This window comes from Simochromis diagramma, unplaced genomic scaffold, assembly GCF_900408965.1.
Source record: "Simochromis diagramma unplaced genomic scaffold, fSimDia1.1 OVJJ01000656.1, whole genome shotgun sequence".
Classification (NCBI taxonomy): domain Eukaryota; kingdom Metazoa; phylum Chordata; class Actinopteri; order Cichliformes; family Cichlidae; genus Simochromis; species Simochromis diagramma.
The window spans coordinates 680,409-824,587 of record NW_024387038.1 but is presented as its reverse complement, the minus strand read 5'-3'; the positions used below and the strand labels follow the sequence as shown (position 1 = coordinate 824,587).

Genomic DNA, 144,179 nt, shown 5'->3' with positions numbered 1-144,179 from the left:
GCATAATTGCTCTGGAGCCCAGAAAAACCTGAATGAGCTGACCCTGGATTATTGCACTGTAATGGCCTCTTACCGCTGAAAAGTCTGGCATTGTTTAGCCACCTGTAGCTGAGTCAGATGTTTAAACCGTACCGCCTCAGCACGAATTTAACGCTCCAGTCTACACGTGGATTGAAAATAAGGACGAGGGGGACGTTCCGAGGAGTTCTTTTCACACCGATCGCACTAATGGAAAAACCCGCATCTCAGCCCGAGGCACGAAGACAGCTAATTATGAGCTGCTGTTTTGAGATGCCTGGTATCCAGCTTCTAGTAATGAAGCCGTAGAGGTGCAGAAGCACAGCCGATTCTCCCTCAGCCTCACCTCGGTCAAATAAAACAGCAGTTCTGTGCGTTTCTTTTGGTTTCTTTGGTCAGAGGTCAGGCAATTAGCCACATTATCACTTACGTAACACGCTCGTACTGTTCTCAGGTACTTTCCCATACTTTTAAACTGTCTTGTTTATGTCTGCAGGCGCTGCATGCAAGGAAAGCATAAAAGAAAGGCTGTTATTAGTGGATGTCACCCAGGTCAGCCCACAGCCTGACTGCAGAGCTTCTTTCTGCATGTTCACTAGAGGGGGCTATCCATGCATTTATTTACTGCACTTCACACGACTGGACGTGCATTCAGACAGCTGTTGTGCATTATTGCACGTCAACATCACACTTTTACGTCATTTTTCCACAACTCATCATGTAGTGAAAAAGCAAGTCGGGATTGAGGCTGGAAACTCAGACAAAGGTCAAGTTTGCAGCCGTTTGTCTGAGCTGCATTCAGATATGGGAAGATGAGCTCTGCTTCCACATGCAGGAGTTGATGGTCAGGTGGACTCACTCAATCTTTCCCTTGGTAACAGTCGGCGAAATATATGCTGCATATAACCCAATAGATTTACTATTTGTAATGTCAGACACTAGAAAGGGGAACAGCGCTGTTGGAAGTGATCACCTCGCTGTCGTAAAAGTGTAACTGCTTGGTTTTATTGCGCCTGATGATCCGGGGATCTCTGCTTTGACTTATATATATATACACAGGCACACACACTTGCAACGTGTGTTACGGTGTAGGCTCTGCTGAATACAATGACCCTGATGCACCTTAATCAGAAAGCCACAGATGACCGCAGAGCACGGTCTCCGGTGCGTTCGCCCTCGCGGACCTCTGCTGTGTTTGTTTACATCGCCTAAAAAGGGGCACGACACTCAATTTGAGCAGTAATTTAAAAAAAGAGCACAAGATCACTGCAGAAAGTTTACTCGCCAGTGCGGTGATACAGACTCTATAGAGGCATTCACATCCTTGCCACAGTGTACAGCAAAGAAATCCCTCCTCCTGTGGATTTTAATGTGTCTTGGCTCAGGTGGATCTGTGTGTGTGGGTACAGCCGATCAATTAAAACCCCCACTATCTGTTCTTGCCAGTAGTCAGACGGCGGCAACAAGCCAAAGAGAAATCTTTGGCCCGTCTTACCGGCCCATCTTTGTGTGTCTCGATTCATATGAACATATCAATACAACTCCATTACCTTGCTCTAGTCACCCCAGGGGCTCTGTTACTGGGTACGCACTATAGCGAGGTATTTGTATGCAAGCTATCACATCACTTAAGCTGTTTAAAGTTGATAAAAGGCACCGGGCCTTTAGGGATACGATGCATGAAATCACCTAAACCTCCAACGCGCCGCCATCAAGGCTATAGCATGTCACCACAGAGACCACTAATTATATTACATTTCACCTTGCAATTATTCCCAGTGTTCCAGCAGGCTCTATTTAACTTTCTTTTCAGCTTGTTTTGTGGCTTCTGAGCGCAGATTTCCTTTAAAAAAAATGTATCCCTAATTCTCTCCTAATTTTTTGGGATTGAGTCTGGTGAAAGAAAACAAAAGAGAGAGAGTGGGAGGGATCGGCAGGCAGGAGCTGCAGGGAGATGGCAGGCGGAGAGGGTGGCTTTTGTTCAGTGAACTGCTCCTCCTGGGCCCGGCAAGTGCCGGAGTTTCGGGACGAGCCCAACCCCATTACGCGGCGAGTTTATGACACGTGCCGCCGAGGCGGTTTTTACCCTCTTGTGGCGTCTGCTTTCCTCCTGAGGGTAGAAAGGAAGCTCACACCGACTAGTTTGGCAGCAGCTTTCAGTGACCTCTTCTCTGAATTTTCCAGAGTGCTGCGGAGCAGTTCGGCAACCTCCCTCCGGGAACGTTGTTCTGACAAATTCTGCAGCTGCCCTGTCATGCCCGTCTAACTCCCTGGGTGTTGGAGCCATTTCATGGAACGCACTGTAAAATATTTTGTCAGGAGTGACGGCGATGAAAGGAAACAACGTGCTCCCATAATTCCTGGAAAACAGATGCGACTTGTAATCGTTGATATTAAATAAGCCAATCGTTGTCTTTGTGTGTGAATGCGCACATAAACTGCACTTCAGAGACAGAGACGGGGCGCTTTTCAATCTCATATTGAAACTAGCACGCTCCAGTAAATGTTTTTTTGTGCGTCTTGAGAGATATTTTAAATTTGCTAATGGTTTCTGAGTCAGATTGACTTCCAGTTATTTAAACTTACTGATGGACTAAGTAGAGAAAGGCAACTTTCCAAACTGATCGAAGTAAAAGGAGGAAAGGAAAAAAGACACTTTAAAAGACGGGAACATCTTTTACAGTAATTTGTATTTGTGAATACAGTTGAAAACTGTAAATGTTGGTGCTTTGTTACACTTTTTTTTTTTTTTTTTTTTTGATTGAAGTCCGACTCGACTCGCAAAATCAGGATGGATCACGTCCCACTACCTCATTAACCTCACAGTCAACCTTAAATACTGCTGCGACTTGAATGAGGTGGCTGATCAGACTTTGGACAGTTCCATGCTGCCGTGTGTAAAGACTCAGTTCTGTAACATTTGAATTCAAGGCATCAAATACATTGTGAAAAAAATTCAAAATTTTTCAATTTCGAATTTTATGATTTTGCAAAAACACAGTACTTTTTGTCTATATAGTGTGCTTGGTTTCCAGGTTTATGTGGCTGACAGCAGTGTTAAAGTTCAGCAACATGACAGACAATCCTGAAATGATTAATCACCTGCAGCCAGCGTTCATCCTCAGGATAGCTGTCACAGTAGCATCCATGCATGCAAAGGGGGCTGGAGTCACATACATAAACTACAAAGCAGAAATGGAAACGTGGAGAAAAGCCTGCAGCTCCAACACTTATGTAGCATCTACTTTACCTTAAGTTCATTTACAGTAATAAATCGTTTATGGGTTATTTTAATTGGTGAGTCTAAATGTACAGCAGGTGTGAATATGAGCGTCTGTCTCTCTGTTAGTCCTGTAACAGATTGGCGACCTGTCCAGGGTGTACCCCCCTCCCACGCCCCAACCACCATGACTCTGAACTGGATAAGGAAATGGATATTATTAAAGAAAGAACACTAAAATAGCGAGATAATGACAGCCAAACAGGTGGGAGCATTATACTGTAAGGTAAAGTTAGTGGATCGTTTCCGTAGTTACGTTGTCCTATCATCCCGTGTTAGACTGCCAATAACTGACACACTGGGGCAGGTCCGGGGAGGGTTTAATTGGCACTGCGCACCCTCCATAAAGCAGACTCTCCACACAGCAGGAGCAAGAGGAGGCGCACACCGGGGAGTTTAATTTGTTCCATGATGATGAGCCTCATTCACAGACACGGTTGAACAATTTAGCGTGCCAAAATTAGTAATGATCAATGGCGGGATATCATATAGACATAATATTTGCCTTTTTGCTCCTTTATACTTGTTTAAATATACTTGTTTTTTAAGCCTATAGTTCTGCTGACCTGTTCGGTCACCAGGAGTGGATCCTGCAGCTTAAGATGACTCAACACAGAGATGCTTGACCCCTCTCTCCTCAGACACAGCCGAGTCTTTCACCAACAAACACAAACACCTGGTAGAAAAACAGTTGATGAGAGGAGATAAACCAGCGTCTCTGCACGCACACGGTTACATTAAGTTCTAACTGAAAGTCAAATGAAGAGATGGAGACACTCTTTCTCTGATTTCTCTGGTTTTATTTGGAGTTTTATGCAGAGATACTGACATGAGGTAGATTGCTTTTAATATGACTCTTATAATTATTTTAATAGAGCTTTAATGGAACTGATAGAAAAACATCACCTTGATTGGGAAGCTGCTGGCGTCAGTCCATGAGGTCATGGTCCAGCTGCACATACAAAGCTTACACTCTGCATAGAATAGCAAACCTAGCTGTTGGTCTTCCTCTATAGTTCCTTCAAGCACTCAGTAAATATACTGCAGTCGTCTTCACAAAGGTCATACTGCATGCAAGTCGCCTAAAACGGATACTTTCAGGATTCAAATGAATGCTAAGATTAGAAAATGTTGGTATAAAGTAGATGTAAACACTGTAAGCCGGAATAAATTAGTCTGAATAAACAGTACTTTAAAAATCCAAAGCAAATGTAAACGAGCCCAATAGGCGTCTGATTGCACATTATATAAAAGGAGCGTCGACATCCTCCACATCTGCTGATGTTACGAAACAAGCAAAAACATCCAGGAAGTCATCTCCACCTACTAACATGTGGAGCGCCACGATAACTCAGGAAACCTTACCCCGTCCGCCATGGATAAAATGCATAATAATGCAACCTGGCTCTATTTTTAGAGGGTCACAGAGGGTTTCCACTTGAAATTACTGTGACTAAAATGTTTGGAGCATTTGTTGTGCTTCATTTTTTGTTGTCTAAAATTTTTTGGTAATTTTTCAGATGAGACTGAAACAGGTGCACTAACATTAGAAATTTGTGACTCATTGGTATAAAAGGTGTTTATTTGCTCTGTAATTCACATGCGAATGGAACTCTGGGCCGGCTGATCTGAGCCCAGTGTTGGTAATTTCAACAGCTTTTCAGTCTTTGGGGCTGAATTTCTGGGTATTTTTCAGCCCTGGGGCTTAAGGGGTTAACCAGAGAGCTGAGTGAGTCTCAGCGAGGAGGCAAGATATTAGTCTGAAACTTCCATGAATTACAAGGTAGCATGCCGTGTCCATGGTTACTGCCATCTTCTACAGGGAGGAGAGCCTGTGAGATGTTGAAATTCTCTGCTCGTTGCGGCTCGCTGCAACATAGCTGTAAAAGGTTGTGCATTTAAGGCACGAATGCGAACATGTCAAGCCCTAACTGCCCCACACGAGTGGCTTTTGAGTGAACAGCTGCAAGCACAGATGTTACAAAATGAACATTTTCATGTTGGGTAGACCGGTTGTGCGTGCGGTCACTGTTGTGGATGTTAAATCAAATGCAAATTAAGTTGCTGGCAGAGAGACCGTGGGGAGTCCTCTAGTCACAGTTACATGCAATACCGAGGTACCATCCATTACTGTACATTGCTGTTTTCCCTGGATGCGCGTCATCAAGCGCGAGTGGAGGGGCCGCGGTAACCTCTGGCGGGTTTTCCTACATCCCGATTCGGTGGAATTCACGTAACATACGGGGTCTCCTTGTGCTCAGGGAATGCAGGAACATCTGGCCTTTATGGATGGCCGATTTACACAGCCACAATTTGCCTTCAGTATCTTCCAGGTCACTCGGTATCGATTTGCTCACTGACTATGCGTTTACTTTTCCGCAGTTGACGCTTGTGTGGTACAGTGAACAGCCTGAGAAGGAAATGCTTTCATGTTTTAGCCCAGTGCATCACCATCCAGTCGAAGTCTGAGTGTAAACCCTAAACCGCAGTTTGTTGTGTCGCTCGTCTGTGTTCGTTTCATTACGTCCAAATAGACAATCCACAGTATCATCCTAGAAAACATCTGTGCTTCAGTTTTTATCTGACTCTAATTTTTGGTCATTATTCACAACATACAGTCGAACTAAACTGTCCAACTAAAAACGTCATAAATTGACTTTTCAGAAACTCATGATGTCATCAGAGAACAGATACTGATCAGCCCAATCAGTGACCTTAATGCGGTATGATGACATTCTACGCAGACTTTATTTTGTTAAAGAAGAATTAAAATGAAGATATGTGCAGATGCATGATTGTTATGAATCCCCATCTTGTTCATGTATGCGTATGACCGAGAGGGCGTTTTTGAATTGCTTTGTGAAAATGTAAACCCCATAAAATTCTAAGGTTTTACATATTAGAAGATAATAATAAAAACACGTGATCCTTAACAGATCCATCCATTTTCTTCCGCTTAACCCCTCAGGGTCACGGGGGTGCTGGGTACGCCCTGGTTAGGTCACCGTTCTGTTTCGTGCCATGTCGTTATTTATTTACATTATAAGATTCGGTTACTTGTAAAACCACCTAAATGGCCTGTATTTGTATAGCGCTTTACTTAGTCCCTATGGACCCCAAAGCGCTTTACACTACATTCAGTCATCCACCCATTCACACACACATTCACACACTGGTGATGGCAAGCTACATTGTAGCCACAGCTGTCCTGGGGCGCACTGACAGAGGCGAGGCTGCCAGACACTGGCGCCAACCGGGCCCTCTGACCACCACCAGTAGGCAATGGGTGAAGTGTCTTGCCCAAGGACACAACGACAGAGACTGTTGGAGCCGGGGCTCGAACCGGCAACCTTCCGATTACAAGACGAACTGCCAACTCTTGAGCCACGATCGCTCGTTGTTCCACAAGTCTTGTGCTTTAGCGGCAATAATTTGAATTAAGAGTTCTGTATGACTTTTATCAGCCTCTTTCACCATTGCAGAGGAATTCTAGCTCAGTCTTCTTTACTGTGTTCTTCAGACCATTGAAGTTTGTGAGCATTTCAGTCGTCTTGAGGACTTTGATTGGAGCATAGCAGCACCTTGCAACTGTGCTTTGGGTCATTGTCCTGCTGTATGACCCAGTTTTGGACAAACTTTACCTGCCGCACAGATGGCAGAAGACTCTGGAGTACTTTGGTAATCAGACAAATTCATGGTCGACTCAAAGCCTGTGGAGGTAAAACAAGCGCAAATCATGACCCCTCCACCACCGTGCTTCACAGTTGGTACGAGGTCTTTGTGCTGATATGCTGTACCTTGTTTTCACCAAACATAGCCCTGTGCATTAGGGTTAATTCACTGTGGTCTCATCTGTGTAAAGGACATTGTTCCACAAGTCTTGAGCTTTGTTGAGATGCAACTTTGCAAAGCTAAGCCATGCTGCCATGCTCTCTTTAGAGAGAAGAGGCTTTCACCTGGCAGCATCTCCAAACGAAGGATACTTATTATCACTACTTTTTAAAAACTACTCTAGTGTAGTTTTAAAATATATACAATTTGGAGCTGGAAATGAGCATATTAGGTCAGCCTGCAGAACCAAAGATGACAAAAAAGGACCGTAATTGTCTGGACTGTGTCTGTCAGACTTTCTTTCTCTGCTCCAGTACAGTGGAGGTGAATGGAAGCACTGATGCATTGTAGATCCTCCAGAGCAGCAGCGAGTCTGAGTTTCTCTTGAATATATTAAATTCCACTGACCTCTGTGGTATCCGGCAGAAATCTGAGCGACAGATTAAACCTGGCCCTTAAACCCTTAAATCACATCAGAAACGCACACACAGACACACACATTGAGGATGACCGCTCTGTCCCGCCACTCTACTGTTTGCTGAGACACCCGTCTTGTGGACAACGCTCTCTCTCTTTTAATCAAAGATCCCCAAAGCAGTTGTGTATACCGAGTGCCTCTGGAGTGAAGCTTGATGAGAGCAGAGTGATTGCTTTGTCAGAGCCTTGTTGATGAGACTCAGAGAGGGCAGCTGTAGAGTGATCGCCATCTGGAGGAATGAGTGACCAGCAGAAGCAATGTCAAGCATAACCAACTATAGAGGGAAATGTGGAGATTTTAATACCGAGCGTTGCAGCTTTCCAAAGTGTGGCTTTTGTATCATTTTTCAATCAAGCCAGTTGGGCGTTTGACGGTTGTTTGGGCAAAACAAGCAATTTGACGCCATCATTTTGGACTTCTGATGGATATTCCTGTTATTTTCTATTTTTTTTTAAATGCTTAAAATAAGTCAGGATGAAAGAAATGATAAAAAAAAGAGCAGGGAAAGCGTCGGGGACATTTGGCTGCTTTTCTCTGTTCAACTGACTGCCCATTCGTTACCCAAAAGGACAAGGGAGAGGGAGGAGGAGAGGGGAGAAAGGGAAGCTAGAAAGGAAAATAAAGCAAGTTGACAGGACATATGTGAAAGGAAAGATAGATTGGTCGGTGCTATTGAAATGAGCAGATTGGAAAATTGTAGGGAGGGACACACACAAGCACACAGCGAGAACGCGGGCGAGTGAAGGATCTAGTCTTTGTCCCTTTGCACGTGGGAGTGCAGACACACACATACATCAGGCTGCCATAACTCATCATCATCCCACAAAAAAATAAATAAAAAGAAAGAAAGAGAGAGAGAGGAGGAGGGGGGAGAGGAAGGCATCTCACTGTTATCAGCACAAAAACAAACAACAACACAGTTTAGTCTGTCAGGTCGAGCGAGATGCAGATTTGGATTGGACTTCTGCGTCGTCCCGAACACACGACAGGCCAAAATCCACAAATTCAGCTGTTTTCCCTCTGCTGTGACCCCCATAATCCGTGTCACTGTAAACTATTACACGTTTATTGTTGTCAAACGTATCGCTGATGGAATGAGATGAGCGCTCCTTTGATGCAGCAACTGCTATTTATTTAATTTGCATACGATTACAGCCGTTCGGTTTTTCGAGCTGACATTTTGCTGGGTTAGCTGTGGGCAGATACATGTACGGTCACGGCCCGAAGCCTTACTAAAGATAGATGAGAGATAGATACGTCAGACTAAATTTGTGGGCTCCTCTACTCGTGCTGCATATGACACAGTTAGCAGCTGAAGGGCTGTTTACCCGCCGTGTGTGCGCGCGTGCCCGCATGTGCGCGCGTGTTCGAGCCGGCTACTCGGTCACACAGGGCCTCTCTGTTGGGCATATTCTGTTTTTAACTATCCGTCCACACCCTTCAGATAAAGAGAGGGAGAAAGAGGCCGGGCCTGTCCAAATGAATTACAGTAACCATTTGGTAGATAGTGAAAAAGAGGGGAGAGGAGGAAAGAAAGTGGGACACAAAAACAAGCCGTTGGGCACTCGCTCTGTGACACTGACTGTCCAATATGATCACTGCCTGTGTAATTCTGGATAATCCCACATTCTTCAAGAGTGTGAACACTGCCGGCTCTTCTAGCTAATCATGTTTTTATAGGTGTAAAAACAAAAGAAAGGTGAGGTACACATTTGAGAGTTACATACACATTGACACACTGGCTGAATTTGAGCTGACAGGTGAAACTATCAGTCCCAGTGTGAGGTTTATACCACAGCTGCCTGAAATTAACAGTACTGGAAATAACTGAAATCATCTTTTGTTTCTGTAATGATTAATCCAGCAGTATGCACAAGCTCTGTAAATTAAATGATGTCTTTAATGCTAAAGAACAATTCTTCTTATCAATTTAAACACGTTTGGTTTTTTTCTTAGTTTATGAGAGATTATGACAGCTGGTCTAATAAATTTGTTAAGCCCTGCATATGCGTGTTGCATAGACTGTATATAAAAGATGGACATAAGATCAGGAGGGAATCTGGCTGATTTTAAGGATACGATGAACCCGTGTACGTTAGCTGCTTGTTGTTGACTAGGTGACCACGCCCCCGAGAAAACTCTTACTGTTTCCTCTAAATGTGAACATAGCATGAACATCATGTTTGAGTAAAGACTTCAAAATCTGAAGGAAAATGTTTACTCAGCTCAAACATCAAATGAAAACTCTTTTTTGTCAGACTTATATTGACTGACTTGTTTGTGTAAGCAGAGCAGTCGCCCCCTGCTGGCCGTAGGAAAAAGCGGCGGTTTAGCAGAGCGTTCTCATTCCCGACGCGTAACATGCCGACAATTTGTCACGTCCCGAGGCGTCCCATGGGAAGGCGAAAGGTAACCGCGTCCCTATGATACGGGTGCCGTGTATTCCAGCCGTGTATTCCAGCCCTAACCCTAACCATGACCTGAATGGTGTTAGATAGTGTTTTCCAAAGAAATTAAAGTAAAATACATGCACACGTGCAGATTGAGTCCAAACGGTTCTCATGTTTCCTCCTTTTTCCCAACGTTTGGGTGGCTGAAAGCGCAACATCTCGAAAATTTGTCACATAGCGTAATATGTTACGTGTCGCGTCTAAGGATCTTAAATGGATTAGCTTCAATTTTCAGACTCAGATGCTAAATTGCTAAAGCGACACCTAATATATAGATTTTTGAGTACTTTGAAAGCTGCTGAATCCTTACGTCTGTGAAAGCATTTTGTCAGCTGTGTAAAGGACAGTCGCAAAACTTGTGACCTTGGTGACCCTTGGTTGGCATCAAACAGAAGCAGATAACATGTGATTGCAAAATTGTTCCTTGTTAGGGATTCTGAACTCCTGGATGAATAAAAGAGGGAATTTAAAAACATACATGACCCTCAGCTCGCAGGACGATTTGTTAAATAAGAAAAGTAACAGTCAGATTCAATTAACATTAAATACGTATCCCTATTCTAAACTGTGGCAGCGTGGAGGCAGATTTGCAGAAATATGAATTGTTATTAAGCAGATTATAGTAATTATTAATGGCTAATTTTTTTGGATGCATTTGAGAAATAAGTGATGGTTTTCTGGAAAAATCCCCAACAATAAATTATTATTTTCACTTTTCTTTTTGCAGTCAGAAGCGCAGGTGTGGAGCTCATTAGATTGCGAGTAAAAACGGTTTAATGTGCACCTCTTAATATTTTATCCATTTTTCTATTTTTAGACACAGAGGCGGAGAGGAACGCGCTGAAGGAGCACGTCTATCCCAAACTACGAGACTTCTGCAGGGAGAATTATGGAATTGAATTCCAGGTAAATGGCTGCTTTCTCCTTTCTCTTTCTTTCTAACGTTGATTTATTCATTTTACGTTTCACCTTCTAACAGCTGCAGATTCTTGTGACTTCCAGAGCATTAGTGCTTTCATATTTACATCATAGCTTACACAGCTTTAAGGTGCCCGGAGGGAACCCCGGAGCTGCTAGCAGAGGTGCCCGTCCCTTTAAGCGGACAGAAGGCCGGCAGAGATAAGGTTTCCATCGGTGAAGGCTGGCACAAATCTAGCTATGGATAAGGCAGCATGATGCAAGGGCTTTCCCTTTGTTGTTGTCAGAGGACGGCTGCATTCTCCCTGCGGTGTCCACTGATCGAGATCATTTGCATTGCAAATTAGCATCAGTGTTCACAGAAAGATCCCTATCAGAGTTTTGTTTGCTTAACAAATCCAGGTGGGCTGCCTCAGATTGTTCCTGGAAGGATTTGTGGAGATTTGTTTCCGATGAGGGGGCTTATGACCCATGAATTGTTTTAGAGAACGGTAATCAGCGGGGTTTCGGTAGCTAATTCTCATTTCACGCCAGGAATGTTTGGATCAAAACAGCTCCAAGCACAAACCATCTGAAAATCTTGGTACATATGTGTTCAGGTTATCTCCCCCTGTATGCATAAGAGTTGCTCAGACACTTGGGTATCGTTCATATTTCAGTGATTGTGGTACTTCCAGATCCTCTTTTTATGTTCTCATCGTCAGTGGGGTTATGGAAGCAAACTACCATGTGGCTCCTAATGAATTATCATTTGTTTTAAATTTTATCATTTCTAATCATAAAACTTAAAATGACCACCCCAGAGAAATGGATATTAAATGTGGCCTACGATTAAAAACCCATAGTACATTAAGAATTCAGTGGCTCCATGGTGTAACGGTTAAAACATTCGCCTTGCATGGGAACGAGAAGGCACAATCCCAGCCTCAGGGGTTTGCAAGCTGGTGTACTCCTGGTGCCGGTCCCGAGCCTGGATAAATGGGATGGATGCGTCAGGGAGGGCATCTGGTGTGAAATCTGTGCCAAATCAAATATGTGGATCCATCCACTGTGGCGAACCCTTGGGAAATAAGGGAGCAGCAGAATGGACCACAGTACATAAAGAATTCAGGGGCCCTGAACAAGTTTGCACATGAATTTTAACTAAAAGAAAGTAATATGGTGTAAAGAGGAACGCATACATGATTGAAGTAGCTGAAATAGCAAGCTTAAAGCGGGATTAATGTTCAAAATTGTTAGCTAGTAGCATGTAAGCTGTTGATAAGGTTTGTTTGTATTTTTGTCTTACAGTATAGATAAAGTGAAAACTTTAGCTAAATATTCTGACAGGTAAAACAACTAGCTAACAGTATGAATACAACATTGGGAACTATTTCTTAAAATGGCCAGCAATTAAAAATGTTAGCTACAAGTATTGATAAAAAACATTTAATTGTTAGCAAAACATGCTAGTTGCATATTAGCTTGTTAGCTAAAACTGTTGGATGCATGTCAACTTAAAAAAAAAACCCAGATTTTTATTATTTTTATGGTTTATTGTCCTTTTAAGTTGTTTATTTACAATGGACTTATTATATACACATTAATACAATTTGAGATATAAAGGTTGTAGTGATGTACAGCAAGTTGAAATGCTCTAAAAATGGCACTACAGCATTTACTTGATTTACACTACATTTGTTTAACTTGATTTGATTTATTTGCAAAGACGGCATTTGACCATGTCACAGTTTGTAGTGAACCATAGACACGCCTCACAGGTGCGATACGTGACTGCTAATTTAGAAGCAAGCCTCTTCCAAACATGGAATGAAGACTCCTTGCCTTTAGGAAATTTGTATGTTTTAAACATCAGCTGTTATTTAGCTCACAGTCTTCTGTGATTATTAAATTCATCGGAGCACTTTTTCTCCCAAATTCTGTGTTATATGTGCTCAACCACAGACAAATTCATTACACTGTTGTAGCAAAGTACACAGCACAGTATTGGGAGAAAAACCTACATTGAATATACAGTATAATTAACCCTACGGCGAGCTGAGTAACCTTACATGAATTACACAAGTTTCCAGTATTACAAGCATCTCTGAGATGACTGGACGTGACGGAGAATTACGAGATAAAAGAAGCAAAGTGTTGCAGAGACGTTTTGGCTCCGGTACCCGTGGCCACGTGTCTGTCTGGTGATTCAGCTCGCTCTGATGCAGCATGAGCCGAAATGATTAAGCAGAAGGCCTGGGAGTTAATACTATGACTCACTTACGCTGCTCATCCTCCTCCTCAACCAAACCCCCCACACCTCAACTTCACCCACACCATGTGAGAACACCTTGGATAAAACTGGAGCCTGATCATGATTTTTACTAGTTGATACGATGTTGTGGCGAGGACGTCTTTCACGTGTGAAACCATACATGATTTCCACACACAGGATTTTGTAGGATGAAGACATTTTTTCCATTTCTCTTTTCTTTTGCTTTGATTTGTAATTTATGCATAATCCCGCCTCCCCTTTCACACGCGCCTCGTTTCTCCGCTGGCACACACTGACACACATGTACTATGCCAGGTTGGCGAAAGCCAATTCTCCCAGGTCCCTCAGCAGTTGACTCAGTTTCTATCCAGAACCTGATGGAGGATGGTTTGAGGAGATGCGGGGGGGGATAGGGCACGAAAATCCAGCCCAGGGGCCGAGGGCCGCGTCCTCATTCAGCCAACGCTCAGCAGCAGCGGGGGGATGAGGTGCCATGATCCCTTTTTAACCATTTTTATTCCCAGTGTTTCCTGCTCTCTCTCTCTCTTTCATCTCCCATGTGTATGTGTGTGTGATCACTTTTTTTACATAAATTGCCAGGGTTGTGGTCCATTTATGCTCAACACATTTGTTGCTTTTGCACCAATGTGACATCATCACGCAGCCACGTCCATTTATAGTCACTGTTACGACATTTTGGTCCGTTTTCAAATCTTTCCCAGCACCGTTGCAGATCTTCCACCAGGAGTTCGGTGCCATATGGGCATCGTATAAATGCCTGTACAGGTGGACTCGTTCACAGTCTTGCCTCAAGCTTGTCTATTTTAAAAAAATAGCTACAGTAGCAAACAAGCAAGGTTACAAAAACTGAGAGATGCATGACCTGCCGGAGTGACAACAGAGCACGACTTGTGCTTGCACGCAAAGAACAAAGAAGTAGCAAAAACTGCAGTTCCTTTAATGGCCACTTGAGGCTGGCTCCGTCCACACGTAAACGGCATTTTGGGTCACGGAGATTTTTAAAGACTCCTTGCAGGGTGGAGATATTCGAAAACTTTTTGCGTTTAGGTATGGACGAGGAAAACAGAGAATTACTCACGCCGTTTCTTTATGTCATGCTACACGCGATGTTATTGTTTACAGGGGTTAAATTTCTGCAATGGCGGTTAATCAGCAGTTTTCACACACTTACGCGTCACTGTCCCTCCATTTAGAAAGACAGAGGCGTCAGAGTGAACTTCGGACGTGGCTTCGACATTCAACACAGAAGCTCTCACAACCCAAATCCCGACGTCGGTTTTTAACAAAATTGACTTTTTTTGAAAATTCAATTTATGTATGCTGTATTCATTTTGTTCATTCCAAACTAAAATACTGTCTTCAGTTAATAACATTTGAAATCATGAAGGCACTTGAAAAGTAACACAAAATTATCTGTCTTTCCAGAAAAACAAACACTTTCCAGAACTACTTAAGGTTTTGTGAGGGTACAAAACCCTGTTCACTCTTTCCATCCCAGGCTTCTAGACTTCTGATTGGCCAACATTTCGTTTTTAGCCTTTACATGTGGACGGAGATATTTTTTCAAAAGTGCACATTTTTAAATAATTAAAAAAAGCTAAAACGGAAAATCTCTGTTTACAAAAACACCAGTGTTCGTGTGGACCTAGCCTTAGCTTTGCATTCATGCAGTTTATAAATGCAGCTTTTTAACCAAACTAGCTGATAAATTACTTTTCCACCCTTTCATCCATATGAGGACACTTTTCACTCCCAAACCAATGGAAGACATCACAGTGCTACACCCATCCTTTATACTGTCCACCAGCAAAATAGATGGATAATAAATATATTGGTAACTTGCATCTTAATAGAGTTCTAATGTCCCCTTGTTTTATATTTTTGTGAGTTTTTGTGAAGCTGCTCATGCTTATATGTTGTCTGCTGCTAACAAATATACTTCTATATACTTAGTACTCTAACATATTAAGAGAGTTGATTTTAAAAGACGGGTCATTTGCAGCACTTGACAATAATAAGCTTTTCTGGTGATCAAACCGGCATTGATGGCTTTTCAGCTTATTAGACACGCCTAAATCAAAATTAATGCTGAGCAATCCAAGCCTGCCTCCATAAGGTTACGGTGTTCTGCTTTAGTTCGGATTGGTTCAGTGGGGATCTGATGTTAGAGGCTCACAAAATCTCCACAAAAGCCATTTTAAGAAAAAGGGAAAACACCACAGTGTTATTGTCGGGGGTCATAAGCGAGAGTCCTCCTCGCCGTTATCGACCGGTTCCTCCTACCACATTGATTAGCCTATAGATTTGCTCCTTAGTCCAGTTTTTATTGTCAATTTCTCATCTCGTGCTGCTCTAAAATACCCAGCCCCCTTACTTCCAACCCATCTTGCATTTGTTAGTCTCATAAATCATGTAACAATACAATCGCTTCCTCCCACAGACTGAAGTCAAACTGAATCTCGAGGCCAGTGGAAGCGGTTCTGTTAATAATGTGGTTGCCAAACTTACTGGCCGTCTCTTACACACACACACACACACACACACACACACACACACACACACACTCACCCAGTGCAATTCCAATAAAAGTTTTCTGGCCACAGCTGCGCAAATCTGCTCAGCGGCTGTCACTCTGACGGCTTTTACATCTCCCAACACAAGCGGCACGACGAGAGACGAGATGAGGGGTGAGACGACGTTCCGCGATGATTAAAAAGCCTATTCATGCATTCTATTATGCTAAAACGAGGGGTGGGGCTGTCAATTTGGCTTCTTCGGAAAAGATGTAGTGCTCTCGAAATATGTCACACGCTTAAAAGTTTTTTTTAATCCGCTTTCGTGCACGAGTTTGCGGGAAAACACAGGTAAAATTGGACAGAAGCGATTTCATTTAATCACGTTCCTTCCGTGTCTTCCCACTCTGGTAATAAAAAGCAATTCAAAAAGCCTATAAGTATAGCAGGACTTCTGGTTTATTTATCACTCTCCGTCTGTTTACCTGGATGCCAATATTTCCAGATTTTGTGCCTTCACACGTGGGCAGCAGGCCGCCATCTCCGTTCACATCTCTTTAATCTCTAACGGAAACATGTCAGCATACCGACAAACAGCCCCCACAGGACCAATACGACAACCGACAAAGATAATCAGAATCAAATATAAAACACAGCTCCAGTCACATAGAGAACTATTCACTCCACAAACAGAGGACCCCTCGTTACCTCCGCCACGACGGTTGTATGTTCGCTGCTGTCAGATGCTTCAGAGGAGAGCGTTTGTGGGAAATTTGATGGACAGAAAAATAAGTGAGGGTGGGCTGTAATCACAAAAGCACAGACCTTATTCTAATATTTGCGTGATGATGATTAAGACGTTGCATATTTACACGAATCACTAAATATAAGCTGCTCACATTTGCTTTCCAAATGCCATCTAGCAACACCTACGCTTAATCTCCTGCACTCCTAACCGTCGGGAGGTTTGAGCTCACCTCAACCTTCTTATAGCCGGTGGCCAGCCTGACTAAGAGGTGCAAAAAATTAATTAATTAAAAGAGCGATGTTACCCAGATGATGTTCTTTGGGCAATGTTTCCTTGATTAGAGAAATGAATAGACTCAGAGCAACTGGTTCCCACAAGCGCAAGCGGTGTGTTTACACTTGCCGAGTCTGTGCTGTCAGGTTTATGAGTGGTTAAAATGCAAAACAGCTTGTATGCCCCGGGATATACAGTCTCTGAAACACTTTAATTCATCTCAAACTGCTTATGTTTTGCATAACTGTTTCTTTGCCGTCTGCAGACATTTCCACATTGATTGGGCCATGGGGCGTCTAAAAAAGATGAGAAGTATTCATGAGAAGCATATTCTTTGTCCTCACTCATAGCATACGAGTTCCCGAGCCAGGTATCCTGACTCCACAATCAAAAGGATAAAGACTGAGGAATCCCAAAGGCGAGATTAGCTGCAGGAATAATAATTTAATTTCAGATATTTTGCTTTGTGGTTAAAGTTTGAACCTCCCAGAAGAGGCAACTGCACACTTTCAGACAAGTTTTAGAAACTGAGGCACATCGGTGCATTCAGCTGGCCCACAATTGCTGCACCTCTGCAAGCAGCTTTGCAACCCAGCTCCTGGCTTTCATCCTGTTCCTCCTGCGTTTCATCCTGTCACATCCGTTGCTTCTCCTCTCCCCCCGCCTTCAGGCACCAAGGTATTTAGCTTACAAGAAGCAGACTTATTCTCATTCACAGCAGCGCGCGCAGGCCAGCTGGCATAAATGGATCCTTTGTTTACGACTCCACAGTACACCCACGTTGGTCAACAGGCCTTCTTTTGGGTTTTGCTTATTGGTTTGAGGAGCTTCCCAAGCTGCGCCCGCTCTCATTTAGCTCTCAAGCACTTCCATCTGTTGTGGACGCCATTAAGCAAACAAACCTCATCTCGCATTAGGAACGCTGGTCCCAGCGCAGAGTTCGACAGCCTCTTAATAAGAAGAAATGTGATTTTGTTTGAGGAAACTGGCATCCTCGGAGTGCACCGTGCAGAACCCTCTGCCATAAAATATACATCTTCCCCAGCCATTTTTGCTAAAAGCCCACTCCCTCTTCTGCTGCTGATCTTATTACCTCACACTTTTGACAGCTCTCGGTGGCTGAGCTGCAACATCTGAAACACTGTGCCCAAATTACCCTGGTGTGTCAGTGCTTGACAGGTTTTCCTCAAAGTCATCTTCTCTCTGCCTTCATTATTGACAGCTTTAGCCTTTAGAGTCGAGAGTTTAACCTCTTATCATTGCTAAAATAAGAAAGTAACCACGGCATTAAGAGAGCTAACATAAAAGTCAAAATCTCTGCTTAACCCCATCGCCCCTTAGGTGGCCACTTTGTGTTTAAATCACTGCAAGAAATGTATATTTGGGTATGCATTGGGTGCTAAACCTGAGCTTTCCAAAATGGGCCGGTATTCATCAAACATTCTTAGAGATTTACTACATATTCTTAATAAAACTGCCTGCAGCACAGAGCTTAACATATATTCATGTTAGAACTGTATCTATTTTTACCCTTGTTTTTTTTTTTTAGCCTGAGAGTGCTTCTGTTGGTGGGGTTTTTTGATTACAGGCCCTTTTTTTCCTGCTTTTCCTGCATAATCCCAAAGTCTAATAGTCCGACATTCAATACATTAAAAAACAGGAAAAAAAGGCTTCTCCTGCTCTTGACCCGCCACGGGCAAACGCCTTCCAAGGGCATTAGAAAGCTGCTTAGCAGAAGCTGCTCCATCTCTTACGTAAGCAACGGCACCCCCACCACTCTAGTTTAGGGAAAGCGTGGGGAGAGGGAAAGCTATCAGAGAGAGGAACGGCAAAGACAAAGTTGGCATAAAAGAAAAAGCGAGAAGGAGGGCGAAAAGACACAAGAAAACTGTGAAACGGTTCCAGCCAAATCCAGTCCCACTGGAAGCTTTCTTCATCTAACCCAATAAGCCTTCGTAACTATTCCCCCAGCCAACTGCTTTCCCTCTTAACTTCATTTACGTGTCCTTGGCTGTTTTGGATCAACATTCCCCCTGACTGTTTTTGTTGTTTCTCCCCATCCCTCTGTACTCCGGTGAAGCGCGGCAGGTGACGGGGCAAATTTAATCAGTATATCCTCCCCCACGCACATGCACGCAGTGAACAGATATGACTAATGTCGTCATTTAGCTTTTAATTACAGTGCATCCTCCCCAATCACCTGCTGAAGCCCAGTAGGAACCTATCGTAATCAGGGGCGCTCATCTCACTTCATTCCTCTTCCCTCCGGTCTTTGTCAACACGCGGACGATTGCCGTCCCCCGCACACGGCCATGGGAAGTAGATTAGTGGCGCTGATACGCAGTGACTGATGATGCCAAATGATGAGTTTTACACAACAGGCCAACTCGACGGATGCTAATCATGTGTTCCCACTAACGAGTGGGATAGGGTTTTTTTTTTTTTCTTTCAACTTATAGTCTTCTGGTAGTTGAGGAAAAGGTAAAGGGTCTTTATCTAACGAAAGCCACAGTTATTTATGTTTATGCAAGCGGTGCCAAATGAATTTGTCTTTTTGTCATAAACTGTTTTTAAAAGATGGACTTGGACATTCGTGGTTAGCGTTTTTTAAGGAATTGTATTGTGATGAAGAGGGTTGGGTCTCAATCGCAGTCTGGTGATCTCTGATATAATGCAGGTTTAAGGTACTTCCTTGTTGGCTTCAGATTTCCAACCCAAAATCTACATCCTTGTTTTATACCGGTGGTCCCCAAACCCCGGAGTCGTTTGGTACCGGGCTGCGAGAGTTGAAGCTCGGGTGTGAAATTTATGGTTTTCAGGGTTTTTATCGTTAACTCGGTTTCCCTGGGATGTTACTCTTGCAGCTCTTACAAATTAAACAAACACTGCACAATCATAGGGGGAAACTAGCTAACTTTTAAACCCCCTTTATTATGTCTGTTAATTTAAATAAGACCATCACTTACAAATTAGAGCGTTGGAGTTTATAGACTTCTTTGCAAACGTTTCTCTTTTTAACCAGAAGATGTGCCCCCTGCTGGCCATTAGATAGAAAGCATATTCAAGGCTACTAGCTTCAACATGGGAAGCAGTTTCCGTCTTTCATGTACAGTCTGTTTATTTACCATCTAGCTAAAACAAAAAAAGAAGATATTCTCTGGTTATAGCATCTTAAACTTGAGTGGTTAGAGCAACTGGCTTGTTTTCCAATGATAATATTTGCCTGCCTGAGGCTGTGGAAGAAATAAATATGCTGTTGACAGCTGTCGCCTTTCACAGTAATACAGCTGCTCGCAGGTGCACAACAATCAAGCAGATGAGCTGAGGCGTAGTTCCAGCCCTCCTGCTGCTCTTACCAATAATGGGAGAAGCGAATATCTCCCAGACTGTCCCACACTCTCAATTTCTTTGCTGTCCAGTTATATAGGCCTGCCAGTCACCGCTGTTCTCTGCCAAGCTGCGGATGTGTCAGTCATTGTGCCAGGCTAAACTCATTTGAACTAGCAAGTGCGGTGAGCAGCAGAGCATGAAGGAAGACAGCAGCGATGCTGTATCACTTTGGCTTCATCTCAACCCTCTGAAAAACCTCCTTTTTGCCTCTTACGCTCAGCAAGCATGCAGTCAGTCTGGAAAAACAGCTAGTTACGAGCAGCAGAAGAGGGAAGAATCATGGGATGATGCTCATACAATAAGGCTGCTGAAACGTGAGCTCCAAGTAGTAAAAGGCCATCATGTGTAGCCATCCATCCATCCATTATTCTTGAGCCTTCACAAGTCAGGCCCAATCCAGCGGGCTGATTTCAGGAAGATGGTAGTTGGTGAGCCCTGAACCAGCAGCATCGTGGTGGAGACACACACTCACATTTTTACAGGCGTTCCCTCAGCCTTCCCTCATCTACTGAGAAATCCTCCCTGCGGCGTGTTTATAGTTGGATTTGTCTCAACTGCCAAAACTTGTGACAAATGTGTTGAGGGAGGATGAGTGTGTGTGTGTGACTGGTGTAGTGGGTTTCATTGACAGCAAGCAGGTGTGTGTATGTGTGTGTTTAAAGAAAGTACTGGCTTTGCTTCAACTGATTTGCAGACTTTAAGCCCGCTGATCCCCTTTTGAGACGTTTTGCTTTGTTTAATTATACGTGGTCCCTTTTTGTGAAATGACAAAACTTGGCATCAGTTTTCCTTAAATTTCTGTGAATACATTACTACTTTGGTTAAATGATTTCCTCCGTTTTATACGGCTAAGCTTATTATGCTTCAGTGTGTCCACAGAAACTGGCCATTCTGTAAGTTTTTAAATTATTGCCAAACAGAGAGTTTTCTGGGATCTGCAAATATTCTCCAGCTACAGCACGAAATCCATAGTTTTATTTTTTTAAAAGAAAAGGAGAACGCTTCAGTGAATTATTTATTCTTTTCTTATGGAGACTGATTATGAGATTAGTTTAAGTAAGCTATAGGATGTTAGATAATGATGACTGAGCTTAATGCCAGCCCGCCTCAGCTGATGGCTCGTTTACCACTGCAAGCTGCTTTGCAACCCACTCTGTTTGATGTGGCATCATAAGTGTTGCTGTTGTGTCCTGCTCTCTTCTGAAAGGTTTTCTGTAAAAACTACACCCTTACTGCTTCCATAGGAATTAAGAAATACACTTAACTGATCATCAGTAATTGTGAGCACCTTTATTAAAGCATACATTTTGGCAGTCAGATGGTCTTCACACCTGTAGTTGGTTTACATTGGTCGAACTCATGATGTTGATGCGTTTGTAAAGTTGTAGCTTTGGTTTAGTTTCTTTTGTTTGTGGGTGACAGAATAAATACAGGGAGAATTTACATTAATTTTATGGTTAGTTGCTGGCCCGTACTGACGATTTGTATACTCTGCACATCTATAGTACTCTGGTGCATCCCAGAAAGTGAAGCGTACCTGTGTACGGTAGGCGTTTAGCTTAAATTTTCAGCATACACCTGGTAGTTGGCTCAAATCAAATTCACACCATAAACAGACTGCTCTAGAGCTCGGTACCGGGCCACTACCACCCCCTCTACAGAGTCTTTGTGTGATTGTTTTGGTCCACACCCAGGTGTAATTACTGTGTTCACAAAGGGGAAATCAAACCTGACTTTGATTCAAACTGACTAAACTCTGCAGGTGTGAAAACACCCCAAGAAGAACTTGGCAGCACATTTTAGGTTTGCACATTTGCATCTAAACAAGCAACAAGACGTCTGAAACGACGTCCTTTAGAACGGACGAGACTAAAGTGAGGACGTTTGGCCGTAATGCACGGCGCCATATTTGTCGAAAGCCAGGAACAGCATTACAGAATAAACGCCGTATACCAACTGTCAGCACAGTGGTGGAGGAGTGGGCTTGTTCTGCAGCCACAAGAACTCGGTACTATGCAGTCATTGAATTGACCATATACTCCTCTGTACACCAGTGTTTTCTAGAGTCAAATGTGAGGTCATCTGTCCCACAGCTAGAGCTGAAACTGGGTCATGCAACAGGACAACGAGCCCAAGCACAACAGCAAATCTGCAACAGAATGGCTGAAAAAGAAAAGAATCAAACTGCTGTCAAAGTCCAGACCTCAGCGTGACTGAAATGCAACTTCAATGAACTGAGGCAGCAGCGCTGTAAAGTGGGCTAAAAATCCTCCACAACCATGTGACACACTGATAAAATCATTGCTGCTGAAGGTGGTTCTACAAGCTATTGAGTCATGAGCCATGCTAACTGTAGCTCCAAAAGTAGCACCGAATTTAAATGAGTGCAGATGGGAATAATAATATATTTTGCCTAAACTGGTAATGAATTAAAAAGTATTAAGATGCTGCAAGGCACAATTTCCAGAACAAATAATGATTCTGCATGTCTCTAATTTGTCTTTGTTCTTATTAAAACTGAGAATTGCTTGTTTGCATGTTCAGGTGGTGGACCTGTACTGGGGGGTCGATCCAGAGGAGTGGGACAGTCCAGAGCTGCAGAGACTCAGAATGAAACTCCTGGAGGAATGTCTGAAGACCTCGGCTGGACCGTGCTTTGTCGTGAGTATCGTGCACTGCGTAGGTTATCCTTTTTAATGATCTGTTGACTTTGTGCTTACACGATAAGTGCAAAACTCTGTGATGAAAGCATTTCCTTCTGCGACTGTGATTCGATTTCCTTACTTGCCTCTGATGTGGGATTAAAACTGGGCTGTTTTTGGGCTCACGTGCCTTTGAGTGAAATCGCATTTTACTTTTAGACCTGTCTTTGTGCTGAAACAAAGACTTTGACGAACCTTCGAAATCCTTTTGTGCAGCTTTTGTGTGCAGTGTGTGTGCAATCAATGCGTGTTTATTCTGTTTGACAGCGGACAATACGACAATACGCGGTCCGCCTTTCTTCTGTTTTTCAGCGTGTACAGTTGTTAAAGGGGCCATCCTCCTTTCAGAGAATAGCATTTGAACGGTAACAAAAATAAAACTACCTCACCAAAGTAACAAAAATGCTCTGTCGCCTGTCAGCATGAATGATATGAAAGTATTTCCCACAAATGGCGATTGTATTAGCGCTGGAAGCTCAATGCAAACTTAAAGATGCGCTTAAAGATGTGAAGACCTCTGGAAGGAGAGAGAATGGCGTGATACATCTTTACGCTTGACAGTTCGGTGATCTTTTTTTAGATAATTTTAGGGCACATAAAAAGGAAAAAAAACCCAGGCCCAAGGAGGAAAGGATGGAGACAGGACTGCACCGAGGAAGACGACAGGAAGAGAAATTGATGGTGAATTATTCAAATGGAACAGATCCGTTTCTAGAGGTTGAAATTGAGGTGAGAGATCACAGGGAGACATAATGCATTATGGGTGTAGCAGGAGCGCTGGTCTCTAGAGGGAATAATCCCCATCCTCGGAATGACTTTTGTATTTCCTTCTTCTCCTATCGTCCACGCACTGCTGCCTACTGCTATTCTAATTCAGCTGTTGTCATCGCCGTCTGTCACAAACACATTTCACCACATCTCAGATTCATCGTACCTCGTATCCAGTGGAGTGAGGCTACTTATTTCGAGCACTTCCTCCAGCTGATTAAAACAAGACACCTAATGCCGCATGGGGAAATTTCATTCGCTGGACGGATACAGTATATTTAATAGTTCTTAATATGGCATCGAGACTCCTAACTCATCAGTTTCCTTGAACGTAAACCGACCTCAGCCCAGCTGAGGAAGTAAGTGAGAAACCAGAGTCAAGCTTTTGTTTGGAGATATAAAATGAAGCCTTTGCAGTTAAGGGTTGCAGTTCCTCAAAAGTCCACTAAGTGCACATCAGCCTCCACAGGCTACCATGTTAAAATGTTAAAATTGCAGCCATTTTTATACCGATGCTCAAAAGTAACTGGACAGATTAGGTTAAACATGAGGATTGGTTTTAATACTTGGTTGAAAATGTTTTCCAGTCAGTGATTGCCTGAAGTCTAGAAGCTGTTTCCTCCCTTGAGATGCTCTGCTAGGCCTTTACTGCAGACACCTGCAGTTGCTGCTTGTCTGGAGGTCTCTGCCTTCAGTTTTGTCTTCTATAACTCAAAAGTTTGGTTGAGATCATTGAAGAACATCCACAAATATACCTTATATACCAAATATACCATCAATAAACACTAGTGACCTGGTTCCACTGGTGGTGCTGCTTGCCCATGCCACAGCATTTACTCCACCACGAGTTTTTGGATGAAGTGCTGTATTAGCAGTGGTTGCAGAGAGTAGCACCTTGAAGCATGAGTGCTGTAACCATTGTAAGCGTTTTGAGTGGATATGCAACAGTTTGCAAGCTCAAAGATTTCTATGCAAGTGCACTTCTTGCGACATCTTTTCTCCCGGCACTCTGTCGCAGCGTTTCCTAATTTTTCTGTGATGTAGCGTCAGCCCAAGCAGGCTAAACTGGCCTAAAATGATCACATGCGATTTAAAAGGAAGTGGCACAACCTCCTCTTTGTGCCGCTGCCCGGTGTTTGTCGTAGTGTTGAACACGCCGCACTGATTTCATTCATTCCCGTCGGCCTCTCCGCTCTCTGTCCCTGCTGCAATTTCACCAATTTAACCCCAACTGACCTCCGAGCAACACCACACTGCACACTCAGGGAAAGTAGACACAGGTGCACACACACACACACACACACACCTCTTTGTTCTGTCTCCAATCCACCTTTCTTCTTCTATCCCACTTTCCAGCGTACAAACAAACACCCTCACAGGACGTTGCAAACAGAGCACAGTGACCTGAGGGAGACTGAGAATCACCTCGGGTGTTTTCTAACTTTGGGTGATCGAGACTGTTCCACCCGTACACAAGCATGCACACATCCTCCCCCATCTGGCTGCTTAAATCTTTAATAGAATATTCTAGTCCTGCGCTCCACCGTGGTAAATGTATTTATGCCGAGGAGTCCGCAACACCTCCACAGGATTAAGTCCCATTCAGACTTGTCAAAGCCAGCTGCTGCGCTCCCTGCAGCGCGGCTCCCTGTCGTCGCCACACAGGCCGTTCGGGCGGGATGGCGGCCCCGTTTCCAGGACTGGGGAGCTCAAAGTGGCGGCGGCGGGCCCTTTGATCTGGGACTTGGATCCTCATTTATGACAGTTCTGGGTTGTCTGAGCTGTCTCTGGAGTCCCGTTTATTTTTACAGGGCGGTAGACCTAGATATATATGTGAGGATGGGGAGCATGTCAACAGAATTTAAGGTCTTGTTGTTTCAACAACAAGGTAGGTCGTAGGTTTTAAGGATGTGAGGCTGTGTGAGGATTCCGTTTTCTCATTTTGCATCCTTTACGTTTATTTATCTTATTTGTTTTTGTATTTTACATCCTTGCAAACTGAGCCGCAGTCTCTGGTGGTTTCCAGACACAGTTATCTTCAGACCTTCTCAGGGGCTGTCCAAGTGTCACCCCAGCTAACACACATACACAAACACGTGGCAGTAAGAGGAGACTTCAAAGACAGACAGGTCTGCCGGGTATGCAGCCCACAATGACTGTCACAGAGCCCAGTGCATCGACCAGAGAGGAGGGATGGCCAGAAGAAAGGAAAGAGATGAAGGAATAAACTATGAAAAGCTACTTTTTTTTTCCTGCATGCAGACACTACAGAGGGAACAGAGGGAAAGGATTGACGTGTAGTGTAGGTGTGTCTCTTGCTGCTACAGAGGATCTGTGAAACAACAGGAAACCTTTTACACTTTGTTTGGTACGTACATGGCTCTCTACATATGCTTCCATGCTGTGCTGTACTCAGATTCTAACTCACAGCTTTGACACCTTGTCTAACATATCTCGCTTCTAATAACTGAAACAAAAACGTTCATTTTCTCTCTTGCCACAAGGGGTCGCCACAGCGGGTAGCGCTGCATGGTTTGTTTGGCAGCTTTAAAGCCATTCCTGACTGGTCTGTGCCCAGTGAATGCAGTAACCACGACACCATTGCATGCACTAACTAAACTACTGCAATATTGTGCTACTGAGATGGCCACATGTTCACATTCAAATCACAGCAACGGTTGCCTCAAGGTGCTTTATACTATAAGGTAAAGATCCACGTTTGTTCTCTTACTTCTCTCTTCTCTAAAGTTACCTGCAAGCTCGTGTGCATTCGATAATCAGACAATCCTCTCACCTTCTTGGCAAAGTTGAAGTGATTACAGATGAGACCTTTGATTGACATGTAACACCTTGGTAAACACAGTAAAGGCGATCAGAGCTGGGAACCATCAGCAATAAAGCGATGAGTGAATTGTTTCCTGTGCAGATGCCTCGAGCCGTTCCTCTCTCGAGCTACATAAGTTTAACACGTTTCTGTTGCTAGCATCCAATAAGAGCATGACAACCTAAGTTATAGATCATGGTTGGGCAATATGTGAAGTTTTCAGCAGATCAAGCCACAACCTTACAGAGTTCTGCAGTCAAGTTTCAGCTTAGTTCAATTTTAAGTTAATTGATAACCAAATAGAACAACCCCAACCAACCTCCCTGAGCCTGGCTCTGCTGGAGGTTTCTTCCTGTTAAAAGGATCCCACTGTCGCCAAAGTATGGAGCCCCGCAAGGGACATTGGAGAAAAAAAAAATAAAGATGAACTTCTGTGAGATCTCGCTAAAGTTTTGCGAGTTCCTGAGCTACTTTTGCGAGATCTCGCAAAATAGGCTGCTCCTTCGCAGGTCGCATTTGAAGGTCGATTACGTCACAGCCAGGCGACAAAGGCTGTTCCAATTCGAAGGCCACTCCAAATGCGTCCGTCATTAACCCCGAATTTGATGGATGGGTCGGTGTATCCTTTGTTCTCCAACCTATCCCATAATTCATAGCGCGGCCCAGCCAATTCCAGTTTCCAACAATGGCGGCAGCTACTTAGAGTAAGAAAGAGTAATCTTAAAACTATCTTGCAAAAGTTCATGTTCATTTTTTTTTCTCCCATGTCCCTTGTGGGGCTCCGTACCAAAGCGCTTGCTCAAAGAAGGTCGTCTCATTGTTGAGGTTTTCTCTGTATTATTGTAGGGTCTTTATTTTATATTATAAAGTGCCTTGAGGCAACTGTTTGAATTGAATAGAAGTCTCAGTGACAGTAAATTAGCAAAATAAAATTGGAAAATAAAAAATCTGTTAATAAAAAAAAATCTTGTCCTACTATAAGAAAAGTAAAGAACTGGAGAACACTCGCACAAAACAAAACACATCAAAATTCAGCAAACTAACAATGATGTTGCTTATATAAAATAATTTGCAAAGCAAATAAAGAAAACAAAGAGAAACTACTACGGCAGTGTGAGCTTTCCTTCTACAGGAATTCTTCTCTTTCATAACAGTAGTTTGATTTCCATTTAATTAAGATTTATGAAGACTCTTCAGTTCAACCTTGTTAAAGGGATTTAAGGTGTAGAATCCCACTATTTCAGAGAAAAGATAGCTCTTGAGAGGAATTGCTATTAAATAAGATTTTTGGGGGTTGGCAGTAATTGGACCCAGAAGCAGAAACCTTTTAGGATGTTTACTGTAAAAGACTCTTGGAGATGTGGCTGGTGGGAACGGGAGTGGGGAATGGCGGTGAACCTGGCAGGAGCGTGTGGCTGAAGAACGAGCCGAGCAGGCAGACGTGTAACTGTGGATGGAAAGGAAAGAAGCAAAATGAAGGTGGGCTGAGAGCTTCGGTCTGGCATCACAGCTTTCACTGATGAGACGATGAGGTGCAGGTGTCCCAGCTGCAGCACACACATGCAGGCTGTTTTTAATTAGGATGACATGCCTCCTCATTTCCTGCCTTTCTATCATCTTAGCCCCTCCCACCATCAGCTTTAAGTAACGTCAGCAAAGCTGCATCACCTGTCACACACAAACATCACCTGTTTATAACACAGACTGATAGATGTCAGTGACTTTGTTTCTCAGCTGCTTCTTTAGATCGTGGTGTGATGTTGCTTTTTGGGATCTTTCAGCCTGCTTCACGTCATCACACAGGCTTTGTTGAGGTGATTCAGCAGGTTTGCAGTAATCAGGCCTGTGTGTGTCAAAAAAATGCAGCTAATCACAGTTAATTCATGATTTAACAAGGGCGGGCAGTTACTTCCACACATGGCCAGGTACGCTTGGATCTCTTTTTCTTTTAAAAAATGAAGACATGATTTAAAAAACTGCATTTTGTATTTACAATGTGTTTGATGATCTGAAACATGTCAGTGTGACAAATACGTTTTTCACAGCGCTGCAAGTGTTAGCGAGAGAAACACCAGAGGCACGGCGAGAATGTGCGACCATCTAGATTTGGAGTCGCCTCACTTCATAAGACAGGCTCGACTGTTATATAACCAGCTTTGTTATTGGATGTGTCAGTCTTTCTTTATGAGTAACAGCCACTTGCAGCAAGCGTCACTCAAAATGCACAACTCAACACAAGACAGGTGGCAGTGCGGGGCTGTGAAACAGACACACACACCTGGCTACGAGGGGCTTTTCTCTAACCTGTCGATGCAATAAAGCTGGTCTCCATGGCGATGGTAGGGGTTGGCATGGTGATGGTGTCACTGACCCAGGAGATTAAGCATGACAATGAGCCATGACTTTTTTTTTTTTTTTTCCTTTTCCTTTTCCTTTTCTTGTCCTCCGCTCTCCAGTGGTCTCAGATTTCCCCCCCGTTACAAAAAAACTAAACTAAACTAAAACTTGACGATCGCCTCAAGGACACGTATCAGCAAACTGTTCCGGCTCTGCTGCCCGCACGGCAGCTTTACTGGATGTAAGAGGATAGTTGAGGATACTGTAGCTCGTGTTTGTTTCCCACTGCTTCTCCTCCATTCAGTTAACATGATGTAAGCGCTAATACGATAGCCCAGACCTCTTTTCTTCAATGATACTGGAAATTGTGTCTTCATGCTTGTGGAAAGATTGCTCCGATTCAAGCGTAGCTTCTTGGACAGTGTGAAGTGTTTATGCAAATCCATCCGACGCGCTTATTCTAAGCAAGTTTTGGCCACAGAGTGTTTGTACTGAGGGTCAGGATGCATACTGGTATTAAACCTGCCCAGCTCTTGACTGCACTGATAAGCTGCTCCTCACAGCTTCAGAAAATCAAATGCTTTTCAAGTGGTGGGAACATTTCTTGACCTTTTATTTCTTTATCTTAACCTTCAACTCAAAATCCAGATCATCTACTGTTATTTTAGTCCATCTGGATATATTTTCTTACTCTCCTGAACGCATTTGTTCCCACTCAGCTGCAAATCTTAAAAAAAAAATCATGCCACAGAAAGGCTCATAAATTTCACATGGGTGCTGCAGGTTTTTTTTTTTTTATACAATGCATTACTCATGCAGGAGTAATTAGGATATATTTTAGGGGCTTCTTAAAGCAGCAGGAAAACATGTGGGACTGAAATATTGTTCCAGTGTTCATTTAAAGAAGACCTCCCATGTGCAAAGCTCAGCCTTCAGACGGCTTTAAATGCTGAGTTTGAGGCAGTTTTCTTCACTCGTTGCTCTGTTTGATGTCAAAGGAAGTAAATACCCTAAATACACAGAGACACACAGGTTGCAAAAAAGCTACGCCCTCCTGTTGCTCATACTATCCGGTCGTTAAGTGATGACGTGACGAATCCTACTTCCGGGCCTAAAGTAGTCTGCGTTTAATATGGCTTTTGTGTTGTTAACATGTTTAATGTTTTGTATTTTCTTCTATTTGATCTCAAAAAGCTCCTAAAACAGTCAGTGATCACTGTTGACCTCCCTCGGCTTTTATTACCGCTAATCATTTATTTAAGCTCAGTTTTTAAAACCTTAGGATGTAACTACAGCCCAGCCCATGCAGCAGTATATGAATGACTAACCTCGTATTGTGGATGGATTATCTCAGTTGTTCTCCTGGCTGAAGTTTGGTCCTTTTACAGCATCCTGCCATGCGATTACATTTGTTCCTGACCACCGAGAACACTCACGTTAACTTTTATCGAGTGGAAAAAAGTTAGCTTGTTTATATTATGCTAACATAGCTGTGTCGCTAGCGGTCACGTAGCACATCATTATATACCAGCTAGCCCAACTTCAGTAACCCTACAAACGTCACTGCTGTTTAGTTTTCTGTCTTCATTTATGTTGGAAGTGATAACAGAGCTGTACGTTTTAATTTAGTTTCCAAAACCCCGCAGTCAGGACATGCTATATTGTATTTAGATAGAAGCTAGCGAGCTAACTTCCTGCTAACTTCTAACTCCGTTAAATGTCATAAATTCCATTTTCATGGATGCCTGGATGGTAAACTCAATTGTTACACCTGGTAGAGCAGAACGCTGATCATTTTATTAAAGATGAAAGACTTTAGACAGTTTTTCAACTCTCAGTAATGCCATAGTGATCGTTTGATATATGGACCTGCAGCGGAGTTTAGGCCCAGACACGGCTAGTAACGTCAGACTTAACGACCGGATAGGCTGTCACCAGGCCATTAATGAAGTCATATTTTTGAAGCCTCATTAGATGAGATTAGTTTTTTCTTCTTGGCATATCAAAATTGTAACAAGTGAGGGGGCGGATCTGAATGTGAACCCACCCACTCATTCGCTAATGACTTGTTAATCAAATCATTAGCCAATGAGCAAATCCTGGACAACCCTCCTTTCTGACACTCAGAATGACCCAAATTCACAAAATGGATCATAAACTTTGCAGGGAAGTGTTCACAGAGTCAGCAGGCCGTTTTCCCAGACCAGTGAAACCCAAAATGTGGGCCCGGGCCCCTGGTGGGCTGCAAAGGTACTGCAGGGGTATGAATTAAGTGAATTTAAAAAAAGGCAGGTTCAAGGCACTTATGCATTTGGATTCACTTACCATATTTCATATTATATACTAGCGTATCATACATGTACTTTGAAATCTGCATTTAAAAGTTTCGCTTTTAACAGTGTTGTTTTTTTTTAAAGCCACAAGTTACCGTACATGGATGAGAGAGTTGAGTGCCCTAATCAGCTGGTGCTGTTTAGCTGGGTTATCAAACTGGATTTATAAACTGCATATGTGCAATGCACAGAGATGCATATCAGATTAGTGCTAAGCAACTAATAAAAATCCAAGAATTTCACTCCCCCATATAAAGCACAAACATGTTGGGTGGATGCAACATCATAACATTCGTTAGATAATACGTTAATTGTGCTCCAAATATAACAAACAGCATAATCACATTGAAGAAGTCCAATCCAAGTCGTGGATGAGTCTCAGCTGCCTGTGTTAGAAGACCTATCAGTCACTCAGTAATGGATCGATGGGCTATAAAAAAAAAAAAAAAAAACATTTCACCCCACTCCAGGAAGCCAAAACTAATTTTAGGCCCCAAACATGCTTTTTCATGCTGTAACACAGGAGTCCTTTTGGAGCCAGTCTCAAGTAGATCCTAGAAAAAATGCTGTTTTTGCACTTCTGCATTGGCGTCATGTATAAGCTCTAAAGGCTGGATCTTTGGTTTATTCTATCTATTTAGGACAGCCAGTCAGAAGAAATAAATGGACAGTAGATGAATCAGAGGAGAAGGCGACTGCACCAAGAAACAGTATGACATGGATAAAGAATACACAAATCAGTTCAGATTTGAACAGTTTTTTAACCGTTCTGTTCTAGTGAAGTCAAAATGATGGTGAAAAACTAATTTCTTGCAAAATTACCGTGACGATTGGCACATACTACATGCTGATAGGCTCCAGTTTGCACATAGTGAGATGTAACACAGCTCTCAGTGTCAGAAAAAAACGTTTTTTTCTCTCATCATCTGCTTCTGTTCAGAGCCATATTTCCCTCTGCTGTGCAAAAGCTTATGCAGCAAATACCCGAACAGTTGACTGTGTGTTTCATTGATTAATTGACCGTGTGAGTGATTGATTTGCTAATTCATACTGTAGCTGTGCACAAAATCTTTGCTGCCTCTCTCAGCTGGCTCATCAGATAAAGTGCACTTAGTCAGAGTATATAGCCCCTTACCATCACCCCCCCCCCCCTTTCAAGGATTAAAAAAAAACAGAGTAGAGAAAGAGGGAGGGAGGCATAGTTGGCACTGCCATTTGGCCACTGTGTGCTTTGCTATTGCCACTTTAGCTTCATGTGTTTTCTGCACCTCCTAAAGTGTATTAAGAAGTAACTTCTCTCAAAAGACTAGCGTATGGACTGACACACTCACACACACACAAGAAGGAAGTTGTCAGCTTCCAAGCAGTAATCCACCATTGCGCGTCTGCTCTCCGGCTAAAACACGGGTGTTAAAGCCACCCGGACAATATTTGCAATTTATTTGTTTCTTCATTTACAGTTTGACTTGAGTAAGCTAAGTGGGTGACAGAAGTGACAGACGGGTGGATTGGTGTGAGCGTCTGTGTCTGTGTAGGCATCTGAACACCTGATTTTGTAATTTCTTTTTTTTTTTGACACTGTAATTTTTATTGATAGTTTTGTCACAGTTTAAACATAGACATGTATTGCATTACAGGAGAAATAACCATGCAAGCACACAGTCAAAACAAACAGAACTAAAGCGAACAAAAGGTGTGGGTGCCAATTCTAATCAACTACCGTATGCATGCCTGCCTTTACTCCGCAGCATACATACTCCAGCTTATATACGTACTTTTATACGGGCATGCATCAATAGATATACAGAGTTATAGACCTTAAATGTTTTGTTCGTTCATTAATTTTCCTTGGTGCCATATAATGTCCACTTCTCCCACTTAGCAACGAAAATATCTTCCTTTAATCTGAGAATGTAAGTCATTTTTTCCATTGCATAGATTTCTCCAACAATATTTAACCAGTCTTTTGAAGAAGGCGGATCCAGTTTGTACCAGTTTCTTGTTATAGCTTTCTTTGCAGCTATCAATAGGATTTTTGTCAAATACAAGTCGTCGTACAGAACATACTCTCTAATATTCCCAAGATATACAGTTTTAAAATTGTGTGGTAATTGATAGCCCAAGATATTGCCTATTACAAGAGTCACGTTCTTCCAAAAATTATGCAGTTTCAGGCACTCCCAAAACACGTGCGTATGGTGTGCTTCCATGTTACCACATCTTCTCCAGCATGGCAAACTGTCTTGAGTCTGTTTACTTTTGATTTTTGGTGTAATAAAGAATCGAGTAAGATGTTTCCATCCAAATTCTCTCCAGCATCTTGAGTTAGTTGTTGTGTTCTGGGTTTCACACATATCTAACCATTCCTCAGTTGAGATATCAGTTTTTATTTCCTGCTCCCATTTCTTTTTTATGTATTCAGTTGATGTTGCCGTGTTCTCTCTTAGATTTTTATATAGTACAGAAATTTCCTTGAATTGGAGGCCCCTGTATGATTTAATTATACAATTCAGGATGCCATAAGACGTACGCGAACTCCGTACTTCCTTTGAAAAGTAGTCTCAGAGTTGCAGGTACTGGTAAAAATCGGTTTTCTCTAGACTATACCGATCTTTTAAATCTTGGAAACTCATCAAATGGCCATCTTTCATTACTGTACAAATTGCTGTTATTCCTTTTTGTTCCCACTTCCTGAATTCTGAGTCGTGAGCACTTGGTATATCACCAACAACATAGGCAGCCCAGTTTAACATCTTAACCTCCCTTTCTAACTTACTTTGTTTAACTAGGCCAAACCATATCTCTAGAGTGTGGGATGTTATAGGATCAAGGAAATGCTGTAAGGTTTTCTTAAGTTGCTCATTTCCAAGAAATGTCTGGACTGGGACATCCTGTACTTTTATTTCAATATCTTTCCATTTAGCATTAAAGTTCTGATCACACCACTTTATCGCCGGTCTGGTTTGGGCCGCATGGTAGTAATCTTTTAGATTAGGGAGTCCCACACCACCTTGCTTCCTAGATAGTTGTAATGTTGTGTATTTTATTCTAGGCCTTTTACCATTCCATACAAATCTAGAGATTAGCCTATCCCAGTCCTTGAATTTTTCCACTGGGATCTTAACTGGCAGATATTGGAAAAGGTACAATAACTGTGGGAGGATACTCATTTTTATTGTTGTGATTCTTGCACTAAAGTCTAGTGTAAGAGTTGACCATCGGTTTAGATCGTGTTTAATCTGAGTGGTCAGTCTATCATAATTTGTTTTAAAAAGGTCACTCAATTGTTTAGTCACAGTTACACCCAAGTATTTCATTTGTTTTGCAGTCCAGTTCAGTTTAAACTTATTTTTAACCTCTTCGGATGGCAAATAGTTGAAAGCCAGTATCTGAGTTTTGGTCACATTAATTTTGTACCCCGAATGTTCAGCAAAGATATTAATTACATTAAACATCGGAATTAAAGTTTGGTTTGGATTTTCTAGGTAGAGTATGATATCATCTGCAAATAAGCTGATGATGTGGTCTTCCCCTTTAATACTTATTCCTCTCACCTCCTCACTTTGTCGGATGGCCTGTGCCAGGGGTTCAATATATAGAGTGAAGAGAAGAGGTGAGAGGCAACAACCCTGACGGGTACCCCTCTCAAGAGAGATTTGCTCCGTTAAGCTGCCATTGATTCTAATTCGAGCTGTAGGAGATTGGTAAATAGATTTGATACACATCACAGCACCGTCATTAAAACCAAACCTGTCAAGCACGGCATATAGGAAGTTCCAATCTACACTGTCGAAAGCCTTCTCTGCATCCAGGCTTACTAGGGCCGCACTGCCCTTTTTTGTTTGTATCGAATTAACTATTTGGAGGGTCCTTCTTATACTATCTTGAGTTCTACGTCCTGAGATAAAGCCAGTTTGGTCTTCATTAATTAAGTCTGTCATAATTGCTCCATATCGCTTAGCGATTATAGATGTGTATATTTTGTAGTCCACATTAAGAACGGATATGGGTCTGTAATTGTTACAATATTCGGTGTCTTTTCCCTCTTTAGGGATTACTGAGATAATCGCCTCTCTCCATGAGGGAGGGGTTACACCCTCCGCAAGGGTATGATTGAATGATGATTGAAGCATTGGTATCAACTCCTCCTTAAAGTTCTTGTACCACTCTGAGGGAAACCCATTGGCCCCCGGTGATTTATTAGCTTTCAGACTTGAAATTGCTCTAGATATTTCTTCATGACTGATGGGGGCAGTCAGTTTGCTGTTTTGCTGCGTACCAATATGTGGTAAGTCTAGGGAGTTAAGAAAAGCAGTTTTCTTGTCTTTATTTGAGGAACATGGTTGTTTATACAAGTTTTCGTAATATTTCTTAAATGTTTCTTCTATTGCTTCCTGGCTATACTGCAAGTTATTTGTAGATGGGTCTCTAATCTTGTGAATTGTATTAACAGCTTGCTGCTGTCTAAGATGCCGTGCTATCAGTCTAGCTTCCTTTGGGCCGTTCTCATAATAATCCTGTTTCAAAAATCTAAGTTTTTTTTCCATTTCTTCAGTCAATATATTGTCAATTTCCTTTTTTAGTGTTTTAATTCTGTCTTGGAGCTGAACATTCCGAGTTGTTCGGTATAATATTTCTGTATTTTTCAATTCCTCCACCCGGCTTAGGTACAGGGCCTTTCTCATTTGGTGTTGTTTTGAAGTTATAGCAATAAGCTTCCCTCTAAGTACAGCTTTGAATGCATCCCAAAACACAGTTGGGCTAATTTCTCCAGTGGAATTTTCCTCTATGTATTGCTTTATATCTTTCTTGATTTGGTCTTTCGTTTCTTTTTTTATTCAGACAGCTCAGATTTAACCTCCAACAGGTATTTCTACGCCTACTATTTAGATTTAGCTTTAAATGAATGGCACAATGATCAGAAATATCTGCCACTCCAATTGTGCATTCAGTTACTCTGTGTAGATCCCATCTGTTCATTAAGACATAGTCAATTCTTGAGTAAGTGTTGTGAGTCTTTGAGTAGTGTGTATACTCCTTATCCAGCGGGTGGTGTTCCCTCCATACATCTACCTTTCCATGCTCCTTCATAAATGTATTAACCATTCTCGCCAGGCTGTTTTTGCTTCTATTTGTGCTTGTTGTATCAATTCTATGATCGAATACCACATTAAAGTCTCCTGCACACACCACAGTCCCTTCAGATTCTGACATGACTGTAGTAAGTAGAGTCTTCACATTTTGTTGGTTGCTCTCAGGGGGAATATAGAGATTGATCAGTGTCACTGCCTTCCCTTCTAGTTTACCTCTTACAATAATGTATCTCCCCTCACTGTCCCGAATTTCTTTAGAACATTCAAAATTAACTGAATTTTTAATAAGTATTGCTACCCCCTTTTTACGACTTTTCTTGCAAGTAAGAATTTCTGTACCCAAATTTCTTCAATTTATCATGCTCTTCCTGCGACAGATGTGTTTCCTATAGATATATTACATTGGCATTAAGCTTTCTCATTTTAAGTATCACTTTACTTCTTTTAATTGGGTTATTCATCCCATTGACATTCATTGACACCAGCGTTATATTCCTCATCTTTTCACTGTTAAGTTTTGCTTTATTTTTGGCTTATCACTATCATAGCATCCCACACTAACTCTAAGAACTTGGAACAAGATAACAAGAAACTTAAGAGAAACTGAAAATACGTATTTCTTACCCACAGGGATATACCACCACAGTTCGTGGGGTATATCCCTTTCAGATTAGGGGCCCCCGTGAGATCCAACATAGGTTCCTTTAAAAAAAAGAAAAAAAAAAGAAAACCTACCACTTTCCGGTCTACCTTGCCTTGAAAAGTAACAGAGTAATGGACCTTTAGTTTCTGAGTTCTACTGTTCAATCATTTCCACCGGATTCAAATGTTTGTATCCTCACTTATAAGTTCTCGGTGTTAGATCGCTGCCATCCCAATGCATTTTGCAGTCGCTCCTCCAGCATCGTGCTTTCCCCGCTCCGCTGCTGCACCTCCACCTGTATTCCTCTCCTCCTTAGCTCCTCCGCCGCCGCCCGGCCGCTGTCATATGTCCTGGCGCCGCTCTCCCAGTGGATCCTGATTCTGGTCAGAGGCGTCTGGAAGCGAATTCCTCTCTCTTTTAAGGCTTTCTTAATTCCAGCGTATTCCTTCCTCTTTTGAACCACGTCGGCAGCGTAGTCATGATCAAAGAAAAGCTGCTTATCCTGATGTACAACTTTTTTCTTCCACGCTGCCTTCAGCACCATCTCCTTGGTTGAGAACTGAAGAAAATTAACCACCACCGATCGCGGAGGTTTTTCTGGTCCGGGTTTTGGCACCAGAGCTCTGTGCGCCCGCTGAATATTTAGAGCAGAATCCGGCGGGAGCGAAAGCTCAGCTCTCAACAAGTCCTCCACACACTGCAGCACAGAGTTTCCTTCAGAGCCCTCTTATAGGCCAAAAATGCGAATGTTGTTCCGTCGGCTACGGCCTTCCAAGTCAGCCAGTTTCATCTGAATATTCCGTTGTTGCTGAAGCGACTGGATTAGAGCGTCTTTTGCGGCCAAATTCCACCTTTCCATCTCTTTTCTCAGCTTCTTCGAGTCTGGTCTCATGGCTAGCTAGCTCATTCGCAGTTTCTGCCAACTTTACATTAATGTCTTTCTTGAAGCTGTCGAATTCGTCCTTCATTTCTTGTGTGATGTCTTTCTTAAACGTGGCAAACTCGGTTTTAAACTCTGCTTTAAGTGAGTGAATTTCCTTAATGATGTCCTGGAAGTCTGCGTGAGGGTGGCTAGCTACATCTCCTTCCATCTGCTCGCCTTGCACGCTGTTCTCGGACATGTCTGCGTTGCCCCCTCTTACCAGCTCCACTTGTTTCACAAAATCCTTAATGTTTCCTTGTCTTTTTGACCTTCTTCCACCTTCCATGGCATTTATTACACGGTTTAGCGGTGGAAATATTCGAATTCTGGTTCTCTTTCGAGTTTTGACCGGGAGCTGCAAGCTTATGCTGCCATCTTCCTTACGTCCCCCTAGTCGATTTTGTAATTTTGATAGGAAGCATCAGATGGTTTTATCCTAATCCCCATCTCTACACACACACACACACACACACACACACACACACACACACACACACACACACACACACACACACGTACGTGCATGCACACAGCCACTCCATTCGCCCTACATCACTGGGATGCAAGCTGACAGAGACTTTGTCAGCAACTTGGAGAGTGACTGTTCTCTCCTCTCTCTACCTCTCTCTCACACACACATGCACGCACACACACACTCAGTATTACTGTAGCTCAGCCCAGTGCCTCCATCCTCTCCGACACATCACTGCAGTGCCGTGAGTCACAGAAGGTCATCTGAGGTAGGCAGATGAGTTGACCTGCAGGGCATTTCAGTGTTCGCAGGTTCCTGGAAGATCTAAGCTGCACCTAAACATTGATTCTGAAATAGGTTGATCTTACATAAAGTAAAAAAAATGGCTGGATCAAAATGGTCACTGCCCACCTGAGTGTCCCCAATGTGGATAACTGTTGAACTCTGTGGCTTTCTCCATGTGCCTGAGCAGCGTGTATGGTGCTGTAGCAAGAGGTGAGTTCAATATAGAGTTTGGAGGAGTGGAAGAACATCTGTGGGGGGTTTTTTTGGCTCTGAAGAAAGCCATCAGCTAGCTTAACTACAAAGACCAATGGCCATTCATTCTAAGATCAATGGGAGCGCTTATTATTATTATTATTATTATTATTATTATTATTATTATAGTTCATTAGAGCACATCCACTGTATTCTACTCTGTTGTACTTGCTGCTACAATAGAGCCAGGCTTCTTTAAACTCAATCTGATATACAAGAATAGGCAGTGCTATCCAATTTTTAAAATATGTTTGAAAATACAAATGCTGAAATACAAATTTAACCTCCAGATTAAATTAGATTGTCCAGTTATTAAAGCAAATAGACTCACTGCACGAGAAAAACAAATTCTCACAGATTCTCACAGCTTATGTCAGTTAGACACATAGAGTTAAATTTATAAAATCTTCAAGGGACCCCAACAAGATCACTTTAAAAAGGAAAAAGTGATCATCAGTTGGTTTGAGTGTTGTTTTAGTTCTGTACAAGCCCACTGGACAGTTTCTCCTGAGAAAAAGGAAAAACTTTAGCCACCTTATTAGGTACACCTTTTCAACTGCTCATTGGAATAAATATCTAATGAACCAATCACATAACATCTCAGTGCATTTCGACATGTAGACACGGTCAAGACGACCTGCTGCAGTTCAAACTGAGCATCAGAATGTGGCATGGTTGTTAGTCTGAGTATTTCATAAACTCCTGATCTGCTGAAATTGTCCCTCACGACCATCTCTATGGTTTAAAGAAAAAGGTCTGAAAGTGACCAGAATGCTTCATACTGACAGGAAAGAAAGAGAAACCTAAATGCAGAAGCGCGTCTCTGGACACACATTGAACCTTAAAGCAGAAGACCGCTCCGAGTGCGACTGCTGTCAGCTAAAAAACAGGACGCTAAGGCCTCAGCTTTGGTGGGCTCACAGGACATTGTTTGATCTGATGAGTCTTGATTTGTGTTGCAACATTCAAATTGTAGGATCAGAATTTGGTGTAAACAACAGGTGTTGTGGTGTAATGGTGTGTGTGTTGGGGGGATTTATTGGCACCCTTTGGGCCCCTTAGTATCAGCAGAGCATCATTTAAACACCTAAATACCGTTGCTAACCATGTCCATCCAAGAAACACATGCCAACATGAACCTGGAATCTGGGACGTTTGGAACACCTCGTTGAACCATAAAGAATTAAAACAGCTCTGAAGGCGCAAACTTGGGTCCAACCCAGTGTTCCTAACGAAGAGGTCAAAGGGCAGTGAAAATCTTTCCATGAGGCACCAACACCAGAGCACAGATCCAGTTTGGTGGCTGAAAGTTTGCACACTTACTTCCTGCACATGTATCTTCATGCTGTCCCAGTAGCTCAGTCTCAGATGTTGCTGCTTGTACAGAACACAAAACCTGTGTTATCACATTGATCTCAGCAAGGTTTCAGGTTGTTTGTTGGTTTAAGTAACAAAAGGAAATGCTATATTTTTGTCTTTGTTTTTGGAGTGCAAATGTTAAAAAAGACAAGAAACCACGTGGTTTTCTTCATTCTCTCTTATTTGGAGCACTCTGAGCCAAACAGTTCATCCGTTACTTGAAACATTTTGGGCTTGGATCCAGCTCATGACACAACTGAAGATAGCGAGCAGCCTGCCCTACTTTTCTGTGAAACTCTTTATTTTGGCAGGAAGAGCAGGCGGGGAGTCGCGCACAGGGGGAATCCCAGCCTTCTCCTGACATTTCTTGCTTGTATTGTGTCTGTCTTTTAAATTTGCCTGGCACTTATTTTGCTCTCACATTGGCATTCTTGTCTTAATGGGCTTCTTGCTTTATTGGAAATAAAGTCACAGTAGCGCTAAGCCTGTTGTTTCATAAAAGCCCTTAGCTTTGCTTTTTGTTGCCAGAGCACCATCTTTAATCTGCTGTTGCACTCAAACACGGCACACCTCCTCCTCCGAAGCAACTGACACAACCATCTTGTACGTTCAAACGAACGCTCGCTACATGGACACAAAACTGGTTGAACGTAAATGAATCTCACTCAGGCGACGGTAGGCCGTCCTACGGACACATGCCGTCATCTGATCGTTCTCTGCATCTTCTCCCACTGCGACTGCCAAGAGAACAAGAAGTCCAGCGTGGAACAGCTTTGAATCGTCATTGAAGAGGCTTGGGGCGTACTGTTGCCGTGGCTTTCCCGCTCATCGGAGCTCGCCGTCATTTCTTGTAGCTCGCACGGTCTGTGTCATGACACGTGGAGTAAAGATCAGCTGGTTTTACAAAGGATTTCTTCTAGTATCTTATTTATTTTTGCTCTCATTGTCCTCAGATGAGGCTGATAGAGAGCAGCGAGAAAGGCGCCAGAAAATGGCCCAGATGATTTCTAGTGGTATTGAATGTGCTGTCACTCCAAAGCTGACGGGAAGCTCGACGGCTCACTGGAACTCTTGGCAGATATGCCACGCGGCGTTCGAGATAATAGCGGGATGAAGAGGCTGTGATTTGATTCGATGCTGCCTAATTATTCGTCCACTCTTTGCAGTGTTCTTGCATCTGACTTAGAAGATTGTGGATGAGATTGTGGGTATTGGCTTGGCGTATGATGGTGATGCTAATAACCTTTACTTATAGCACACAAATTCAATTTCACAATCCTAACTTCAAAATCTGCACACTTCCCTTTAATTAGTGCATTCAGTTCCTTTCCTTCAAAACAGCCCCGTCTGCTCTATATGAAAAGCAAATCTGCTTATTTTCCCTAATACTGCTTATTACTGGGAATTAGAAAATTTGGCCCATGTCTGTGCATTTTACAGCCGCTTGTCATTCAAATGTTTTTGTGCACCAGCAGAACAAATCTGTTTTTTGAGATTGTCGCTTATGTTTAAGGGTGCACTCTGCTTTATTTGAATATATATATATATATCTATATATGTATATATGCTTGACTTTGATCACCCTCATGGTTGCAGTTGGGCTGGAGCCTATTCCAGCTGCATGGAGACAGCAGGAGACGGGGTACAGCCTGTGACAGGACTAGAAGATAGAGACAAAGAGACAGACAACCATTCAGATATACGGGGAATTTAGAATAACTTGTCCTCATTAACTGCATCTCTTTGGATTCTGAAAGGAAACCTGAATACTTAAGGTGGTAAAACCACACAAACGCAGTCCAGCCAGATCGTGGATTTAAACCCAGACCATTCCCTGCTGTAAGGCAACAGCGCTAACCTCTGAAAATGTTCAGTTTTTAAGTCATTTTAATTGTTACTGTATTGAAAGCACATGTCAGAGGCAAGATTCAGGAAAAATCAGAACAGGTATTATAATAAAAACATCTACCTCAACATGCCTTATACACTGAGTTTCGAGCAACAAGGGCCGAGTTGGCAGCTGCTTTTTTGCATGAAGCTGAAGCCTAAATCAGATGCCTCTGCAAACTCCTGAAAAATGACCATTGGTCCTGTGTAATATGGCAGCTTCATGCCTTATTTCCCTCTTCAAATGACATACATTCAGGTGTATATATTTCCATAATATATATGAATGTTTGCATGTTAGCCACCGGGTTGGTTTCAGTTTGAAAGCAGGATGCAGACAGGTCTGTGTTTGTGCCTGCAGGAGAGTCGGAGCACTTTCGTTTTCATGCTTGCGTGCAGAAACCTGCCTGTGGACACGTACAATACTGGCTACCAGGCACCAAAATAATTTGAAGTGTATTTTTCTCATGTCATCGTGTTAGCATAGGTTTAGGAAATATTAAAAATACTGCAACGGTATTCATTGTGTACTGCCCACCCACTGCAATACAGATCAATCCCACTGGTTGCCTGTCTGCACCTCTGCATACAGCATGAAGAGAAAATAATGCATACCTGCCGGCCACTTCATTAGTAACATGTTGCTAGTGCTTGGTTGGCATAACAAGTAAAAAAAAGTCTTTTTGTTTGAGTAAAAAGACAAAAATTTGATTGAGTTGTCACGAAAAAAAGTTTCTGAGCTCTGTGGGTAAAAGCGTTATACTGCTTATCCATCTCATGGTGTAATCATCAGTCAACCTGACAGGTTAGCATATAGCATCAATATAGCAGCTGAAAACATCAAGTTGCTGCCATGTAATTAGCTCATATGCGCATTAACAAGCATCTGAACACACACACACACACACACACACACACACACACACACACACACACACACACACACACACAAGGCTTCTGATTGTTGAGTAGTCAACTCAAAGTCACTGCCTTGACCGATGCTCAGGAGGTAAAGCAACTCATCTACTCATCAGAAGGTTGACGATTTGCTCTAGTCTGTATACTAAAGTACCCATAGGCAAGAAACCGAAGCCCAAATCGCTCCTTGTGCAAAAAAAAAAGCTTGTTAATGAGGCATGATGTATTAATTGCTTTGGGTGCTCATGTATAGTAAGAAGGCACTAAATAAGAACCAGTCCATTTACCTTTTTAACCTCGTTTGGATCCATTCATAAATTCAAAGAAGTTTTATTAAAATAGTGCCAAATTGCAACAGCAGAGGTCTCAAAACATAAGTTAAAGATCCTACAATAACACAGAGAAAGCCCAAAAATCAGGCAGCCACCTGTGAGCAAGCGCTTGGCAACAGTGGGAAGGAAAACCTCCCTTTTAACCAGAAGAAACTTCTGACTGAACCAGGCCCATTTGCTGCGACTGGTTGGGGGTGAGGCGAGGAAGACCGGACAAGAGACAGACTTGTTAGGGCAGTGGTCTCAAACCTTTTTTGCGCCACGGACCGGTTTATGCCCGACAATATTTTCATGGACCGGCCTTTAAGGTGTCTCAGATAAATACAACAAAATAAAACTAGTACCGGTACCGAAAAAAAGAAAATTTATTCATAACACATGTGAGAAGACCAAGGAAAACCGAGTTAACGATAAAAACGATAACAAAATAACGCTGAAAAACGATAAAAACCCTGAAAACTATACATTTCACACCTGAGCCTCAACTCTCGCAGCCCGGTACCAAACGACTCACGGACCGGTCCGAGGCCCGGGGGTTGGGGACCGCTGTGTTAGGGAACATAAGTGTATAGAAGTCAGCAGAACAGGTGAAACAGTATTAGGACATTTTCATCGTTTTTTTACCTGCTTTTTTTAATGTCTTGAGTGTTTCTGGCTCATGTATGAAGGGTCAAACAAACAGTAACTAATAAAATAAATAACTGGTGGAAAGCTTGTGTCTCCTTCTGTAAACTAAAGGTTTCTCTTTCACAGCACTGTATGTTGTGATATTTGTGTGATAGTGATTAACTTTTGGTGAGCATTATTTCTGAACCCTCACCGAATAAATATTTCTGTGTGGGGAAAAGAGGCGCATCATTTCCTTACTGTAACTGTCGCGTAAAGCAATTTCCATCCTCGATAAAGCTGTCATCGCTCAGCACGGTGCGCGCGGGAGTGGGGATTGCGGCGGCAGTTACATCCCTGCCGTCACAAAGTGGCTGCTTGATGTGCCCACCGCACCGCGTGTGCGCCCGTGGCTCTGAAATTGCTTTAAATAAGTCGCGCTGTGCGCATCATTGACTTCGCCATTCACCCCGCGCCACTGATCCAAAAAATAGAGCCCCCGAAACTGTCGCGACGAGACGCATTTCCCGCCTCTCCTTCTCACCTTGCACGCCCTCTTCCTTTCTCTCCTTCCTTTTTCTTTCCATCAGGGTCTGGTGGGAGAAAAGTACGGCAGCATCCGAGTGCCGGGGGAGGTGGAATCGGCGGAGTTTGAGATGATCTTGGATGCAGCGGTGGAGGCGGGGCTGGACACACACATCCTGGAAGAGTGGTACTGCAGGGATGAAAACTCGGTGCCACCCGCATACTACCTCAAACCCAAAGCCCAAATGCTCAAGAACTACCAGAACTCTGTGAGTCCAGAGCTTCAGTCGCACTCAGTCACACTAACAGGAGGCTCGCGCCGTTCGTGTCCTTGACTTTTTGTGTGGAATGAATTAAATTCAGCGTGCAGGAAAAAGAAGAGCAGCTGTTCTTTGAGGTCGATGAGTGAACTTTGTCTTTTTAAATGTTTCACATCCTTTCAAATCAGCCTGAAAAGCCACTTAAAGAATCTGTTAGCAACATTTATTTTAAATAAAACGTCCAAGGTCTGCCTTTAACTTTCAAGAAGTAGTACGCCTCACTTTTCTTAAGTACACCATCTTGATGTTCTCTTGAGCTTCGCTGAAGTAAAAAAAAAGTGCTGTGAAAGACTTTGATGATAAAAAATAATCACAGAGAAAATTCAAGATTTAAGCATTAAAGAGAACCAGTCGTTTTGTGTTTCCTTACTCGCTGTCATATATAAACACACCGGCCACTTTTTTTAGGTACACTTCGTCGCACATTTTTTAACACACATATTTGTAGGGTCAAAAACTTCAACCTGAGCATCAGAATGAGGAAGAAAGATCATTTTAGGTACTTTGGACATGGCGATGGAAAAATCTGAAAGTCTGAGCAACGTTTAAACAGCACAGCCTACAGCCAGGTATTGTTTCTGACCATGTCTGTCTGTGAAAGTTCTCAGTCATCCAGGTCATTGTAGTCAAAGGAGCTTGCAAAGAAAAGCATCTGGACTTCTTTAAGTTGCTTGAAGACGTTTCACTTCTCATCCGAGAAGCTTCTTCAGTTCTAAGGTCAAATGGTGGAGAGTCCCAGATATAAACCTTTGAGTTCCCTCCCCAGATGCCTTAACACCCACTCACATCCTGGGCCATCTGACCTCAGGAATTCGCATGATAAGGTGGGGCCAGGTTTCACAATGAGCTCACCCGAAACTCTGGCTGATTGGGACCCACACCCAGTTTCACACCTTGGCCCAGACGATTAGAGGATCATCAGGGGGTCCTTTTATCCCTCTGTGGGGGGATACTCCCACTAGGTTTAAATCGAGGACTCCCCCCCCATTTGACCTTAGAACTGAAGAAGCTTCTCGGATGAGAGGTGAAACGTCTTCAAGCAACTTAAAGAAGTCCAGACGCTTTTCTTTGCAAGCTCCTTTGACTTCTGACCATGTCCAACCCTTTATGACCAAAGTGAACCCATCTTCTGATAGCACCATGTCACAAAGCTCAGAATGTCTCACACTGGTTGTTTGAACATGACAATGAGTTCACTGTACTCAGATGATCTCCACAGTGATCAGATCTCAGTCCAGTAGAGCATCTTTGGGATGTTATGGAATGGGAGCTGTGTGATCCTGTCATGTCAGTATGGACAGAAATCTCAGAGGAATGTTTCCAGGACCTCGTTGAATCTGTACCATGAAGAATTAAAGCAGTTCTGAAGGCAAAACAGGGTCTAATCATGTACTAGTGAGGCATATATAATAAGTCCAAGTAATCTCTTCAGAACATCCATGCTTCTTTGTAGACAGTTTTTGAGTGACTCTCAGTTAGAGGAATAGCTCTAATATGTTCATCTTTATGAGCAAAGAAGCCCCACCCCCTTTTCTTCAAACCTTCTGTTTGCATGTGGCAACCAATCAGAATCAAATGAACCTAAAGGGAGAGGAGCTAAAGTCAGCTTTATGTTGAGCTTGTTTCATATGAAACACTTGAATGTTTCCTGTGTCGCTGCACACGTCTTCTTGCACAGAAGCGAGTGACAGCACTCGCTCCGTACATGGTAAGAGTCCATGCTGTGCAGTCAGACTGTCCTCTCTCTGCCCCCTCTTCTGCTTAGATGGAGTCAAGCAGTGCAGTCAAGACCAAGAACGACAAGGCCTGGAGGAACGTGTCAGAGGAGATCAAGAGGATCTTCCGAACGGCGGTGCTGCAGCTGCAAGAGAAAGGGACCATGAAGAGCGCTCAGGCCAAGAAATTCCTTTGCTCTGGTAAATTTTTCTTTTCGTGTCATACTTTTCTCGATACCTTCTTTTCAAATAGGATCACGTCTCTGTCTGCTGGACTGCTGCTCACTTTTATCTTTCTGGCTTTTCATTTGGTTTTTGAAAATTATTGGAATTTTAGATTTTAAAAAATTGATTTGTTTCTTCTGTGATACCTCGCTGGATGTTTTCAAGTTTTAAAAAGTCGGCTTGGGGTTGTTACAATGATGTTACAATAAAAGCCAGCTAATTTCTCCTTACAATTCTTCAATAATGGAAGAAAGTTTGTTGGTCGCAGCCTCGATTGCTACAGTAAATAAAACACACGGTGAGTTTATTCCTAATAAATAAATTAAAAAGTTGTTGTTTTATGCGCACAACATAAAATACCCAATTAAAGAACACTTATATGCCAAGGTTGCAACTGGCTGGAATAAAAACAACATTAACCTTTGCGGGGAACAGAAAATCACACGGCAAAGGCCGTATATATTTAATAAGTGAGCCTGTCACCTTGTAACTAAATTGATAACAAGAGATGAGATGCAATCAGGATCTATCAGAGTCACCTCAGCGGACGACAGTGATTGATCGATCACATATTCGCTTCTCTTCCGAGTTATTTATCCAAGCAGCGTGTCGCAGTGTCAGACAACCCTTCTTTTTTTTAATCAAAAAGAAGCTGATGGTTGCCTTTCACAACTTTTTATTATTATTTATTATTATTATTATTGTTGCGAGTCTGTTTTCTGTGTTGTCTGTGCCCCATAGCAGCAGGGGTGTGTCTAAATGGAGATGTATGTGGTGGCACTTGCCCTGGTTGCAAGTCAACGGCAACAGATTTTTGCATTTCATTCATCACAAGCAGATTTCACACAGTTGATAACGTGACTGCGTTCAATCAGAAACCGACTGAATACTAGAGACTGGCTTCTGATTGTTTCTTATTTATTGCCACTTTGATGCATCAAAGTTGCTTCGAAGACAGCAACTGACTGCAATTGGTGCAGACCTGGTCCCCGTCTCAGAAGCAGTTATTTCAAAGGCAAGGATTGCGAGTTAAGTGCACAAAGTTGCAGCTGCAGTCTCCAACCATGGTGTTTTTCTAGTGCGACTGCAGAACAATGTGTCATTGCAAGTATACAATGTGAGTAATAGAATATGAATCTAAATGAACTCTCAGGGCAGCCATATTTCCTCAAGCATGTTTAAAATGAATAAAATAAGAAATTAAAATCATTACAACTTGCTGAAGTTGCATCTAATTTTCTGACTCTCTCTGCATTAAAAGTCACCTCTATAAAAGGCGGTCCATCTGCTTTTCTTTTCTGATGCTGTCACAGTGCAAGCAACACACTACTAATGACACTTTAATGACAGTCTTATCAACCAGGCACAGTTTAGTCGTTTAAATTGTGGAAATCGGGAATAATACGAGCTAATTAAGGAGTGTCGCTTAGAGTTTTATCATTTTAGATAACAAGGAAGCTTCTAGTTTTTATGCACATTAATTGAAGAGTCTGTGGAGGAAGTTGTGCCGTCTCCCAGAACTCCCAGCATTCCTTTCACTCTTTGTCTCTTCCCCCTCCCGTCTTCATTAGCAGACTGCCCTGTGAGCTCAGCTGAAAGCAGAGTTTCAGTCAGTGGGCTCTTTGTGGGCGAGCCTGTGATACAGTTCAGTAAAGCTGCATTGTAAGATTTTTACAAACCTTCTTGTGAATAAGATTCAAGAGAAATATAATGGGAGGCTAAAAGCTCCTTAAACCTGTTCCGTTCTGCTCGTGTCATGTCATGAATTTTTACCTTTGCAGGTTGCTCGTGGGTTTTGTGTGCTACTCGAATATGATCAATTGAAAAATGTCTTTTTTCTTCTTTCAGCCTTGGAGGATGAATTAGACTTTGCCCTTGGGAAACAAACGCCTGCCTTTCTCAGGAAATGTGTCTGCTACATTCGCAAGATCTCCAACTTTGACCGCTTCGCCAAACTCCCTGAGATGACTCGCTACATGGACATCGTGGTCAGCAGCGATCGGGTCATGCGCAACCAGGAGGCCTACGAACGCCTCCTGAAGGTGCGGGATGAGTTCATCCCCACGGTCGTGGCCGCCTCCAATCTCCGCGTCTATTCTTCTGTCACCCACTGCGACATGAAGTTAGGCTACTCCCAAGAAGTGGAAAGCCACTATGTAGAAGGTCTGTGCAAGCAGTTCTACGAGGACATGGTGGACATCATCCAGGCCACGGTCCAGCAGAACTTTGACACAGAGTCTGACCCGCTGTACGACGAGATCCTGCAGCACCTGTCCCTCTGTAAGTCCTACGCGGCCCTCTACGAGTACAAGACCGAGTCTCTGGATTACGTGCAGGAGTATCTGATGCCATCTAAGGGGAGCAGGACGAGCCCTCTAGTGGTGTACGGGGGACCCTGCACCGGAAAGACGCTGCTGCTGTCCGAGGTGGCAAAACAGGTGAGGCATGCAGGCAGTAACTTGGTCTTTTTTTGTGCCACCCACGTCTCAGTTTTCCTCTCATTTTGGCTCTCGCTGTGCGTTCGCGCTCGTCTGTCTGATCCAAGCATGTGTCCATCTTTGTACAACAGAGCATGAGGGGGCGTGCGACTGTTCATCTCTTCTCATCAAACGCTTGCTTGACCATCTGTGTGTCTGCCAAGAGGCAGTCCGTCACCATGCACATGCTTCTAATTTCCCACGAAGCCATGCAACTGCGTGTGTACACGTTTGCCTACATCTGTGTGGAACTTCTGGAAAGTTTGCTTATTAAAACAGTTGCAATGGGTACATTTATTGTTCAGTGGAAGCCAATGTGTGTGTGTGTGGACTTCTCTTTGTGCACACGCACCTCACTCTCTGTTCACTCTCCGGCTTTTGTGTGCCATCTGGCCGCCCGGCTACATTAAGATCACACTGTAGCCAAGATCACACAGCAGACACCCACACATCCACCCCTCCTGTCCAACCTTTGTAATAAATCTCACATTTATTTTAAGCACCATTCAAGTATTTGCCCAAAAGCTGAGCTATAGAGGTGGTATAAAAATGTTACAAGGTGCAACAAAATGATGATGAAAGCCTAAAGTTCAGCGGTAAAGATTTCCGGGAGACGACAGGAAAAGTTTTAAACTTAAAAGTAAAAGGATGAGTGGGAGGGTGTAAGAAGACGCTGCAGTTTAAACAGCAACATTAAAACAATCTATGGTTCTAAATAATTTAACTACAGTTTTAATCATTAGCAGTTTTAGCATTAACTGCTACAGGACTGCTTATCTGTTTTCTACGATCTGGTGACTGTGGACGCCGTCCGAGTACAGTGAACTCGTTGTCGTGTTCAGGACACCAGTTTGAGATGATTGTGTTGCCATCAGAAGATGGTTCACTGTGGTCATACACAATCACACCACAGCAAGCCTGAACTGCTTTCACGTTGTTTACACCAAATTCTGACCCAACATCTGAAAGCTGCGGCAGAAATCGAGACTCATGAGATCAGGCAACATTTTTACAATCTTCTATTTTGTTTTGGTGAATCTTTTTTCAAACGTTATCCTCAGTTTCCTGTTCTTAGCTGATAGGAGAGGCACTCAGTGTGGTTTTCTGCTGCCACAGCTCATCTGCTTCAGGGATTCGCAGGTGTTTTCATGCATATCTTAGCTGCAACAAGTGGTTATTTGACTTATTGTTGCCTTCCTATCAGCTTAAAGCAGTCTGCTCTTTCTCTGATTACCTTTGATGTCAACAAGGCGTTTTCGCACAGAGATCTTTCTCTCTAAACTCTAGAGACGGTTAGTGGAAAAATCCCAGCAGATCGGCAGTTTATGGAATACTCACACCAGCATCTCTGGTACCAACAACAATGCTCAGTTTGAACTTCAGCATTAACCCGTGTATTAGTCTCCAGTCACTTACAGCAAATTAGTAAGAAAATAAATGTATTTGAACTGTTCGGCGGGCCTGGGGTTGATGAGAAAGGGACGCTGTTAGATTCAAGGAGCTTAATAAGGTGTAGAAGCTTGCAGCCAGTCGAGTCCGGTGTGCACGACTCACACTGGGCCTGTTGGGTTTGTTTCATTTGAATCCAAGCTAAGGCAAAGCTGGGTCTGCTGGAAAATATAGATCTGTGTTCCTCCACTCTGTGGTGTGTTTGTGGAGAGAAGAGCATTTTTATTACGAAACAATTTAACGGAAATGTAAACGCTACAAATGATTATTTAATAACCGTCAGCTATTTCCTCTAAATAGCATATTTTATTACCCTGCTTCTCTGTGAAGCATCTGTGATGGAGAAGACCCGGACAGCCAGCACACAATCTTCATTTCCATCTGAAGATGAGATGCACTGCATATCTATTTAACTATGTCTTTGATGTGTAATGTAGTATTTAGCCAGTCCCAGTCAAAATGTCCTACACTGGTGTTAGAGTTTGGACTGTTTTATTAAGTGTTATTTCTAGTAATGCTGATTTTCTTTGCACACTTTAAGGAAGTAGCTGAAAAGAATGAAATGACAAAGACTGGATTTTTTATTTGGAGCTTAAATACCTCAGTTCTCAGAGTAGCTTTAGGCCTCGGTCGTGTTTTATGATGATAACAGATGTGCGAGGAAATAAAACAGATTTTCATATCATCACCCAAATCACACAGAAATGCAGAATTAAGATAAATATATCGGATGATAAATTAAACTAGCCGTTAAGGAGACTTTAATAGCGTAATACACAGCAATAGGTAATGGGTTCCTAACAGTGGAATGGCTGCTTTGGCACAGTTAGAGATTACTGGCTATGCAGAAATGAGTCTTTAGAGGCTGCTGAGTTTGCGGCTCGTGATAATCGTTGGCAATTAGTGTACTTAAGGATCGGGTTAATTAAAGTTATGCACATTTATAATCAAGTCATTTTCAAAACAAATGTGCGTTTTATAGTTCTGTGGTGTTTCTGTTGCGGTTATGTTGCATTTTATGTATGTGCTATATTAGTCGGTTGTAATTAAGATGGATGTAGCTACGCTCAGTGGTTACAGAAGTCCTGTTTTGAAGCCTCGAGATCAACATTTTCCCTGCTGTCTGATTGGTATTTTAAAAGCCAGGCGTGGATATGACAGTGTAACAGCGTGCTCATTGGCTAATCACTTATCAATCACCTTGTTAGCCAATGAGCATATCCTGGATAATCAAAGATTGGATTAGCCGCTTTCCCATAGACTTCTTTACAGTCTTTCTTCTTCAGCTCTCGCCCCCTGGTGACCATTAAGAAGAATGCAGGCTGAAGGCACCTCGTCATCAGTGTCACGTTTCCCCTTTTAACCCTACGCCGTAACCTTCCACGTAACCTGACATGCACTTCCCGGGACATGTAACTACACGCAGGGTCAGTGCACGCCAGGACGACTGAGCAGTGTCGAAGGTTATGGCGAAGGGTTAAAAGAGGTTTCTGGTTACATTAAGTTATGACATAGATTCATTTTCTCTCCTGGATACTCCCTCTTTTTCTTTTTTTGATAGCTTCAGAAATGCTCCCTTCAGGAATTTGCTGACACGTTTTCATTTGGGACAGGGTTGTTATTCTCTTACTGAAACGTAACATGTGAAACAAACACCAACGAAGACTATAACAATGACGTCGCCCTTTATATAGGTTTGCAGTTGGAAAAATCTACACAGCCAAAACAATAAGAAACGGACTCTTTTTTTTTATAAGTTCACAGAACGGATTATTTTGCTATCACGAAAAACGCCTGTTAGCCTTGAGAAACACATTGTCATTGTCTCACCTGGTGCCCAGGTGCTCTGTGTGTGTGTGTGTGTGTGTGTGTGCTGCTGCTCTCTTTTGTTCATCCTGCATCTGTGTGAACATAGCTCCTCACAGCTGCTAGCACACTGCTGTGTTGCCTGGCTCACTGACGTTTGTAAATGTGCAGTTCCTAGTGTTAGAAATCCTTTATTTTGTGTGCCATACTGTTTGCTCTGCTGAACAACTTCTGTGTTACTGTTAACTGTCGTCTTTCATTGATGTAAGTCAGTCATGTGATTACAGCTGTGAGTGAGAAGCGTGCACAGTTAATACCATTTGCAGCAGAATGTCACCTCTCCTTGATCCTGGTTCTGCTGGAAGTTTCTTCCTGTTAAAAGGGAGTTTTTTCTTCTCCCTGTCAACAAGTGCTTGCTCGTAGGGAGTTATGTGATTATTTATAATTTCTCTGTATTATTGTAGGCTCTTTACATTACCATATAAACACCCAGCACTAGCCTGGTGTTCCAGGTTTGCAGAAGCAAAGCTTTTAAACTTTTTCTACAGTGTTATGAGTTTGCTGTTTTATTGCATTTCAAGTCCTTCAAACTCATATTTTTTTTTACTTCTATGTTGGTAATAAAAGCCTGGACACCTTGAATGCAGCGTTGCTAAAATAAACCGATTGTGCACAAAGACAGCCTGTTGTGATTAGGGGTGGGGGGGGAAAATCGATACTATGTAGTATCGTGATATTTTGTTTGCTAATAATGTATCGATACAGGGACAGCAGAAATCGATATTTTGTTACAAAAAAGGTTTTTGTGCTCTGACTTCAGAGCATGTTGATCCTTTTTCTGAGCAAGAATCCTGACATTCCTTCACTGTCCAAATGTGTTTAACTTTTTTTTGGCAGCAATAAACATGACAGTTTACTTATTTTAATTTAAGACATGTTTTATTTTAATTAAGTTCAAAACTTTTTTATTTAATGTAAAATTATATTTTGTTTTAATTTACTTTCAAATTCTTCAGTTGCTGAAGGGGCTGCATAGTTTTCATAAATTGCATAGTTCACAATAGCTATAATTGTACCAGATGGTTGCACTCAGTTAAGTTGGACTAGACTGTAGTACAACAATAAAAATGACTGAAATGAGAGAAAGACTGAGTGCGAGACTTTGATATTAGATAAAATGAATATTGATAAAGTTTACCTTTATGTACAGAATCTGAATATTGCAAAATATTTTTAAAAATTGCAATAATATCGTATCGTGCGTTGAGTATTGTGATAATATCGTATCGTGGGATGTATGGTGATTCCCACCTCTAGTTGTGAGGATGTCTATCATTATAATGTGCTGAAGTACAGTTAGCGTCATGCAGTAACTTTAAAAGATATTTATCTTTGAGCACAGGAAACTGAGACTTTGTATTTGACAGTATACTATTCAAACAGAAGGTCTTAGAAACAAAAGCCGTGCTCTAATGTAAACCTGCCTGAGAATAAAGGCTGTTATCTTCTGCCTGCTGAGTTAAATAAAGGTGCCAGACACTGTTTGAGGAAAAATGTTAAATGATTTTTCTACACATATGTTTGGTCTTTGATATTTACAGTTTTATAAATTCAGCGTCTGCTCACATTCCTTACCCGCAGAATGAGGAATGGAGATGCAAACACATGTAAAACATAACATTTTAAATACGCAGTAGACCGAATCTGTCTGTGTGTGTCTGTCTTTTTCTCTCCCTCTCTCTCAAACTCACTGAAAGTCAAATGTGGAGTGTCTTCGTGTTGCCCTAAATATGTCAGTTAACATTTTTAATGTCAAATGAAATCTCAGCTGGGCCATTTAATGAATTCATGACTGAAATTATAAGATCACTATAGCTTCAAAACTAGAGTAGTTCTCATTCACAGAATATTTTAACTGAGTGTTACACATTGCACATGTCCAGTAACTAGAAAATGATTAAAAATGGTTTCCATGTTGGATTTATCCACAGTAATAATCTGTCAATGCTGTTTTTCAGGCCTACACGTGGCTGCAGAAAGAGATGGGCCCTGAAAGCGACCCAGTGGTCATTGTTCGTTATATCGGCTCCAGCCAGCTCTCCACAGACCTACGAACCCTCCTCCAGAGCATCTGTGAACAGATTGCATTAAACTACCGCTGCCTGATTCACTTTTTGCCTAACAAGATTCAGGAGATGAAGGAACTCCTGATCAACCTCTTAGGGGAACCGTCATTCCACAGGCCCTTGGTCATTGTCCTAGATGCCCTGGAGCAGCTCTCTGAAGCCGATGAAGCTCGCAAGCTGTGGTGGCTCCCCGTACACCTCCCTCGGACGGTCCGCATTGTGGTGTCAACGTTGCCCAATAAACACGGCATCCTGCAGAAGCTTCGCCACCTCATCCATGATGAGGGGTTTTACGTTGAATTAATCCAGAGAGACCGCAAAGTCTGCAGTCAGACATTAAAGCAGCAACTGCTGGGGGTGAAGAGAAAGGTCACCTCAGGCCAACAGATCTATGTCAATGAGGCACTTGCCAAGTGTACTTTGCCAATGTTTGTTAACCTCATCTACAGGGAAGTAGTTCACTGGAGGTCACATAAAGATGTGGACGATAAGTCGCTCTGCTCGACGGTGCACGAAAGCATAGAGCAGTTGTTCTACTCTGTGGAAAACAAGTTAGGCCAACGATTTGTCTTCAGAGCACTAGGGTATATCACCATGGCCAAGGCTGGGCTAACTGAAGTTGAGCTGGAAGATATCCTGTCCCTTGATAACATAGTTCTTGGTGATGTCATTGTGGCAACTTACCTCAAAAACCCATTGAGAATCGCCTATGACTTGATTGCGAAGCTCAGAGAGGAGCTTGAGGGGTATCTGGTGGAACGTCAGGTACGGAACGTCACTTTGATGGTCTGGGCCAACAGGCACCTGCACCTTATTGCCCAGAAGCTGTACCTTAGCAATGAGGAGGACGTGCATCAGATGCATAGCCTCTTAGCTGAGTATTTTCTAGGGGCATGGTCAGGGGGCAGAAAGAAGATCTTTACCTATGATAACAACCATTTCACTTCCTTGAACATTTCTCATCACAAAAACCCTCACCATCAGCAGTCCCATGAAAAGACATCTTCTGATAAGTACTCTTATGACAGACAGACTCCTGAACAACCTTGGGTGTTCCAGTGCAACCTTTTGGAGCCTGACATTTTCTTTGTCAACCACAGAAAAATGACAGAGCTGGTGTACCACCTTACCAGGAGTGGGCGTACAGATGACCTCATGTTTGGTGTCATAATGAACTTCAGCTGGCTCTACACAATGATCAAGATTGGCCAGTTTGAAAAGGCTCTAACAGACATTGACCTAGCTTACAGTTACACCCAAGAGAAAGAGCTGAAGTTTTTAGCCACAACTCTCCGTAGCATCAAAGTAAAAGTGCTGAAGAATCCGGCGTCGCTGTCTGCAGAGCTGCAGCAAAGACTTCTGCCAGTTGTCACCTCCCTGCCTAAACTCAGACACCTCCTTCTGGAGTGTGACAAAGATGGCCCAAAGTACTGCTCTATTGTGCCTCTCCACTCCTCTATGGATGTTACTTACAGTCCAGAGAGGCTTCCTCTTTGCTCCAGCTACATGCAGATTGTGGAGATCCTGCCCACTCTAGCCCCAAACATAGTCCTCGTAGCACTGGAAGATGGATCTGTCAGCACCTGGGATGTAGAGAGCAGGCAACTTCTACGGCAGATCGACACAGCCAGATCTGTTGTGCTGGGAATCAGGTTAACCTCTGATGAGAAGTATCTGGTTGTGGCCACAACTAAAAACACACTGCTCATCTATGATAATCACAAGTCCTGCCTTTTATCTGAGGTTGAAATCAAGGGCTCCAAGCATGCTGGCATCACTGGTGGCGTTGCTTTCATTAACGGTTTTACTTTATCTACCCATCATGCTTTGGCATGGCTTGAGGCTAGTAAAGATGTGAACGTCATTGACCTCCTCTATGGTTGGCCTTTGTACCAGTTCCACTGCTGGTATGAGGTGACTTGTGTCCAGTGCTCGCCAGATGGAATGTATGCCTTCTGTGGCCAGTACCTCAACACGGTCTCCATCTTTCATCTTGGAAATGGTGACAAGTTGGCCACTGTGACGTCTGAGTTTTCTGGAGGGTTTGTCAAGTCCATTCTTGTACTCGACACTCTCAGCCAAATGGTGATGATTGACAATGAAGGCAGTTTGTCCGTGTGGAACACCAAAGAGGTCACTAACCCGAAGCTGATGGAGGATTATGATTGTAGAGGGGATGAGACCGAAGTAGTGGGCATTGAGTTAGCGGAAGACCAACGTTCCATTCTCATTTGCAAGGCTCGAAGTATAGAGGTGCTGGACACAAAAGTATGGAAGATGGTAGAAAAGTTTAAAGCCAAACGTAGTGAACGCTTTGTTGCCGCTGTACTCTCCAAGAATGGCCAAAGCATTGTGGCCTCCATGGAAAATACCTCCTCTATCTTTGTCTGGAGGAGAGACAGTGGACAGTGCATGGCTAGCCTGATTGAGATCTCAGGGGCTATCGTGAAACTCATCAAATCAATCCACCACAACTTGCTCCTTTCGGTTGCCAGCAGTGGAGTTCTGTCTGTTTGGGACATTGATATCATCACCGCCATGTCCAACATTGACAAAACAGGGAAGAAGATCCAGACCTTGCAGCTGTCTGGCAGAGAGGACTATGTGTTTACCATGGACGGCTCAGAAGCTGTCCACAAGTGGAACTTTAGCACTGGCTTCATTGAGACAGTCTTTAAGCACGAGGGCATAGTAGAGAACTGTGTCCTAACCTCCTCAGGGGATCTCATGGTGACTTCGGATGACAAGTCCAGTCAGTATGTCTGGCAAACCAACACAGGAGAAAACATCTTCCGCATCAATGGACAGAGAATATCACAATTGTTAATTACGCACAATGACCAGTTTGTGGTGTCCCTTTGTGAGCAGAATGCCTCCAGAGTGTGGAGGCTTGCTACGGGGCACAAAGTCTGCAACATCTTAGTTACCCTCCAGAATGCACTGATCACCACAGCGAACACTTTCCTTGTGGGAACGTCAAAAAACAAGCTTCTCGCTGTCAGCCTGTGGTCAGGCAGCGTATCAAAGAAGTTTGTCTGCGATGATGGCATTACCATTGTCAACTTCAAACTCATTCCCGACTGCCCTGACTGTGTAGTCTTCATCACGTCCACCGAGACAGTCTTCATCTGGAGCGTTGCAGATGAGTCCGTTTGCAGGAGAGTCCAGTTGCCAGCCAATTTCCTCAAAAATCTAGAGGACTTCCAAATCTCACCCAACGGAAAATTAGGGATTGTCTCCAAAGGTGACGAGAATATTAACGTCTTGGACCTTCACAGTGGGAAGCTCAGGCTTGTTCATGCCGCCGGTATAATTTGGCGTCAGAAGTTATCAAGAGATGGGCGTTACCTTGTATACATATGTTTCCGGAACTGTGACGAAGACGACGACGCGGGCGTTGTGTCCAACCTGATCGTGATGCGTCTTGCCGATGGCAAGAGCATTGGCACATGCTCGCTTTACAAGACCCCCACCTTCCTGTCTCTCTCCCAGCGAGCGCTAAACATCATCATCGGCTTTGAGGACGGCAGCATTGGCACGTACACAGTAGTGGATCGTGTGGATGCTGCCCTCAAGATAAAGATAGCCACCTCCAACAGCCGCCAGATTGTCAACAATGCCTCTCAGAAGGTCCGTCCCAAATGCAGCAATCATTCCTTTAAGACTGTTGCCGACTGCATTTGGAGAGAGTCAACAGAGGTCTTTTCCAGGGACAGCCCCATCAACGTGTCCGACTCTGGAGAAGGTGAGTCGACAACACCTACGAAAAAGACTGAACTGCTGCAGTGACAGGTGGAGAACAGAGGAGTGGGAGGAGCTAAGGTGGGAGGGCGGAGACAGGCGACAAAGCTTAGAATCTCTGGGGTCGCAGTTGATTCTTGTTTACAGCCACGTGATTCAGCTGCAGATGTCAGCCCTATGGGTAGTTAATGGGCCGACCGGTTTTTATCGCTGCACTCAAGTTATGTATGAATTACTTCCAACTTCCGACACACTTTGTTTTACGCATTAAGACTGTTAGAAAATACTGTTTTTTCAAAAGAAAACACATGTAAATCGTGTGAAGTATTAGTTTGCCATTATGTGTCCTTTTGCATTTGAAGAACAAAGTTATGATTCAGAAGTCTCGTTCAAACATTTACAAAGCCATTCCAGTGATCTCAGCCACTATCATCCTACCATATCTTTATTTATATTGTGCACATTAAGCCATACTGTTGTTCGTAAAAGAGTATATTCATCTTTGTATTAATATCAGGCTGTACTGTACAAAATGGAAGAACTATGAACATATGTACATGTCTCTTTTTGGCTGCTGCAATTTGTCCTTAAAAAAACTAAACAAAAAAGTTATGTTGTGCTTAATGCAATCAAAGTGAGTGCCTGGAATTTAAAATGTTCTTTATGTGCAGATTACAAGATTTATGAAAATGCAGGGAATTTGTACACACAGTCTACGCACCGTTGCATAATACTTGCATTGACGCCAGATGTGAACGATCAGTGTACTGGTCAACAACGCGGGAGATGGAAGGCATTGCTCTCTGTAACGATAGTTGTAGAAATTTCTTGGAACAGTTTACGTAAATTGGATGTGAATTTGCCTGCAGTTCCATCAGTTTGTCTGCTGTTCGTTTTTTAAGGGAAACACCACTATTGAGCATAAAAGTAGCATAGCACCATGCACATTCACGCCTTAACCAGTGTATTTGCTTTAGGCTTAGTGGCGTTTGTTCAAGTGTTTCAGTGTTAAAGAAAAGAGTGATTAGCCAAATGTTTCTCTGAAACAGCTCGGCCGTGTGAATATATTTAGAAGTGTAGGCTGTAGGTGGAAGCACTTTATAAGTGGTTTTTGTGAGAAATTATTAGATTTATTCATATGAGACGTATAAATTGTTGAAAGTGATCTAGGTTTGTCTTAAGATTTATCTACAGAAAGACACAAGCTATTCAGGCACTTGCAGGCTACAGCGGGCTCACTTGAAATGCTAGTCTCTTCATATGTGCCTGGTATCATTACAAATGTCGATGCTGTCGTTTTAGCAGCTGACGTCATAGTGGAACAGCTTTGGTAATCAGTGGTATTAAATATGGGTCGGTACTTGACATTGTTTGTCACCCTGTGTAAAAACTTTGGACAAGACACTGAAGATTCTGAATGTGGAGGGAAAATGTATCTTGTGGTGGATATTTCAGCACAGATGTAAAGCAGAAGTTACATTTTAAATGTACATTTTTAAGTTGGACTTCCTGCTTTTATTTCAAATTGCGTGCCACGTTGACACCGTTACATTTTTCTTACACATTCACCAACTTTAGTTTTCATGCTGTGTTTTTTTTCACAACTTTTCAGAAGGTGATTTCTAAATTGTTTCTGAGCTCTATTAAAGTCATTCTAGGAGAAAATCTCACCACTCAGCAGCCATCTTGCTAACACCTCCGGGCCCTTAAAACAAGTGCTAACAAGACCAACCCCTTATCTAAGTCAGTGGGGAGAGACCCATTACTTTAATCCTGTCGAGGCCACTTCAGCCAAAATGGGATTTGTATCCTGTCTGCAGTAACTTTTATGTGGTCCAAGGTGCCTCGGACCTTCCAACCCGTCCATATGTTGAAAGCAGGGAGGGGAGCAGCAACACCTTAACAGAGCAGACTGAGCACCAGTGGCATTAGACAGAGTTGGCCAATAGTGGGTTGCAAAGAATCTTGCAGATGCAATAGCACACCCTAACTGAAGGCTACTTTCAGCCACTCCTTTATTCAAACGGGGTCCCAGCGTGTAGTTCCACATATTTGATTTGGCAGATTTTTATACCGGCAACCGCTGAAGCATTTTTGTCTCCCAGGATCAAACTAGGGGTCTTTCGCTTGTTAGAAAAAAGTGTAAAGTACCACACTATGGAGCCACTTATTGAATTTTGCACATAGGATGGACAGAAGAGAATCAGCTGATCCATCAAATTATGCCCATTTTCAGTGATCACCTGCAACAGCAGTTACAAAGTTTAGTGACTTTGCTTTTACTAAGTTTGCACAACTTTATGGCTCAGTCTTGAGTGCCAATATGAGCAACAGCTCTGGATCATCCTAAGAGAGCACACGCAAGTATTGGACAGCAGCTCTTAATTTTCAGCAGTCTGCCTTTACAAACATTTATGAAAGATTGAGTCTTGAAGAGCTCACTGAATTTGAGCGTGGTGCTGTAGTAGGATTCCACTGTTTCAAAAAATCTGTAAAACTTCCTAGATATTCCACCATCAGTTGTAAGTGTGGGTGGGAATGAGGAGTTTGGGAACCCCAGCAGCACAGGCACGAAGTGGCAGACTACCTAACAATAAAAAGCACGGTTGTTGATTGAGCTCCAAACCTCCTCTGGCATTAACGTCGGCACAAAAACTGTGTGCTGGGAGCTTCGTCGCATGGGTTTGCATGGCTGAGCAGCTCCCGCAGCTGTAGCGTGTTGCTGGCTCAGTACTTTCGTCCACGTAGCGTATTTCCAGCTTCTGCTGCAGCTCTTTGGAGAGGTGGGAAGCACGGCCATCTTTAAACATTCGTGTCTCTCTCTGATCTTTTTGACCCTTGCCCGATAAATCGGACCCTGATAACATTATGACATGTTAAAACTGTTGAGATCAGCTGACAGTCTGAAGGAATATTGGAACATCTTTGAGCTCGTACCTTGCAGGTGCCATGGGTGGCTTTTCTTATTTCTCTTTTCAAAGCATGGCTGTAATTGAATTTGTCTCAAGCAGTGTTGAGCTGTGGTGAGTCCAAACTTTACCGAGGCATGACAGAAACAAAAAACACACACTTTCACTTTGACATATACTTTTTAAAGGGCTATTCCATCTTATTCTATGTTTACCAGTTTTGAAGAGTTAAGATAAAGGCCCTTGGATAATTTCAAACTAAGTAGCAGCACCAAGCTTTAAAACACTTTATTTCCCTCCGACTCAAGACTTTAAAAAAAGATATTCTTTCAAGTAATTTGCCAAAGTCCCGATTATAGTTTGTGATTTACTTTTGTCGACAGTTGTTTCTGAGGCTTGTACTGTAATTATATTGTTACCAAATCGTTTCAGTGTTCGACTGTGATTATGTTTATGATAGAGAAAAACTTGCTATCTTTGCTAAAGAAGTTTAAAAAAAAAAAAGAGTCCTCTTATAAAATATATCGGAATGCCAGTTTAAGAGTATATTTGAATGTGTCCATATGGAAGCCAGTAAAAATTATTGTATGTTAAGTAACTTGAATGACTTTTAATAACTTACATGTTTGCAACTCATAGTTGACATACTGGTAATGAATGTTTCTATGTATTCTTATCGTCAGGACTGACTTACCTGTTTAGAGATTTATATTTTCATAAATGTTGTACTTACTTACATTTTGTTACAGAGTTGTTTAACTGGAAATTCAAGGAGAAAAAGAAACTTATGTCTGAAGCAATATGAACCTAGTGTGTATGCATTGTTTGTATGAAAATTTTAATGTAATAAAATGGTTCACTTTTTGCCTCCACGCTGCCACCGCCTCTGGCCTTTTCTTTCGTTTTTGCTTTCTGCAACTAGAGGTTGCTGGACCACATTGTCATCGAGTGTCTTCTTTTAGAAATGAAAGCGTTCTTCTTGTGTGTCGAGAGATTCTCTGCTCAGCTCATTTCTGAAGTGCCGGTAGCTGTAAATGAAGTTGCAGAGCATGCTGTGAAACAGGAAATTCATGAAGGTTTGTTTTTTTCCCCCCGGAGAGCCAGAAAACATTGACAGAGCTGACAGCCTTAAACACACACACACACTGAACCGAGCTGTAAAATCATTTGATTGGTCAGTAATTGCTCTTCTGCACAAGATGCCCAATGCCAGACAAGCGTGGCGAATATCTCTCCAACGCCGGCTGACGTTGTCATTGTAATTAGGCGATGCGTGTGCGGTGCACCTGTACGCTGCCCTGCACTTGCACACGCTCGCCGAGACACACAAACCTGCACCGTAAACACATCCAGGATCAACCCGTGATTAGCCAATAAAATCCTGTTGCTTTGGGCTACCATTTTAATTTCCCAGTGGTCTAACTCTAAGCAGATCCGTGTGTGTGACCATGTGTGTGTGTGTGTCCTGTCTCCACAGCAACATCAGGTCCACAGCAGTCACAGGCCTGGCCACGCCTCCTATTGTAATGACGGTGAGCTCATGTCTGTTGGCTGTTGGGGCTGCTTCCAGTCATTAGGACAACAAGGGCTTGACTATCGCTAGCACATTCCACCTGCAGAGCCACACAGGCCTGTAATTACACCACTTTGTTTGTTCAATGGGAGGTCTCTGCAGGTCACATGGTGCACCGATGTGTGCGCGTGCATGCATGTGTGTCCTACAATAGGTACAGTTTGTCATTACCTTTTATTTACCCAGCCCTATAAATAGCCACTTCACTGTCAGCAGCATTGAGCCCTCCTTTTTGTCATCCTTGTATTTTTTCAAGTGTGACCTGTATTTCCTGTGATGGGAAAGCCTGTGACTCACCCATATCTTCCTCTCTCCCCCTCCCTACAAGTACGCTGTGGCACACCAGATAAACCAGCCACAACTAAACACTTTAACCCCACGGGCACCTGAAATTTAAGCAAACTCTGCTTAAAAAGAAAAGAGAGAAAAAAAAACCCTGAATCCTATGGTTGTAAGACGCTTTGTATTTGCCTAACTAAAAGCTTTTCGCCAAATACGGGGTGTTTGCACAGGGAGATCACATCAAGCTTGTGCCAGTTGCGGGCAAATATTGTATCTGCGAGGAGAGTTACGATGAATCCCATCAATGGAGCACGACCGCTCATCTCTCATTATCTCGTATTCTCTCCTCTCATCAGCCCGTTGCAGAAGCGCCAAACCTCAGTTACAACTACCAACAAGCCCTGACCTAGTTCCTCTGAAGCACGCCGGGAGCAGAGACGTGTGAGGAAGGCGCTCCTGTCCGAGTCTGCACCTCTGTTTCCATTCCAGGTGAACAGCTGGAAATGGGAGATGTTCGAGGAGCTGTTTGCTCGTGACAGGTTAAAGAGATTACAGTGTCTGCCGTGCGCTGCAGCATTTAGGGGAGAGTTGATGTGATCACAGAAGAGAAAGTCAGACATTATATGGGGTGGACAGCGATCTTCATTTACTAATTGTTCTTATTTTTCTTCTGTTTTCTTGCTTTATATCGATCGGAGGCAAACGCTGGTCTAGCCGTGACTCGGTTCATGTCAAAGTCCATGTACGTTTCTGCAGACTGACACGTCACGCCCGACAATGAGGATATTCAACAGTGTTTGACATGGGATCAAAGCTTTCTGAAACTGCAGAAGTGACTAAGCTTTAATAAGTGTTGTTGTTTTGGCAGGAGAAAAGGTCAAGACCACAAAGTCGGGGTTTCTGAAACCATGAATGTTTGCCTTTAGAAAGCCCAAAGCTGAATCCTTGACCTTGGAAACAGCAGGGGAGAAAAACATCGGACCACATTTAGTAGCTTTTTACGCAGATACTAAAGGTGGTGGAACAGTTTCAAAAGCGTGGCATGAGCTATTTTCTTAGCTGCTATAGAGTTGAAACAAAACGCAATGAAATATAAGTATTTTTTTGGGTTAAAACAAAATCTTGCTGTAAGAATATAGGCATTTAAATGTTACGTAAAGTATTTGAAAGTTGAGAGAAATACATGTCTTAGGTGTATCTTGGTAGTAGTGGGTTAGAACCTTTTTCCTCCAGGACTACCTTCATTCTTTGTGGCATAGATTCAACAAGATGCTGGAAACGTTCAGGGATTTTGGTCCACGTTAACATGATAGCATCATCTTTAATGCCAGTCTTCCCGTCTGCAAACAGTGAGCCCAGCACAAACATGCTCTGTTGGATCTGGTGACTGTGGAGGTTACTTAAGTGCAGAGAACTCATTGTCCTGTTTAAGAAACCAGTTTGACTTTTTTGACTTAGCGTGCTATCCTGCTGGCAGCAGCCATCACAACATGGCTACACCCTTACACAACGAGCAGCCTGAACCATTAATACAAGTCAGAATGGATTCATGCTTTCATGTTGCCAAATCTTTACTCTACCCGGATGTTGCAGCAGAAATTGAGACTCAACAGACCAGGCGACATTTTTCTAAACTTCTGTTGTCCAATTTTGCTGAATCTGTGCAAACTGTAGCTTCAAGTTGTCTCTCCCTAGCTAACAGGAGCAGCGTGTGGTCTTCTGCTTTTTGTAACCAATCAGCTTCAGAGTTCAACATGTTGTGCATTCACAGATGCTCTTCTGCATAGGAGTGGTTATTCGACTGTCTCATTCCTATCAGCTCAAAGCAGTCTGGCCGTTCTGCTCTGACCTCTGACATCAACAAGGTATTTTCTCCCAGAGAACCGCCCCTCATTCTCTATAAACAGAGATGGTTGGGTGGGAAAATGCCAGAAGATCACCAGTTTTTGGAACACTTGCACTAATAAAGCAACTTAAATCACCCATTGTGATGCTCGGTTTGAACTTCAGCACGTCATCTTGACCATGTGTAGATGCCTAAAAGCACCGACTTATTGCTACGTGTTTGGCTGATTAGACATTTGCATTAACAAGCAGTTGAACAAGGGTATCAATCAAAGTGTCCATTGAGTATATCCTTCTCGAAGAGAATCTCCCAGAACCCCGTGACAAAAAAACAACACGGAAGAAGCACAGCAATGATATTAATCGGCCTGCATCAATTTTTAAAGAAATAAAAAGGTGTAAACATGACAAGAAGTTCTTTACGGTTCAGCTTCATATTTAGCAGATACATCTGATCCATACAACATAATGAATGAACTCATGTCCCCAAATTCTTTAAACTATCGACTTGTATTTTTTCAGCGACTTAAAGTGTCCGTCCATCCTTCGTCTGCATGAAACCTTCATTCTGCTCAAGAATGAAAGTTAAACATAGAAAACAAGAAGGAAGCAGTGGAGTGAAAACAGACTGAAAGTATTTATGCGGCACCACAGGCTGTATCTTTGAACATGTCTAGGAGGGGACTACTTTGCATCCAATGCGTAACATTTTTGTCATGTTTTGTCTCTTTACCGGAATGTTAGATGTCATCCTGTCAAAAGCTGCCAGAGTGGAAAAATGCCTCCACTGTAGTTTAAGTTTTTCTTTTCCAAAAGCACACACACACACACAAACACACACACTAGACTGATGCCACTTAAGCCTTGTTCCACAATTAAAGGAGAACACCCAAAAGACACTTTCTTCCTGTTATTACATTACTGTCTTTTGTAACACAGCTCCAATGAAGTTTTAAAAAAAAAAAGTTTTTCCTTTGATCCCTTCAAGGATGAACTTACTTTGTGCATCTGTGAACACTCAAACCTTTTTTTTAGTTGCGTGTCATTATCAGGAAAGTAATTTGTCCCGTAAAAAGTTGCTCGTCCATCCTGCTAATAAATCAGTATTTAATAAGAGTGTCGCTTAAGGATCCAGACCAACACACATATACATTCTTCTTGTTATTTTCCTGAGATTTCCTCTAAAAAAAAGTTAAGATTTCATTCATTTGCACAATAATAAGTAATGTGAGAGTTACTTTTAAGCCAAACTCATCCAGGAAGTGCACTTCTTCCTTTTTCTTTCTTTTCTGGATGGATGCCAGGCTGCTTTAAGGGGAGAGGGAGTCTCAACTCTAATGCTTCCAAGTCAGATGATCAACTGTGGTCAGGTGGTGGCTTGTCAAGCTGGACGTGGGTTAGGTGGTCAAGACAGGAAGTCACATTAAACGTAAATGACGTTCATTCCACTCAGTTTTAATTCCTTCACCCACAGATTAGACCCACTTCATTAAAGCTTCATACAAACTTAAGCCACTGTGCCAGATATCAATATGTCTGTTAGAGGTGACTTTTATCTGGTACTAATCTGAATTACAGTGATGCTGTGCTTTTTAACAGAAGTGCATAGCCTCCATCACTACAATATGTTCATGATTGTGATCTCTTAAAGCAAATAATTCTTGTAATGATAAGAAAGAGAGGATTAAGAAGAAGGAAAATAGAAGAAAATGTATTTCCAATTTTGAAAATATGTTATTTGGCAACAGATTCGCAATCCACAAAACATTATACATGTATTTAGTGAATATATCATTACTAAAATTTATTTATGTGTTCTAATTTTAAAAGTTTTGATCTTGATACACTGTTTCAGGGGTCAAATACTGCTTTTATGGGCATGTTCAAAAACTGACGTCAGAGTGTGTAAAAAATGCAAAGGCAGGCATGCAAATAGATATTTAAATCAAAAACAAGGGAGGGAAATTAATGCTAAAAAAAAGACACTGAAAGAAATCACTATGCCAATTTATAGATATATTAAAAAAAATATAACAATACTTTTTTTTAATCGAAATGTTAGGAAATCTCGTGTCATTTTCTTGTAATCCATCAATTATGACAAATACTCTAAAATTACCAATAAGAAAATAGGTTTTACAAGATTTAACACCTCAATAAAATAAAATACAATGTACACCTCTCTAAGGTAAAAACTACAAAATATAAGAAGCCGAATTAACTATAAAAATAAAGCTGATAAAAAGGTTAAAAAAAAAAGACACTATAAGAAGCTGAACGTAAATTAATGAGGTGGGATACAATCACTCAACATTATATATGCAGATAGTTGCAGCTCTTTTATGTCTTTTTATTATAATAAGTTAAATAAAATTAAAATCAAGTTAGCAAAGAAGAAGGGTGCTTTGTAGCTTTTACTGTGAAGGGTGTAACAGGAAGTAGCTCCGCTTTGGTCCACTAGTTTCCCGGAGTAACTCCCCATCAGCGCGCTCCTGCCCGCGCCGGAGACATGGGACTGAGGAGTCACCGAGGGGGAAACTCTTCAGCGACTCAACACAACAAACCAAACTAAGGAAAGCAGCTGTGGCTCACCATGTCGTCCGGACTCTTAATTTTCTTACCTGAGTTTTTAACTTTTACTCAGTGACTTTTAAAAAAAAAGGACCGGAAGAGAAGCTAGATAAATGACATCCGTGCATTTTTGATTACCTGGGGCAAAGTGCCACACCTTCGCTCACCAAGACAGGTAGGTTGAAACAGTGTTTGTTTTATTGCTAATCTTCGTTTGCTGCTTACAGTGAGTTTGAAAAAGCTGAATTTGAAAAGTGTTGCTGAGATGTTATGAAAGTGCTGTTTGACGGTTGTTCACCGTCAACAGGTGGACCGGTGCTGTGATGTCAGCCATATGGCGCAAGTGTCCACAGCAGACCGAACACAGGCACAGATTAAATAAAATAAAATGTAAGTGTGTTACAGTCGTGCTGTGCCACAGCAAAACAAACTTTAATGTTTAAAACACACACACATGGTTTTAGAGTATTTTGATTAGCATAGCTACAATTTGAGGCATTTTTTACAGTGACAGTGGAGGTGTGAGTGCACCTGCTGCACGTAGGACTCTTTAACCTACTGCGCTAAAACAACTAAAGTAAATATATGTATCTCATAATTTTTTTTATAAGCTATTTTCCCAATGTAGCCCTCACCATTTATGAAAAACCTTTTATAATAATTATAATAATAAAAATAGTTATTATTCTTGTCTGTCTTTTCCTGGCATGTGGGTGTAAGAAGTTTAACTACAGTGTTTGTAATTCAAATTTAAAGCATGCTTCGGTGGATGTAAGCCAGGCTAAAGATTTCCATAACACCCTGAGCTCTTTGGTCATGTTCAGGTGAACTGAATGAGAGTTTTGAAAACTGTTGTTATTGAGCTTTGTTGAGTTTGAGTAGACAGGTAGAGGAGCAGGAGGAGGTTGCAAGAGGAGTGGTCTTCCCCCCCCCCCCCCACACACACACACACACACACACACTCATGTACATGGCCTTGGGTTGTGTTTGCACATCTAACATGCTGGCTCAGTGAACCCAGGGTCAATGGAGACTTTGTTTCTGGGTCTGTGACCTCGTGTACAGCTGTTATATGTCAGTGATGGCGTTTAGATTATTATAGAGAGTATAAAAGATGGATGGGGCCCACTGTGACATCACCCAGTGGTTATGGAAGTTTCCTTGGAAAGCCTCCAGTTGTCGCCATCTTGTCTGAATGTGAAACTCATCCGCACTGCACGCTCATTGGTTAATGGTGATTGACAAGTAGCTTTCCGATGAGCATTTTCTGACTTTAAAAGTGACCATAAATGATTCAATATGACCTAAACCTCACAACTGAGACCATAAACCCATCATGAAAGTCACAAATAAAGGAAAGCAAGGGATTTTTCTTCCCGCTAGACAACCAAAAATGTTTCTCAGAACCAGACAAGTCGCCCCCTGGTGGTGATTTTGTTTTTAAAGACTGACTCTTAAGTCACTTTCAAGATTCCTTCAACTTGCAGTTTTGTCCAAATTATTCCACAGATTTGTTGATAAAGAAAGCCATCGATTACAGCAAGGTGCAAAATGTTCAGGTGTGTGAGCTCCACCCCTAAAAGCTCCTTTAACTTTTCAAAGTATTTTCTTTGTTGAGTAAAATTATGTCCCTAAAAATTAGCGTGGAGACTGGTGGAGTGAGGCAGGATCGAGTCACCACGCCTTGGCTGGTGATTTACACTCAGTGGTTTGTATTAGCCCATTTGCTTGCCTTTAGTGGCTGACTCCACCCACTGGCAGCTTATTACACAAACCCAGACATTTAAAGTGCATGCAAATACCATTCGCCCCAGGTCTAGTTTGCTTTGTGCTGCAGGATCAGGACACAAACATGAGAACAACTCAGTGCTGCTGTTTACATTACAGTGTAGAAAATAGCTGGCACAGGTAATGTGTCTCTTTTACGTGGATGTGTTGAAGTGTACGAGCAGAGAAATCACTAGAAGGCCAATAAGATAGCAGAACAAAGAGGTGCAGCACTAAAATGACCAGAATAAGAAGGGGGAAAAGCTTAAACCAACATGAGAAGCCTTCAGCGTATAAAGGCTGACGTACTGTACGAGGCAGTGAATGTAGGGCTGCTGAGTCATAGACGACCTGCATATCCGACATCCACAGATTGTGAAATCAGTACATTTTAAAAAAAACATTGATTTAGGTTTCTTAGAATGGTGTTAGTCATGTTATAGTCAACAGTGGAATTTAGTCTGTGTAGGTTCAGTGAAAATTTTCACTTTCTTTGGGTGTTTTCACACCTTTGAAGTTCAGTCCGTTTAAATCGAATTCAGGTTCTTTCTTCCCCCTCTGTGTGGTTTATATGTGCAGGTGTGAACACGGGAGTTGCACTAAGCTGTGGACTGAGGTGTACAAGTATAATTTAAACACCTTTGCATTCTGGGACGTGGCAGGGTACCGCCTACTTGTTAAGTGATGAGGTGTCAACCGTGCTTCTGTGTCCAGGCTCCTACTGCGTTACTTGAGGCTTTTATCGTGTTTTATTTAATATAAACAAGTCTCTAAAAATAATCTGTGGTTTTTCTCGGCCTTTCTGTTTTTCAACTTTACCTGTTCGTGCGCAGCACATCTTTAAGGTCATGGTTTTAAACCCCACCATGTAACTACAGCCCGGCTCGCGATGTGACAGGCACCAAATATTTGAACCCTTCGGAAAAGAATCAAGATTTTGAGTGGATATACGAAGCTTAGGATCTGGAATTTTTCATAGTGAGTCATCCAGACCACGCAGTAGCATATTGATGACTAACCTCATGTTGTGGATGGATCATCTCGACCGTTCTTTTGATTGAAGTTGGCTCAGTTTTTGGCGTCTTTTTCCTGCCATGTGATTTAATTTGTGGCTGGCTGTCAGGGACCGTAAAATTGACTTTTACTGAGGGGAACAAATTTAATGTTCATCCTCCATCTTCATTCTGCTAAATGCAGGGGTAGGGAACTCCAGGCCTCGAGAGCCGGTGTCCTGCAGCTTTTAGATGTGTCCTTGATCCAACACAGCTGATTTAAATGGCTAAATTAGCTCTTCAACATGTCTTGCAGTTCTCCAGAAGCCTTATAATGACCTAATCATTTGAGTCAGGTGTGGTGACCCAGGGTGAGATCTAAAACCTGCAGGACACCGACTCTCGAGGACTAACATTCCCTACCCCTGTGCTAATGTGTTTATATTATCCTAACTAGCTCTGTAGCTAGCCACCAAATACCACACAATTAAATGGCACCTAGCCCAACCTCAATATCCCTCCAAAGTTGCTGCTGTTCAGTTTTGTCTTTATTCATGTCTAAAGTATTAGCAGATTTTAGAAATCTCTCAGTGAGAACTTGGTATATCGTCTTTGCATAGAAGCTAGCATGCTAACTTCTGAGGTAATAAAAAAGTCCTTTTGAGTACATAAATGTACATGCACGGTCACTATGGGCTTGCAACTGGCTGTAAAATTAATGAGAATTCTCTGCGTTATCCACCAGGCCACACTGCTTTCTTCCTGTTTTTGCTTTTGTTGTGCTTCCGACCAATGAGCTAACTAACTGTCCGAAATCACGAGGTTTGTAGTGATGTGTTTTTGCTCACTTGGAGTTTTTTCTTTTCTGATTCGGACCACAGTAAATTAACTGTAGGTGTGAAAACGCCCTTAGAGAATCCATCAAAAGGGTCATCAGGATCATTGGCAGCACTTAAAGTTCACATGATGCTAGCCTCTGTATTTGCCAGCAAGATAGCAGGTAGATAGCTTTTATTAATCTGCAGCCTGATGGAAAGATTGAGGTTGAGTGAAAGAACATTTTGGGAGTATCAGGATTATGTAAGACCAGTTTGTCATGCTCTGCCACCATACAGTCAGAATAAAAGCGTGCTGATCTATTATTACCTGCTAGCTGATGATCTGAAGCCTTTACTTTAATGATAGTGACCCTCTGATGAATAAACCATTGATGTAAATCTGGCCTTCAGGAGATAAGACTTTATTGTCAGAGTAGCTATACAGCAAAACTTTGTTCCATAGCAGGCAGTGCAGTGTTTGTGTACTTTGTGGTCTGTTTGTTTTTGGTTTATCATTAACATTTATTGTGTAAATCTGACTTTCCTTTGAACGCCCTGTCACTGGATGTGCATCTGGCCTTTATTTTCTTTATAGAAGAGGGTTATTTTTATTCAAATGTTTGACTTCTGTTCAAGGGCAGCAATCATCAAGAAAACATGAACCAGTGTGCATTTTACATTCATTTAAATTTATTAGAAAAATCATCTGTTTTGCTTTGATTAATTAATTTCAAGATGATACTTTGGGCTGCTGCAAAGACCACGATTCATTATACTTCATTATACTGAATAATTAATCAACAGTTTGGTCACTTTAAATATGTCCAAGTCCGTATCAGTGGTTAAAAGGGGTGCCTGCACGAGTTCACAAGTATATGAGATATCGTGCACGCGAAAAGCAAATGATGATAACACAAATGGAAGGATTGCGAGGAACTGAGAGGGCAAAAACACCGGCACAGGACCAGAACGGAGCAGCAGCAGGAGCTCCACAAATCCCACATGTGCCAGTCCCTGCTTTTTAATCATTAACTTGTTTTGTTTGACCCACAGTGGGTCACCTTGGGCACCAGGAAATTCTCACTTTTCTACACAAAACAACTTAAAAATCAGTCAAAAGGAAAAAGAGCACTTCAAGTGTTCCTGTTGTGCACCATGGTGCAGTTGGTTTATGCAGATGTGAACACTGTAGTCGCACTCGGGTGTAGAGAGTGACAGCTGAGAGGAGGTTTTTGCAGTCTGGGTCCAAACGAACTCCAGAAGGGTTACTTTATGGGTGAATGTGATGGAAACCAACTACTAGGTGTACACATGTTTGAGCTTAACACCTTCCTGCAGCCAGGTATGCTTTGCATTCTGGGATGTAGCAGAGAATGTCTGCAGTACATCTTCCATATTGTTCAATAGTCCAGAACACAGCACCTTCTTCCAGTATAAGCTCTTCCTGCTCTGACCTCGTACACATCTGGCCAGTAAGCAGACAGAATGTTCTCACGTGGTTTGCAGTGACGCCTTTTAGTTCACTTGAAACTCATCAACTGATTTGGACTCAAGCAAATGGCCTATAGGTGTAAAAACCCTCTTGAAGTTGAGAGGTTTATTTCTGTTGTAAATTCATAGAAAGAGATCAGGAGACAGGGAAACGGTTAATGAAAACAGATTAAAAAAAATTAATCTGCAGCGGTCTTGGTAGCAGACAAATGATTATTGTGATTTAACCAAGCAAATAAAAAGTGTGAAAACTTGAGTTTATGGTAAATTGAATCTCTTTGAGTTTTGTAGTGGTTTAGAGATAAAAGAATAACATCTGAAGACATCACCGTGGGGAAAATGAAAACACTTCATATTAGCTGCAGGCCTTGGTCCACTTTTTTATTAGCTGAACTTCTTTAAATTCAGTTCTGCCTGGCTGGCTGTGCGTTATTTAAAACTGAACTCTTCTCAGGCTCTTCGTGGGCTTGTTTACTTGCTAAAGCGCTGTGGAGGGCTCCTGGGTCAGGAGGATCCACGGGAGGAAAAACAGCAGCAGGTCTGTGCGCAGTGTGAGAGAGCGAGGCGAAGGGAGAGCTATTGATCAGTGTGGGCTGCTGGGTATTAGAGAGGAGACAGGACTTGTTTTCATCAGACTGCCGCCCAAGGCCATCACAAAAAGGATGTTTGTACACAGCACATCATATTACACATGCGCAAACACACACGCATGCACTCGCAGCTAAAATTAGAGGAGATATTTTCATATTTTGCAATGACACACCGCTAACACGTTGTGTGATCGTGCACGCACTTGTTTACACAGCAGGCCGTACGTGGAGTTTAACATGAAAAGAATGCCCGAGATTGTCCGCTAATGAGGAATGACTTCACGTAAATGGGTTGCCCTGACAACTCACCATGGATACACTCGCCTAATCACACCTGGCTCATTCAAATCAGCCACCTCAGCGTCAGCTAGCCGAGCTCACTTGTCAAACACACAAAATCCAGAGTGTCACTTTGAAGGAGAGACTCTGTCTGTCTCGTGCCACACATTGAAGAGTTCTTCCCGTCTTTGTGCGAGCTGCAGAAAATACTGATGAAATGCTCAAAAGTTCTGTGGGAAGCATTATCAGGTGTGCAAGGTTATCTCATCTTCGTTGTATAGCAAGTTATGAAAAGCAGGATAAAGCCATGGGACACTACACCGACTTTAAAATAGCGTATTGACATTTCAGCTTGATTTTAAAAGCCTCCGGGCAGATAAGAGGCCTAAATTGACCACCTTATCGAAGGCTACAGTTTCCTTTCAGCGGGGAAATGCAGAGGGTGACAACAGTCGCTGGTGATTACGAGAAAATCCAGTCAATAATTGCTTTGTTTTCAGTATTGCTTTGGGAGTATGTTTGTTTTAAGGCGTGCACGCATATGTGTGTGATAAAAGTCAGCAGCTTCGCAGCTCAGCAAAATGGAATCGGTTGTTGATCCGGTTTAGTTTAGTTTAACTCTAATGTGTGTGATACAGGTATCTGACAGGATGGTTACGTCTCCAAATCTACAAGGTGGTTCTTATTTCGGCTTTAGTGCCATTATTACTAGTTCATTATTTATCATAGATACTGTTTTTTTATTTAAAGATCATTTCTAAGCCGTCACAGCCTTTTGAGCACAGTGATCTCATCGTCATGTTGAAGAAAGCAGTTTGAGATGATCTGAGTTTTGTGACGTGATGCGTTATCCTCCTGGAAGCAGCCATCAGAAGATGGGTACACTGTGGTCATAAAAGCTGCAATGCTCAGTTGGCGATAAGGGGTCCAAAGTGTGCCAACGAACTATCCCCCACATCATTACACCAGCAGCAGCCTGAACTGCTGATACAGGGCAGGTTTGATTCATGCTTTGAACGTCAATTGTAGTCTAAGTTTCCTATTCTTAGCCGACAGGAGTGGCACCAGGTGTGGTCTTCTGCTGCCCCTCCTTCAGAGATGCTCTTCTGCATGTCTTAATATGTAACGAGTGGTTATTTGTTATTGTTGCCTTCAGATCAGCTCAAACCTTTCTTCATCTTTCTGATGCTCAGGTTGAATTTCATGAGGTCTTCTCAACCATGTCTGCCTGTCTAAATGCACTGAGTTGCTGCCATGTGATTTGCTGATAAGATGATTATGTTAACGAGCAGGTGCAACCATATTGTGTATACATTTTAAATTCATCTATTTGAGTTAACAAATTATTCTGCTTTACAGCAAGGAAATGACCTCGTGTCACAGACTGAAGCTTGAAAGTTCAGGTGATAAAAGGGCCATTTTTATCTCACTGCCCCACACCTGCTCAAACTGCCAAAGCGAGGGTGACACTGCAGTCACAGTTGTCATGAGCAGTCCAGTCTTATGACAGCACGGCACTCCTCCTGTCTCGATCCCTCTGAGATCTCTTGCTTTTTGTGTTCGGGAAGAGCGGTTGCAGCAAATGGCTGCTGGTGTTTTGGTTTTGACACACTGTCCACACTGAATCAGCATGTCCACAGAGCTGCTTTATCTGTGCCCGTGTGTACTGATTAAAACAGCCACACTGTCACACATTTCCTTTAGAGCTATACACAAATATATGAATACCCTGATATTCATTCAGTGTCCACAGGCAGTATCATTTTTGGTGGGTTTCAGGGCATGTCTGTAAGTTGAGGGAACAGTGACCGATATATATCATTGTTGTTTTCACGTAAACACGAGATCCAAAGTGTAATTAAACAAAGAGCATCTTATTTGAATGATTACTGTCATATAGGTGAGAGAGAAAGATGCTACATTGACTTCTATCAACAGAGAGAGCTGTAATTTTATTGGCTTATCATTAACTTGGTAAGATGGAACATGATCATCCGGACAAGTCTGACGTAGTCGTCTGGACAGAGCTGTCTAAGCAGCTTGTGGTTGTGAAGGTTGTGAAGCGTATGAAAGGCAGAGCCTAAAATATCAAGACGACCTCCAGGTTTGTACAGACAAAAGGTGGCAACGTGGCTGTTTCCGTACAGGTTTCCCAGTCCGCATCCACAGTGTGGTGCTCACTGCACTCGGAGTTTCATGGAATAAGCAAAATACAACTATGTGCATGATTGGGGAAGCAGCAGAAAGAGCCCTTGTTGGTTTGGTATAAATGGAAGGAGGAGTGCTGGAAGCCCGGGGGGTGGTTGGCAGTGATTTGGCCACCACTGCTGAGTCGCCAACTGGAGGGTGTCACAGTAAAGGGTCAAAACACCCAGGGAAAGTTGGGCACCATCTGATGACATCAGCTCAAGGCCGAAGGCCACAGACGCTCTTGAATGCAGCATCCTTGTATAGGTTAATCAAGAAATCCAGATAGAAATCAACTGTGCTTTCAAGGAGATATAAAACAAGCAGAAATTCTCAGCTCTGGCTTTTTCTGGTGTAAATGTTAGAAAAATGTTTACTTCCTCTGCTGAACAACCTCTGAACCATGACATGTATACTCAGGTTTAATTGGCTGATGTGAAACGAGCTGTTGCGATTTGTCTGATGAAAACCTAACAAATGTCGCCTTGTATTTGTTTAGAAGTGAAAACATTTGTTTTTAAATATCTTTGTTGATATTTGAAAGTAAAACCTAAGAATATCTGTCCCATGCCCCGGGCCCTTAGGCCAACTCACACCTGGGCGGCTGTCTTGTTTCATATCAGCATTTTATTTTAAAACGCCTGCCTCAATGAACAGGGTGTGAGCTGTAACTGTACAAGCCGTGTTTAAGGTCCTCGTGATCCAAGAAATAAAAACTCATCAGTCAAATCCAATAAAATTGCTTTTCTAGCCTTTATTAGGCAGGAAACCAAGGACAGGGCACAGGGGAATGACATGCAGCTGCCCTGCAGCTTTTCAGCACGTGGGTCACCTGCTCAACCAAGAGAGCTATCAGAGAACCTAAAAACAGATTTGGTAAAAGTTTGGTGAAAAATGTAAAAAGAACCAACATTTCTCTAGGGAAGAAACTGGAACTTTTTCTGTCATTTTATTGTTCATCTATACTTAATTACTTTGTAGTATAATTGGCCATGAAGGAGGTCTAATCAATAGGAAAAGCTGCCATGTATGACATCCCTGAATTAAAGCATCACAGTTGACTTGTGAAATAATCGTTTCATTTTATTACACATGTGAAAGTAAAGGTGAAAAACACGCGGCCCTCGTCTACATTTTAACATACATGACGTGGATCGTAGTGATGGAAATGCGCACAATGACAACATCCACTGCAGACAGAGAAAATAAACAAACTGAAATAACAGTCAGAGAGATAAATGTCAGACCAGTTGGCCCACTTTTCCCATCACCACACCTTACCAGTGTCACCAGCATGAACACGATCGCCCTTCTCACTGAGCCTAAATGCACAGAAACACTCAACTAGCCCGGAGCAAGTGTCAATATTATTATATTATATTATGACTTTATAATGTGACACACAGGTTATATAAGGCAGACTTTTCAGAGATCTATCAGATGACTGGACTCAAACAGCAACAGAAGCATGTTGTCTGTAAAAGACTCGGCCTCTTTGTTGGAGCGTTCATTAGAAACCTTCCTTAGAAATATTCATATCTGCACCTCAGGCAGTACCTTTGTGAATTTTTGTTCAAAGACTGTCAGCAGAGAAGCAAACGGGGTGTTTACTTTGCCTATTAGCAAACCCCTATTGTTATTCCAGCTCCCTGTTCTGGTATCCAACCCTTGTCTACCAGTATTTTTGGCTATAGTGTTGGTATGTGTAATATTTGGAGCAGCAACTAAACTCTCATTGAAACAGAAACGATTTGTGGATGGATTTCAGCCCTACGTTATAAACTGATGGTATCAGATATATGACACTCGGGGAAGGTTATCTCAAAGAGGTTTTTGTGTTTTGAGGTAGGGTTTCAGCAACAGTGACACCTTTGTCTGTCTTTTAAAGTTTGTGTCTTATAGTATTAAACACATCTGATGATTTTAACGTGGAAATAGCATTTAAATAAAATTTTATTAAGCCTCTCGTATAGCATGGTGCAATTCAAATAAAAACTAAGACGTGAAAACAATGATTTGATCTGGTAGCTGTTTCTAAAAAATGTTCCTCATTTGTTAAAGAAAAAGGTTCTGGTGAAATGTAACTGAGTTGCTGTAAGCTTCCTGTATATCTTAGCAACATATCAATTCTACAGTATTCATTAAAACATTATAGGATATGTTGTGAATTTGGTTATACTTATTATGCCTCCATCACGTAGGCTTAGCGATCGACTGGTGGTGGATCGGCTACCAGCTGGCAAACTCTGGTCACTACAATGTGTTTTCCCCGTCATGCAAACTGGAAATGTTGAACGCACTTGAAACAAACATGTTTCAAATGTTTTTTCGTGAAGGCAAACTGTCTCTGTTTTTGGCTTGTGTTGCACTTACAGGTTTCACTACTGCTCGATGAGCAGTTGGTGAAGGTTTGCAGACAAGTTGGTATCTTCCATGCAAACTGCAGGCAATCTGCTGTCAAAGCGATCACAAGGAGTTTTTCAGTGCAGCACTCTGAACGTCTGTGCAACCAGTTTCAGCTAAGGACTACCAGCAACTGCTCACCAACTGGACGGAAAGCAGTGTCAATGGCTGCCTAACGGTCGCCAGCCGGTCTCTAGGCCTGTGCGACTCGTGAGCAATGAGTTATCAGATAGGTTAAATCAACATCTGCTTGTAAACTTTGTAATATTAGTGTTTCTGCCCCTTGAAACTTTTGAGTTGTAATTATTTACTTCTTTTATAAATGCTGAAATGAAAACAGACATTTAGAGTTCATCTCTAACTCCTGACTTGACTGGTTTAAAATTGTATTCGCTGTTTTTCCCTGAGTACTCAAGGTACCTGCTGTATGGCTGCCCTATATACAGAGAGTACAAGTCACCTTTTCAGTTGTTGTATCAACCACTCAGCTCGTGTTATTATAAAAATAACTCCTCCACCCACAGACGATACCTTCCGTTTCCAAACAAAACTCTGAACAGGTCAAATCACCTTTAACCCGACTCTTTCTGTAGGAAGAATTATTTCAAGCCTCATCTTTCTAGATTAGATTTTTCCACCTCCAGCAACCCTTCACAAATGGCTCTGCCTGCCAGTTCTTCAGGTATCCCCCGGATTTCAATCCATTCCACATTTAGAGGACACTCTACAGCAATCTCACCTTTATTGCACCTGTTTCTCCAAGATGAAATGTTTCAATTTCCCCTGAAGAAAACCCAGAAAGCGAGAAAAATGGGAGCCCAGCCAAGCTGCCTGAGCTGAAATATCTCTCCCCTTCAGTAATCGTCCGACGATCTTCCCTATCATAAAAAACAGGAGCAATATATAATCTATTGAGTGGCACAGAGAGCAGATAAAGGACTATTATTGCCAGCCAACAATGGCAAATATCTGAATGAATGATAGTCATTTGATGCACAGATTGAATCGTCAGTCTCATTATGAGTTTGGAAAGTCTCCAGGGGAACGTGATTGGTCATTTGGATGTTCTGAAATGAGTCTGTTACTAACTGTAAAGCCTGGTGGAGGGTTTAAAGGCTCGTTACAGATGGGCTTGTACCTCAGCTCCATCACTTGTACTTCTCATGCTGCTCGTGTGTTTTGGACATGTATAGAAAAGACGAACAGAGCCTCCCTATTACTTTTTGAACTCTTGCTTGGAAACTTCGGCTCTTGCATTTTGAGTATCGGGGGTTCATTTGAAGCAAGGACTCTTAGTGCACACCAAGTCAGATTATTCTTCAAATAAATTAATGGAAATTGGTGCAAAACAACAAAAAAAGCAAGATTTCGACATCCATCTCAGATACTTGTATGACTCAAAGCTACAACAACCAGTGGCTGCACATATTTTTGAGCCAAAGCATCCACGCCCTTAATCAGTTATGAGCCTTAATATTTAAATTTAAACAAATGAGTTGTATGAATATTAATAAAGGGTGTAACAAGCTATACAGAGGAAAACTAACTTTTCTACTAGGCCATAAACACATTTTCTGCTGCATTTTAACCTGCGAGTCTGTGGGGATTGACTTGGTTTTGGAGCCAGCTGACCACCAGTCACATTTTAACATTTTAGTTAACCTAACATGCATGTCTTTGGACTACAAGACTAAGCCCAGAGGCACAAAGGCATGAAGAACATGCAAATTGCACACAGGAAGGCCCCAGCCAATGCTGGTATTCAAACCAGGAACCTTCTTGCTATGGTGTCACAGTGCTAACCACAGTTTTATTTCATTTGAAGACAAAAATAAAATATTTGAAGAATTTTCTAGAAACTACAGTTGGAAAATAAATGTAGTAGATTGACACTTCAGGAATCTCGTCTGTAAACAACCACACATATGTATTTATATACACCATCACACACAGCCATTTGCCAGCTTATTCTAACATTAAATGGTCTAAAACAGCAACTGTTGAGCTCGATAGCGGCTAAATAACCTGCTGCGTTTTCCACTGTTTAACTCAGGTTAGTGATTGGCTCTTTAACCTTTTTTAAACACCAAAAAGACTCAGGTCATAATTATAGCTTCTCCTGAACTATATCGTAAAATCAGTCCTTTGTGTTGTTTATGGGAGGGAATCATTATCTAACGTGAAACACTACTTTTCATTTCTAGCTCAACATTTTTAAAGACACGTTGCACGGCGTGTGAACAGGTGACTGTGGTAGCAGTTGCTTGTGTGGGCGTATCTTTGAGTTGCTGGGTCATCAGTCTGACCTCTGTTCCTGTCTTTAGTGACTTGGTGTTTGTTGCTGGTCGTTCCCACACCTCCCAGATGAATCCAGTGCCCTCTGCTGACCCTGAACCCAAAGCGTGGCCTCAGTGATGCCGTAAAGTTTCTTAAACGTTGAGAAGAAGAGACGGGCGATCCTTTTTCGAGTGACAACTTTCACATACACAAAATCTTTGCATAAAAAAGAAAAACAGTCGAAACGACTCTCTGACTGCCCGTCACGTGCACCACGTTAAAAACAATCGATTTGCTTTACCAAAGGTTGATCTTATAACACATAATAGTGATGGGAACTCGCGGATGTGCACTGCACTTGTTCCCTTCTCCCTGCGTATCAGTGCCTATTTACTCTGCAAACACAGCATGGCAACTAGACACCGAGGAGCCTGAACATACAAGAGCCTGCCCTGTTAATCGTGTTTGTCTAGTCGTTTTCTGTAAGCCGGGGTTTTGGGAGTTGTCTTGGGCTTTAATGCTGATGTCTCTTAGTTATCGGAGCTGTGACGTAACCGTTGAGTTACTCATCGGCCCTTTGCCGCTTTAAGAAGCATTTGTGTCATCTCTGGCCGGCAGGACTAGTTCCCCTCTGACTGCGAGCCGTTTGTGCTGACCGGCAGCAGAAGGAGTAGCCCGAGGCAGGTAACACTACAATCACATTGTCAGCACTGACACAACCTAGAACCAGTTTTTGCCTTGCAAATTTGCAACCCAACTCCATTCTGATGCAAAACAGCTTTTTCCGACCCAGGCAGCCAGCCATTAGTCATTCCGCCTGACGGTGTGTCCTCCCTGGATGTAAACCAAAACACAGCAAAATAGACAGGCACCTGGCCCTCAGGTGTATGTTTCCTCTGGAGAGAATAAACAGAAATAGTCAGAATTTCTATTGTTTGTTTGAATCTTTATTTCAACATCTTTCCTCAGTAGTTTACATAACCTACTGTAAACCTTAATTTGAGGGCATTTTTTAAATGATTCGGATGTTTTTGTTTTGTGTGGCTTCTCATAAAAACTCATCTCAAAACCAGAGTAATTGTGGGATATTTGATTCTAGGTTACCAAACTATAGGAGTATTAAAAATATTTGGACTGAAAATAATACTCATAAAAATAGTGTGGCATGCATCACGCTCTCAGGTTTTCCTAACCTTTTCTAATTCCCATGATTTGACACATGAGAGGGAAAGTCATGAGATCGACTGCAGGGCTAAATATTTTTGAGATCTTGTGCTGTCTTGTCTTTGTGGTGAATTTAATATTGCACTTAATGGAAATTATTATCTTTTGAGCAGCAGATCAAAAAAGCAGAATTAAGTTATGCAATTGTACAAAAAGTTTAGCATGCAGCAAGTATCAGCAGTATTAGCATTAAATGCTCTGTTTGGAGACTTTGCCTTGCTCATATTCAAATATTTGGCGTAAGCAGATTTTGTCTAGCGATAAAACATTAGCCCTCTGTGTATAAACACAGTTGTAGGGAAATGTCAGATATAGTAGATAATATGTGACGCTTCTCTTTTGGACAGTCGGGGAACAAAACCATAAACATCGTGACCGATAAAGGTAAAGAAGAAGAAAAAATACATGTTTCAGTTTCTCAAATGGGATTATCTGCTTGAATTATCCTTCTGTTTGTACAGGGTTGGGCCAGAATATACAAAAAAACACGATGTAAACAAGACGCCATAATTAACCCCTGTTATTAAACAGCAAAAGGCAAAAACTCGAAGCTGGTTACCAACATCAACATGTAAAGTTAACACAGGCTCAGTGCTGTTTGACTGTCTGAGAAAAAGCAAAGAGTAAATATAAAAACTTAAAGCTTAGCCTGTGTGTAAATGTGTTATATTGCACAGAAGTAAGTGTTCTGGTTTATCGCCATGTGTCAATAGAACAACAAAATCACTGCAAAATTGTTTACAGCTAATGGAAAAATATATACCACATGTATATAAAATATAAAACACTTTACATTTTAGTCACTGTGGGGTCACCACAGCAGGTCCCTCCTGACACAACCCGAGACATGTGATCTGGCTTTTTCTTTTTCTTTTTTACGTACTAGGTGAATGTTTAAACCACACCTTCATCATTAGAGTAACCGTGAAGTAAAACAGTAATCAGAGACTCAGTAATGTCAAACAAGAATGCGAAACGGCGCAAAGCCATGGGATGGTAACACTTGTTGTTTGTTCAGTTAAAAAAAAGATCTTTTGACTGAAATATGTTTGAAATCTTCATTTTACCACATGTGGCTTTTATTTTTTTTAATACAGAAAAACACAGAGGAGTGAGTCAAATTGAAGTTAGTAATTACCTTAATTAGTCCACTGTCACAGCACTTGATAATCCATGTGCTCCCACATTGTTGTGTTTTTTTTGTTGTTTTTAATCTGGAGTGAAAACGAGGTGCCAAGAATGTGCTAAAGTTATTCATAGACATAATGAATTTCTAACAATTCAGACAGATGCAATTATGCAAAAGGGTTTAGGACCACTTATTGCACAGATACAGTATTTGGCAGAGGAGGCCCCGAGTTTGAGGATGCTCCCCAAAGAGTCTCAGCAGCCTGCAAGACTGCAGCACATTAAAACATCCTCGAGGGCATACAGAGCAGAAATCAGCAGACACAAGTCTCTGAGATGTGGAATATACATAATGCACAAGGAAAGAAATGCCACGGCACAACAAGAAAACAGGAGGAGGAGGAGGGAGAAGGCTGCACATCCAGCAGCCTGAGCGATCGGAGGGTTGAGAGCAGGAGCTTGTCAGATGATTATTGACCTGCCTGAATGTGACTTGTAATTGTAAAAGTCGGTTCCTAGTGACTTCGGCTCTCCATTAATGCGATAGTTCCTGAAACCCACTGGGAAATTACCTCTTCTCTCACTCCCTTTCAGAAGATAAGGGACACTTCGGCAGGGCGGGTGCTCGCCAGAGCAACAGTGTGTGAAACAGAGTCCTCTATTTAAAGCGCAGCCTGTCAAACCGCTGGGCCTCTCTGCCGCTATGAATTGCTCTCAGCGTTTTGCACCCCCTTGGCTTTCTCATAAGTAGCTGTGAATTTGTCAGAGGTCCCCATGAAAATGTAGATGAATTGCTGCTGAGGAGATGGCTTCAGCCATGTTAAAGTCAAGCCCACCTCAAATCGTGAGAGAAGAGGACAGAGGCCACTCTGAGATGAGAGCGTGCTACCGAGATTGATTCTGTGTGCATGCTGAGGTTTTTGTTGTTTTTTTTCCTGCGTGCTCAGTGCGTACACCCACCTCTGGCTCTGGATTCTTTATATGTCTTTGCACACAGCAGCAGACCTGTAGGAGGATAATTAGACGTCTTGGGAGAGCTAAGTCATGCTTTGTTGCTTTTCCACAAATAATGCTGGCTTGCATGCTTAAAAAACGGGGTGGGGGAATGAAAAAAAGGAGTGACCCAGCCGTGATGGAGTGATAGCCTTGCTTGTCTGGCGGCTTGTACCATTATATAAATCAACACACCCTTGTTTGCTTTTCTTCAATCGATCCAACACGAGAAGCAAATTTGCCGGTCCCACAAGCATTTTTCAAAGCAATACTCCAAACAGAGTCCACCTGAGGTCTTGGCTCATTTCTTTCAGGACTATGAACAAAGATGTATCGAGTCCCACAGCACCTGAGACCTTTTACATCATACAAGCCTGGTCTTACTGCAGCTTAAAAATACTCAGGAGTAATGGGTACAGATTGCCCGAGCGGTGGCACGTTCATGTGTTCCATGCTGGTTTCTAATGGTGAACAAATCATAAAATGACCGCAGCACAACAATAAATTGATCCCAGTGTGATGCTTGTTGTAGGTTGGTCGTCTACTAGGGCTGAGTGATTAGTCGGATTTTATTTTCAGCTTTCTTTTAATGTATAAAAACAAGATAACTAAGGTAAAACTAAAACTACTGTGCTGCATTTAATTTCACAGCGATGCTCTGGTTTTGTCTTGGGTTATAAATCCAGCACCACCCATTTTTCTCCATCACTAAAAGCCCAAACACCCACGCGCTCTTTAGATTTACCTGAGCAAAGATGCAAAATCTTTATAGTGAAAGTAAAAGTTACACAAAGGTATCTGTGAATCTATAATGAACAGCATAATGACGTCAGCATCTGAAACCACAACCAGAATACAACCAGTTGGCAACCGGCTAAGTCGAGTCTCCTGTTGTAAAGAGGCGTGTTGCAGATGAGTTGTGCTCATCGGCACAGACTGATTGCAAAGTGTTGGCGGTGTCTCTGCGTTCATTATTAAGATTGCAGTTATTTTGCAAACCGTTGAACGATAGACTTTGAGGTCAGAAACAATTGCCAGTCTGGGCCTAACTCCTAGCCAGGTGACCTCATGCCAAATCTTTTTATGGTTTCCCGTTCAGGGATGTTTCCTCTAAGAATAGCAGAATGTTTTGGCGTTGAATACATAATGAATAATGATATCCCTGGAGTTGATGAGTAATCATTTATGTTATACTATGTTATCACATAGTAATGCTGAGAACAGGAACCTTGAATTGCTGCCATCACAGCAGTAAAAGTGGATCAAGTGGTTGCTTCAATGAGGCCTATTTCCAACTTATTTAGCTGAATCCCACCAACTCATTTAAGTTTACTTCCATCTAAGTCCAATTATATGAACTGCATCTACTGTACATGTTAAATTATTTATCTTTTTTTTTCTGTGTTTACAAAAATTACTCAGTTTTCCAAGTTGAACAGGAACATCCATCCATCCATTCTCTTCCACTTATCCAATTCAGGGTCCCGGGATGGCGCTAGAGTCTATCCCAGCTATCATAGGGAGGCGGGGGAGACCCCGGACAGGTCTCCAGCCTGTCGCCTGCTATTTATAACACCAGACAGATCGTTTAAATGAAGTCCAGCAGTGTTTTTATGCTACCCCCTAACATCATGATATGGTGTACAATTTTCTCTTCAGCAATGACAAAGACATTATCCCCTATAATTAATTCCTTGTTGACAATGTGTCTCTGCGCCAGTGTCACCCTATAATTTCTGTCACCACATTACACTCGTGGAGCTTATTCTGATCGAAGGAGTCAGCTAGAACCAAAAATAAAGCGCAGCAAGGTCAGAGAGGTAAGGTTAGGAAGAGAAGTTGTTTTCTCAGGTGGCCACGCAGCCTTTCCTTTTTCTCGCCAAAGAGACAGGGTGTCCTCTACCTCCCTCGATCTCTGCCTCTCTCCTTCGCGTTCAGACAAGCCCGTTCAAGACTCGGTGATTAATTATTTATCCAGGCAATGAAATGCCAAAGCCTGAAGAAACATACCACCAGGAGAGAAAAGGTCACTCTCATCCTGCACATGGGTACAACACACTCACACAACAGTGATGAATGGCAATAACATCTCTATCGGCACTTCAGGCAGACAGAGTTTTCATGCCGATGTTCTAATAGCATCCAAAAGCAAGGGCAGAGCAAAAAAACGGGGTGAAATCTTCAGGAGAGCCCGGAAAAAGCTCTGGTTCCTAAACCCAACGGTATGTCAGAGGTGGTAAACGGTCCGATCCACAGCAGTGTGTGTGTGTGTGTGTGTGTGTGTGTGTGTGTGTGTGTGTGTGTGTCCAGTATAGTAAACTGCAACCTTTCCTTGCGGTGAAAACGATATGTGCACGTTTTGACACCTGAGAGTTTGCGTGCTCAGTTTAGTTGAAGGGTGTTTGTGTGATTAAACTTTGATAACTTTGTTCATGTCTCTCTGCAGCTCCACGACACAGCTAGCCAAATGGGGTGCCAATGCTGCCGGATGATTAAAAGGTGAGAAGTGTTTCCTCTTGTTGTGTTTCTGTTCTTTTCTTTGTGCGCCACTTCTCCGTCTTACGCAGTCATCGTCCTTTTTGTATATTGTCACAACACTGATGCTCAGTAAAACCCGACAGTAATCGAGAACTCCCTCAAGAACTCCTGTTACGGAGAAAAGGAGGAGGGAGGAGAAAGAGGAAGGGTTGCTCTACCAGGAAGGGCTGTGTGTAAAGAATTACAAGAAAACCATATAAAGATGTCACACCACTTCCATATTTACCTGTTGGGTCACTTTGAGTTTGCTAAGGGTTTATAAGTAGTGTCATGCAGCTACAAAACTAAAAGACTTTCATACAAGTAGGAATTTGTTTTTCTTCCCAAAAAGATGATTTGACTAAAGTAAAAAGAGGAGTTTTGATTTTGGAATAGGCCAAAATGTTATTTTAGACAGTTTGGTGTTGGCACAGGGTTTTCCAGTGGGTGCATTTTATCTTAAAGCTGATTGTTTCTGTTTATTAAAAGGGTTGATTCTTGGAAATGTTCAAGGTTTTCATCAGGGGTTATAAAGTCAGGTTTCACAACTGCAGTATCACTTAAAAAAAATCACTATTTACAAGTTAATCACGCTGTGACTTTTAGCTGTATTTATAGCTATATAAAATGCTCACTCAGATAATTGTCTCCCACTTTTTTTCTCACTCTGTCTTGGTGTAACCACTAGCTGAACGGGGATTGCCTGATCTTTTCTTGCAGAACAGCTAAGAAAATAACCCCCACATATATGATATACTGTATTTTCCGCACTATAAGGCACACTTAAAATCCTTTAATTTTCTCAAAAATCGACAGTGCGCCTAATAATCCGGTGTGCCTTATGTATGAATTCTGGTTGTGTTTACTGACCTTTAACCAATTTTACTTGATACACGGCGATCAAAAATCTGTCAAAAACTGTTTTAGTAAGCTTGCTAAGCTACGAAGCTGCACCGCTTGATAAATTGTCAGAGCATTACGGCTACCGTAGTCAGGAGCCTCACGGAGTAATCTGGGTCCAAAACTCCGTCCGCTTCAGGTCCCAAAGTCAAACGAACACTGTTAAAGAGTTAAAACGGTCTAAATTATTTCATCTGTAATAAAATGATCAGCGTTGCTGCTTTACCAGGTGTAACAATTAAGTTTAACATCCAGGCATCTATGAAAACAGAATTTATTAAATTCAACAAAGTTAGAAGTTAGCAGGAAGTTAGCTTGCTAGCTTCCACCTAAACATGATATAGCATGTTCTGACTGAGAGATTTCTGAAAAAATTAAAACGTACAGCTCTGCTACCACTTCCAACGTAAATGAAGACAGAAAACTAAACAGCAGTGACGTTTGTAGGGTTACTGAAGTTGGACTAGCTGGTATATAATGATGTGCTACGTGACCGCTAGCGACACAGCTATGTTAGCATAACATAAACACAGTGAAGCTGGAGGATGAACGCTAACTTCTTTCCACTCGACAAAAGTTAATGTGAGGTTTCCTGATGGTTAGAGACAAATGCAATCGCTTGGCAGGATGCTGTAAACGGACCAAACTTCAGTCAGGAGAACAACTGAGATAATTCATCCACAATACGAGGACAGCCATTAATATACTGCAACAACATGGGAATAGAGCAGCTGCGAGAGAATTCAACATTAATGAATCAATGGTAGGGAAGTGGGGGAAGCAAGAAGAATGAGTTGATTAAAGTTTGACTTATCTGACTGTTTTGTTTCACTTATTGCGCTTTATGGTCCAAAAAATACAGTGTTAATTTTTTACTCACTCTAATGGGTCTCCATATACCTCTAAACAGCTCCTCAATAACAACCTCTCACTGTTGATTTCCCAATGTCACTTGTCATTGCCACTTCTAATGTCTTCTTGGCCACTTAATGATTTCTTGTCTGTTTCATGCTGATAGTGAGAGGCCTATTTATAATACGTTTGCTTTGCGAGCCCCATGTGGATACTTAGTACAAACTGTGAGTCGATATGCCGATAGCCTTCACCTCCATGTTACTGTATTTTTTTTAATTTATTTTTTGCCGGGCTGCCTAGTCATTAAAGCCTACACCACATCGTTGTCAGGGCTTGACATCACCGTGCTTTGTGAGGTGATCGAGGAGACAGAATAGGGCAGAGAAACAAGGCCTTGATTGCAGATTAATGAATGTGCACACAGCTATTCACATACCAGAGTCATAATCCCACTACACAGCTGTTTTTTTTTCTTTCCCATGTCAAAAGATACATATGTGAATGCTTGTGACAAGCACGCATTCCTCTGTAATTGTCTGGAGTGTCACATTTCTGGGATTAACAGGATTGGGGAGGGGGGCTGGCATGGCTGGGCCTTTAGATTACTGGATCAGCAGTAGGAGTGGTGCATCAAATCTAAGAGGAACAATCACAAACAAGTCTGACTTATTGTGGTGGATGGAGTCGGCATGAATGGAGAAATCTTTGATCGGGGTATCTTGGGCGTGCACGCTTTGCGAACCCTTCGCTGGAGTATTTCCTTTGAACTTCACAGTGCAAGGTGGAAGTTCTCATCCACTTAAGACATAGGTGTCAAACTCTGGCCCGCGGGCCAAATTTGGCCCGCAGCCTAATTACATTTGGCCCGCAAAGCCATAACAAATTACTATTAGAGCTGGCCTACTGGTATTATACAGCTAATATATATATATTGTTTAGTATTAAGCTTTGCTTGTTCCATATTCAGTTTTTCAGCAAAACTTGTTTGAGTCCATAAGAAAAGATTCATTCTCATATCTGGAGGAATAAATATATTTCAATAAATATTAATGTTAGCCCGCGACTTTGTTCCAGTTTTGAATTTTGGCCCACTGTGTGTTTGAGTTTGACACCCCTGACTTAAGAGGACAAAGTGCCTCACATTGAAAAGATTAGGATGTTCATCACAGCTCTAATGGTTTCACTGGCATAAAATCTATAGGCACCTCTGCACCATTGTATTTCAGAACAGATGCAATCAGCTTTAATTTCTGTAGCACATGAGGGAAAGTAGTATTGTGCTTGTGCACGTGTCTAATCACTGAACTGCCTGTGAATGATCGTCATCGGCTCTAAAGCGAGCGCTCTGAAGAATCAACTTGAGCAACATGTATGCAAAGAATATGTTGCCTCTTATTTTATTTTTTTTGGTCCGTCCACTCCAGCAAAAGACCAAAACCAGAAAGTTTGAGCAGTGTGTCATTTATTTAGTTTTGCTCTCAGGTGATAGGCGTCCTGTCGTCGTCCCCCGCAAGTCTTTTTGTCCAGCTTTATGAATTCTATTTTTTTCTGTAGTAAAACGCCCTGTGCATCTCTCACTTTTCTGAAAGTACACCTCAAATTTCACCTTGGCAGCGGTGCTGCCCAGGAGCAAAAGAAATGGAAAACATTCATTTTCTCAGCTTTCCACTGAGAGGGGAGACAGAAGAGAAGGATGCAGGGTGAGAGAGAGGTGCTTAAGTCAGTGGGTGAGCGCACGTGTGTGTGACTGTAACCGCGTAGGCAGGTGGCTTTGTGTTTGTGTGTCTGCGTACTGGGAGGGAAGACAGAATGCTGCAATTTAATCGATCTGCACGTTTGAAAGTTATCTTCTTAATTCTAAGGACTTCTTGAGCTCATGTTGAATACTGAACAGTGAAAAGTGAAGCCAAAGGAGGGTTAGATTAAAAAAAAAAAAAAAAAACAGAGACAAGTGAACATGACAACTTAAGACGAAGCAGGCGGGAGGTGAGAAAAGCTTGAGGGAAGATGCTGAAATGAAGGAGAAGTCAAGTGCGAAGCTGTAGAAGATTAGTGAGCTGCAGCTACACAACGGTGACGCTGAAGGAGACGCGAGGAGGAGGAGGTTGTTTTGGAACAGGAGCTCCTGGAGAGGTGAAAGATGGAGGCTGGCAGGGTGGAGGAAAAAACACATGAAATGAAGAAAATATGGGCGTGAAAAACACAAGCTGCTCGCAGCAGGCGATGTCTGACAGACTGTTACGCCATCCCCACCGCAAACCCCCCACCCTCGCCAACACTTGTAATACCTGTCGAGGCGTGTGCGTGAGCGTGTGAGAGAAAGCCGTCTTTTACTTGTACTGCTTTTACTACTTCGCCTCGTGTCCTTGTAAGAACATCCTTCAAAGTGGAGGTATCAGGTTGTCGTTATGTCCGCGAGGGGATACTTACTGTGCCATAAATGAGCTTTAATTAGTCTCAGACCTTTGCTGACCTCTAGCATCTTTTGAGGAATTGGGACGACATCAACGAATCTCTGGCCACACGTGTCACTGCGATATACACAGTGAAAGTCATTTCACAGCAGGGATAGCAAAGCAGGTGAGAGCAAAGGTTCAGCAAAAACATCAAATGAGGCAGCGACACATGAGGGCGATGTAATGCGTCGGTGTTACTTTTCACGGCATTTTATTATTCTGATTGAAAACAGACATTTGTTAAATTGATTTGTCACAATGCCACTGTTTAACTTGGTATCACTCGTCCCAAAGAGCCAATTGAGCACCTTTTTCTAAAACACTTGACTTTATTTGTATGTACTTGGAATAAAATTCATAATAATACATTTCCTTGCATATAAGAAGTTAGCTAACAGTTAGCATCTTGTAAAATCTAGCATTAGCAAAAAAAAACCATTTGATTATAGTTAAATTTAATTTACTTTATACTTAATTTAAAGCGACAGCTTTGATTTGTGAGGAATTTGTTTACTCTTCTCTCTGAAGTTGGCGTAATCGGGTCGTTAAGTGATGACGTGACGAATCCTACTTCCGGGCCTAAAGTAGTCTGCGTTTAATATGGCTTTTGTGTTGTTAACATGTTTAATGTTATGTATTTTCTTCTATTTAATCTCAAAAAGCTCCTAAAACAGTCAGTGATCACTGTTGACCTCCCTCAGCTTTTATTACCACTAATCATTTATTTAAGCTCAGTTTTTAAAACCTTAGGACGTAACTACAGCCCAGCCCATGCAGCAGTATATGAATGACTAACCTCGTATTGTGGATGGATTATCTCAGTTGTTCTCCTGGCTGAAGTTTGGTCCTTTTACAGCATCCTGCCATGCGATTACATTTGTTCCTGACCACTGAGAACACTCACGTTAACTTTTATCGAGTGGAAAAAAAGTTAGCTTGTTTATATTATGCTAACATAGCTGTGTCGCTAGCGGTCACGTAGCACATCATTATATACCAGCTAGCCCAACTTCAGTAACCCTACAAACGTCACTGCTGTTTAGTTTTCTGTCTTCATTTATCTTCGAAGTGATAACAGAGCTGTACGTTTTAATTTGTTTCCAAAACCCCACAGTCAGCACATGCTATATTGTATTTAGATAGAAGCTAGCGAGCTAACTTCCTGCTAACTTCTAACTCCGTTAAATGTCATAAATTCCGTTTTCATGGATGCCTGGATGTTAAACTCAATTGTTACACCTGGTAGAGCAGAACGCTGATCATTTTATTAAAGATGAAAGACTTTAGACAGTTTTTCAACTCTCAGTAATGCCATAGTGATCGTTTGATATATGGACCTGCAGCAGAGTTTAGGCCCAGACACGGCTAGTGACGTCAGACTTAACGACCGGATTGACTATTTAACTTAGGTTTTGCTTTTTAAGCTAAGCTAGGCTAATTGCCTTGTGACTTCACCTTCGTACTGAACAAACAGACCTTAAAGTAGCATCCTCCGGCTGAGCTAACCGTTAGAAAGCCAACATTATTTCCCCTAAAACAATTTCTTTATTTTACTTTTCAGCCTGATGTGTTATTTGAATGGAAGCTAATTGTATAAGAAACACTTCTTTTATGCTAAGGTTAGCTTTAAGCTTACAGTCAAACAGAAAGACTAAACATCTGTGTGTCTTCCACTGTTCGCCTCTCATAAACCAACATCTGGAAGTAAAAGGGAGTACTAAACATTTTAAACCCAAAAGAGGAGTGCAGTCAGGCCTGTGCACATTTCCTTCCTACAACGCTCTGCATAATATATCTGACATTTACATGAGCAGTGCAGAACTTACCGCCGCTGAGGCTCTAGGCAGCCTCTGTAAACATCGAGAGCATGCACGCCCCGGACATCACATTGCATTTGAAAATGTGCAGCGGCCGCACAATAAAGTACCCTTGTCGTTGTCAGTGTACAGTATGTGGCCGTCGGCGCATCTGACCCGAGGAGCCCCGTCAGACTGACGTCTGTCACCATGGTGATCCGCAGGCTAAAACCGAGGAGTCGCTCTTCTAGCAGTTTGAAATTCATCTTCAGTTTGTAGCAGTCAGAAGTCATCTGTGCTTAAATAAGAAGTTAAAATGACACTGAATGTGAGCTTGCATTTTAAATACTGTGGGGTGTGTTTTCACTACATCTAGTCGTTGAAGTTTTACAAAAGATGTCTCTCACATGTGTCTGTATCCCACAGTGACCTCTTTAAAACACTTACTTTGTCACATTAGCAATTTAAAACCCAGCGGCAAAGTGTAGCTCACTAAAGTACACGCAAGTACTGTTCCTAAGTACAAAGTTATATTTAATACTTCTACAGCACTTCGTGTCAGAGCGAGATACTGTACTGTTTACACTGGTTCAAGTTTACCATCAGCCTTCATCTGTCAGGCTTCAAAATGGTTGATTGACTAGGCAGTACTTCCATCCTTTCACCTGTGCTCCTAACCTTAATAATTAAATAAAAAAATATTATACATTATTATTGATTTTTAATGTGAGGGGTTAGCTTTGTGTTATTAATTCCCTGACATGTCCAAAACAAGCCATGTTGCTTCCCTCAACACTCCTGTTAAGCCAACTTTCTTCCGACTGACTGATTGGCTTTGAACAGGTAGGTGTGGTTGCTGCGCTCTCCACAGACGACAGCAGGTTCACACCAAGCACAGAAGTGAAAGAGTCTGGAGATGCCGTGGCGAACGTGATGCCGCCTGCAGCATAACCCAGCATGACTGGGTTGGGGGAAGCCAGTTGAGCTGTATCGTGCTAATCTGAGCATACATCCTATTAAAGGGGACTTCACGCCTCCCTCGTGGAGTCTGTTTGGTCAGAAAGGCTCTGTCAGTGCTCCTCCTGCTCCTGTTTACACAAAGGAGCAGACACTGGTCCTGCTGATGGGTTTGATGCCCTTCTGCGGTCATGTCCAGCTCTCCGCGCCTGACTGTATAGCCTCCATAGCATTAAGACAAAGCAAACCTCCCTGCAGTCATACATATTGATGTGCCGATCGCTTTTGGGGGTTGTCTTGTTTCCTCTGCAAAGTGATTTACAGGTGAAGTGGTTTCAGTGGTTTCTCCTTCCTAACAATAAAGACTGATACCCCTGAACTTTACCTGAGCATGTTCTTTACCCTCGTGATCAAGTTGTAGTTATATTTTTTTGAGCAGTCTATGATCATTGTAACTCTAGCAGTGACTTTTCTGGTCTTGCTCTCTCACAGCTACGTCTACGACCCCTCAGCTCCAGTGGACATGAGGAAGAGCGACTCCACAGGCAGCTCGCTCTACCAGCCCCATCGCCGCCCGGGCGGGGCCCCAAACAGAGACCTATATGGTGAGGCCAAGCAGAAGCATGGCTTTCATAACATGGCTTACAGCAAGTCCAATGAGAGCACACTAAAACTAGAAGTTGACAACAACCATGTCAACCAAAGACTGCACCGTCAGGGGAGTATACCACCGACAGAGGGAGGGCTCTACATCATCCAGCCACAAGGGGTGGGGCAGCAATGGATGACGCAGGAAAAAGGTCTGAGCCAGGTGCCCGTGTACCCCAGCGTAGAGAATTACGAGATCCAGAGAAGCCAAGCGACGAGTAACGGGTGGACCAGCTCCGAGCACCGGCTCAGCAGCGCAGAGCTTTCAGCAGACGAGATAGACGAGGGTGTGGGAGGGACCCCGGAGTACCTGTGTGACACGGGGGACGAGGGCAGTGTCTTGTCAGTGGACATCCAAACCAGCAACACCAGCTTGTCCTCAGGGGGCACGAGGGACGAGCTCACGCTGACAAAGACTCCCGACGTCTCCACGATGGAGAGCGGGATCTCGGTGTCGAAGAGCGAGGACGAGGAGCAGGAGGTGCAGAGCATCACGGACTCGATGGTGGCAGAGGCTCTCGCTGCTCTGGAGGCCGCCACGGCAGGAGAGGACTATGAGTGAAGGGCGAATGCGCTCACCCACCACATAAAAAACTCTGAGGACTCAAAAGAGCATCAAAACCACGATGAGACGTTGCCACGCTTCTGGAGAATAACGCTCATATCTAAGAACACGGGAATGAATGGAAACTCTGTTTACAACAAAGATATATTTTTGAACCCTTGGATATTTTTTTTAAGCTGTGGTTATACTGACAGAAGATGATGTGTGCCTTGTGAAGGAGGCTACATTTCCAAAGCTGCAAGTTTTGCATGAAGCCACAACCAAAGAGACGTCAGAGTGCACGCTGAGTTTGACCTGCAGTGCACCCAACACTCCGCACAGTCCCAATAAGCCTGGATGTGCTCGTCCACACACACACACACACACACACAGTTAGCGATACACCACATGTTGCTTTTATCATGTTTGGATCCTAGTGTTTCTTCTGCAAACACAGTCCCTGCCATAGGCTGTACAGGAACCGAGCACGTGGATAAGGAGAGGTCACCATGGTTTTGTTCCTTATATTTTGTTCTGCTGTTATTTATAAAATCGTACTGCTCTCTAAAATTGATCTACTGAATATTCCGTAAATGAAGGATGAGGAGCTGTCTTTTAATCGAGGCTTATTCACTCGCTGATCGTCGCTATTATGCACGTTATGACTGTGTGAAAACATTTCATAAACAAGACCATTTATTCTAGTCAATGTGAATGTAAGATCAGCTAAGGTCAAACTGCTGCTGAGTGAACCTCAGAGGGATCATAGCTTTCACCCTCTTAGCTTTTTACTTTTAATTTTTATTCCACTTTAAGGCTTTGCGCTTCTCGTCCAGCCTGTGACGTTAGCTCAGCTCGGTGATGACCTAACTGAGGCTGGGCGGCAGTACAGAGTGCTTTTTTAACGCCAGCCTCCCCCGTGGCTGCTCAGTGTTCACCATAGCTCCATAACCAAGTACACGCTTCTGTCTCTATTCACTGAATCTCATACAAATGTAAGCCAAATCCAGCTCTCGAAGGTCTTATAGCTATCTTTATCAGTACTTTGGTTTTGGAACCACACTCAAGTAATGTTGATTAATCACAAATAATAAATAAGCTGTTCTGATCAGTTGTGTTTTAATTTTATTTTCCCTATTTGCCCCCATTTCAGTCATGGTTTGGCTGCCAAATGATTTCTATTTGTTTGTATTGTAAATTAAAATAAAAGTACTTGAAAAATTGTGTCTAATTTGTGTATCTTGTGGATTTAACGCTACACTTGACAGCTAGTTGAAAGAGGACACAGTCATAAGATTTTATCTTTCTCTCACTGAGTTTTTGGACCTGGAGAGATCTGCGTGTTGTTTGAACGTTTATAGAATTATAAACTAAACGAGTTCAGTACTCGAACTTCTTGTAACTTCATGTTGGTAATCTGGCTGTTTATAAATTATTCTGCAGTTATTTGTAGATCTTCTCCAATGTGATTGCAGACAGGACCCCACAGGTTGCCTCCCACCTCTCGATGGGTGTCCTGGTCTAGCAATCAAAAGCAGTTGCAAAGAGGACTGATGCATACTGGACCTGTGAAACTTCTTGTTGTTGTTGTCGTATGCAAAAGAAATTAAACACACTCACGGGGAAACCATTTCTGTCCTAGTCACAAGGAAGTTGCCGTCCTATTTTTAGTCTAGTGTGACTGAGGCGTGATCTAACTTTTACATAGAAATCTATGCAAATGTGTGATGAGCACTAGCTTTTTGTCCCCGTGATGATTCGGAGCACTAAAAACAAGTTATTTTTATTTAATTCCAGATCCTGACTGTAGTGGAAGGAACTGTAATTTCACTTTTAGGGTCTAGTATTCAAAAGTTGTAAATGAATAGTCCAGTGGCTGTAATTGTACAGGAGTAACACAAGTAGCACAGCTCCTGTAAGTAACCCAGCAGGTTTCTAACGATGATGTTAAAAACTGCTCTGCTGGGGACCGACAGTTCAAACAGCTCAGATCTTTCAAAATATTCTCCATCACCTAACGCTCCGAAAATAAGACATAAAATCATCCTCACAGAAGCTCTTCTTGTGTCAGCAGACGTGCCAGATAACAGCTTGGTTGCCAAAGGGAAAGTGGTCGTTTCCCTAAGGAGGCAGATTTTTGCCAACCTAAGGGCATGGAAAAATACTGCTCCAGTCACTACTCGTGATTTTCCTCCGCACCAATTCTGTTACACAATTAAAACATCCAATAAACGTATACCAGTTCATTTAAGTGACGAACAGATGACATACAGAACACATTTTTAAAGCCACTTTTCGGCGTTCGCCATTCACCACAACATCTAAGCGTTTGTTTATGAATGCCGCTTCGCTCCCGTCTTCATAATAAGTGTGATCACCGTGGGACTCGGGTGTTTAAACCTCGCCATCGCAGCAGTTAGAGCCTCAGCGGGCAGCGTCCAGGGCCTCGGGGCCTCGGCTAATGAACACCTGTGGGTGTTTGCTTGAACCCCACACAGCTCACGTACACACCTCAGGAACTTCCACAGCAGCCAATAATCCTGATCGACTGGCTGACTGAGAGGCTCCCGGTGTCTGTGTGAGCACAAGAGGTGGAACAGAGTCCCCCAAAATAGCTCTTTCTTTGGTGATTTATCTCCTCCTCTCAGCCGCCGCCTTTCCATCTTCGCCCCTCTGCGCTCCTCTTCGTCTTATAGTGCGCTCTTTATTTAAACCTTTGGATTTTTGGCTAGTTCATTGGTTTTACATGAAATGTTCAACTTTTAAATTCATCTGTTTATTAAGATACGCCTGTTTCGAGCAGGTGATGTTGCTGTTAGCACGTCGCTAGGTTTTTACCCGCTCACCACGATCCCGTGGGTCTGTCAGACTGTATCTCTCCCTCTCTGACTTTTCACTAAAATCCCTTAGCACGTCCCACTCACCGCCGAGTTTGAGACGTTGCAGGAAAACCACAGAAGACCAGAGGCGGTTTCATGTCACATACGGCGTGCTGCACCACAGCGGGATAGACTACCAGACTCCAATCCACACTGAGGCCTGTGTGCGAATGCATTCACAGTTTAGCCAAAGCTTTGATCCAAAAATGCCTCTGAGGGAGCGAACAGTACAGCCTGTTATGTTTTTATTTTTACTTTTCCCCCCACGGACAACATCATTTGTGCATTGCAGTGGGCGGCTGTTCAGCTACCAGGTGAAATCACAAGCGCAGCACAAATGAGCACAAAAGCTCGTTGGCGGGCTGTTTTTTGTGTTGTTGTTGTTGTTGTTTTTAAGAAATCAAAAAGAGCAGTTTTCTTTATGAACTTCTGAACGTACACCCTGCTTCTCAACGTTACGGACAAAGACATTAAAGACAAAAAATGTTCCCGTGCAGCGTGATGACAACAGGATCTGCTTAATCAAACCAGTGACTCATCTTTCCATCAGAGCCGAGCTCGCCTAGTGCGTCACCGCCTCACTTTGATCCTTTCACTCGGTTCAAGGATACACAGAAAGGTAGATTATACACTCTGCACAGGCAGATAAATAACAGCTGAGGCTTTACCTGCACACAAACAGCGGAGCACGAAGTTTGAAAAGAGACACGTGTCGGTGTGAGCAACTTTTATCGGCGAGCGTAACATCAGCACAAGCTACGTGTTATTGTTTGTGCAGAAAGGGAACATGTGAGCTGCTGTCAGCTGAGAAGAGGCATCGACGAGCAGAGGAGGGTAGAAGCCTTTGAGGTGTTGGAAAGCAAACACAAATCACATAACATCAGAGCAGAGGAGGAGAACGGCTTTAGATTCATGTTGACCGGCCAGCTCTCCACAGCAAGTGCTCCTTTCAGCAAGTTTAACGTCACCTCCAGCTACAAGTCAAGCGCGCAGTTTGTGAATTTCAACCTGATCACTTCTCTCATCGAAACAGTTTTTAGTGAGAGCTCCTAGGATCCTATGAACTTTTTCAATTTCATAATATCCCAAAATTTCCAAGTTCACCTACAGTTGAAAATCCAAATCTTTTAACACATAAGCAAAAAGTAAAAAAAGATAATCAGGATAAAAACAAGCAAACATAAACAGCACTTTATGAGGGGCATAATTCTGAGTTTTCTCACTGAGACTGACTCATCTCCTTAATAACAGGATTGTGTACTTATATCATCCTTTGGATCAGCGATGGACCAAATTAACTTCTAACGCACTGCTTGTTTTATTCCACATCCATGCTTTTACTTTTTTAAATGTAGTGACCACCTCAAAACTACTAAAATCATCTTTTTTTAAAAAAAATTCTCCAGTCTTTAGCAATTACTAGATTTCTAAATCTTTATTTTTTTTGCTCTTGCAGAAATTAAAAACTAAAAATAAAGCAACATTTGTATGCGTATGCATGTATTTCCTGTACAATCTGTTGATCTTTGGTCCAGGAAGCTTTCTAGTTTCGGTTTGTGTCCGAGTGCTACTGACCCATCACATTTTAACAGGCTTTAAATAAGCGTATCCACAGCTACGAGCAGAGGGCAGAACAGGAAGTCCCAATCGAGACAGCTGCGGCCGCTTATCTGGATATCTGGGCTACAGACTGTATGCAAAGGATGGCCAGTGAATGATCTCTTGCTCATTGACTCAATCAGCAGTTTCAAAACTGAATAAAATGCTGTCAAATCGCCCTGTTTGAGTCAAAAAAGGAGGCTGAATGTGTGCACACTCATTTGTCTTGATGCATGCTCAGTCATCCAGGTAAGTAAATCCCAAAAGGTTGATTCTGCTCATCACTTGTTTGACTGACAAAACGTTTCTCCGACTGAAAATGCTACGTCCAGAGAAACCGAATCAACGTTTTGGGGATGCACACTCATTGTTAACGAAGGTTCATTTTCAAGTTGTTAGCCAGCGACTGTGCAGTGTCCTCAGTTTCAGTCAGATCCACCTTTTGCTCTTTGTGTTCAGCTTCAAAAGGTCAAGGTGGGTAATTTACACCACACAAACTATGCATGCAGCCCACGTATTGGACTTCAGAGAAGTACAACAGGAGTGACTTCATGTTTCTCCAGTCGTCCACGTCCACAAAGTCAACCACATAGTTACTACACAGGATCCTTTCCAATACTGTCTGGTTTGTTATTAGGAGTTAAAAAGATTATTTTCAAGAAAACAGCACAGCGGCCCTGAGAGGTCAAACGCACTGCAACTTAATTAAATGTCAGCAAATAGAAAAAAGCCACAAAAGCAAGAAAGACATAACCCAAGTTGGACAAAAACCTTAGAAAACACAACATGTCACATGGTTCTTGCTGTATATAACAGTAAAACAAGTTTACTATTAGCTTCCTGCTGTTGTCTTTTCTTAATTCCTTCAGTCGTGATTTGTGTGTTTCTGCAGCGTTTTTTCTAGTTGCTGGTGTGTTTGACCTCTCAGGGCCAAGACATACATTTTTTTATTACAGGTATATCTCCTGTTTCGCACATGTGCATTTACACTTTGTGAACAACATTTCCCATCTGCCTGTAAAGCAGAGGCAGGTGCATTTAATGGTTTTCCTGTAGTCAAACATTCATCCCGATGAAGGTCTTTTCTCCCATTTAGCAGGAGCAGAAAGAAAAAGGTCTTTTTCGCGGAGCCTGTTATTGAACTTCTCCTCCAGAACCATAAATAATTGTTGTTAATTTCTATGAATGAACGTCACTGTTCTACCACCTAGTCTTCTACACACTGTAAGCCAAGCTCGCATCTCTGTAGTGTTCACCGTCTCTTCCCCGTCATCAGAGCAACTTGAGATAATGGCTCAAAAGTAGCTTCACAACGAGTTAATTTGTGCTGTACATCCACACAGCGAGTGCGGACAAATAAAAAGCACCGGCGTGTCGGATTCCTCTGCGTTGTTTTTATCAGGTCCATTAGGCAGCCGGCTGTAGAGTCCCTGAGGTGTGCGCGCTCAGTTAGCGTGTTTGTTTTTCTCAAGGCTCTGTTGGCGTTAATGATGTCAGCCTTTATTGCGGCACACAAACACACTTCCTCATCTCAGAGGAAAATTTATACTTAAAGAGAAAATATCCACCTCGCAGTAAAGAGAAAAAACTGTTGCTATTGTCTTTAGTATTAGCTTAAAGGAAAATGCACAGGACAAAATAAAAGCATCGTTCGTGTTTGTTTCACGGTTTGAAGGTTTTATTCTTTCCGTCTTTAGGCTTGTATGTGTATGAACATGAGTCGAGATAAGAGTTTAAACAAAAGTTAGATGTGCTTTACTTATCAGCAGCTACAAGCACAATGAGTGTTTCTGGAGCCGCACTAAACAGCACAAAGAGGGATTTTCTCTTTTTTGGTCTCGCTTTTGTTAAGGTAGGATTTCGTCGGTCATCCAGCTGTGAGTCTGTTGATTTATCCTCCCACGCTCTTGGAAACCCAGTGAACAAACTATAAACCTGCTAAATTAGTGTCAACACTGAATGTAATCTTTAACCTTTTAAACGTCTGAGAAAACAGCCCAAAAATACTCCACCTCCCCCCATCCTGGGAAACCTACTAATGTTTCACCAAAGTTAAATATGAACTCTTTCATTAGAAAACCAACCTGGAGGTTTTCATAAAGAGATCCCATGTAAGGTTTTCCAGCTTTAGGTTTTTATTTCTTAAAAAACAGCTGCTTTACTTGTAGAAACTGTTGGAAATTAAAAACAATCTGGCTTTTTTTTTGTCCTCTACACCACCAGTCCCCAACCCCCGGGCCACGGACCAGTACCGGTCCGTGAGTCGTTTGGTACCGGGCCGCGAGAGTTGAGGTTCGAGTGTGAAATGTATGGTTTTCAGGGTTTTTATCAGTTTTTAAGCGTTATTTTGTTATCGTTTTTATCGTTTACTCAGTTTTTCTGGGTCGTTTCATGTGTGTTATGAATAAATCTTCTTTTTTTAGGTACCGGTACTAGTTTTATTTTGTTGTATTTATCTGCGACACCTTAAAGGCCGGTCCATGAAAATATTGTTGGGCATAAACCGGTCCGTGGCGCAAAAAAGGTTGGGGACCGCTGTTCTACACTCACCGCACACTTTCTTACCGACACCTTGCTACTACCATGTTTGACCCTCTTTGGCCTCCTGACATAACGGCATGACGGCATCACACAGTAGCTGCAGATTTGCCTGCTTCACATCCATGATATGAACCTCCTGCTCCACCACTTGTTCCCCACGGTGCTCTACTGGATTGGCTCTACTGGTCTCCTGCTAGAAGGAGACATCAGACGATGTGTACACTGTGGTCATAAAGGGATGGGCGTGGTCATCAACAATACTCAGGTAGGCTGTGGTGTTTGAATGATGCTCAGTTAGTCCTAAGAGGCCCAAAGCGTGCCAAGAAAACATCCCCCACACCATCACGCCAGCAGCAGCCTGAACTGTTCATAAAACAGCAGGATGGATCCATGCTTTCAGATTCTGACCCTCCCATCTGAATGTCACAACAGAAATTAAGGCAACATTTTTCTAATCTTCTGTTGTCGAATTCTGGTGATTCTATGTTAAATGTAGCTTTGGTTTCCTGTTCTTAGCCGACAGGAGTGGCACTAAGTGTGGTCTTCAGCTGCTGTAGTCCATTCAAAGATGCTCTTCTGCATACTTTGGATGTAATGAGTGGTTATTTGAGTTACTGTTGCATTCCCATCAGCCTTTCTCCTCTAAACTCTAACATCAAGAAGACATTTTCACCCACACACACCTGCTGCTCACTGGATATTTTCTCTTTTTCTCGTATTCTCTTAAAAAACCTTTGAGATGGTTGTGTGGGAAAAACCCAGCAGACCAGCCTGTCTGTGAACAACGGCCAACATAAATCACCTTTAGTCCCCTTTGAGATTCTTGGCTTGAACTTCAGCAGGTTGTCTTGATCATGTCTACAAACCTAAATGTACTGAATTGTTTTCATGTGATTGGCTGATTAGATATTTGCAGGTTATCTAAATAAAGTGGCTGGTGAGTATTTATAATAACAAACCCAAACAACTGAACAGTCTTTCAGCTTTTCCAACTATATTTTGAAGACTTGATCTTCACATCAGCAGCTGTCATCTCGCTGATATATTTGATGATACAGATACTGGAATGATATATTGGAGCATTCATGTTTATTTCCACTTTCTGTGCATTTAAATAGCTCTGAAGTTTCAAAGGGTCATTTCTGCCATCTGCACACTTATGAAGACAGTCGAATCACCTTTTTAAAGTTAAAGCCCTGACGCAGTTCAAACGCTGTGAAACATCGACGTTTAACATCCTCCGTTTAGTCCCATCTGTTTCCCCCAAAAAATATTTTAAAAAGGAAAGGAAATGAAAGAAGTTTCTCCCCCTGAGCTCCGTCCTCTTGGCTGATAGCCAGAGACAAAGATAAGATGTAGGGCACTTAGCCTGGCATCAGCATGGGAGCCCTGTCGCCCGGAGGCCTGAATAATTCAGCGCCTGAGATAAATTTACTGCTCATGAAGTCATGCAGAAAAGACATATCAGAGTAGCGTTATTACCTTTACTCTCTTTATTTGAATACCTAATTAGGAGATTTCCTTTTTTTGTTTGTTTTGTTGGTGTGAAAACCTCGCAGAGACCGAACCTCGACTCTAATAGCAAAAGTAAACACACATGCAACAGGAGTCCATATTTGTGCTCTTGTGCAGCTTACTCGCATTTTGCACCGTCATGCACAACCTTCCTGACAGGTTTAACACTCTGAAGGCATCTTTGTGCTTTGCGTTTATCAAGGGCGGGTTAGCTTTGAGCCATGACTCTAGTGTAGTTCCGTTTCGTTCCTTCCCACCACCACACTGTAAACATCTCCGGTCGCTGTCAACAGCCAGAAAGTCAGTCGTCAATCCAGCGCTGTCGAGCGGCAACAACGTGTCACCCAGAAGCCTCGTTTAATCACATCCTGGCTGTTGTTCGGAGTGAAGTTATAACCTGAATTAACAGATTTGTATCTTTTTCCTCCACTCTCCTGTGCCCTTTCTTTTAAGGTCACCAGCTCGGGCATCCTTTGTGTCTTTTTTGCACGACCTAACCCGATAAGACTCAGAAGGTCAAGAGGAGACAAAAAAAAAAAAAAGGAGTCGAGCATTGTTAATCCTCCGTCTAGTGCTCAAAACACCCCTCCATCTCCATCTCATCTCCATTATGTGGAAATAATATGATAGAGAGCCGGAGGTCGACAGACTACCTCCTTGAGATGAATAAGACAAATCATCTTTTCATTACGGCGCCGAAAAAGAGAGAGAGAGGGGCAGTGAGCAAAGAAGGAAATGAGACAGAATAGGATATGAAGACGGATGGTTCAGTCGCACGAGGGAAGGGGAGGGAGACGTCAGCCTGCAGGTCAGCGGACACTGGCTTTAATCATTGCAATGCGGCGGCGATGCAGTGCAGGGCAACACAAAAAGAGGCGACTTCATGGTTTAAAATGTGTTAGTCGATTTTATTTTTGTCTTTGTACAATGAGGAAAAAAGACAGACCCATAATATCAAGAACAAAAAGTGCATGCATGTTTAAAAGAAAGAAAGAAATAAAAAATGAAATAGGTGACACATCTGCATGGCTCTCCACTCAGGGGAGGGGCTTTTGCTTTCTGGTTTTAGTCACGGTCTAAAAACTGAAAGATGACGTCACACTGACAACATCAGGGACAACTTTGCACAAGTAGGCAAACAAACTTTTATGTCTACAACTGGTGGAATTACCCTTTAAAATGTGCTTAAACCACATGAATCAGCTGTTACGTGGTAATCGTAGCAAAAGTAAAAAAATTACAACCTTTACTGTGTATTTCTGTTTAAGATCTTCTAGGAATAACCTTTGAAGTTCATCTTCATCAGAAGATAGCGAGAGTGTTCTCTGCCTCTGCAGCGACCCTTGGAAACTATTCTAAATGTCATCAAACTACATCTTTATTGTTGCACACTGAGGTGTCAGACGTTGTCATTAAAGGTACAGGGGAGCTTATAAAATGTCTTTATGGGGTAAAAAGAATAACTTAACACATCCTTCAGTAGTTCAGCTTCTCCCCGGGTTGTAGGGAAGTATGATTAAACTTTGGGTGCAGTCAGTGATGCTGACTAGGTGGGAAACCTTTGACTTGGGTGAGACCAATACTGGAGTTTTCGGGCAGCTGCATATTTTTGAAGTAAAAAATAAGTTGGTGTTAGTTCACGGGCCAATCCAGCAGTAAATTCTGGAACTAGCAAAAAGCTTAAACTGCGTCCACAAAGAACGCAACCGGCTCATCACTTTGAAGCTGATCATTGGTCACAAGCAGTAATTTCAGGATACGGTTACCCGGGTAACCCCCTAATGTCTTTGCTACCAGGAAGTATGTCAGTCATAGGTATTCTTTATTCTCATTGGTAGTTGTTTCAGTTGCTCACCTGCATCTTTTGCGTGTAATCTCCTGAAGTTGCCAAGTAGCATTCACTTTCTACAGTTTTTGGTCGCCACGTCGGTGCTAATTGCTTCCAGTCTGCACACAACTCAACTGGAGCGATCGCTCGTCTCTGAGCCTCTACTGTCACGCTGTCCTGCAACATGAGCTGCAGATGCTGCTGAGACTGTTGTAAATACTAAGTCACTGACACCTGCATCATCTTCAATACGATTTAGAAAAGACGAAAAAAATCCAGACGATAACTGAAACATCTCTGATACGAACATTGTTGCTATAGGACTACATCAGGTGCTAAACATCAGCCAATCAATACAACAGTTTTAACCACAGGGGAAAATAACAATAATAACGTCTTTCTTTAAGGGGCGTCCACACAGGAAGTGACTAAAAGTGACGTGGAGATGAGAGACGACTGAAAGTCAAAGACACATTGAAAAGTTGGCGGGTCCTGAGTTAAACTTTTCTCCACCTGGACATTATAGCGAGAGAAGCGACTACCAATGAGAGCACAGGAAACGGCTGACTGACATTAGATAAGTTAGTAAAAACATACAACAGGGTTACCTAAGCAACAGGAGCCTGGAACGGCTGCTCATGACCAACTGTTGTGGCGAGCACTTCCTGTGACACCGCTTAACCTTCATGTAAGCACGTTTTTCTATGCTTAAGTGCTTTTAACCTTATTTAAGGGGAACTCGGGGTTCAGCATCCTGTCCAAGGATACTTTTACCTCCAGACCAGTAGAGCCGGGGTTAGAACCGCCAACCATCTGATTGGTACATGACCAGGATCACCATTACAGTATCACGATGGAAAAGCGTTACATTTACATTTTTAAAATATTGTATTTGATGACATAACAGCATCACATGAAACTCTGATATAACATCATATTTACGCTGATCTACGTTAGTGCAATGTTCCAGAGACGTCTTTGGTTTGGTGACCACAGAGCAAACCTGCTGAAATTATGGCCACAAGCAACATGATCCACTGTGTTTATAGGCTTTTTGCCCACTTCCTTAGAGGTTAAGAGCAAAGTTAGCATGGCCACAAAAGTGATAGGATAAAGAGTGAAAATGAGTACACACCTCATCTTGCATCAGCCCATGGCACTAGGCCATCCTCACGTACTCACTTTAAGAGGTTACATTCACAATAAGACTATTTCCTTAAAGATGTAACTCACTCAGTACTCTGCTCTGCACAGTAAACGATTCTTGATACAGTAAACAGAATGAATCACAGCACCTACCATCTGACCTTTGCCTCGACGCACCTGTGCGAGCACAAGCACGTTTAGAAACGAAAGGCACATCTCATTAGAAAGAGAAAATAAGGCTTACATCCTGGTGGGCCTGCTGATAACATAATCCACAATGGATTAAACCATTTGTGCAGTATCTGCTCTCAGGATGGAATATAATAAAGGCAGCTCACGCTACAATACAATAAATCCAGGCTAAATTTAAAAAAAAGGCTTCGATAAATTAAGTCAAGGCAGAACGAAGTCAATAAGAAAACAAACAGCCTCATAAAAACCAACAGTTCATATTGAGGCTCACTACATCACAGCGTCGCCCTTTTTACTTTAATGTGTTTACAAAAGGTTTTAACTCAGAATGTGTTTCAGACATGTTCTCTATGCTAATATAACACAACACTGATATAAACTGTATTTTTGTTATTAAGGATACACTATAGCACAAACAAACAAATCTAGAGTGGGACCAGTGCAGTATGTGTATCAGCTGCTTTCAGTTTGTCTTTTAGGTTTTGCTTTTTCATTTTAATTCTCTGTCACGGTGGTGGAGACCAAAAACGGAGCTAAAAGGAGTGATTACCAGGCTAGACTCCAAATGTATGCTAATATCTTCTAAGTTGAATGTATTAGCAGGATGCTGCACAGGACAAAAAAAAAAAAAGAACAGAAATAACAGAAAACATCCAGCGAGCGGCTCGTGTCTGAATATTTGAACCGATTTGCTCTTTGACCCGGAGTTCTTATTAAAAGGGACGATCAGGTTGACATGCACCTGTTTATATGATTGCAGGATGTGAGAACCTTGCTTTGGTCACGCCTGCTAATGTTCCCGTTTAGCGTCTGGCCACGATTCCTGTTCCTTCCTGTTTGGTAAATGGTGGTTCACAGACTGGCTCTACCTGTTCCTGGGATTTAGTTCTACAAATAAACCAAGTGATGACGTGTTTAAAACCTCCTTGTGAAACTGTAATGCACAAGCATCACGGACCAGTTGCTTTTTGAGGAGTACGACTGTAGTTTTTGGGAGGGACAGCGCTGGTCGAGCCTCCATCGTTTTTGACACTCCTGGGCGAGGCACTGCTGTCCAGCTACCATTTCAAGTAGACACACCTGAGCCATCTCTACTTGTAAAATCACCACCACCATCAGCAGCAGCAGCGCATCACTCCCTGTGGAGCGACAGGACAGGGGGACGATTCCCGGATCCATCTGTCCCTCCTGCACTGATGTTGAAAGTTCTTATTTGGGTTTAAAAAGTGTCCAGATGTTGCTCCTCTTCTCCTTTTTTAATAGCTGTAAGAAATATAAAAGAATATGTAAACAGCTCTGAAAAATTAAGACACGCGTGCAGCCGATGCAAACACACTTTACCTGGTTTTCTATCGTTTCCCCTGGTCCACGCTGTCTGTCTGCTCCTGGTAGAGAGAAAAATACACAGACTAATTAACACATTGAACAAATAAAATAATAAAAAAATTATAAAATCCATCCAAGAAAGGTAAAAGTCAACATGAAAGCTGACAGAAAATGAAACAAACACAGATGCTAAACGTTTTCTAAGGCTTCAAATTGAACATCTCTGGACGTTTCTCTACCCTAAAACAAATTTGGTTAGGATGTCAATTCAGTGTAAGGCGCGTACTAAAGCCTGAAGCAAAGACTCTCATATTAAATAAGGATCTGCAGGGGATTTTTACTATGACTAAAGGGTGAACTCTTGTGAAAGACAAATTTAAGGAACTCTGCATCACAAAGTTTGACTAGAGTAACACCAGTCTACACCCTTTTGAAGTGCATCTTAAAAGGAATTAGAATTAGTCAAATGATTCATTAAACATATTTTGAAGCCAAAAAAGTCAAGGAAATAGCTTAAACTGCCAAATGGGAAACCAGGGAAAATAACAGCTAACATGAAATAAAGTGCACGTTATTGGGTTCACAGTCATAGTGAAGAAATGTCACAGTCCGCTTACACTGTCAGGCACAGACAGCCCACTTTGATCACTGTGGGCTGTCTGTGGACTATATGAAAGAACCCTGTTAGCATTACTCTTTGGGCCTACACTGAGAAATAAATGAGTAAAATTACAGTAAATGTTTTGGGAATTCACTACCCACAATGTCCTGTCATTATAAAACACAGATGTTGTTTGTTCACAGAAAATGTCCTATTTTATTTGAATATTATTTTTGTTATTATTTTACCCAAAATAATAATAATGAAAAACTTGATTTTTTCATGTCATTTAATTGTTTATCTATTACTGGATCATGTCGGTGTTGTGTGAATGACCTTTATCAGCAGGAAAAACTGTAAAATTTATGAAAATACAGTTAAATGTTACAAATTTATACCCTCTTTCACATTTCCAAAGCTGTCCGCTGGGACAGAATGGAGTCTTTCCTGGGCCAATCCTGGCCCCGGGCCCTTATGTGTGACACCTTCTAGTTTAGTGCTTTGTGAAGTAGCCCTCATGTCTCGTTCATCAGCATGTGCAGCCAGTTTTAAAGAATGATCGTACTCAAAGACTTCAAAACAAAAAAAGTGTTGAGGACTGTGCACTCAGTGTGTGGCGAGTTCACTGATCCACTAATGCAGAAGGAGAAAACCTCTCTCCTTTTCATCTCTGGCGTTGCCTCTGCAACTGATATTGATATTTCTGCACTTTTGTGTCTCTGGCAACATTTCTCAGAGAGTGCACTGTCTGTATATGGCTGTAAATATACAGAACATATACGTAGCTTTCTTTTTTTAAACAGCAACTTGAGCCAACTGCCCCCGTCAGAGCTGGTTACCCGTCCAGTTCTCATGGTCTGCTGCCAACCTCAATGCTACTGGAGTAGAGAACAACTCGTCAGGTTGCTGTTCATGTTTAGGCACATCGCTTTGAAGCCGATCGTCGGTCACTAGCAGACGTTCCAGTCTCTGGTTGCCTAGGTAACCCTGTAAAGTATTTACCACCCATGTCATATGTCACTCGGCGGTATCTTTCACTCTCACTGGTTTTGCAAACGAGCAAAAAAACAAAAACACAGCCATGTAAAACAGAGTCGCGTGACGCTTAGGAAAAGCTGTTTACAGCTAGCATCCATCAAGAAGAAATGCTCACATGTGTGAATGAACATTAAATGTGATGATCAAGGATTCACCTTGATGGCTAATTTCACAGCAGGAGCACCACCCACCCGATTTCTCTAAAGACCTTTGCAGTTTGCTGCAAAGCGCCTGAAAGCACCTTTTTTTGTTGTTCACTGTTTGTTTTTGTTTGAAGAATATGAAAACACGTTATCTGCGAGGAAATTTCTGTTGTTTAACGGCAGCAACAGGACGACGCAGCTTCCTGTTCCTGTAAACACTAAATTAGACATCGAAAAGAGACGAGTGGATGCTGCTCACGATCACCTGGAGCACAGCATTTCATAAACCAGACTTCCTGTGATGTAAACAGAAGACAGCAGGCCGGAGGCTGGTCTTCTTTTTTTCTCCAGCTCTGCGTGATGAATTTTTTAAAGACTCGTTTATTCGTTTTTTTCTTACAGCCACTGCAATAAACAGCATCAGTGAACAGAAACTAAAAACTGCTGTCCATGAATGCAGCTTTTACTCCATCTCATTTATTCTTATTGAAAATACTAGAAGTAATATTTCTCCAGTGCCATGTGTTTATATTTATTCACTAGAAGTCTCCATCTGGACCTGAGTGTTTGCAGACTTCTACTGTAAGTGTTGCAGGCATTTTACTGACTTGTTACCTAAAAGCACAAAGTTTAGAGCCGAAATGACAGGTCGCGTGTAGTTCAGTACCTTCAGGCATTTTCTAAAGCTTTCCACAAGGGTTAGGAGTGTTCATGGGAATTTTTTACTGTTCTTCCAGAAGCACATTTGTGAGGTCAGACACTGATGTTGGATAAGAAGGCCTGTCTCACTGTCTCTACTCTAATTCACCCCAAAAATGTTGAATCAGGATGAGGTCAGGACTCTGTGCAGGCCAGTCAAGGTCTTCCACACCAAATTCTCTCATGTCTTTATGAACCTTTCTTTGGTGCACTGGTGTGCAGTGCTGTTGGAACAGGAAAGGGTCATCCGCAAACCGTTCCCACAAAGTTGGGAGCGTGAAATTGTCCAAGATATCTCGCTATGCTGAAGCATTAAAGGGCTGAAAATCAGCCCCACACCATAGCAGTGATTTTATAAACCTTTGGTTATTGAAGTGACTGAAACAACTAAATGCAATGATGTGGATGGTTGAGTAATATAGTGCATATTATAAAGAGAGGAATGTGAGATATGTGCACACATAAATATTTATGGATACATAAGAAACGGAGCTCTTCTGCAGGCAAGACAAAAGCAGAAACAGGTAACATTTTCATCACACACACACACACCTGAGGGGACTTGAATGTTGGTCGACTCTTCGGCTCCACCGCTGTGGGCGATGCGGGGACGCTCCCGTTAGAATCTAATATCAGCAGAGTTCGCCGCTCCCTGGCTGGTTTTTCACACTTTGTCACGCGGAACCTGAGAACGATAGAAGGGTTTGAATGTTTGTGCAGCCTGCGATCCAAATGAGAGAGCTGGTCCAGGTCGCAGAGCTGGCTCAAACCCCTGTTCTTAAGCAGCTGACATGACAATGACTACATATATACAGTAGAGTGTATGAAGAATCATATTTTTACCTAAAAATAAAAGAGAATTTAGGTGGCACTTCATAAATACTATATTTACATGGAAAAAGACCAGGTTAAAAACAGAAAATGGTCTGTTATTGAATGATCTAGGACAGAAACTCAGGTCATAAGCCATTCTTAGAGCCACACACACACACACACACACACACACACACACACACACACACACACACACACACACACACACACACACACACTCTTTCTTGGTTTCTTACTCACCTAAACATGACATCTCTCTCATCCGCCCACTCTAAAGCTTTAATTAAATCAGCAAATGAATATTTGTATCCAGGTCATGCTGACCCCTCTGCATACGGCGCCATTCATCTAAGTGCGCAAATGAAAAGAAACCTCTTCGCATCCCAATCAGCTCTCAGTGGGACATTGAGGAAGGCTGCGTGACGGCGAAGAGGCTGCACACTTTCCCGGCCTCACTGGTGGATTGAGAAATGGTCTCTTTACTTTAAACTGGATCTGGGACACAGCGGGACTAGATTTATGATGGGAGTACACGCCAGGATTTAATTCTCACTGTGGTGAATTCTTCTTATAATTACTGAAACTAAAAGTCTGGACATTGAACACAAACACAAGAAGAACCAGAAAAATTCCTGCACACTGCAGGATCATCGGGTTGATGATGAGGGTGTCCAAATTCCCTGCACAGACATTGTAAAAGATGGACATAGGTGAACCCGGTGGAGAAGTGCCTTAAAGCTGCATTCTTTGCCCTCATGACCAGTAGGGGGCGACTTGTCCGCCTCAACAGCCCTCGGCTCTCTTTTTCTGATTGCATTATGCGCTCAGTTGCCAGTTTCAGGTCAATACCAGAGCCAGAAAATAGGATTATGTTCATTGGCGAACAACTTTTCAATCAAAAGTTGTTCGCCAATGAACGTGCAGTTTCTCACAGCTCAGTCAGAGCTGCTCCTTGCCATGTCCAGTTTCTAAACAACAAGCAGGCAACAGCGAAAATCCGCTGGTTTAAGAAAGCATTTTTGCTAACACCATTTTATTTGCAAAAAACAAATGTGATGGAGAGGGGCGGGTCGCTCGCTTAAAAATGACTTGTCAGCCACAACTCATTAGCCAATAAGCATGTGATATCAGAAACTAATTTTCTTACACACTTCTACAGGACCAGAAATCTTTTTGGAACCACAGCTATTGCCATCTGGTGGCTTTAAGAGAGAATGCAGGTACTTCGGGATTGGCTTTTCCAACCTGAAGCTAGGTCATGTTTTATACTGATTTTCTACAAGGGGACCAAATACACATGCTTTCTGCAAGCAGCTTGATGTCTATTAAATTGTAAGAATAGCTCCTGTCATCGATTAAAGCTTTAGAGTTGAGTGAACACTCACTAGTCAACATGACAGTCCTGGTGATATCCTGAATAAGATATTAGAAGTCTGCTTATTAATGTTCGTGTCTCAGTTTTGTGAGGACCTGTGCTGTTAACAGTGGCACGTGGAGCAGTCTGACCACAAGTTTCTGACCTCCCAGTGTGGTATCAAAGTGCATGAGATGCTTGTGCCTTTTAAATGAAGTGTGAATATTTTCGAGAGTTAATGTTTGATTGTTAGCGCCGTGTGTGTGTCTGTGTGCACTCAAGCCTAGTGTCCCTCTGGGGCAAACAGTGTGTCATTTTTCATTTACTTCTGCTAATTAAACCACCTCGTGATGCGATTCTGAGAACATTTTAAAGGCAGGAAAATCATCAAAAGGCAGTAATACACCCAGGCTTGTCCTTCAGTTATGATTCAAACACACACACACACACACACACACACTTGCCCACCTGCCTACAGCCAGGACTGTGACCTCCACACAGTTACTGTGCCGCAGCTCTGCTTTGCGGGCTGACGGCTTCCTCATTAGCGGCCATTTCTTCTGGTTGCAGCGGGTGCAGATGTTCTTGTTGCCTCCCAGGCCCCCGATGGTGTGCAGGTGGTTACAGGTGTGCTTGGCTGCTCCCGGGGGCGCCCCCGGCGATACAGGTGTCATTGGAGGAGTGGGAGTGCTGGGGGAGGTGGGGGTGAGCGGAGGACTTGAAGATAAAGGAGGAGAAATGTGTGATCCTCGCAGCTCTTTCTTCAGATTGCCACTTTTTAAAAGCCTTCATGAATTAATTATACAATATTATTGTGAAATGAACTAAGAAATCTTTTATAGGTCAACAACTGTAAACATCCAAAATGTGAGGTAAGAGGAACAAACCCCAACACGAGCTAAAGACTTCAGCCCATTTTACCCAGAGCATTTAAGCTCGCTGAATTCTGCAGTGCTTCCCTTATCGCAGCCCGCCGCTGCAGAAATGACACATCAATATTTCATACTTCAAAACAATTACTGACAAGCTCTTTGAGAACAATCACCCTCAGTGATTATCTTTAAAGTAAAAATGGAAGCAGTTTACTGCGGCTGCAGGTGAAGTTTCAGACACACCATAAGTAAACAATTAGATAAGCCCACAAATAGAAGCAACGCAGACACGAAGGGTGTCGCGTCACATGATGTTTGTCTCCAGCTTCCTCCTCTGAGAGTTTCTTCTTCATTCACTCCCCGTGTGTTCTCACACCACTTTGCATTTAATCATTAGTTATTATTAATCTCTGGCTCTCTTCCACAGCGTGACTTTTGTCCTCCCTCCCCTCACACCCGGCCCGTCGCCTCAGATAGCTGCTCCTCCCTGAGCCTGGTTCTGCTAGAGCTTTTAAAAGTAGTTTTTCCTTTCAACTGTCACCAAGTGCTGCTCAAAGGAGGCCATCTTTGTTGAGGGTTTTTTTTCTAATACTGTGGAGTCTTTACCAGTGCTGGAACAAAGTTACATATTTGAGTAATGCAGTATTGTAATGCGTTATCTTACTAAATTCAGTAATCATGCTACAGTTAAAATTACGTTGTGACCTGTATTACAAAGATTATCCGTGCCTGGCAAATAGAAAAGAAAAAAAAAACATGCGTACTTGCTACAATCAGCTGATTTCAGTTCGTGTGTGTCCAGGACAGGAACAGCTGCATTCCACTGCTTCAGCTCTTTGCAAGCCTCTGCACAGACAGCACGCTAACACTAAGCTAGCCAAGAACCCAGAGTGATGGTAAAGCCAAGCACACGCAGACCCCAGCCCAGCAGCCAGAGCCTGAACTTCAACAGGTAACAAGGGCAGTGATGAAGCTTAAAGCCTCAGCTTCTACCTCTTCATGTTTCTATAGTAGAATCAATCGTCATCTTTGCTTTGTGCTGATACCTGCGCTCATGGCTCTGGTAGCTTTGATAGCTGGGATAGGCTTCAGCCCCCCCCAGGACACTGATAAGGACAGCGGAAGAGAATAGATGGATGGATAAAAAAGGGTCTTTAGACGAGAGTTGTTATTGTTGATGTTGATACTGCACTATATAAATAAAATTCAATCGAATTTAATGAGCACTATGTACTTTTAAGCCTCAACAAATCTGGTTATTGGGACATTAAAAGGCATTAAAGGCTTTCAAAAATTATTCCAAGAAATGTGACAGCTCATAAACATATGCAGCCACTGCAGATGGAGTCATTGGGCAATAACAGGGTATGAAATGTGATTTTGGTCCACCGGAAGAACAAAAGACGCGATGTTGGAGATAAAGTGACGAGAACAGGGACTGCTGTGGAAAGATGATGAGAGGGACTAAAGGACGGTAGAGAGGTGGTGGAGGACTGATGGCAGGAGAACGGAAGTTAAGCACTGAAGCTGGAGAGGCAGATAGTGAGCCCTGGCGACACTACAGTCAGTCACTCTCCTCCTTGAAGCCTTTTCTCCATCCCTCTCTCCTGCTTCCTCCCTCTCTCCTTCCCCAAGTATCCAATAAATTACCCCCACCGATATCCTTTCTTCCCCTCCTATTCTGCCATCTCTAAGTGATCCACTGGCAGGCTGCCCATCCTGGCTGAGAGCGCATGAGAGAGAAAGACAGATGTGGGACATAACAGCAGGAGAAACTACCACAGAGAGCCATCTGAACAAAATGAAAAAGCAAAAGGCAAACTAGGGGTGGAAATATGTGAAGGAAAACATTTGGAGAGAGAACTGAAGAAGTGAGACACATGAAAGTGATGCTGGGGATTGTGTGTGAATTCACAGTTTTCTAGTTTTTTTCCCTTTTATGTATTTATATGTTTTTTACAGGACACTCGGTGTGACACAGCAGAATACCTCAGTACCTAATCCTTGGCAGATGCAACACGGCTACCATTTATCCACACTGTTTTCTCCCAACAAAAGAAAACACCTTTCCTCTCTTATCTCCTTTCCGCCCAGCACAATATGAAGCGGAGAGAGAAAGATGACAGCAGGAGAGAGAGAGATACAGAGAGGGGGGAAACATACTCCACTAACTCGATTTACTTAGACTCCTACTGTCACAAGCATCTCCTCCTCTAATCCATCTATCTGCCCAACTCCTTCTCCCCCTGTATTAGAGGCAAAGCACCACTGCACTTGTTAATGTGCACTCCTCTGCTCATGGCTCTGTATGGACGGTGAGCGGTGTTTCCCCTGCACTGATTTTCTCTGTTGGAGGTATGATTGCTCCAAGGAGTAAAGACATTAAGTTACAGGCTTGCATGCGACCTCACCAAAATAAGTCTGCTAGATTATAGAGGAGTATTAGGCCAAAGCCCATCATCCTGTGTTTGCTGGTTGGGGGAGTCCAGTTGTAACGCTATCAGCAGGAGAGCTACTGGTGCTCTAGCTGTGGCTTGTTTCCCTGCTATCAGCAGCTTTTATTGCACTTAAAGCTACACAACAAGCTCTTATGAACCCCCAGTAATGTCTTTACGTCATCTCCACGCTCCACCGTGTCATAGCTCTTTTACGGGTGGTGGGAGACACTCCATATGCATTCAGGCCATCGGGTTTTATACTACTGGGTGATCCTGCTTTAGCTGCTTTAGCTCATAGCTGCCCAGTTTTCACATGGTATGCTAGACATGCCATTTAATCTCAAGAGCAGCTATTAGAAGTGATTTAATGTAATAATTCTTGTCACATACTGTATATAGTGTGATTTCTAGCAGACCAACAGCTTCGTGTTTTGTTAGCCGCAACACACGTTTAACATGGAGACCTGCTATTCAATGAATAATGATAATCTATGGGAAAAAAAGTATGTAGCAGAAATATATCTTTTACCACCATCTACGTTGTGAAAGTGAGTGATGAATACACAACAGTATTCTTTCCACATTTACTGGTCAAAACATCTTATGAAAAACATTTTGAATGTTATTTGAGGCAGCTCAGATCAAATGGCTAAACAAGTTTTGACTGCCGATTCTTTAGATATAGCTTTTATGCTGTGGTGACCTTCAAAAGTAAAGTTAATTCAAATAGTCCAAAATGACCACCAAATAAGGAACTTCAGGTATTTCATAGCACTGCTAAGTGGCAAGACTCAAAGGACTTTAGCTAGCCAACTTAAGCTAACTTAAGCTAGTTAGCATTATGTTATATAAGTTTCTTTGTATTTTCAACTGACCCTAAAACAACTTAAAAGGTTTTTAAAACGGGAACTAGATTTCTATATTTGCGACATCAAGCTAAAGCTAATACCAAACAAAAGTTTAAATCAGATTGGAGTTTGCTTGGCAGCCTGATTTACACACAAGGGGAACCACAAACAAAGGTAACATCACATTTCAGATTAGAATGGCCCTTTACTATCATTGTACATGTGCAACAAAATCTAATATTTATTCTATTCTATTTTCAAACTACTTTTTATAGAAAAGACATTTATGATGATCAGTTTAGTTGTCATAAAACTGTTTTAATAATGCTACATATTACACATTTTTTTAACTGTATAAATTACAAAAGTTATACAGCCAATATGCTAATAACTCAGCTTAATAGATTAGACACTATATATATTAAATACCTTCTAAGGTTTACTAACTTCAAAAGTTACTCTCACTTATTTTGTCAGTTAATTTAATTTAGTTCAATACCATTTTATTTATATAAAGTCAATTCACATCAATAAACACATCAAGATGCTTTGTATTGCTTAGTCAAGTCCCTTCGATACCAGAGAGAAAATCCCAACAATCCCTTTTGGCCAAGCACTTGGTGACAGTGGGGAAGAAGAACTTACCTTTAAGAGGAAGAAACTTCCAGCAGACCCAGGCTAAGAGCGAGGCAGCCATCTGCTAAGGCCAAGTTTTTGTTAACCAACAATTAACTGTGGATTTGATCTATAAATGTCTATAGTTCGATATTTGACCAGAAGTTCAAAGTCTATAGTGAACATTATTCTTCTAACAAGTGATAAGTGACTCGACTGACTAACCATCCAAAGCTTCTGCTGTTCTTAAGCCTCCAGCATTTCTTATATTTTCACTCTGTTTAATTACTTGATTTTACAGCCAAGAATCTTACGAGGAAATATGTCAGCAGCTCCAGTTACTATGTTTTAATAATCCCACAATACAGTGAAGTGGCGCACAGTGGCTTTTTGGGAATGGTCCCCAGCTACGTGTCCCCAATCGGACCCTGCCAATGTGGATAGGATCAGGAGGAAACTGTGGCCTCATTGCCTTGACGCTTCTTGTCCTGCTCTGCATGCTCTCAGTTCAGACACACTCAGACACAGAGTCTCAAGGAGGCTTATGATGCCACCTGGTGGTCAAACCAGTTAGTACACAGAGTCTTTGCCCAATTAATTTAAGATGAGCCCAACAAAGACAGAAAGCCTTTTTAATAACAGATGGATTTGTTCTTCACAGCGTGAGATCACACTTACCCATCCGAATCAATGCTGTTTTCATGAATCATGGCATTTAGGGCATCAGAGTTTGCTAAAGAGGGAGAGAGAGAGAGAGAGAGAAAGTTATACGCTTATAAAGACGGGGGGGAAAAAAGGGAGAGAGACGGGAGATAAAAGTCGTGTTGGGAATTAGTGAGGAGTACGCTCCAGTGACTTCAAAAGCAGAGCGCTTATTGAAAGATGGCTCGAGCAGATTAACTCTTTAACACAGCGAAACGGCACATCACATGCAATCACTGAACACATAACAACTGTACACAGAAGACCTCGGCTGGGTGGGAGGAATCTGCCAGACAGTGAAAACTTTTGTCTGGAGCAAAGTTGCTTCAGAGTGTGACTCGGAAAAGTTTCAAACTTCCACATAACCGTCGAGAACGCAGCCTTCGGAGGTAAAGTTTGAAAAATTCTCACAGTGCGCACGATCAACAGCGCCCGACCTCTGCTTGCAGACAAAGTAGCTCAGGCGTAGATTTACATAATTTGCTCCCAGAGACACATTTCCCCAAGGCCAGGCCTCGATGCATTCACTGACTTCACTAACAGCCCGCTGTGTACACAGATAAAGAAATCTGTGCAGAGTTTGTGACAAATGAGCTGCACACACACAAGCAAACACAGATGACTCATGTAGGTGGACGTAGGAGTTTCATGTTAAGATTTCACATCAGCGTTCACAAACGTCTGCCTCAAACTTCCTCCTCGTGTCATGAAGGAAGCCTCGGTGAACGGATGTTAATTTTAGTGCAAAAACATTATCTACTTGTTTTTGCCAGAAGGCCCTAACATGAGTAGTGGTCAGAAGAAAGAAAATAAAATGTTGGCATATTGTTGGTTCATGCACAGCTCTCTTAATTTCAGTCCTTCCTTTTCTTTTTCAGTCATTCTGTTGTAGATTTGCTACTGTGGGATCATAGTGCATGACCAGTTTGAGCCAAGCTTTAGCTGTCAGACAGACGGCCTCGCATTAGAATAATTTGGTATTCAGAGGAGTTCTTGGTCGACTCAGTGGCTGCCAGGTGTCCGGGTCCTGTGGCTGCAAAACAAGCCCAAATCATCACCCCTGCTCCACCGTGCTTCACAGCTGGTATGAGGTGTTTGTGGTGATATGGTCGATTTGGTTTCCTCCAAACATAGCGCTAGCTAGGTCTTGTGGTTTTTTAAGATGCAACTTTACAAAGTTAAACATTGTTGTCATGTGCTTTTTAGAAAGAAGAGGGTTTCCCCTGGCAACCTGTTCCGTTTTTCTATTGTAACTAATTGTAATTGTGTTGTCATGAACTTTAACATTTAACATACCAACTGAGGCCTGTAGAGTCACAGATACAGCTTCTGGGTTTTTGTTTCTCTGAGGGTCTGACCTCAGACTGAATGACTGACAGCTGAATGTTTTCCATTTGTTAATAATCTTTGATGGATATCAAATTGTTTGGAAATGCCCTCATAACCCTTCTCAGACGGATGGACAGGAACAGTTGCTTCTTTAAAATCGTCATCCTTTCTCCTTGCTACTGTGCTAACAAATAGTTAAACACACCTGAATGCTCCAGAGCAGCAAACTATCAAAACCTCTGCTTTTATAGAGGCGCTCACACTTGCTGATGGTAAATTAATCATGTGTATTTGACTAGCAGCAGTTGGCTAACCTCTAAACTCGTGGAAGTAGTGAACTGTGTACTGCTCCTGAATTTTAGCTTAATTTTTGCTAACTAAATAATGACACCCACTCTGGAAACCAAGTGAAACTAACCTGGAAAAAGGGGTCACTATGTCATCACTTTAGAAACGGATAATGTTCCTTTACGTCTTTTACAAAGTAAACTTTTGGATGAAAAAGGATAATTTTGAGGAAATTTTTTTTGTAACCCTTTACAAAACATTCCCTGAAGATCATTTTGAAGATTTCAACTTCAAGGCAACTTTCCCTGAAAGACTTTCTGAAATATTCCTAGAACATAATCTTGAGGTTAAAAACATGCAGTTATGTGCCTAAATGTGAGGTGAGGTATGTGACACTGCTGAAGCAAACTGCAGTAAACATTTCAGCAACTCTTTAGCTTTCAAACTCTCAAACATCTTCTTCTCTTCTTTACTTGTCTTAATAGTGTAGCTGAGTGGTTCTTAAACTGTGGAGTGGGACCCACTACTGGGCGTGGAAAACCAGGTGGAAAATATAAAGTGAAATTAACTTCAAATAATGAAGAACTTTACTTTTAAATGATATCTGACCAACAATACCAATAAAAATGAGTAAAGTTTTTCCACACTGTACATGTTCAAGTACTTCCCACTGGTTGCAAACATGGTAGTGACTTTTCCTTTGTTTGATCAGTAGAGGGCAGTGTTTTCCTTTGTCTGATCAGCCATCAGAGCGGTGCACGCTATAGCATTCAATTCCTCCTCTCTTTATTTAGACTGAAACGGCTGTTGCTGCAAAAATGTTGAGTGGACACAACAACTTCCTGTTTTCATTAGAGAGAGAGGGGGAAAAAAAGCTACAGAGATTTCTTTTTTAAATCTTAACCATCGGCCAAGTTTCCATCAGTTGAGCAATGTTGAAGGGTGAGAGAAGGTGTAGTAAAACAGATATTTATAAATAGAGAGCACAATGACGTGCTGACTCCACAGCAGACTGACAGCGTGTAGGCGAGTCACGATAATCAGAATCCTACGAGCATGACTGCTTCATAAAACAGCCGTGAATCAGCTCAGAGCAAACGTACAGCTCAGGACAATGATGGCCAGTCACCAACATGGGACGATACAGCCTTTGTGTATCACAGGATTGGGTCAAAGTGCGATATTGAGTTACACTTAAAGAATCAATAGTGAAATGGCACATTTTCAACTCTTATATGATATAACTTCTTATAGATGGGTGCTATACGGCAGCGGTTCCCAACCTTTTCTGCACCACGGACCGGTTTAATGTCAGACAATATTTTCACAGGCCTTTAGGGTGTCGCGGATAAATACAGCAAATTAAAATGATACGACCAAGACAAAAACTGTGTTATTGTGTAAATATAATAATAAACATCATTTCACTGTGTAACTGTGTAACTTTATTAGCAGTGTCCTCCAACAACATTGAGAGTAACATCCTCCTCTCTGCCCCTTAATGCTCTCTGGTCGCTATGGTAACGTGTAAATATTTCTTTAAAATACGACACACAGCTACAATTCGGGAAAAGACCCAGGGAAACCGAGTTAACAATAAAAACCCTGAAAACCATAAATTTCACGCCTCAACTCTCGAGACTCACGGACTGGTACCGGTCTGTGGCCCAGGGATTGCTATTTATAAATTCTCTATACAGAGCTTACATTTAGCAAACAACCTGTCATAAAACCAATAAAACAGAAATATTTTACAAGCCTGTCAAAAACTTCTTTAAAACAAAAAAATCATATTACAGTGGAACCCTGACTTACGAAATTAATTCGTTCCCGAGGGTCTTTCGTAAGTCGAAGCACCCATCGCGCGTTTTGACTGAGGCGATGCTGAACGATAGGCTATAGGTTAATTGCTAACTAGAACAACAATACGTCGTCTAAGTGGAACAGCGAAGCGCAAGTACTGAAGCCAAGGGGTTGTCACATGATTCGGAAGGCATTGCGGGCATTGTAGGCTCAGCCAATCAGAGCCAGCAGATTTTGTTACACGGGCATTTTGCCGTAACACGGGCAAAAATATTGCCGCTCAGTGCCTTCGTAACTTGAATTTTTCGTGAAACGGGGTATTCGTAAGTCGGGGTTCCACTGTATTATTATTATTCATTAGGCAAATATGCATTTTATACCAAATTTGAGCCGGCACACTGGAATTCTTGTCAGTAATTAATTAAGCACAACATTAAACCAGTAAGACTAATTTTTCGTGTTCGAGAATTCAAGTAAATAATTGTCTCAGTTATGGTGGCGTTCTGATAAATGTGTTAAGCGCTGTGTCCTGCTACCAGTACGTTTGGACAGTGGTGTGAGGTAACAGTGTTGGTGGAAAGTTTGAGCAGCGCTGTCAAAGACCGAGTCCTCTGTCTGCCCTCAACCCTCCAAACACCGGGGTGAACAGCTACTTTTCCAGCCTCTTAGACTACACACAGCGTCCTAACAGCTGGTGCAGAACGCTGCTAACTTTTACTGTATAATCTTCAAAGTATAACCGTCTCTTTCTTCTCTTTCCTCTCCTGCCTCAGTATAATTCTCTGCCTTAGCATTTAAAAGCCTGTTTTGACTCTTAGTTTGTACAGACATATATCCTGAACTCAGACTGGGCTCCCCAAAAACACTTGAATAAATCCTTTTGTCCTCCTCCGCTGCAAGAGGTAGTGCCACTTCTGTGTTAAACACCTAATTCTTAAAATGCTGATCACGGCTAACGGCAAATAAATGTCTCAGCTGGTCTGTTTGTAGCATGAGAGAAAAAAAAATAGAAAACCTATGAAGTAAATATTTCGTTTGAAAAGTTCCAGATTAAAAATGACCTAAAACTGAACTTTAGACTGAGTCATCTGCATTTTTTTCAACTTTTTAAAAAGACCATATCGTGAAAAAAAACCCCAAACAACCCCAAAACATTTTTGTTCCTTTGCCCTGTGGTGCTAGTTGCCATCCATAGATCGGTGTGAGATGCCAAGTTTTGGAGCCATCAGCTGTCTTCTCTTGAACATAATGGAACTAAATGACACATTTCTTGCAGCAATGTCTCCTTGCAGAAGCCATGACCTGGTTACTAAATATATAGGAACTGCTGTCTTTCACCAGTCATATCACTGTGCACAAGAAAGCGTCCATCTACCTGTGAAACGAGGCTCAAGCTGTGACAGGATGGAAACACTGCTCGGTCCAAAAAAAGGAAAATAATGCTATCGCTACCTTGTGCATTTCTTTTTTCCTGAGTAACGGGGTCGTGACTTCTTGAAGAGATGCTGTTTTCTTGAGCACAACAACGCAAAGTGCTCCTGCAATTTAGTTTCATTTTATTCACAAGCAGGCAAACATCTACAGCCAGTATTTACAAAACCGGAGCAACTCAAAACTAAATAATCAAGATGGATAAACTGCTCTGCAGGCCAGTGGGAAAAAATGTGCATATTTGACTTTGGTGGGGGTGAACAAGTGGAACAGGGCGTCTTCTATTACATGAAAGCATCTTCTCTTAAGGAGTCAAGTCACAGACAGCTGTTACCCTTCTTTGAGTTCAACATCGCTTTACAGTTATGGGAAGTTTATTGGCGCTGTGGAAAACAATCCACACTGTCAGTAAAGACATACGATGCCACAAATCAAGCTGGTTTGAGTTTCGCACAATGCTGCCATCGATCCTCGTCTCTGCTGCTGCCGCGTTTGAACGCGGCTCAACAAAGGATTACAGAGGATAACACGCTACAAAGCATTTGCAGTGATTTATCATGAATTTAGCTTCCTGCAAAGGGAAGGAATGGGATGAAATCGCAGATGAAACACTCGTGTGACTTGTACTCGAAAGCGTGAAAACACCTACGTCATAACAAATGGTCTCAGATTCTTCTCCCGTTGTCCTGAATGTGAACTTCCACTAAAAGCTTCATTTCTGAGCCAGACTCGTCTGAGAAAACACACACGGCTCAGAGTCCACAACTGACTTCCTTCCCGAGTAGCGTGTGACAATGTACCAAACAATAATGCCAGCTGTAATCGCTTCAGGGAAGGAGGACAAACAGGGGCCATTTCCCCAAAGTCACAGGTTCACACCTTCAACCAGAAATGACAGGTGCTCTTATGTAAAAAACAAACACAAAGCCTTGAATACATACCTTCATTTTTCATAATGTAGTGGACGATCTGTCCAACCGTGTCATTGTAGTCACTGAAGGTGTCATTGAGCTCTGGAAAAACAAACACACACGAATAGAAACATCAGTATTATTAGGCACTGAGCTGAAGGGTCGCCCGCTACAGAAACATGATACATGTTGAAAGAAAGTCAGCCTCACACAACTATGCCAGGCACTGAGGAGCAAACAACTCCTGCAGATTTCCACTGTTTAGTTTTCTACATCAGTGAAAACGGAAAAAATCTCCAAAGTGAAAATCCTAATCTTAATCAGACACTTAAATCACCCTCACCCAGAATTTTAACAAAGGCAACGTGGCTGAAGCTAAAGCTATCCAGAGCTCAGAGCTAGCCACAAGCAGCCTCGGTATGAGCAAACGATCAAAGCAGTTATAAGGAAAATTATGGAGACGAGCAGAAAAGAGAAACTGGTCCATGTAAGTGAGTAGTGACAGCTGGGGCAGGCGGCATCCTTGAGTTGGATCAGAGGATAAAAAATGGATGGCGCTTCAGTAAATTTTCATATAAAAGCTGGTATTTAAATCGTGGGTAAGTAGTGGTCAGCAATAAACAAATCAAGGCTGGTAAAAGCACAGCACCAGTTCAGTCAGTGCAGTCTCCTGCTCATGCTGCACTGAACTAATTCCAGTCACTTTCTCCTTTACTTTACTGTACTATACACATTACACATTACAATGTTGTGTGTAGAGTATGCATAGAGAGAATTAGAAGCGCAGACTTTAGTAAAAAATACTCTCTTCATGCATGTTCTTCTATTCTTGGCTTTACACAGAGAGAAGTTAGTGGATTTCTATAACTTCTCAGGAATAAAGCTTTGCGTTTGTAAGAAGAAGAAGAAAAAAGAAGAAGAAAGTCTGCTTAAAGGGGAAGGTGGCCTTAAAGGAAAAGGAGCTAAAAACAGCTCAGCTCAGGCAGTTGGGGTTGAGCCTAATGGCATAGGAAAATGATGCACAGGTTGCCTATAACCTAAAACTGGTCTTTCTTTAGGACTGAATTCTGGTTTCCATATTTCTTTATGTCTAAAGCCAGCATTCGAAACAGCAAAGTAAAGCCGAGCTGATGCTAAAAGCCTCCGTACAGCTAAAGGGACGGGGAAAATTCACAGTGGATTTTTTGTGGCCCTTATACCGTATCGCACTTTGATCCATTGTTGACATCAGAAATATGTTTTAGCACAACTATAACGCTTCTGTGGCAGATGTTTATCGACCACACACAGAGCTAAAATGTTCCTTTTGAGTGATTATTGCCAGGAAGAATCAATGACTGTCCCTCGCTCACGCCGTCCCCGGACGTTACTTCCTGCCATTTCTCAAAAGGAAATTGTCGGATTTCTATAATATTGCAAATTCGTCGCAGTAATCATTCAACTATGCAGAACAAATCCACTGGTCAGCACACACCCCTGTGAGGCACTTCCTGGAGTTTCCTTTTGATTGCTTCCTCAGTTTTTCCTCGCTACTGATAAACGTAAATTGGAATCCTCTGGTATGCCGAGGCTGACTGCGAGCAGGAAACCTGACACTGAGGAGGAAAAAAAAGGGAACACTTGACTGACTGACCGAGCGAGGCCGCAACACAAAGCAGTGTTGTGTTTTTGTTCTAACGTACAATAGGGTAGGGCTTTTTGAAGAAACAAACACACACAAACAAATAGATGGCCGGGAAAAACCCTAATGGACTCATGACTATTGTGCTGCCAGCAGCAGGAGCTTGCACTTACTCAATGAGAGAAACCCGCTTCACGCCTGTACTTTTCCAATACCAGCTCTTGACGTAAGAAACTGAGTTGTAATTCACACAGTTAACTGGAAAGATTAATGGGAATGGTGGGGACATCATATGTAAGGGAAAACACTGGCGTGCGGTGCATTGCGTGATGACAGGAAGTTGGACAGCGCAGCGTAAACAGCTTATTCTTTCCATAACATTTCTCATGCCTGCGACAGAGCCAGGGTGATTGCAGAGATTTCACATATGCGCTCAAGAATTACTAGAAAGACAGACGAGCAGGCACGGCAGCTGTAGGAGGAGGGAAACTGAGTGAAGTGCGCACACAAATCCCACAATCCCACCTCACTGAACTCCACATGAATGGATGAAGGGAATGCTAAAAGTCTTCCTGGTTTCTGCTGGCCTGCTTCCAAATAAAATAACAGCCCTTCTAAAAGTGCACCCCAACCTCCAAAAAAGCATTCCTAAGCTCACGTTTGTCTATTTCATCTTCTGAACGCATAAACACCGAATAACGTAATAAGTTCAGTCTGTCTATCTGTTATACAGGAAGAGCTTGAAATGCTATTGCTTTGAGATGCCATTCACGTCACACGCCACCGCCTGCGTCTACGTTAAGTAACACACACGAAGTAATTAGATTCAGGAATGTAGTCTAGGGTTGAAAGCACCAGAACGAAGGTGATTTCTGCCTTCTAGACGTCTTATTACCACATGACAGGCAAATGGAAAAGTTCACATGGGCCGATGACTAATTTGGAAACTCGTGCAAAAAAAAAAAAAAAAAAAAAAAAAATCATCTGCTGTGCGACAGCATCGCAGTGGATTTACTGAGACGTGGACAGGCGTGATCATAAATACTTTAAATCCTTTAGATTATGAAACAGTTAACGATAGTATTTATGACGAGCAATGCGTATTTACGCAGTGCCTCGAATCATGTGGACGTTGGATGAGTAAGGGATTTGAGGTAAACAATGCACACAATAGAGCCTCTCGGTTTACAGCTCTAATCGCGCTGCCAGCTCAACATGTCATGAGACCTGAATCACAGTCTCAAGCTGGAAATGGAGCGTCAGCAGGGTCCAAAAAGATGACAAATGTTTAAAACAAAAGAAAGGGGAAATGGAGACAGCGGGTGAAGAGAACTGATTTCATTGTTTTCTCGGTTGTGCAGAGGCTAAGATAAAGGACCGACAACACTGACACTGCCTGCAGGAGGCCGGGTACGCCTGGATCTGCATCATAGTCATGTTCTGCTACTGAAACTGTGAAGCCAGGTCCCAGTTTTGAATTTGGGAGACAGACACAATCTCTACATTTAAGATTAGGCTTGAAACTTTCTTCTTTGATAAAACTGACAGTCAGGGCTGAATCAGAAGCCTCCCTTTGTTATGCTGCGACAGGCTCGGTCCGCTGCGGGACTTCACGTGACGCACTGAGCGGTACTCCTCCACTCACCTCTTCAAACTGCCTGCGTGTTTATGCATCACTGCAACATATCATTACATTTTTGTCCTCTGTCTCCCTCAGTCTGGGTTTTTGTCCCGTCTCCCTGCGCTCTCTTTTGTCTTCTCTTTCTTTTCCCCCTCCTTTCCCCCGCATCCGCCAAATGATCGAGGCCCTCCCTGAGACTGGTTTTGCTGGAGGTTTCTTCCTGTTAAAACTGGGTCAAAACTAAATTGAATCTGTAAGGCTTGTTTTAATTTAACCGGTCCTATCTTTGAAAATGAACTGGGGTTACCTTGGCTTGCCTTATTTAAAGAAGAAAAAAAGGCCCTTTTGTTACTGAGAAGACACATCAGCAACACAACGACACAATGTAACAATCGTCTTTGCCCTCCCTCACGTCCACTTTTTTTAATATGAGCCTGGCTGTGGGATAATCTTTGGCTTGTATTGTATATAGGCGATGGATGATTTAAGCCTTAGACTCAATAAAAACATAAATCCAACGATACTGTCAAATTTCTCAGAACCTCCAATGACCTCCCAGAATCTCTGAAACCTTACCTCCGCCCAGCTCGGGATCTTTGACCTCTTCCTTACACTCCTCCTCGTCATCATGGTCTGTGGTGCACCGGTAGCCCTTCCTTTTCAACACATGACAGATCACCACACCGAGCAGGCCCAGAAGGAAGAGAATAGGCACCAGCACAAAGGCGATGTAGTACGGATTGGTCCCGCCGCTCGTTCCAGCACTGTTACCAGCTAGAGGATGAGAAACAATTTAAATAAAAATTTAAAAAAGAAAAAAAAAAAAAAAAGAAGCAGTAGTAATTCAATACATTTTTGTAAGGCGGCGCAGAAAAACAAAACCCTTGTCCTCACAGCACCTTTCACTGCAACCTGATCTCTACAAAGGGTGTGAGGGGAACACATGAAGGGTGAGCCGAGCAGCTGATGGGATTCAAATGTTATCAGCTGCAACATGAACTTGACGCATTTACAACTTTGAGCACGCATTTAGGAAGCAGGCACAAACTTCAAAAACAAAAAAGCTGTGAAGAACACTGGGAATGTTTTCCAAGGTTTTTAGTTTCTGTCTTCGACTGGGTTTTTTTTCTTCCCCTTTTATTGATTTATTTCTGAGTGAGGGAGGAGAGCAGGCACTCCTGTAAACCAGCTTTACAAGGGTCCCATAAACTGTGATAGCAGTCAGTCACATGTTTTATTTAAGATGACTTTAATGCATGTTAAACATAACAGATGTAACCCAACCTGGGCGTAGCGGGCGGTTACATCATCAGACAGACTACAGCAGAAACCAGACGCAAGGACCACAAACATCTCACCATTTTAGCTCAATCTGCCTCTGCTCCCACTCCTACCTGCCTACCCGGGGGTCTAAAGTCCAGATTATTGGATTGGGTACAATAAACATCTCCTGGGCTCCAAATCCTGTACTTTCAATTAAAACAACAAAAATATATTTTGAAGATAAAAAAAAATTCAGGAGGTCTTGCCACTGTCATCCAGGGATGTCAAACTCACTTTACATCATGGGCCACACACAGCCTACTTTGATCTCAACTGGGCCAAACCAGTTTACTACACATTCAAACCCTGAGACGTCTTCATCTCAGAAAAAAAGAAGTGCACTTTCAACAGAATGTCTCCGTTTTTCTACATGACAAAGAAATATTGCTGCAGTAAATCAAGGAAACCTGTCAGCAGGCCTTGCACATGTATTTCTTACATTTAAATTGTAAGAAATAAATGTGCAAAATTTAAGAAGAAGCGCTGGTAGCTCGATGCCCAGATTTTCAAGTAATTATAAAACAGAAAGTTTTTGTTCTTCACAAAAAAAAAAAGTCCTTTTCCCCAAAACTGTGGACTTATTGTAAAAAACAGACATTTCTAAAGTAGATTGTGAAAAACAGGCACCTATCTGTCATTTAGTTGTGTATCCATTACTTAATTACTTTGTTAAAAGACACAAAGATACCACATTTCCTCAAACAGTAACATTTACCTTAGTGGTGGTAGGCCTGTACTTGAAGCAGGTAAACGGTGTTAATGTTTACCTGATCTAAGTAAGTTTTTACTGTAGTATTCACATGATAGCAAGTGATGACTCTTCCACCGAATGAACTTATAAGCTCACCCAAAGCTCATGGGGAAAAAAATTGCTTAAAAGTCATAATTCATTGTATTTACGCTGCACGGTCAACAGAGGACTGCTTGCACTAATCTGTGACAGCAAGGATGCTCATCAAACCAGCCACCCACTGCACCCATGGTGTCACCGCTAATTATGATAAATAAAACACACCATGAGTAAAATAACTTTTAACCTGACTTCCATTAGATTTGCTGTTGCAAGTACAAAACAAGTCCCTTCAATTCAATTCAACTCAGCTTATATAGCACCAGTTTACAACAGCAGTCACCTCAAGGTTTTTATTATATCGTAAAGGTAAAGACGCTACAATAATAGATAGAAACACTGGCGGTCACATCACCCCCTATGAGCAAGCAGGAAGAAACCTCCGGCAAAACTAGGCTCAGGAAGGGACAGCCATCTGCCACAACCGGTTGGGGTTGATGGGAGGGGGAAGCGAGCACAGAGAAGAACAGGACAAAAGACACACTATGTGTGACAGAGCCACAGTTCAGTAATGAATAACTGCAATACTGGTGTATAATACAACAGAGAGTGAAAAAGAAATGCTCACTGCATCATGGGGCAACCCCAGCAACCTACGGTAGGCCTATTACAGTAAAGTAATATCACTACCTTAACTACTCCACTCCCCATTTTAAGCCATGGAGGAAATATGAAATGTCTGCTACTGATGCCAATATTTTCAGAACACAACTTTTGTAAAACTGTAAAATGACTAAAACTGTAAATGTTTGAATGTAAAAACAAAAACAAAAAAGCGTAAGTGTGAATAAATCAGATGATCCTATGAAATATTACATTTTGAACCAAACATCTCGATCAGGTCAAAGTTCAAAGGTGAGGTACCACATGACGCATTCCAGCTCTACAAACAAGAGAGCTTTTGTCTGCTCAGGTCTGTGTGTGCACAGCACAAAGAGACTCGAGGTGGGTCTGATAGAGAGACGCAGACAGAGAGGGCAGCACGACAGCTAATCTGCACGAACTATAGAACAGCACCACGCGCGGAGACATGTATCTAAATACTAGCTTATGTGCACCCGATGCATAAACACATTAGTGCTCCTCCATTGTCCCAGTTCCCTGGTGCCCAAGCCTGAACACACTGATCATTGTCTGCTGACTGACCAGCCTGTTACCAAAAGTTGCATCTCTATGAGCTTGCAATAACAGTGACAACCACACTGTTGGAACAGCACGGTCCTGTGCGCCTCTAAAATGACTCAGAAGTAATCACGGGCCAATTAGATGACTGTTTTAAAATAAAATAAGACTGGAGACTAGCAAATGGCTTGAACGGGGTCACTGAGGAGTTTCTGAATTGGAGCCAGACATCTTTTCTGTAACCACAGCTGGTGCTGTGGTGGAGCTCCTATAAAAGAGAGAGAACTACAAACTAAAGCTAGAGACATGAGCACTTCACAGAAGTGGATTAACAAAATGAATTTAAACGGCAACAACAGCGGGGCGGCGGTTACATTTGTTTCCAGCTACAACTTCTAAGAAACATTTGGACTTTTTGGATTTTCTGTTGAACGAAGAGGTCGTTTTCTTTTCGTTCTTGATTAAAGTTGCAGTTTTGTGAGCTTTTTTTTTTTTTTTTTAATTTATTGATAAAATATCAGCAGTGATAACCATTTCCAAGAACCCAAGCTGATATCTAAAAGTTTCTCCTTTCATCCAACCGCTGTGCAGACCAAAACATATTCAATTTTCATGATTAATGGTGCAGATGTGGAGGACAACGAGAGACCAAGGACAGGCCATTAAATTGGGGTCATTTGTACAAAAGAGCAGCACGCTGGCTGTCGCTGCATTCTTTGAGCCCTGCTATCACATGGGCTGATTTTTAGTTTCATTTTAGTTTTTCGTTTTAACGTCAAACTCTGTGAGTCACTTCTTGGCAACTGGGCATTAAAAAGTGTAAGCTAGGGAATCGGAGACGGCTGCAAGATTTAAAGCACTCAGCTACATTCAGTTAGTAATCTGACGCTTTGTGTGCAACACCATCACACGGGTGGAAATGTAAAGTGCGTGTCATCTGATCGCTGACCCTTGTTCGGCTTGTGAACATCCACTAAAACAGGTGGATCCATGACAGACTTTAAAGTAAGTCTATGGAGCACACTCTGCTGGTAGAGATAACTCTATTGTATGTAATATTGTAGCATTAATTAATAGCAAGACTTTGTTGAACAGCCTAAGAGACACGTGGATCATTACAGGAAGAAATTATTGAAGTTAGTTAAGAAAGCTCCCTAGGAGAGAAAGAGTCTAAAGAGACATTTAATGATGTCTTTTTGAGTTCTTCAGCTTTGTTGTTAAGCAGCAGGGACTAAACCTTGAGAAAAACATTAAAACCGTGTCTATGAAGCACTCAGAGTATCCCAGACTTTATGCTGACGTGTTAGTTTAATTTTTAAACTTTACCAACCCTGCTATCGCAGCTCCTGCCGAGTCACTTTTGTCTTGCCTTTTATTGATGCTCACCTCTTCCTCAATTTTCCAGCTGTTTTGGTGTCTCATCAATGTGCCGCACTCTTAATTTTCTCTGCTCCTTCCACCTGTTCACTCTGCTGTCCTGATTGCAAACACAATGCAATCAGCATGCACCAATCAAACTCTATCCAAATCTCCCATTTCTGATGTCATGATTGGGTTTTTAACAAGTATTTACTTTATATAGTGACTCAACCAAGAATTCAAACACCTCAATAAATATCATATTGCGAAAAAGCACATTATTAAAGCACTTTTCATGCCATTTATGGATATTCACACTATTGGATGCCAGCTATAGGGAAATATTTACGGCAGGCGACCACATGCAATAATCAGCCTTCTGTTGCTATTTACTCCTGTGGATTCGGTGCCTCTCAAGCTATTGACGTTTACCCTACATCGCTTCCTCTTTGCACTTTGTCTATGTTTGATGATTCATTGTATTCAAAAGTCCACAGGATTTCGTGAAAACACAATGAGTAAGGAGCACAACGTTGTATCACGTTGAATCACCCTTAAATATCCTCTCTTTCAATGGGGGAAATTCCACAGATTGCACTCAAATGGATTCATTTGGTTTTCCTAAATAACATTAGTGTCATACGTTTATTGGAGTAAATCAAAATGTCAACAATATTATGGATACAATAGGAAAATGCACCATATGTAATGTTTCCTCACTAGGTTTCGGTCCTGAGTTACTGACATGCATGGACATAATCGCCTGAGACAATAAACATGGTTACTTACTCTTTTTCTTTGGACATTGGCTGCATTTTCACTCATTTTCAGTCCATCATCCATCATTTTAAGAGGAACACTTGTTTATTAAAAACCACTTAACACTGACCTGTAAGTCATTCAAGTATTAAAAGGTCACCTTAACTCAACAGATGATTCAGTGTTGTGTCTACACAAAAGCGACAACTTAGCAAAGAACCAAATTTTAGATATATTGGTACTAGGGCTGGGCTATATCATACCGTTCACGGTAATACCAGTGTAATTTTGGGCAACAATAGGAAAATGAAATATCGCGATAGAATATGGGTAAAATGCGCATGTGCAGTGCCTTTGTTTACATACGCACATGGCGGCGACGCAGAATGAGAAGAGCGAAAGCGGATCGTTGAATGAAACGGATGAACCAGAATTGGTTTGTAAAAATGCTGCAACTTCAGTAGTGTGGAACTGGTTTAGCTTTCGTCCGTCAGATACACAACAAAGCACTATTTTTGGTAGAGCGTGCAAGTGGGCCGTCGTTATTACAGTGTTTTTTTGGCAAATACGGCACACTTAAAATCAATCCTTTGATTTTCTGAAAATCGACAGTGCCCCTTATAATCCTGTGTGCCTTATGTATGAATTCTGGTTGTGTTTACTGACCTCGAAACGATTTTATGTCGTACGTGGTGCTCAAAAATCTGTCAAATGTTTCAGTACGACTTTGCTAAGCTACGAACCCGCACCGCTTGATGGATTGTCGGAGCATTACGGCCATCGTAGGCAGGAGCCTTGCGGAGTGATACGTACTGTGCTTCAACATAATATTACCGTATTGTGTGTATAACCTCTTTTTAAGTTTTGTGGATATTATACGTGGTTATGCTGAGGATCTGTCGGCCAATTTCCACTGGAAATGCCTTTTGGTTAAACTGTCAGCACGGAATTTGCATTTGCACTGTTACAATTTTATATAACTTTAATGCACATAAAAACAGCTGCTTGTTTAAGTGAAAATACATTGATGGGGTTTTTTGCACTAATAAAGTTGTGGAGTTGTAAAGTATTTTGTCTAGTGTCAATTATATCGTCAGTTATATCGTTATCGCAAATTTTCAAATGTATATCGTGATAAATATTTTTGGTCATATCGCCCTGTTCTATACTCCCACTAGGTTTATATCTGGGACTCTCCACCATTTGACCTTAGAACTGAAGAAGCTTCTCGGATGAGAGGTGAAACGTCTTCAAGTAACTTAAAGAAGTCCAGACGCTTTTCTTTGCAAGCTCCTTTGTTCTAATTGGTACATATATATATAGGGCTGTGCAATTTGACCAAAATCTCATATCCCGATATAAGACATTTATCGTCCTGACAACGATATAAATCACAAAAATGTAATATTTTCTGTAAATTCTGTGAATCTCGGGCAGCTCGACTTGCGTGAAGTTTTTCCAGCTGGGCGTCCTTTACCTGGAGTCGAGTGTTTTAACCGATTCATGAAACTATACATTTTTAGACATAAGTTATCACGGCCACCATTTTCTTTCAAAGTTTGAGTCTAAGGTTTATTTTTTTAGCACCTGACGGCTCTTTTTTGCTTCTCATCCGTAAACTCTCTGCATACTCTTTCACGTGATTCAGTTTATTTTGAAAAGTCTCAACAGGATCTTGAGCTTTATTGTGAAAGGTTTACGTGGAAAACAAACAAGTGGACAGCGGAGCTCTCTTTCTCTTATATTTAATATAACCACACTACGGACCGACAAGCGCCTGTTTTTACACGTTGTCGTTAGCAACAACGACGGTAACACCATCGCGTGGCTCCGCTGTCCACTTGTTTGTTTTCCACGTAAACCTTTCACAATAAAGCTCAAGATTAGATGATATGAGATTTTGGTCATATCGTACAGCCCTACCATGTATGTTTGTACAAGTTTTAACAAATGTGGAAACTATTTACCATTTTCCCAGCAAAATAAAGAAAGAGCACAGTACTGCTACTGTTCAGGAAATTAAAGAGAGATAGAACTTTATGTATCCCTCGGGTAAGTTACGGGAAATAGGTTTTCAACTGAATGCGATGCAGTTCTGTTCACTGTGGCTTCTCATTTCCACATACTCAGGAAAATGCATGACTGTCCACACAGGAAGTGACGAGCTGCGATGTGGCAACCAGACAGTGACAGATGATAATGAAATTTAACAACTTGTATTGATGAACTTCAACAATGTAAAGCAGCCAGGTAGAGTCAAGCTTTAAGGTGAGCTACTCACGCGGCTAACAATTTGAGCTGCTTAGTCTGAACTTTTAAAAGTTTAACCAGTTCCTAATGTTTAAGACACAAAAAAAATGCATTTGTTCCTCACCTAACTCCTTGACACCAAAGTGTTTAAAAAAAAAGAAAAAAAAAAGAAGCTTCTAGCTGGCCAAAAGTCACTCTTTCCAACATCTTGGCTCAAGCTTACCCAGCTGGATTGAAGGATGCTCTTCGTTGACATGTGAAGAGACGATAAATACACTGGAGGGTTGCCTCATTGTCCCTGAGCCACTCTTTCACAATTTAAGCCCGATGAATCCCGGCAATTATATCTTGGAATAATATGGCTGACGGAAAAACCTGGTCATTCAGTATATTCAGGCAGTCAGCTGACCACATTTTTCAAGCACACAACAACATAACATTACCCAAACTTAGACCTCCAAACCAGTGGAAGGGTTTAAGTATTTGCTTAGTTAAATCCAGGTGGTGACATTTGTGTGTGTGTGTGTGTGTGTGTGTGTGTGTGTGTGTGTGTGTGTGTGTGTGTGTGTGTGTGTGTGTGTGTGTGTGTGTGTGTGTGTGTGTATAATCTTCTCTGATGTACGTGGCTAGAGACCAGCTATGTATGTAGTACAACTTATAAGTCACTTTTAATTTGAAAGATCACTAGGAGGTCGTTTAAACTCTGTGGCTGACAGCGAGAAGAGCCACCTCGTCAGGACAACACTCAACTCTCAGGTGTACTCAAAACTGTACACCTGCACCTAGAGGGTAAAGGTCACACGTTTGAGTTTGCCAGTGTTCACATTTTAGCCCGAGAAGACCAACGGTGTGAAAGAGGAGTAAAGAAGGCAATCTATTTCCTCCTACAGTGCAGCGTTGAGGCTCCTTCCCAGGCCCTTCAACCCTCACTAACACTTTACTTCAGGTGACCTCAATAAGTCACGTGATAGGGTGGAGCAAGGTGTCACAATGGCTTCACTCCAAACCTCTGGTGGTGATTACCCACGCTTTTGTTTGCACACCCTGGCTCATGTGAGGACACAAATGATTAATTAAATCAAGTTCAGTTAAAGAAGAAAAAAAGAAATAAAGAAACCTCTTGGGTGAGAGGTGAAACATCTTCAAAAACCTAAAAAAAAGTCCAGTTTCATTTTTTCCTTCTAGCTTTTGAGACAAACTTTTCTTTTCTTTGAATCGCTTTGGGGGAGTTTGCTCGACTAAACTGGGAACCACTCTCAGACTCACACACACCAGTGACTGCCTGAGTGTCCAGCTGAAACTGGAGTGAGTTTACATTCTGCCTGGTAATTAGGAAAGGATTACTGCACACTCACACACACACACACACACATAAACAAACACATGTGATACGAGTGTTTTCCTGTCTCCAAACTAAGGGACTGGATGAGTGGGTCTAATTGAATGAGCGTTGGCCTTCTTCAAGCCACAGACCTCTCATGGAAAAATGGAAATAGTCCCCACTTTTTAAAGGTTATGAAGACATCGGCTGGAACTAAATGAGCGAGACTGACACTACAGTACTCTGTCGTTCAACAGGCATCGCAGTAATCACTGCTTATAAGTTATTTATCTCCATCGATCCTCATAAAAAAAACAGAATACTATCAGTTAGCATAATGAAATGCACAGATCAGATTGTGAAGACATAAAGTGACAAAAACAAAAACCCAAGCTCATTATCTGTCTAAGGAAATGCCTCAGAAGCTGTTGCAGTCAAACAGTCAATATTTTAAAGATTATACATAAAGGCTTATGTAAGACAGATCAGCTGTTTTCTTCCTACTCACATCTAGTCTCCGACACTGTAAATAAGGAGCTTCATGGTTGTACACAGTGTTGGAGGATAGTGAACTGCACATCTGATTTGTATCAGGGTTTTGTGCAGTTTTGTGTGTTTTCATCTAACGTCAAAAACTATAAATAATGTGGAACAAAAAGAATAAAAACTGTCTACTGTAACTGAACCCTCCTTGTGGCTGTGACTGCAAGCCCGAACAAAGCTTCAATCAGGCGGTCAGCGCCACACTTATGTAAGGCAACTTCAGAGGGGTGAAGTCAGCAAGCATATAACAACAGAGATCCATTTTAAAAGCACAGATTATTGGTATATGCTAACAAATTCAGATAAAGTTCAGAGAAGCAGCTGCACATTGATCTAGGGGCAACCTACTAACTAAGCACTCCTGCTTGCTGCAAAGCTCCCACCTGGACTTTCTGGTCTTTCTGGAAGGCGTGGCAACCATCTCAGTCATGGGCACAAACCCAAAAAAATGATATTCACTGAAATTTCCCACAGGTAGAAGAGTATTTATCAATCTATTTTTTTTATTTTGTTTAATGAACTATTACCAATTTTTCTAAACAGCTTTGGTTAACCAAATGAGATGTCTTCCTATGTTGCCCAATATTAGGGGTAGAGATGGGAACTGAGAACCAGTTCTTACAGAGAGCCAATTTCTATCTACTTAGCACTTTTAATTCTTATTTTTATTTTTATATCTATTTAAGCGTTTATGACAGTATGTTTGCACTAAGCACCGCAGCAATTTCCTAATGTTGTAAACCTGCTCAACATTTGGCAATAAAACCCTTTCTGATTCTGATTCCAGTAGCTCAGTTCCTTGGAATTGTAAGTTTGCCTGCCTATTGATTCGAGGAAAATCGGGGCACAGTCTGCAGCGTGCATATGGACATTTATATTTTATTGCATAAAAGGAGGACAGAGTAATTTTATAGTGCAAACATCCAAGACAGAAACAGCTGCATTATGCTGTTAATACAAAATCAGCTCTTTGCAAGCACCTTGCACAGATAGCATGCTAATGCTAAGCTAGCCAAAAACCCAGAGCGAAAGTCGAGTAAAAGCCGACCGCTGCCCAGCAGCCAGACCATGAACTTCAACGGGTAACAAACTGATGAGCAGTCAGGCATCTATTTCTACCTGTCTATGTTTCTAAGGTAGAATCACCATGGAGATCACTTTGAAGTCTCTGTGCTCGTTTTCATTTTTCCTTTTTGTTGTCGGCTTTGTGCTCATACCTAAGTACTAAGAAAAAGATCACACGTGTGTCCTCGTTAGCATAGGGATTTATGTTAGTGGTAATTGTGCATAATGCTTTTCAGGTTATTTTATGGCGAAACGTGAAAGTAATCTAAGGAGTAATACATTTATAGACTTTGTCCTGGGAGAAATTAAGTAAGGTACTGCGCTATTTTTTAAAAAGAAAAAGCATTTTGTGTAGTAATGACTCCAACACTGATCACAACACAGAGGGGAAATATCGCCAACATGCACAAACATTTTACTACGTGCAAATTATTTAAGCGAATGTAATGTCTTTATATGCTGCTTAGAAACTCTGAAAGCACCCATCCCTTTTGCAGCAATGATTTATATTTGCCCCGAATACTTTTTTGTTTTTACAGAAAACAATCCAACAATAATTGCTTCGGTTTATTTAGATGTGACGGCGTCGCACTGATGGCAGTTCAGTGTTGATCTCAGCCCTCAAACATCCAGGCTCTGCTTTTGAGCTTTTAAAGCAACCTTCACACATTTAGGCACAGACATTCTGACATAAAATTAAACTTGATGCACTTTTGGAGAAGCAGCTGACATTTATGGTTAATATTTCTTAATCTGCTGATTATTACAGTAAACCACAAAACTCATGCTTTTCTGTTTTATACCAGAAGAAGAAATAAATAAACATTTTCTCGCGGGAAGCAGTAAAGCGTGATCTGACATTGTGAAACCGTTATTAACATAGCTCGAAGAGTCCTTATCAGATGAGCAAATATTCAACTGCACACTCAGTTTATCAGTACTCAGTTTAATCTTACAGGTTATTCAGTCAGCTTTGAGTTTTGTGTTTTGTGATGGAAAATCTGCAGCAGGACAAACAGTGAGTACATTTAAATGGTAAATGTATAGCGCTTTACTTGGTCCTAAGGACCCCAAAGCTTTACACTATACACAGTCATCCACCCATTCACACACATTCACACACTGGTGATGGCAAGCTACATTGTAGCCACAGCCGCCCTGGTGCGCACTGACAGAGGCTGCCGGATACTGGCGCCACCGGGCCCTCTGACCACCACCAGTAGGCAGCAGGTGAAGTGTCTTGCCCAAGGACCGAGACTGTCGGAGCCGGGGCTCGAACCGGCAACCTTCCAATTACAAGACGAACTCTTGAGCCACGATCGCCCCCTTACATCTTGAAAGAGCTATTATATTAAAAAGCAGAATAGGTCAAGTAATACAAAGAGTTAACTTAACATAACACGTTAACTTTGCAAGCGCCGTAATGATGCCGAAATACCACAAACCTGCAAAAACATATTTCAATCGCTCCAACCCAAAGTTTAACAGTCTTTCTGTGACAATGGGACAGCATGTAAGTCATTATAGCTAAATAAAGCTTAATAATGTGTGTCTGATTATTCAAAAGCAATAGTTTTCACAAAGCCTCTGACGAGACTCTACTAGCTTTTCCTTTTCCTCTGCCCTGCAGCGCATCTGATGTAGGTGCGCAATATCCTCCTGAAACTTTACACGCGGGCTTAACAAGTTCGTTTTCCAGGAGGGCTGACATCAATGTCACGACATGGAAAACTACAGAGGTCTTTTCGCAATATATGTACCATACACCATGAACTGCAGCGGTGAAACACGGTTTCATCCCCACACAAGTTATAGAAAGCTCAGAAACCAACCGTCAGAAGCGGTCGTGTTGCTCATCGCTGGGCTGATATCCAGCAGGCTGGTGTCGGTGTCGATGTTCTAGGCAGCCGCTGACGGTCAGCACTACGGAGCGATTACACTGATCAAAATAAAGCGGAGAGTTGCAGCGAATATCAACGTGTTTCCTGATTCTCAGAGAGCGGATACGCCCTGTAGCGTCCCCGACAGAGAGTCGAGCTGGAGCGAGAGCACTCACTCACCGACACTTCCGCGTTCGTTGCCGCCTTAAGCGATGCCGTGCCTGATTGCACATTTTTTAAAATGCCGATACCAATAACTACTGATGTGTCATGATTTATGAGATGAATCATCATCAGTTTGCAAGCTTTAAACACACTTCGTGACCACAAAATCACTGGTTTATTTTTCCCCACAATTATTAGTTAACACAACAAAACGCACCTTTCAGCTTTTCGTGTATTTTGAAACTGGGTTTGTTGTTGTTGTTGTTTTTGTTTGCTGTAAAACCTGAAATGTAAATGTGCCTGTCTCTGAAGCACTTTGGGTCAACTTATGTTGTTTAAATGTGTTGTTGGCTACAAATAAAAAAAGATGGGTCACAAAAACAATACAAAAAGGTTAAAAAAAATGTTCACAATGCATGTTTGAGGTAAAAAAAAAATTTCATTTGACAAAATGTGACAGATGTGTGGCCCCTGGCTCAGCTGCAGAGGAGGGGTGGCCGTGAGTTTAAGAGGCGGTGCCAGGCAGGTGAGAGAACAGGTGGTGGTGATGGCACTGAGAAGCTCTCTACTGCTTTTAGTGAAGCTGGAGTGGAGAGGATGGGAGGTTTTTCCTTCAGAACGCCGGAAGAAAGCTAAAGTCAGAAGTGTGTTCCAACCCAAAAAGCATTGCAATAAAGCAAAACGCTCAGTACACTGTGTGTGTGTGTGTGTTTTATTTTTTTGGAGAGTGACTACTAAGTGACTACTTTTTATTTTAATTTTAATTTAAACATACTTATTTTTGTTCAATTATCAGTCATACATTTACTATCACTTACTATAATAAGTCTCCATCAACTATCTATACCAGAGCACTTTTAATTAACATTTACACACACTCCACCAATAAATGTATGCATGTAGAAAAAGTTGCTATCTTTTTCTAACTCCTGCGGTTACTAGATAAATGTGGAATATTTTGATGACTTATTTTTATGATGGTCATTTTAGGTTCAACATGATTTATTTTTTGAAGTTAGCTGTGAGTGCCAGTTAGCTAAAACAGCTGAAGGCTGTTACATAAACTGACAGAATCTTTCAACAACTGTACAGGTAGAGTAAAAGTAAAGCCTGCTAGTTTAACCTTACCGTTTAACTACTCAGCACATTTATAATTGCGTACATATTGAAACAGATAGGAAGGATTAGTTAGTATTTGCAGACATACATTAGCTGAGTCCCAATTCATAGGCCTTCTAAGACTGCCAATAACATGAATGCCAAAAGTGAGAGGTACATGGGACGGTCTAGCCTTCAGATTTACATCACCTGCTGTTCCCAACTGTAATAATCAAAATAATGATTTACACATAAAATCTTTTTTTAAAGAACCAGAACAGCAACATTCATAATGATGACAAGAATAAAACAATTTCTGTTATTTTCCACTTTTTCCTTCAACAGGCCGGACCACTGTACTGCAGGATTAAACTGAGTGTCCCAGTCCTGGACAGATTTTTTAATAATGAGGACACTAGACCTGATTTTCGCCTGAGCAGGAGTTCTAAAAGTGTTGCTGAATCTGATTAACCAGGATGGGACACATGGTTGGGGTGCCACAATTGAGGTCTTGTTTTTCTTTTCTGACTGACATGTGGAGCGTCCTACAGAGTTGTTTCCAGAGTGTTTGCAATAGCTCATTACACTGTTCACTGCATCATCCACAGGGTCATAGACGGGGGTGGTATGCTGTTCGTCATCGGGTCATCCGCCTCCCTCGGACACCTGAAGAACTAGATGTCGTGTCTCATGGGTTAGCAGGGCTGGCAAGACACAGAGTCTTTTTGAAAGCTGCTGGTGCAATTGACGGCTGCCATGTCTGCATCAAGCCTCCCAGTGGCCCTGATGGTCAGTGCTACAGGAACAGGAAATTGTTCCCCTCCATAATCCTGCGGGCAGTTTGTGACCATCAGGGCTGCTTCGTGGATACATATGTGGGCTGGCCTGGTTTTGCCTCCTGGGTCAGTGCATGACTCCAGGGTGCTCCGCAACATCCCACTGTACCATTAGGTCCGTCACCCTCTTCCAGGTCATTTCATGCTCGCAGATGGAGCCAATTTTCTTTACTACTATCAAACACAACCTGTTTAATCAGTTTTTGATTGAGTTTTTCAGGCATTTTGTTTTTGTTATAAGCTCCTTATACTTTTATTAACTGCAGTTAAGTGCTTATTACTCATCCTTGTACACATCCACAGTGTCTCTATAGGCTAGAAAACCACCTGAAAATAAATCATAAATGTACAGAAGGTCTGACCGAATGTGCATAATTCTGCTGTTCATTTCTGGCTTTCAGTGGTGGAAAGAGTATAGAAATCCATCAAGCACATACATGAACTCATGTGCTTTGAATGTGTTCCTCTGAGTTGCAGGTCAAGAGCCTGTTTTGAGTTCAAGAACTCAAACTAGCGTTATTGTACAAGATTGGGACACACTGGTCCAGAATGTAAATTGGGTATCGGTGACAATGAGTCAATGCACTCTGTTCATCTGTGTTGTTCCCCACATGACAGTAACAGCTAGTGACGGGTAGATGACGCCTCGTGGAGTTTGTGGCACATTCCCCATGCTGTGTCGACACTGTGTTGGTGTGCCGCTCAAGAGCGACATCTGCAGGATTTCAAAACCACTGCAGGCAACCTGGATAAAGAGCATGAGGAGAGACTGAACTAAGTTTCATTCCTTCTGATGTCCTGGACACCAAATGAGTGATGAATGCTTCACATTACCGGTTGTGATGAAGTGCTATATTGTGTCTATATTCCAGTGAATTTGATCTTAACAAAAATATATAATTGACTAACATAGCAATTTAACAAAAAAAAACATCTTTGCAAGGGAGTTAAAGTGAAAAACGTGAAATATAAGTTTTCGGTGACAGGGGAGTGCTTGTGTACATGTATGTGAGGGCAGGGTTTATGTATATTAGGGATGAGCGGTTTGAATGAGTTAAAATTAAGTTTATTTTGTGTGATATACTAAAATGAATAATCAATTAATAATAAACTAAATAATAATATTCCGTCCTGAAGATTCCTTCAGGGAGGAATTGGAACATAATTCACTCCAAAGACAAGTGAGCAAAAATGGAAACAGGAAAGGGAAAACACTGACCTAATTTGGCATTATGAGATCAAAATGTTTACAGATTGGTGAAAATGTCCTTTTTCTTGGCGGTTCTATTGTACAGTGCCAAAAATGTAAACACACAAACAGCACCAAAGACAGTCTCCCCTTCCCCTGAGCACGAATGCAAATGGGTTGAAAGTTCCCCTTTCCAATAAACATAATTTGGTACCTCGCTACTGTACAACATCAGTCAATGATCTACCTAAAAATTTTGGTCCACACAGACACTTCAATTTTGTTTAACCGATCACTAAAAAAGCCCAACCCCGATCCAGTGAGCATAAACGATCCCTTCTAATGTTCATTTTCAAATAGAACTGCACATGACTGTACACAAGGTGGCGCACTTTACCCATAATGAACACTCTCTTACTGTATCACGTATTTGGAGTCAGTGCTTTAAATTTGCGTGTAAGTATGTGTCAGAAATGTGCAATTGACAAAACGCCATGTTATCACACAGAGCAAATGAACACTGAAAAGGGTACTTAAACTAAAAAGCAGAATAAACAGAACCGATGCGGTTATTACTTCATTTACAAATTCTTTTATTTAAAAAAATACAATCAGCATTTCTTAACAAGAAATAAAACACAATGCAGATTTGCTCTGTGTGATAACATGGCGTTTTGTCAATTGCACATTTCTGACACATATTTACATGCAAATTTAAAGCACTGACTCTAAATACGTGATACAGTAAGAGAGCAGCTGGTTGCAGCACTTGGAAAACTGACTATTTGACCGTATCTTGAATTTAAACAACCAATTACAATCCACGTTTAATTAATTAGTAATGAACTGCAGTGCCTCCCAAGGGGCAGGGTCTGGGTATACAGTAGGTTTTGTGAAAGCAGCAGAGAAAGTCATTTTTAGTAACCTGACTTCCATTTCTGGTACATTATGGCGTAAGATGAACTCTGAAGATGTTAGATTATACGTACACATGCACAATTTGAAACAGAAGTATTAGACCACCAACACGTTACACCTCCAGGAGCTTTTTATGACATCCTGTCCATTTCCAGCTGTAAGGGAGGCGAGATACTTCTAGCTGGGGTTATGTCTGGGATATGTCTCTGCTTATGTTCAAAACTTTCTGCACATTCAGGACATGTGAGTCAAATCTGTGGCTTGAAATAAGTATCTTTGGGAACATTTACATTTGTTTTGAATAAATAAAGTTTTAGTTTTGGTGGGCTCCGTCAGATTTTTAATTGGCCTCCGCATTATTCACTTGGCAATGGCTTTCTTAAATCCACAGATTTCAGTACTTCCGCCGTTCACTTTAATACTTCCGGTTACTCAAAGCGAGAGCTAGCGTTCACTTGTTGCTAATAACACATTCGGTTACTTTGTGCTGTAATTAGCGACTTTACCTATTCGAGGATGATATCGTGTTCAAGGTGTGCTGTTATCGGCTGCCACAGTAATTCAAGAAAACTGAAAAACGCGTTAGAAATATTTTGCTTAGAGCATCAACAACTTCGAAAGGCCTGTCCGTGCCCAGCGCCATACCCACTGCACGCTATGCCTCGGAAGGAGGGTCGGAAACTAGCGTGGCTGGAAGCTTTAGACTCAAACACCCTCCGAAGAGAATCGAGAACACATCCGGGTATGACGTATCACGAGTACACGTGAACGCAAGTACGCCAAGTACGTACAAGACAGCCCCTATGTTTGCTCCCTTCATTTTATAGGGCTTTGAGCGTGACGTCGCGGGAGGGGGCGTGGATAGGAGTTTTGGTTGAGGCGCCATTTGTGTAGGCCAAACAAGTGCTAACAATTGAGAGAAGCTAAAGCACACGAATAACATCAGCCATGGTTCGTACTTGCTGTGTGGTCTTCTGTAATGTTCGATCGCATGACCGACAAGGAAATAAGCTTGAAAATGGGCTTTCTTTCAT

The 144,179-nt window shown here is 42.1% G+C and overlaps 3 protein-coding genes across 9 annotated transcripts in view; 2 read left to right on the top strand and 1 right to left on the bottom strand.

Moving 5' to 3' along the window:
• Window positions 1–60,424, top strand: part of LOC120740940 (NACHT and WD repeat domain-containing protein 2) — a 63,979-nt gene extending 3,555 nt beyond the window's left edge. For 6 of the 7 annotated variants that reach the window (XM_040043495.1, XM_040043494.1, XM_040043492.1 and 3 more), the window contains 6 exons: window positions 10,875–10,963; window positions 22,719–22,835; window positions 44,498–44,701; window positions 46,518–46,668; window positions 48,541–49,130; window positions 54,443–60,424. In XM_040043495.1, the coding sequence (XP_039899429.1) occupies window positions 10,875–10,963; window positions 22,719–22,835; window positions 44,498–44,701; window positions 46,518–46,668; window positions 48,541–49,130; window positions 54,443–58,339 (5,048 nt within the window). In that variant the 3' untranslated portion in view covers window positions 58,340–60,424. Of the gene's footprint in view, window positions 1–10,874; window positions 10,964–22,718; window positions 22,836–25,606; window positions 28,394–44,497; window positions 44,702–46,517; window positions 46,669–48,540; window positions 49,131–54,442 lie in introns of those variants that run through there. The other variant, XM_040043496.1, reaches the window with a different exon arrangement.
• A 6,917-nt stretch (window positions 60,425–67,341) lies between these two features.
• zgc:194930 (uncharacterized protein LOC557813 homolog) lies at window positions 67,342–95,524 on the top strand. Its single transcript, XM_040043497.1, has 3 exons — window positions 67,342–67,646; window positions 86,067–86,119; window positions 93,594–95,524. Exons 2-3 carry the CDS (start codon window positions 86,088–86,090, stop codon window positions 94,309–94,311), a joined length of 750 nt encoding a protein of 249 aa, XP_039899431.1. The 5' UTR covers window positions 67,342–67,646; window positions 86,067–86,087; the 3' UTR covers window positions 94,312–95,524.
• Window positions 95,525–103,714: 8,190 nt separating this feature from the next.
• LOC120740970 (RELT-like protein 1) lies at window positions 103,715–139,113 on the bottom strand. The gene is made up of 8 exons (XM_040043537.1): window positions 138,892–139,113; window positions 127,044–127,241; window positions 123,256–123,327; window positions 117,440–117,494; window positions 112,457–112,705; window positions 110,353–110,485; window positions 107,335–107,378; window positions 103,715–107,256 (listed from the first exon to the last, which is right to left on the bottom strand). The coding sequence occupies exons 1-7, from the start codon at window positions 138,914–138,916 to the stop codon at window positions 107,343–107,345; spliced, it is 768 nt and encodes a 255-aa protein (XP_039899471.1). The 5' UTR covers window positions 138,917–139,113; the 3' UTR covers window positions 103,715–107,256; window positions 107,335–107,342.
• Between the last annotated feature and the right edge of the window lie 5,066 nt (window positions 139,114–144,179).

Coding starts and splice junctions, on each gene's coding strand:
- zgc:194930 (XM_040043497.1), top strand. CDS start 86,088: ATGGGGTGCCAATGCTGCCGGATGATTAAAAG. Junction 86,120..93,593: donor TGCTGCCGGATGATTAAAAG/GTGAGAAGTGTT, acceptor GCTCTCTCACAG/CTACGTCTACGACCCCTCAG.
- LOC120740970 (XM_040043537.1), bottom strand. CDS start 138,916: ATGAGCAACACGACCGCTTCTGACG. Junction 123,328..127,043: donor AGATCCCGAGCTGGGCGGAG/GTAAGGTTTCAG, acceptor TTGTTTTTCCAG/AGCTCAATGACACCTTCAGT. Junction 117,495..123,255: donor CTACATTATGAAAAATGAAG/GTATGTATTCAA, acceptor CTCCCTCTTTAG/CAAACTCTGATGCCCTAAAT.